We start from the raw sequence: 131,360 nt of genomic DNA, 5'->3' as shown, positions 1-131,360 counted from the left end.
TTGCTGTCTCAGATCCTCAAGAGATCCAATCATGGGTTTCAGGATCTAAAAAGGACACAATCAAGGTTGCAAAGGAAGCTTTCTATCGGGCCAGGTTTGTCAAAAAACCAATTCGCTTATCAAAGATGAAAATCTACGGTCGCGGCACTACATACGGTAGAAATTGCTTTTGTAGCATTTTTGAGGGTGCATTCGGCAACGCTTCCTTATTCGTCAATAGAGTCAGTGGGATCAGTAATGTCTAGGAGAAAGAACCTTTCATTGCTACCTGGCAGAGCCTTAATGATTGATCAAACATTACTCATTTAATCATTAATCATTAATCTTCATCAAACTGATTTCGAAATTTAATCATTAATCAGTAATCATAATCATAAGGAAAGATATCAATCAATCATTAATCATTCATCACAAAAAATGATGCACCATATAAAACATGATGCAATTTGAATTGATTCAAATACTGTTCTAAACAATATAATTATGATTATTTTTTCAAAAATCTCTCAGATAGAGTTACCTTTTGTCGTGAATGGCAGAGTGAAAGAAAGACGACTGCCTCTGGTGATGGTTTAGTATAGACTGATTTATTCAAGCAAACATCAACAACCAACCAATCAGGCTAAGGCCAGGGTGGCCTCTGCTGTACATAGTAACCGACTCCATTCCACTCGGTCCTTGGCTGCTTGTCTCCAGTTTCGCACTCTGCGTAGGGTCCGCAGATCGTCCTCCATTTGGTCGACCCATCTAGCTCGCTGCGCTCCACGTCTTCTTGTACCGGTCGGATGACTCTCGAGAACCATTTTAGTCGGGTTGCTATTCGACATCCTGATGACGTGACCCGCCCACTGTAGCATCCCGAATTTCGCGGTATGGACAATGGTTGGTTCTCTCAGCAGCTGAGGCGCTGTCCATAAACTACGTAGACTCATTTTTGGGCATCTCAGACCACCCCCCCTCCCCTCCCAATCCGTAGACTTTTGTTCATACAAAAATTTGAATTCATTCGCCTTCTCCAAGACCCGTCTTCCATCTCCACTCCACCGTAGATGGTACGCAACACCTTCCGTTCGAAAACTCCAAGGGCGCGTTGGTCCTCTGCACGTAGGGTCCATGTTTCGTGCCCATAGAGGACGACCGGTCTAATCAGTGTTTTGTAGATAGTCAACTTCGTATTAGAGGCGAACTTTATTCGATCGTAGAGTTCTGCGGAGTCCAAAGTAAGCACGATTTCCTGCCACAATGCGCCTCTGAATTTCTCTGCTGGTGTCGTTGTCGTCGGTCACCAGTGAGCCCAAGTACACGAATTCTTCAACCGCCTCGATTTCATCACCGTCGATATGAATTCGGGGTGGCGGGCGCGGTGATTCCTCCCTGGAGCCCTTTGCCATCATGTACTTTGTCTTCGACACATTAATGACTAATCCGATTCGCCTGGCTTCACTCTTTAGTCGGATGTACGTTTCCGCCATCGTCTCAAATTTACGAGCAATAATATCAATATCATCGGCGAAACCAAGCAGCTCAACGGACTTCGTGAAAATCGTCCCACTCGTGTTTATCCCTGCTCTCCTTATTACACCTGCTAATGCAATGTTGAACAGCAAGCACAAAAGACCATCATCTTGCCGTAACCCTTTGCGAGATTCGAAGGGACTCGAGAGTGTCCCTGATACTCGAACTACGCACATCACTCGATCCATCGTCGCCTTGATCAACCGTATCAGTTTATCCGGGAATCCGAATTCGTGCATAATCTGCCATAGCTGTTCTCGATCGATTGTATCATACGCCGATTTGAAATCGATGAACAAGTGATGTGTGGGCACGTTGTATTCACGGCATTTCTGCAACACCTGGCGGATGGCAAACATCTGGTCCGTTTTAGCGCGTTCATCCATAAATCCAGCCTGATATTGCCCCACGAACTCTCTTGCAATCGGTGATAGACGGCTGCATAAAATTTGAGAGTATCTTGTAGGCAGCGCTCAGTAGTGTGATCGCGCGGTAGTTCCCGCAATCCAACCTATCGCCCTTTTTGTAGATGGGACACACGATACCTTCCATCCATTCCTCCGGTAATACTTCCTCCTCTCAAATCTTGGTAATGACCCAGTGTAGTGCTCTAACCAGTGCTTTTCCACCGTATTTTAGAAGCTCGCTTGGTAGTTGATCTGCTCCAGCGGCTTTGTTGTTTTTCAACCGGCCAACCTCCTCGTCAATCTCTTGGAGGTCAGGGGCCGGAAGTCTTTCGTCCTGTGCACATACTCCTAGATCTGTTACCACGCCACCTTCGGTACTTGCAACGTCGCCATTGAGGTGCTCACACGGGTGCTCATCGTAATGCTGCCGCCACCTCTCGACCACCTCACGCTCGCTCGTGAGAATATTCCCGTGATTATCTCGGCACATGTCGGCTTGTGGCACAAAGCCTCTGCGCGAGCGGTTCAGCTTCTCGTAGAACTTTCGTGTGTCCTTAGCGCGGTACAGCTCTTCCATCGCTTCGCGATCTTGTTCTTCCTGCTGGCGGGAAACAGGCACTGACACTGATATTTTGCAGGACTGGTTGAGACCACTGCACTAAGGGCCAGAATCGCAATCTAGCGGAACAAAATTAATTACTCCAAAACGAAGCATTTCCGGCACATGGTATCTTCGACAAAGTTGCTTGACATCAGCAGGGGCATCTATTGATAAGAACGTAGTAGTTCGCAAATCGTCCGCATAGGTGGCGCCACCATCTAACTTCTTTGTTTTACGTCCTAGAGACTTGGCATCTATTTTGGCATTATTTTGGCATTATTTTGGCATAATAAACAACACTCTCTCAGACGTCAAAATTACTCAGCCTACTGTTTTCGAGTTATTTTTAAAATAAAATACATTCAATGAAAAACCAGTTTTTAAGCTTATTTTGACATTTTTACTAGAAACCATGTGAGTTTAATTTTTTCCCAATGCAAACATGTCAAACCAAACACATTCTCCTTTCGGCTCGACGAACTTCGATAAAAAACAACACATGAAACACACGCTAAAATTCTTACGGACAAAAGAATATCTCTATTAAAGGTAATTATGAAAAACAAACCGTTTTAAAATGCGGATATTCACCTATTTGGTTTTATGGTCCGTTGTAAATATTCTACGGATAATGCATGTGCAATTAGCTGTTAAACAATTATGTGTAATCACTTTTGGTGAAATAAGAGGAAAAATCTTTCTTGCGCAAATATGAGCAACGTGTGCTCAACCAGTGGTTAATGTTTAGCGTGATTGTTGTGTTTTGATGTTTGGCAGCAGTGCAGCCAAGAGCTACAATACTTTCATAAAATTAATAAATTTGGCAACAATGATCGAGTGCAACTGGGGCAGTCGCCTGAAGATGGCGTTAGTGTTTTAACGGTTTTTCATTTGAAAACTCACACACTTTTTTTGAAGAAAAATGTATGAGCTTGGACGTCTGTTCTCTGTGACATTCTGAGGAAATATATACATATTATCATTAAAAATTTTAAAATAAAATACAAATTCGAAAAAATAGTGTGAATTTCAAGCCTTAATATCTCACAAAGCGCAAAAAATCGCAACTTCAAATTTTCAGCAAATACGAAGCAATACTAGGTGAACACACTGTCAAAAATTTGGAGAGGTATTTCTTGGTGTTTTTGAGATAATAGCTTTTTAGTAACACCATAAATATAAGCAAGCTTGCTATTTGATGAAAACATTCGCGAAATGATGCGATTTGCTTTCGACAACGAATACGTTTTCACCCATCCTCGCTTTATTCAATCAACCTCCCATACGAGTAGCACACGAACGGACTCAACACTAATCAGCATAGTTGACTTTCCTTTTCGCCGTTGAGCCGTTGCGTTCTAGCCAAGCATCTCTTTTCATCGCTTTCGATGCTTTTCGATAGCTTATCGCGAAGCATCGTTGGCTGGAAGCTTTATTAGTATGGTATCGGTACATGCGAATGTTGCTTCTGTGTGCGTGTCGAGCGTTCATGCCGTAGCTTCGCAAACCAACCTATTCGGTATGGTTCGGCTGTTCGGGCGAGCGTGTGATGGCCCAGTCAGATGTGTGCAAAATCGTTTGTGATTTACATCATGTTCGTTTTGCCACCTCTTTGCTGATGGTCATCGCTGATCAGTGCACAGTTCAATCGCACGCGATAAATATACAGTTGATGAGTTGTGATGAGCACTAGTGAGGTGATCATTTGCATCATTGAATATAAGTAGTGCCAGCGTGTAACTTTTTACTGTTGCACATTAGAGAGTTTATGTCTTCGAGAAAGTTGTTCATTTTGACTAACTAAACAACTGTTTCTTAGACGTCAAAATTCCACGGCCTACTGTTTTCGAATTATTGTATATAAACTAGATTTTATTGATAAAATTTGTCAATAAAACACATTTTGATGCAATAGTATGAACTATTTTTTATTGTTTTAATTTTTACGATACATAGTAGGTCATGAAAATGTCAGTATACTATTGTCAGCATGGCTCAAGGTAACTTTTAATTTTTTGCATGTTATTTTCCAAATGTTTTAAGCTTAACCTTTTTTGTCAATCATTTTAAATTTTAGAGCGCGAAATATCTTGCTGAGAGCTCGTGGATTTGTTCCTGGATGGAAAGGACGTGGATCAATCTCTAGAGATTGTGAAACTGGAGCTCCACGAAACTGACATTTTCATGACCTACTATGTATCGTAAAATCAAAAACAAAAAAAAATAGTTCATACTATTGCATCAAAATGTGTTTTATTGACAAATTTTATCAATAAAATCTAGTTAATACACAATAACTCGAAAACAGTAGGCCGTGGAATTTTGACGTCTAAGAAACAGTTGTTTATTTAGTCAAAATGAACAACTTTCTCGAAGACATAAACTCTCTAATGTGTAACAGTAAAAAGTTACAAGCTGGCACTACTTATATTTATGGTGTTACTAAAAAGCTTTTATCTCAAAAACACCAAAAAATACCTCTCCAAATTTTTGACAGTATGTTCACCTAGTATTGATTCGTATTTGCTGAAAATTTGAAGTTGCGATTTTTTGCGCTTTGTGAGATATTAAGGCTTGAAATTCACACTATTTTTTTCGAATTTGTATTTTAATTTCAAATTTTTAATGATAATATTGAATATATTTCCAAAGAATGTGTTTGGTTTGACATATTTGCATTGAGAAAAAATTTAAACTCACATGGTTTCTAGTAAAAATGTCAAAATAAGCTTAAAAAACTGGTTTTTCATTGAATGTATTTTATTTTTAAAATAACTCGAAAACAGTAGGCTGTGGAATTTTGACGTCTGAGAAAGAGTTGTTTATTTTGCCAAAATGAACAACTTTGCCGAAGACGCCAAGTTTCTAGAACGTAAAACAAAGAAGTTAGATGGTGGCGCCACCTATGCGGACGAGTTGCGAACTACTACGTTCTTATCAATAGATGCCCTTGCTGATGTCAAGCAACTTTGTCGAAGATACCATGTGTCGGAAATGCTTCGTTTTGGAGTAATTAATTTTGTTCCGCTAGATTGCGATTCTGGCCCTTAGTGCACTGTTGGCCTGTTGGATTATGCGTGCGGGAAACTGGTACACTATGGCGAAAAAGGGTGCAAGGAAGCCGAAATTTTAAGGAAAATGATTTATTTCTACCATTATTTGAGGAAAATGTAAAGTTTAAATGAGTGCGACTATCTTTTGTGAACGTGATCTGTTGTTCACAAAATTTGTCTTGTTGATTTACATCGTTAAAGGGTGAAAATTAACTATGGCGAATAATTGGTACTATAGCCATAATTGGTACACTTACCCTAATCATAATCAATAATCACAGCGACTCACAATTCGCCAGACGGGCGTTTCTTTCCTACAAGCTACGGAGCTAGTTGACCATCTCCGTCTCCTGAAGGCCCAGCACTCGATTCCACTAATGCATGTTATTTCTGGAGCTCGATTTGAATAGGTCGTATATGCTTTTGTCGATATAAAATTCGATCAGTTTATTTTAGTCATTGTAGCAATATGGCAGATTTTGCAAACTTTTAATGATGGAACAGAAAGCCTGTTTTGTGAGGATTCTGCTGTATGTATAAACTTTGCTCAATTTCAACGGTTTTCGCTATAATAAGCGAATCCAACTGATCGAATTTTTAATCGACAAAAGCACATACGACCTATTCAAATCGAGCTCCAGATTTGTTCCTTTTCACAATCCAAATCTCATGCACATTGCACACAGCAGAGACGTGTAGATGTTCATCTTATTCCATCTGAAGGAGATTTGGATTGTGAAAAGGAACAAACCATGTGCATTAGTGGATTCGAGTTCTGTGCCTTCAGGAGACGGAGATGGTCAAGTGGCTCAGTAGCTTGGGGGAAAGAAGCGCCCGTCTAGCGAATTGGAAGTCGTGGATTCGATTCCCACCGGAGCACGTGAATTTCTTTTCATAATTCAAATCTCCATTTTTTTTATCACACACGTGTTTCTATTGTGTGCGAATGCCAGAGCAGTCAAACGACTACGATTTTTGTGGAATGACATAAATTTCACTGATTCATGGAGGGGAAAAAAAATATGTTCATCAGTGCCAAGGGCTGATAGTCTCTATAATAAAGACAAATCAATCAATCAATCAATCAATGTTCATCAGTCACATATGAAAATTAGAAGTTTTTCTTAGGAATAGTCAGGAGAGAACAAGGGAGACAACCTCCAGTATCTGATGTTGTGGAAAAGGTCGAAAACTTTTAATAAGATTGATACCTAGTAGCAAGTGGGAGCTAAAAAGTGCTAGTTTGGTTTTGTCATGAATGCTTTGATGTCATTGGTCACAACCTGCTGGACCTGATAAATAAATCACTGCAAACTGTGCAGGTGCACGGTTTGGAAGGAAACTTAAGTGATTACTAAATATTCAAAAAGTAGCTGGGACGAATAAATCCGAAGAGTTCCGCCCCATCAATATGCTGCACACATTAGTAAAAATTTTGTACTTAAAAAACTTGTAGTTAAAGGCCAGCTATTAACGTATTTAAATAGTAATAACTTGATTAAACCATACAAATCGGGACACCGAGAAGGTCATTCCTGCGAAACCGCTTTGAATTTGGTATTTGAAAGAATTTATTGGCCCTTATTGTTACGAAAATTCAGGCGTTTTGGAAATTCGTATTCTGTATTAAAAAGGCTTGTAAGTATTCTGTGTGACAGAACCCAAAGGACTGCATTCAAAGATTCTGTTTAGAGTCTTGATGTTGTGATATGCCTAAACCTTTTCGCAGATAATACTGTGCTATTTATTGCAGCTTTAAGTTTAAATGAAGACTTGCGTTCTCTGAGTAGATGGTTAAAATACAAACAGTTGAAATCGAAGATAGACAAAACATAATTCATGGTAATTTCGTGTAGCCGACTAAATGAAAACGTCTCAGTTAAAATTGCTGATGAGACACTTGAACGCGATCGGGAGCTAAATATGTATCTTGGTGTGATTATTGATGACAGATTGAAATTTGACTCTCATATTCACAATGTCATCAAAAGACAGTATTATGGAAGTATGGAAGTATGGAATTCTCTGCCGACTGAAGAACTGTACCTATCAAGATTATTACGAAAAAAATAATGAAGCACTACAAATGCACAAAAATATAACATTGGAGTGTTACAAATGCGTAATACAATTAGGACATCACAAATAGACAAACACAAAACATATATTTTGCCCTGTTACCCTAGTGGATAACAATTTCCGATGACAGGATGACGAGGTTTCATAAATGTTGTTGGTCCATCAGTCAATCCTGTAGGGTTAAGTGGGGTAAAATGCCATTTTTCAAACTTTCATCGTTTTCAATGATAATTAGCCTCATTTGTTAGGCTTTCAAAGTGGTAACAGCAACTAGACAATATTTGCTCGATACTTTAGCAAAAATATTCACAAAACTATTGCATTTTCATCGATTTTTAACGATTTTAAAAACTGATTCGTAAAACGGAAGTGGTGCAAAAAGACCATCTGCCATGGGGTAAGATGCCACTTCATAAAAACATTCAAAAATTACGTCCATCAGTGTTCGGGCATTTCCGACTCCTTTTTCTCCCTCTGTCTGCTTTTTTTCGTATACTCAATAAATGGAGTGTTACCCCCGCTTCCCCCAAAACGATGATCGTAATATTTGAATGACCCCTAATATGGAAAGCGTAGACTCGAACACTTGGCTAGTAATAAAATCATCAGAAAACCTTAATCGCAAGCACGAAAAACCGGAAGTTGTCAATTTTCATTGGGAAATCAAAAGATTTTTCGTGGGTTTGGTGGCCTAGCTTCTAGAAGAATGTTCGATGCAAACATATCTTGACACCATTCACCTATAGTAATGATCATTCAGGAATGATTTTATAAGTTGGGCCATTTCACCCCATCTTGGCATTTTGGGCTTTGTTCCCCTAATCGTATTTTCTCTGGCAAGTTGCCTTTTGCTCGCAGCATTAGTTGCTTTCATAGCTTGAGTTTTGTCTAGGAATTTCTAATCCTAAGGGGGCATCCCGATTCGGGTTTCATCACTAGTGTTCTATAACTTGAAGTCTGTGCCAGGGAAAGGTTTACATCTCTAGTACTTAATCGCGGCCCAAAATGGCCAGAATGTAGGCAATCGAAATAGGATTGCAGGCCTCTATTCTACCAGAACCCTATAAATGTGCATTGACACTAGGGGAATATTTACAAGTTAAAATACGACATTTAGCACAAAAATAAAATTAGTAATAAGATTCATTTGTATGAATCATTCATCTCTCCCCACATAGGGCAGCGATTGCAAAATAAAACAATGCGTTTGATTTTGAGATACAATACATCATCCTCTTTCTTATTGAAAGCCCTACCCTTCAGTAACTATCAGTGAACCAGAGAATTGTGTTTTTTTCACTTTGGTGTTCATTTTCAAGATAGTTGATGGTTTACTGCCTCGATATTTGTGTGATCGAATTGAAAGAGGAAGTGACATTCATCGGTATAACACTAGAAACGCGGATGATGTAAGAACACCACATATTTTAACGGTGGCCTAGAGCTGCCTTTCAAACAGCTACCCTGTCGAATTATCAGTACTTAACCCTCTAATACCCAAATTTTTGATTTTGATCTAAATATCATTTTTCGTCATCTAAAATCGATTTAAACATGTTTTGGAAGATGATTCTTTTTAATTCTCGATTTCGTGAATTTAAGTTTTTGATTTTTCTAATTTTTATTTTTGAACATCCCCAAACTTTTATATTTTTCCTGGAAGCCAATTTGGGGAACTGATTTTTTGAGATGAAAACATTTTGAAATTTTATGATTATTGTTGAAATATTATTATTTTAAATTTTTTTCACAGGAAATTTTATTTTAGATTTAGATTCCGACCCGAATGATCATTTTTGATTAAAGGGTCGTAATAAATAAACAAACAAACAAACAATATTTTTATCGCAATAATGTTTACCTTTCATTATTACTAGTATTGCTTCCAAACATCCGTAATTGAGAGCATCACAGTATTTTTAAATTTATGTTTTTGCTATAGTATGACAAATTATAATGTTGTCTATATCTGTAAAAATAATCAGACAGTATTTGGTTTGCAACTATGATTTGATTACATTCATTATAATTATTTGTTATCTTAAGGATATGTCGTCTAGCTCAAACCTTTGTAGGGATATGTGCATTTCGGATATAAATAATTAAGCACAACTGTTTTTCAGTGTTCTTAAAAAAGATGGTATTTCAATCGCTTTATTACAGCAGTTATCTTACTGTCTCGGTATTCGGAACCCTACCGAGAAGGTGTATAATTATATCGCATGGAACTTTTAACACATTCGCCCTCATAAGGCATTATATTATCGGCCATAACTGTCTTATCTGTGTCTTCCCATTTGGGCTCTGGGAAAGCTGAATGGCGTAGAATTATTTATTAAGTACTACCCTAGCTAATCAGTTTATCATTTTTCTTTAGTCGATTGAGTAAGTTGTATCTAGGTGATAACTTAACTCCTCCGATGTAAGTTGAAATCCGCTATCACATTGACAGAATATAGTTAGTATAGTACCGAGATTAGCGAGTAGTGCTAACCCTAGGAATCGCATCGAAACTTCTAAACTCTAGTTCGCACACGCTCTCGATCGCGGACACGGCCGCCTCACTGTCTTTAAAGCACATTATGGTCTGTGTTGGTTTCCTGAGTTCCCTATCCTAGAAGTTGCTGGTTTTCGGGACCGTGTGTTTCTCTCTCTCACGATTAAATCAGATCATTATCGTCGGTTTTTTCTCAGTTTTTTTTTTTCGTTTGCATTCAAACTCGATTCCGTGTTCGAATTGAGCATTTTCTAGATAGATTTCCGGCCACAATTGGTCTTGAAATGAAACATGTGCGTCGTCTTTATTTTGTCCATTCTTTGTAAATATAGTTTTTTTTTTTCTTTTGATAATCAATGTGAACTTCAATACAATCATTGTCAAGAAATAAAACATAAGTAAAAACATAAAAAGAAAGAAAACAAATTTGCTACTGTAGTCCTTCTAAAAGTCAAGTGCGTAGATAATACTATTAGAACTGAGAACTATAAACTTACTGGTAGAATCTAATATAGACCAACAGGAGGGGAAGTTTACTAACAGAATTAAGGAAGTAGTAGCGGTCTGTCTAATAAAGTGGACCGCATCGTGGGGACAAATCAAACAAAATGGGAAAAATATCACTTTCCGTTTCCGTAGCAAACTACTGAAAATACTTCTCGTTTCCTCGTATGGCACACTGACTGAAGAAGGGGCCCCATTGGAGATGACGGCAGTGGAACCAGCCCGGCCGACCACCACTCTTGTTTTTTTTACGGCAGCAGCTTGTTCTTCTCCACCGTCAGCAGTTGGGGTTTGGAGTTGTTGTTCAACTGCTGGCCTTCGGCTTCCTGCTGTTTGGACTTCTTCAGCGACTTGATGCGGCCCGAGAAGTAGTCTTCGATCTCCTGCAGCGTCTTGCCCTTGGTCTCCGGCAGACAGAGGTAGAAGAAGACGGTTCCTGGAAAATATGTATTTCGTTAGTGTTTTACGATGAAGGAGAAAATTTCAATAACGGTGATTCTTCATCGAAAAAATCTTTTTGTCTCTAGGTACATTTATACCGTTTTCTAAAAAAAGTATTCTTATCTTCTTAACTCTTTCAATTTGGATAATAGTAGCGAAGTGATTGATTAAATAGCAGGAAACAGTAGTACGAAGAGAGTTTGATTGCTGAGATGACGGAGAAAAGGATCAGAGCAATATGCAGAGGTTTTATGTAACTGTCAATGGTGTGCGACATTAGGCTGCGCCATTACAATGACCGGGTCGTATAAGAGTGGAAGCCAGGTAGAAGAAGCATTTCAAACAAAGGATATCTTCTTTCTCATCTAACAAATCAGACGAACATCGTCCCATATGATGTAGTAATACCTTAAAGCCAGAATGTTTTGACAATTTGAGAGAGTTTCCTTTCCAGTTTTTAAACTCACCTAAAAACGAGATGCATCCGTACAGGATAAAGGCACCATGCCTTTCCAGCAGATGTGCCAGGAATGGATAAGTCTTCACGACGATGAAGACGAAGGTATGTGCCATGCAGGTCGTGAACCCGCCGACAATTCCTCGGACCTTCATCGGATACAGCTCACCGATCATGACCCAGGGCACGACCAGAAAGCCCAGCGTGCAAGTGATCGTGAACACGAAGATGCACGCCACTGGGAACCACGTGGCCGTAGGAGCGATTGGAGGCACAGCCATTTCCCAAGACTTCTTGTAGTAGAGATAGGTTCCCAAACCGATCATCGTGACACCGCATCCGATGCCGGAGATGAACGTCAATGGTCGGCGACCGCACCTTCGGAGCAATATGGCGGCCAAGATTGTGAAGATGAACCGAACCACTCCTAGCATAATCGTGCACGTGTACTTGTCCATTGTGGTGCCGGAATCTTGGAAAATCTCCACAGCGTAGAAAGTGATCGTGTTCACACCGCTGAACTGGTACATCATGAAGTAGAGAGTCAAAATTCCAAATGGCTTCAAGCAGGATGGATGCAGCAGAGCTTGAATTGTCTCCTTTGGCGACAGTTTCTTCTTTTGGTTACTCTTCTGAGCGAATGACTGCAGTTGATTAACTTCCTTCTCCAGGTTATACGTAGATCCTCGCAACTTAGCCAGACTCTTCAGAGCTTGATCCGGTTTGTTCTTGGACACCAGGTAATTGGGAGATTCCGGCATGAGTAACATCAGCGCAAACGCCAACACCGGAAGACATGCAGAGATCGCCGAAAGTGTTTTCCACGTCGTCACCGCTCCCAGCGTGTATTGAAATAGCACCCCTAAACTGATCCCTGTCGACGCCAGTGCACAAAGCATCCCCCGAAGATGCGGTTGGGTTACTTCCGAGGTGTACACACGAGCCGGAGCACCGATCATACCGGAACCGAACCCAGTCAGGACGCGCCCCGCGTAGATCATCTCTACGTTGGTGGCGCAAGCGATTACGATCCAGCCGATGATCATGGGTATTTCCGTTATCAGAAGGGCCTTCTTGCGTCCGAAGTTGTCCATTACATAGCCACTGAGAAGGCACCCAATGGGAGTTCCGATGGCGGAGAGAGATGCTGTAGAGAGATGGGAAATAGAAATGTAAGGTTAGATTAACGATTATTGATGTTAAATTAGCTATATTCTAATCTCTGAATTGTGGAGCTTAGATTGTAGATGAATAAAACCCAATATAATCATCAGGAATCTTAAAAAAAAAGAATCTGGAATATTGTTAAGCAGGTGTTAATATTTTTCCATTTTCTTCAAGAAACGTGTTTCCGCCAAGAATTCACTTAAAAACACAATGGTATTGAATACTTTCGGCAACAAAAAAAAGTTACATAGAACACTACAAATGCTTCATGTTGGGCGCCTAAATACGGATATAAACAGAACCCTACAAATGTACATACTAAAATAACACAAAGAAACAACATACAACACTTAACATAAAATGTACCCAGTTATCTAGCTGGATAACCAAGTCTAGTCCGAACCATAATTATTGTTCGTCAATCAGGCAATCCTGTACACCCGAACCTCTATTTAGTTAGCGAGTCGGGACTTCCTAACTAGAACTTTTACCTAAAATTTAGGGTTCATTAAATACCAAATTTTAGGACCAAATACCAAAATTTAGGTTTCATTAAATACCAAAATGGATTCAGTTCATTATCTAAATGGATTTCAAGATTGCAAAGAAGCATGAGAAGGGCAAGTGGCTTGCAGATGTAAAGGAGAGGGGGTCGAGGCCTTTCAGATGTAAATGGGGTACGGTCAGAAGGATTTCAAGGGAGTTTTTAGGGGAGTGGGGCCAGAGGCGTTTCAGGAGTTTCAGAGGGCTTTTAGGGGGCTTCATATGCTCTCAGGTGAACTTCACGTTCCAAAGAGTTTCAAGGCGTTTCAGGGTGTTCCAGGATGTTTCAGATATTTTAGGGGGCTTCAGAGGCTTTCAGGTGCGTTTCACATGGATTTCATTTGTGTTTCAGAGGTGTTTTAAGGCGTTTCATGAGGTTTCAGAGAGGTTTTGTGGGGCTTCAGAAACTCTCAGGTGGTTTTCACGAAGGTTTCATGGGGGTTTCAGAGGCGTTTCAAGGTGTTTCGATGCGATTCAGGGCGTTTCATGGCCTTTCAGGTGGTTTGAGGAGGTTTAAGGGTGCCTTCAGAGGGTCGCAGGTTAGTTTAGCGGAGGTTTAATAGGGGTTTTAGAGGCGTTATAAAGCGTATGGCGTTTTATCGCATTTTAATGCGTTTCAGAGCGTTTCCATCACATCAGAGTCTAGTCTCAAGTATATATCAGTAGGCCTCAAATAATGTGTGACTACCTCCTAAATTTTAGCATATTAATAAGGGGAGGAAAAGAAACTAACAAGGGTTTCCTGAGTAGTTGCGAGCAAAACGGGAAGAGCTCAGCACAGGAGGTTTAAGGACAAACGTCTCGACATCCCGCTTCAACAGTGCATCGAAACTTCAAACGCACAAATCTCAAGAAGCAAGCTTCACATAACAGTGCATTTTATTATTCTGTTCTTGCTCACTTGCAATAAGCTTAAAATAAGAAGATCAGATGCGTTGGTTTTGTTTACGTTGAGATTTGTGCCCTCGAAATCGTGAGTAGGTGCCAAAGTCGGCCATTGTGGCGGCCATGTTGGGATTCTAACAAGTCTGTCCTTAAGAGGGACGTAAGGAAACTTCAGAGGTTCGCAGGTTTCACGGTTGTTTCATGGAGGTTTCAGAGGCATTTCAGAAGGTTTCCGATGAATTTGAGAGGGCTTAAGAGGCTTGCAGGTGAAATTCACGGAGGTTTTATGAGGGTTTCAGAGGCGTTTCAATGCGCTTCAATGCATTTCAGAGCGTTTCAGGAGGTTTCACATAGGTTTCACAGGGGGCTTCAGAGGATCTCAGGTAAATTTCACGGAGGTTTTATAGGGATTTCAGAGGCATTTCATAGCGTTTCAAGGCGTTTCAGGGCGTTTTAATGCGTTTCAGGGCGTTTCAGGAGGTTAACCTTCCGTAACTCGCGCGGTTGACTACCTGCGTCAGCACCACGCTAATGCTGAGTACAAAAAGCGAGATTTTTTCAACGTTTTGTACAAAATACAACAGCGCGATCGCTCGAGGGTTAAGGGGACTTCAGAGGCTCGCAGGTGAATGTCACGGAGGTTAAATGAGGGTTTCAGTGGCATTTCAAAGTGTTTCAATGCGTTTCAGGGCGCTTCAAGATGTTTCAGGCGGTTTCACAAGGGTTTTAGGGGGAGGATCTCAGGTGAATTTCAAGGAGGTTTTACATGGGTTTAAGAAGCGTTTCAAAGGGGTTCAAGGCATTTCAAAAAGGTTTCAGTAGGTTTTAGGGAGCTTCAGAGGCTCGCAGGTGAGTTTCTCGTAGGTTTCATAAGGCTTTCAGAGGCGTTTCAAAGAGTTTTAAGGCATTTCAAAGCGTTCAAGGCGTTTCAAGAGGTTTCACAGGGATTTTAGGGGGCTTCAGGGGCTCACGCCATGTCCGAACCAGCAGATTATAAATCTTGAATGTACATCGGGTTTCTCTCCACCAAACATCACTATTCAAGCTATATTTTCATTTGCAGAAGGTTTCAAAATATTCTGTCGGTAAAAATTTTTCCATACATTTTGTATGGGAGACAAATTGGCCGAAAATGTGAATTTCATGCAAATTAGTATGAAAAACAGCTAAAAAGTTGAAAAAAATAAAATTTTCCCCGATGATATATTTTAAAAGCTTCTGCATATGATAATATAGCATGAATTCTGACATTCTGTGGAAAGAAACCCGATGTACATTCAATTTTTATAATCTGCTAGTTCAGACATAGCGTGGGGCTCTCAGGTGACTTTCAAGCTGGTTTTAAGGAGGTTTTAGAGGTGTTTCAAAGTGTTTCAAAGCGTTTTAGGGCGTCTTAATGTATTTCAGGACCTTTAGAGGGCTGCCTTACTTCAGAGACTCGCAGGTGAATTTCACGGAGTTTTATGGGGGTTTCAGAGGCGTTAAAGCGTTTAAATGCGTTTCAATGCGTTTCAGAAGGTTTCACTGAGGTTTTAGGGAGCTGCAGTGGCTCTCAGGTAAATTTTACGAAGGTTTTATAGGAATTTTAGAGGCGTTTCAGAGCGTTTCAAAGTGTTTCAATGCGTTTCAAAAGGGTTTTAGGGGGCTTCAGAGGCTATCAGGTGAATTTCATGGAGGTTTTGTAGGCGTTTCAAAGCGCTTTAACCCTTTATAAGGCAGTGGCAACTATATTGCCACCTACTGTTTGTTTTTTTTTCTGTTTTATAACAACTTATTTTGAACTTTTTTTTTTGGTTACGCAAAATTGGGATTACTAACAACGTCTGGTATTTTTTTTGGTACTAAACAAAGCCTTAACAACAATTAAGGAGCCATTTGTAGTCTCTAAAATGGCTAATTTTGACCGCGTGAAGAAAATTAGCTCAAACTTATTGTCAAATTATAGATTTGGTAAATATTTTAAGAAATAATCAAATTCTGGGTTGACATGAGCTGAACTACACAGTTTATATTATGGGTTAAGCCCCAATCCACTTTAAAATCTCTTTCCGGAAGTGGGATTTTTGAGAGTTTCTTTCAAACTAAAATTGTTTTGTACATGTAATCATGTATATAATCATTTGCATAATAGTATGCGATGACAATTCTTCTAGTTTTCTCGGCCTTATAAAGGGTTAAAGCGTTTCAAGACGTTCCAAGGGCTTTCAATGCGTTGCAGGGCGTGCCAGGAGGTTTTAGGAGGGCTTTAGGGGACTTCAGAGGCTCGCAGGTGAATTTCTCACTGGTTTCATAAGAATTTCAGAGGCGTTTCAAAGCATTTCAAGGCATTTCAAAACGTTTCAAGGCGTTTCAAAGCGTTTCAAGAGGGTTAAGGGGGCCTCAGAGGCTCATGGGGGTTTAGCAGGTGTTTCAAAGCGTTTCAATGCGTTTCAGGAGGTTTCAGAGGCTCTCAGGTAAATTTCTTGAAGATTTCATGGGGGTTCTAGGGGCGTATCAAGGCATCTCAACGGTCTTCAGAGCGGTTTCAGGGGAATATAGATGCCCATTTAACTTTTCCTCTATTGCGTAAATCTCTAGAGACAACCAAATACGTTAGTAGATCCGATGACCTATGCTCAAGGAAGTTCTTGGAGATCCTCAAACTGACAATGAACTCATCACTTGATAGCACATAGCTACATGAGGCTGTGTAAGCATAAAATTCATTCATAATGCTCAAATAGATCACTGATTACACTTGTAGATTAGATGACCTTAACTCCAGGAAGTTATCGGATACTCCTGCACAATCATAGAACCCACCACTTGATAGAACATAGATGTCTGGGGCTGTATGAGTATAAACCTCATTCTTAATGCTCTTAGATACAAATAGAAGCCCTCGTAGATTCGATGCCCTATACTCAAGGGAATTCTTGGAGAACCTTAAAGAATCATTGGTAGATCCGATGACCTGTACGCAAGGAAGTTCTTAGAGATCCTCAAACTGACAACGAACTCTCCACTTGACAACACATAGCAACATGAGGCTGTGTAAGCATAAATATCATTCATAATGCTCCAATAGATCACTGATTACGCTTGTAGATCAGATGGCCTAATCTCCCGGGAGTTCTCAGATACTCTTAAACTGTTAACCCTTCAACACGAGGTTTGGGTCTACATGTCAGTGGGGACGTACGCCAAATAGTGAGAGGAAAATTTGCTGTCCATGTTCTACATTTATTTTGTTAAAAAAAATAACTCAAAATAGAAAAAGCCATAAAAAAATTTAAAAGAGAAAATATTAATTTAACCCCAGAATGACAGAGCCTGTAATAATCAAGTACATCTGTAATAATTTTCAAGTGTGCGATGCAATCATACGTGAGTACCTATATATTTCAAAATGCACACACTTGCATTCTAAAACTTGGGCTGGTGGTAGATAGGAGCTTCGCAGGTTCGCAGCCATCGCATCGACGAAGAATTTCCATAAACCATATCATCGATCAGCGGCCGCTGTCGGCCGGTGACAAACAAATGACAGAGACAGTTCAAGGCAAGAAGGAAGCGTGCTTTGCCGAACGTGCACGACAGTTTTATTGCAGCACATTACTGGTGCAGAAAGCCGTGTCACCAAAGCAAGCTGCGTTCTTTGTAACACTGTCTGTTGTTGTTAGGCTTGTTATGGTTTGAGAGGACCATTTGTATTTCGTCATGGGGAAAATAATTGCTCAGATGTTTACTTCGCCTACTACGTCGATCGACTTTTGATTCCTGGTCTTCTACATTATACATTACATGAAAATTCATACACATTTTATTAAATTCTAAAGTGTTCAAAAAAATCACTATAATGCGAGAAATTTTAAAATTTTCAAAAAAAAAGTGGTTGTACTAGTAGAACGCTGCCTATTTCTGCCCTGATGTATTCCCTCCTGAAGGCACGTGTGCAGGTGTCATCACCGCACAATGGTCCACGAACCAGATTTACGAGGAAAGATGCATGCAGCGCCTTCAAATGATTTTTTAGACAAATATGGTCTTCTACAAAGTTTTTGCTAATAATAAGGCCCTCTTTCCAATGTACATGAAAATTAGGGTAGTCCATATTTTCACAGAAATTGGAAATCAAACTTTTTTATTTGCAGGAATAACTATACATATACATTCTTCTGAAAAGTTGGAGTTCTATCAATTTTGAGCAAGTTTGCCGAAGACACTTTTCATGTAGCTTCAAAATTGACCGATCTAGAGATACATTTCTGAATTAGCTTAGGGTGATTCAAGAAAAACAGGTTTTCTGGTTTTAACTTTTTCAGTTTCAATATCTCATCAAAGTCGCCCAAGAAACACTTGTAGAGCATTTGAAAACGCGTCGTTTCGTGCACTGAGACGATCGTTATCTCTTTTGGTTTAAAAGTTATGAGTGTTTTTCTTTAAAAATCATAGTTTATTCAAAAGGCGATATTACGGGTTGGGGCAAAGATAAAAAATATCTTTTTCCAGCATTCAAGCATTCAAAAGAAGAAATATTGTTATGAAACATATCAAAAAATTAGAGAGGTGTTATTTTTGTAACTCAAGTAAAAAATACTTGAAAAGTGCCTATTTTTTCTAGAAAATCATCAATATCTTTTGAACGAAATGACGTAGCAACATTCTCAGCGCACGAAAATGTGCGTTTTTGGAAGCTCTAAAAGTGGTTCTTTAACGAATTTGATGAGAAGATTGAAACAAAAAAGTTAGAGCGATAAAACGATTTGTTCTAGCGTCACCCTATGAAAACTATGGGAAAATGCTCAAAATTTGGACAAAACAGTTTTTTCGCTTTATCTTTTTCGTTTCAAATTTCTCATCAAAATTGTCTAAGAACCATTTTTAGAGTTTTTAAAAACGCAATTTTCGTGCGCTTAGAATGTTGCTACGTCATTCCGTTCAAAAGATATTGATAATTTTCTAGAAAAAATAGGCACTTTTCAAGTATTTTTTACTTGAGTTACAAAAATAACACCTCTCTAATTTTTTGATATGTTTCATAACAATATTTCTTTTTTTGAATGCTGGAAAAAGATATTTTTTATCTTTACCCCAACCCGTAATATCGCCTTTTGAATAAACTATGATTTTTAAAGAAAAACACTCATAACTTTTAAACCAAAAGAGATAACGATCGTCTCAGTGCACGAAACGACGCGTTTTCAAATGCTCAACAAGTGTTTCTTGGGCGACTTTGATGAGAAATTGAAACTGAAAATATTAAAACCAGAAAACCTGTTTTTCTTGAATCACCCTAAGCTATTTCAGAAATATATCTCAAGATCGGTCAATTTTGAAGCTACATGAAAAGAGTCTTCGGCAAACTTGCTCAAAATTGATAGATCTCCAACTTTTCCGAAGAATGTATATAGTTATTCTTGCAAATAAAAAAGTTTGATTTCCAATTTCTGTGAAAATATGGATCACCCTAATTTTCATGTACATTGTACAATAAGGCCCTCTTATTATTAGCAACAACTTTGTAGAAGATCATATTTGTCTAAAAAAATATTTTAAGGCGCTGCATGCATCTTTCCTCGTAAATCCGGTTCGTGGACCACTGTGCACCGATACTGATACACTCGTATCGTAATCGCATTTCTAGCATTGCAGCTATGGAACGTTCCACAAGTATGACTACCTTCTCAAAACAAACCTAAGAAATCTATGATTATTGAATGTAGACAAGTGCCGTCGATGGAAATATTCAGAGTTACACCCAACTAGGGTAATTGATGATGGTTGGACCAACTGAAAAACTGATCATGGTTGGGCCAATTTAGAAAAATGAAGTTTTAATCAACTTTTTGATTGATTCTCGAATCGAAATCTCACTTTTGTCAAAACATAACTCATTCTCCGTTGAAATCAAACTGACTTTGTGTTACATGTCTCCAAATCATTTAAATAATTGAGGATTTCGGGAAGGCTGCCTAAGAGCACAGCTTGGACAACAAAATGACTCAATTCGTAACATCTGCAGTAAAGATATTTTGCATGAATTCATGGAGTTTTTTCAGTATACTGTTGCGAAAACATATAAACTTCATGGTGGCATACTTGAAATTCATAATTTCTGATTTAAAACTCAATTTATTAGCTAAATTAGTCGACATCAATATGATCATGGTTGGTCCAACGCATGATTGCGGTTGGACCGAGCGGTTACCATGCTGGTTGCTAGGTCTAGTTCAGTTTGTTTACTGTTTTCTTCGCGCGCACTGACAGTTAACGAAAATTTCGCGTTTGCAAAATAATGTAGTGAAGAGCTACTTGCCACCGGATGCCTCACTCACCAAGAATCGTTTACCCATGAGGATGAGGTCTTCGCCGTTGCATCCTGAAGGTTTGAAGAGGAGGAGAACGTGTCCCTGGAGTAGCCCGACTAATGTCAGTACCCTGTTGTCCAGTACCCTGCAGATCCGACGGCCGGCCGTACAGCCCTCAGTGCGTCAGCTCCAGATTACGTGCCCCAGATGAGTCTCACCGGTCAGCTGACCAATAGCACCTGACCACTTACTCTAAAACCCAAAGTTTATCAACATTTTGGACTTTTGCAGCTGAGCACAGCTGAGGCTAGGTAGCCAACATTATTATCCTCAAGCCCATTATTTTCTAACTTACAATGTATTACACGTTGGTAATGATTAGTAAACTGATTTTATGATAAATTTATTGGAATGTAAATAATTCATATATGAGACCAATTAAACCCTATCCGAAACCTTAATCCTGCATGCGTCACTACTGAGAATGGGAAGGTTCCAAATGTTTATTCAAATCTAAAACTCTGATAATACTTTCCTTGACAGCTTCAGCGTTTCATAACTCCAGCGCCGAGCACAAAGCATCTTCGTTGGTGTCTGGCTATAATCCTCCAGTTTTCCAGAACGTTCGGGGCTCCCAGGCCTTATTTTACTCCGTGCGATCCACGAAGTTGTCGACCTTTATCTACATAGTTTCCTGCTGAATTTGTTTTCGTAATTCTTTATTCCGATTTTCGGTGTCGAATTCAAATGTGTTTTATGTCGAATAATCATGGTCCAACCATGATCATTCCTTTGGTCCAACCAAAATCAGCGTGGGTCCAACCAAGATCAAAATTCTATGCTTGATAAAAACGAATAATTTAATTATTTCTTGTGTAAATTAGGTGTTCGTTGAGCTTTTCATAAACTAGAAGAGTAGAGCTTTCTGCCAACTACTTATTTAGCATATTAGTATGATTCGGTTATAAACGAATCTTGACGTCAATGTTGACTACGTATTGAAAAAGCTCAAATTGGTCCAACCATCATCATTTACCCTAACTAAAACCACTACGATTCGACGAGTCATAGCAACCGGCCGGTACTTGTTTTATACCGGCTGTGATATGGTCGATATGGTGAACTGCACGCCGGTCATGCTGCACGTAGCAGCGCGCGGTTCGTTCAGTTCAATAAGGTTCGACGTGCTCTGCGATGGGTGCTCTGCGATGGGGTGTGAGTGGTGTCGTTAGTCGTTGCCGATGCGACTAGCTGTCTCCGCCCGCTCTGCTTCTGTCTGAGGAGGACGCTTGTCGACGAACGCGAGTGTTGCTCGCTGTCGCCTGGTAAGCGGGAAGCCCTACCGGTTACTATACAGGCAGTACAGGCATCAGACAGCTGATCGGCTCGCGCGCGAATCATTTCTCGATGCAATGTGTGTGGTGCTTTTATCGAGCTACAGTAGTTTTCCGCAAATCATGCAGTTCACGGATATTATTAGCGATTAAAAGTAGACGTTAAGTAAATACTTAATTTAAACCATGTTTAAGTGTTGACCATCTCCAAAACACCACATGGCGACCGTAACAGGACACGAACCTGCAACCTTCGATTCGCGGTAATCATTTATTAAGTTCAACATATTTTCATAGGTAAGACTGAGTCCAGCTCACGACCAAAACAAGCAAACAGGAATCCGCTATTGAGCGGTCTTCATGCTGGACGTAAAGAATGCGTTCAACAGCGTCTACTGGACCGCCATCGAGAGCGCCGTACACCACCCAGGAGTCCCGGTAAGCTTGTGCCGGATACTAGAGAGCTACTACCAGAACAGGGTGCTAATGATACCTCAGAGCTATGCTGCCATTCTTCTGCAAAGTGATGTAAGCACCATTCCAGGCAGCGAAATGGGATTCCTCCAGTGAGCGTGTCGAAATGGATTAGCAGGCCTCATGGCGAGGTAAACTTTCACTTGACACAATTTATGTAAGGCCATAGGTGCTTTAGGTGGTATTTGCACAGATACGGACATGCGGGATCCCTCGCATATCCGGAGCGCGTGAACTTCGACGAGACACAGATATCACTTCCGACAACATTGTTTAAAGGATGTGTACGGGGGTGGACTAGTGCGGTTCCACTATCACGCCCAGGTACATTATCATCAAGTGAGATTCCATAGCTTCCACGGTTTCTCGAACCGTACTTGAACTACAGATGATATGGCGGGCCGCACAACAGCTTGTTGAGTTGAACACCCGCTCCTCATCCAGGAGCTTGACTCCAGCGGCTAGTCTAAGTACTAGTCAGGACCCAAGCCTCCAGGGGAGAGAGAACAACTTAAGACGGTAGCTGGTGGAACCAGTGCTGAAAATTTCATTTCGTCATACCTAAATTCAATCACCTACAGCTCATTTTAGAAGCTGAACCTGAGAATGAAGGTATATGAAAAACTTGTGCGGCTAGACCAGTTCTGCAAGAAAGTCATGGAAAACCCGCTATTTTTTGAATATTTAAGGTAAATGTCACGGACTATCTTTAAAAAATACCAAATGATTTTCACCGTGAATATCATTTGCATTTTTTAAAGGTAATCCGTGACATTTACCCTAAATATTCGAAAAATGACGTTTTTTCCGTGACTTTCTTGCAGAACTGGTCTAGCCGCACAAGTTTTTCATATATCATATTCTCAGGTTCAACTTCTAAAATGAGCTGTAGGTGATTGAATTTAGATATGACGAAATGGTTTTTCCGGCACTGGGTGGAACGCTTACCATTAAAGTGTACTCAAGTATGCCCCTAACCCTTCTCGAAGTCATCCCTAACGGGCATACCGCGAAGGTAAGGAAGAGAGAGAAAGAGGCTCAGTTGAGTTGAACCATAACCTACTTCTCTGGTAGGTGGCTTCTATTTTCGTCTGTTTTCCGCTATAACTCAGTCAAATTTGAACCAATTGACACAATTTTTGGAATGCGGTGAGATAGGTATAGTATCTACCCGTGTACAACATTTCAAGTCAATTGGTTCAAAATGGATTGAGTTATAGTGGAAAACAGACGAATATAGAAGCCACCGTCCAAGTGGCGCGATACCATATCAGATCAGCAGATTTCCTCTTTCTATAAAAAAAACCTGCTTGATCGACACTGACTGTCGTGAAAAAATAGTCATATATACCCTATACAGGGTGTGGCAGGAAAAAAAATGCGAAAATTTCAAGGCACTATTACACGCTAAATATGGGATATATGGTCAGCGTTAAGTCAGAGGGGACCAAGTAACAAAATTGATGAAAATTATATTTTTAAGGCATTTAATTGAGAATTACATTATCTACATGGCACTTCTACCCGATTTGCTTAATGTCACAATAGGACAGATCGGTGAAGTACTAGATTTGTAGTAATGAGCTGAATTTTAGTATGGTGAGAAGGTCAATTCTCCGTTTCTGCAATGAAATGGTGCAAAAAGCGTGGCTATTATGATTCCTTGCCTAATTTGATCCTGTTTGAGCAAAACTTTGGACAACAGTAGTTCTTCATTTTCTCAAAAAAAAAAAAAAAACGAGAAAACCAAATGGCAATTTGAACCGTTCATGGAGGTTATCAAAAAAACTAAGTTTGGTTCCTGATAGAGCGAATATTGTAAATGATCTACCAAGTCATTTCGTGAAACAGTTCTCCGATGACATGCATTCGGTCGGAGAACGGCAATTGAAAAATAATGGATCAATGCATCAGATCGTAAATAGTATGTTTTCGTAGAGTTGGATTACAAAACATAAAATGGTTTCTGTAACTTGAATAGTAATATTTTGACCCCCTAATTACTAATTCTAATTAAGACTCACAAAACAACCATAAAAAAATACTGCGGTTCACGAGAACTAATTCTATCTAAAGAACTGATCAATTGAGAACGATTTCCTTAAAAGAACGGTTTTGCCCATCTCTAGTCAAATCTCAACCGTTACATAGTTATTGAACTTTCCATGTTTTTGATTATTATTGCCTTAACTGGCTATTACTTTAAAATGGTCAAACTTATCACAGTTTGTTCACCCTTATTCGAAAGATTTCGGATTTTTCTATAAAATGGCATCTTTGAATCGATTGGTTCAGTTAAATAACTATGTTTTCTAGAGCAAATAGCTCAAAAGTAATGTGTTTTAATTAGTTTTTGTCAATTATCGTTGAAAAAATGCGCAATAATTTAAAATTCTTTCTTAGGCAATGTTGTGGCCCCTGTTCTACTCGATTAAAGTTGAAGAGTTTGATAGCTAGTAAGTGTTGCAATGAATTGTGGGCGAAAAACACAGGATTGTACAGGCGTACAGATAGTAGTTCTAAAATAACACATCGTAAGTTTAAATTAGGACGCAAACTACATAGTTAGATACCTAACAAAAACAAAAACTTTTCATAGGACTTCCCAACGACAAAACGAATAATTCTTTGTAAGTTTATGTTACTTGTGAAGCCAATATTGGTAGTGAATGTTTCTGTCTGTCAATAAAAAAAAATAGACCCCTGAAGAAGATTCAAATTAGGATAGTAACGTTGGAGACAAGATAATAAATTCGTAGGCCAGCTTATTTAGAATATATCAGGTATCAGAAGGCCGGCTCCAGAGACACGTTATCCTCCATTTGGGACATTTGTGCCATCGCCAAAATAATAGCCTATTTCATCATCTACCTGAGGGAAAAAGGAAGGAAATAAGGATAAGGATGGGGATAAGGACAGGAGGGAAATAGGAAAAATACCGTGGAAGAGGGTACTAACGCATAAGCGTTCCACAATGGGTTCGAACAGAGCCCTGAAAAGAGCACTGTTATAACGCATAAAGCAAAAGAGAGCCTACACACTTAGAAATTCTGAAATTTGCACGAAACGGAATCACCAAAATACGTAAACGTTTTCAAGACTGAATCACAAATTGGACTTAACTTTACGCGCATCATGTAAGTGTTGGTTGGTTGCGTTAGATGTCAACAAATCCGTTACACCAGAAACGTAGAATCAGTATCACGTTCATCAGCCACCTTCTATCTCGGTGACATAGCCGAGAGGTAAGAGATGTGGCTCACGATCAGCAGATCCGGTGTTCGAATCCATGCATGGCAATATTTTACTTCTCTATGTTTTATCAGTCAAATCGGTTTTAGCGATTGCTAGACGTTAAGAAAAAATACGTTTTATTTTGGGGTGTCTTGAAAGACGTAAATTTACATGTTTTAACCTCTAAATTTGTGTTTTTGAAGATGCTCGTATATGTCAGGTTCAGGACACTTAAATTACATGATTTTTTCTAGGTGTGTATAGCTCTTTACCACAGCGGGTCAAGAACAACAGAATATCCTGAATATTCAGATCTCTGAAGTCAGTTTCACTTAATAAGTGTTAACCGAATACTCGAAAACGCAATTGCGCAAATAGTGGACAGTTACATATAAAATGATACGTAGTTCCATAATCGGATTCACAGCTATCACATGCAAATGAAGCAGCTTGCTGAATATTCGCCATGTGATAGCTGAGTCGGCAGTGGCCACACCGACAAACCGACGTGCCAGCTCATACAACTTTTCCAATTTTTCTTGGCAAATAAGTTCTCCTTTTAATCACTAGCTCCATCTGTGCGATGATTTACACAGCTTCCTCTTTATGTGTGCGTGCGTACAGGAACTTTACCTTGTCATAATATTTTACACATTTTGAAGTAATAACCTGCATTCAATGTTTTGCGCAATCAGAAGATATTTCGTTATGAACGTTGGAATGAAATTTCATCCTGTGAAAGTTTTTATGTTTGGGAAATTTTATTTCGGACTTATTGACTATTTTGCTTCCTGTATCGAAGGATTTCTTTGAATAGCTTCATTGCATGGTTGATTGTATCTTCTATTGGTGAGATAGAAATAAGAGTGGTTGTGATGTTTACATTGATCAGCTGGAAATTTTTGCGCTGTTTTATGACATCTTCTTCAAGGTTTCTTTTGTCAAAAGACGAAAATGACAGAACGAGTTACGATTTCTAAACTGTTTGAGGTTAGAATTTCTCGCCAATCTTGGAAACAGAGTGTCACGTCGGTTTGTCGGTGGTGGCCAGTCAATGCTTTGATCAGAATGCTGCAATTCTGTTTTGATAGATTTGTAAGATACTTCGCCACCCCTGGAGATGGCTCAGTACAATACAATTTGGTTTGACGACATGACTTCAAACTATTCCAGTATTGTCTGTATTGAGTAGCAGCCCAGGTGTGAATCTGAAGCTTTACCCAACCAGGGGCGTACAATTTCGTTTCAATGATACACTTTCATGCAACATTTTGAATGAGTCACTTCAAGTGTTTCATACATTTTTCTAATGACTCGGTCGTTAAAAAAAACTTTTCCACTCATCGTAGCACTCGGTAGTCTCCCACCCGATCGCATTGCTTGTGCTTCACCCGTCAGAGCATTAGTGTCTCACTGGTGCGCGCTAGTCTCTCAATGGTTACGGGCGCCGGTTAATTGGATTTAAGTGGTCGAATTTGTTATCCTCTTTCATAAACCATAATTATCATTCTATTGGCGTGCACCACTATTTAAAAATGTGGTTTAAATAGTGTTTTTAGCATGTTGAAGTATTTCAATGACTCATAAATGAAACGAAAATCCAAGTGTATCATCCCATGTTTCATACACACTTGTTTCTGTAGCAGCAACGAACGAGTGTGTTGCTGGGTGAGAGATGAAGCATCACAGCAGTCCGTTCGCATGGGAAACGATTTGCTACAGTCGTCGTACGTCATGTTTTCCTTTCGAAATTGCACGACCCTGTACCCAACACTTCGATATCGGAATAGCTGTCTCAGGGTCAATGAAGTCATGTGATGCTCCAGTGCGAGCTAACTCATCGGCCAATTCATTTCCAGCGATGGAAGAATGGCCAGGCACCCATACAAGGTGAACAGCGTTTGCTGAATTCAGCTCCTCGATTTGAGTTCGACAAGCGATAACTATCTTCGACCTGGAGTTGGCCGAAGCAAGTGCTTTAATAGCAGCCTGGCTATCTGAACAGAAGTATATTACTTTGCCCATTACGTGCTGCTGAAGTGCTGATTGCACTCCGCACATAAGAGCAAAGATTTCGGCCTGAAAAACGGTGCAGTGTCAACCAAGTGAGTCTTATACAGCCTTAGCTCACGAGAATATACACCAGCACCTGCTCGACCTTCGAGAAGGGAGCCATCAGTGTAATATACGATGCCGTCTGAAATACTTCTCTTCAGATAACCGGATGTCCACTCCTCCCGGGAAGGGAATTTCGTGCAAAATGTCCTATATGGAAAATTACAAGCAATTGTAAGATCACTTGGAGCAAGGACAATTTTGTCCCAATTCACCAAAAGTGGAAACAACGAGGTGTGTGTTGATGTGCGGTTCACAGGGTTTTCCTCTAGTAGACCGAGTACCCATAGACGGTAAGTGCAAGAAAGTGCTTCTTGTTTGAGATGCATGTGTAGTGGAGCAACGTCAAAGAGAGCTTCGAGCGCTGCCGTGGGAGTTGAAGAGAACGCTCCAGACATCGCCATTAGGCACATCCTTTGGAGATGGCCTAACATTGATTGGACCGTTCTCATTTCAACCTTTTGCCACCACACAAGACAATATTGGCCGAACAACAGTTGTGTAAATCCATTTGATATAGTTGGGTTTTAGACCCCAAATTGTACCAAATGTTCGCCGGCATTGCTCGAAGCCCATACAAGCTTTCTTGATTCTGAACTCAATGTGAGGTGTCCAGGATAGCTTGGAATCAAGAATAATTCCAACGTACTTTACCTGTTCAGTCACATCGATTTCAGAATCAAAGAGACGCAAAAGTCGAACGCCATCACGGTTTCGCCTTTCCGTAAAATGAACAATAGATGTTTTACTCGTATTAACCGAAAAGCCATATTGGCGACACGAACCCTCAACTACCTGAAGGGCACTTTGCATCAGGTCGAAAAGGGTGATGCACATGCCAACTAACAATGCTAGATAGTCTTCGGTAAAACCATAAGTAGCTAAACCGCTATTATAGAGTTGCCTCAATAGCGTATCTGCTACAAGATTCCACAAAAGCGGTGACCAGACTCCCCCTTAGGGGCATCCACAAACACTCAATTTCCTAATCGCCGTATGACGCAATGTCAAGAAGAGAAATCGGTTTTTGAGCATTTGGTGAATCCAATTGGAAATCATTGGATATACCATGACCCCGTGCGGCTTTCAATATAGCATCAAAAGGCACGTTGTCAAAGGCACCCTCGATATCTAAGAAAACACTCAAACAGGATTGCTGTTGAGCGAATGCTATCTCGATATCGTAAACAACCTTGTGTAAAAGAGTCACAGTGGACTTACCAGATTGAGGTATGTTGGTTCACATGAAGAGGCACGTTGGCCAGATGAACATCACAGATGTGATGATCCACAATGCGTTCTAAGCATTTCAGACGAAAAGAGGTCAAACTGATAGGTTTGAAACTCTTTGCTTCTTCATACGACGCACGACCCAGTTTCGGAATGAACTTCACAGTAATATCCCGCCAAGATTTGGGAATATACCCTGTTGCAAAACTACAAACAAGTATTTTTTTTTAAATCCCTTCTGAAGCAAAATAGGATAAATCCCATCTGCTCCAGGAGACTTGAAAGGAGCAAAGCTATTAAGTGCCCACTCAATCGATTCTATAGTTACAATACTCCGAGCCAAGGCCAGGGAATCATAACTACAAGAAAAGACATAAGGTTCATCCGAAGATGTATTATCCACACATCCAGGGAAGTGTGTGCTGAATAAGCATTCCAGAACTTCCTCATCAGAAGAAGTCAGGTAGCCATTTGGCAAACGAAGTTCTTTCACTCGGAAATCCTTAAATTTCGCAAGGATTTTGTTTAACCGACTGACTTCACTCAAACTGGAAACATTTGTACAAAGTTTTTCCCAGCCGGATCGTTCAGCAGACCGGAGAACTTTCCTGTAGGCCTTGCGAGCCGACCTGTAAGCCTCCGAACCAGCCGAACGTCGTCTGTTCCAACTTTTTCTACATTGTTTCCTGAGCTTCGCCAGATCAGAGTTCCACCAAGGGGTTCTCTTGTGATCCTAACATACCGTAGAGGGCATGCTTCTTTAAAAGCTTCCATGATGAAGGTCGTTGTAGTATCATCTAAATCACTTGGAGTGTCAATGGATGGGGAGTATCCATGAAATTTGGCCGCAATCAAATCAGTAAAAAGAGCCCAGTTTGTTGACCGGGGATTCCTGAAACGCAATGTTTGCGAAGTAACATTTAAATGTTCAAAAAAGATGTAGCGATGGTCAGATAAAGAATCTTCATCTGATACATGCCAATTGATCAGCTCGTCAGCTCTTCGGCTATTTCTGGTAGAGCAAAGCGTTATGTCTAACGCTTCCTCTCTAGCAGATACCATGAAGGTTGGGCGGTTGCCTATGTTAAGTAATCTGTACTACTTAAGTACTCCATCAAACTGGAGCCTCTCAAGTTAATGTCTCAGCTGCTCCAGATGATATGGTGAGCATTAGCATCAATCGACTTATTCTCAACTAAACAATACGTCTATCCTGAAAATTATCGATGCCTCCTGATTCCACGATACCTGACAGTAGTATTACTTGAAGGAATACTGTACTGCAACCGATAAACAAGTTGATACGTTGAACCACGCGGATATTTCGTGCACTCGGTCTGGTATTATTGTACAGTCAGGTTTTTTTTTACGCGGTTTTCATTTACGCGGCCGCGTAAATGAAAACTCCATACAAAAAAAAAATTCATCGTCTTATTTTTGCATGATTCGTCGAGAAATGGTGAGACTTTTTTTACGCGGTTTTTTGAATTTTGAACTGAGTTTTTTTTTTACGCGGTACGTATCCCCCGCGTAAAAAAAAACCTGACTGTAGTTTGATTGTTTGGCGGCGTGCAGTTTTATTAAGGTCACTCCACATCCACATCACATCAACAGTGGCCGGCTTTGTTGAAGATAACTTGTTGTTTGAGATAGGTATGAGTAAGATTGTTGTTCTTCTTTGGATAGAAGATGAACTACGATTGTTGAAGATGGATAGTAAAATGTTCGTATTGCTATGTAATGGGTAATGCATTTAATTGCGCCCACTTGGGTTAATTGTGTTGTAGAAAAGCTTTGGAAATTCTTTAAAAATAATTTAAATAGATTTATTCAATATCATGCAGATAATTAAATTAATTAATTATCGATTTTTGCGGCTTAACCAGCCGAATGGAAGTTTTACTTTATTCCAAAAGCTAGACTTTACATATACTGGCGTGAGTGAGAAATGGACAAATTGAGGTGAAATTTGCGAAAAAGTTACTCGTCCTCTCGGTGAGACTCGAACTCACGACTCCTACTCACTAGACAGGCGCGTTGCCGCTACGCCACGAGAAGACTCGAAGACGTAGCTGCTAACCTGAATTCAAGTTCAACACAAAATTCCGAGGTTATCTTTTCCACAGATTGCACCCCTTTCGGATGGAATGAGATGTACATCCACACTACGCATATATTGTATATGTAAAGCCTAGGCGAGAGCGCATTGTTTTTGTGTGTTGGAAGTCCACACACCTCTCATCGACGACTGTGTCGAAGAGATCGCGCGGTGAGCGGAAAGCTTCCAATGGGTCGCGACGTTCTCAAACGACCGGTTACGGAACATGAGTCCGTTGCTCGATGACATAATTAAATTAATTAATTATCGATTTTTGCGGCTTAACCAGCCGAATGGAAGTTTTACTTTATTCCAAAAGCTAGACTTTACATATACTGGCGTGAGTGAGAAATGGACAAATTGAGGTGAAATTTGCGAAAAAGTTACTCGTCCTCTCGGTGAGACTCGAACTCACGACTCCTACTCACTAGACAGGCGCGCAATTTGTCCATTTCTCACTCACGCCAGTATCATGCAGATGTTTTGAGCCAATCTCTGTTGACATTTCAATTCCATATTGAATCATTCTTTAAAGGCATTAAAGATGGGAAAGTTTGAAATTTCGATGAAGTGCAAATCAGCTTTGTTCAATTCTCACAGAAGAATTATAAACCGATGCGATTCACTGACGAGATACCCGTTTATTGGTGTAATTGATCGCGAAGCTCAAAGCTGAGATAAGAAACGCGCCACGCGTATGTCGTTAGCAAAATACGCGTTCCCCAAAAAAAGAAGACATCTCATACATGTCACCAAGCGGAACAAAGGGTCCCCAACTGATGCAGCACATGACACAATAGGGATAAACGACTCGGTCGATGGTAAACGAATTACATCATCAGGCAGCCCACCCACTGCCGTCGTGTTGATCTGCATGCATACCTTAACAACAACGACACGACGACGGCTGAAGAACCCGAGAGATAAACCTTGCTCAAGAGATAGATGTCTATGACCGGGCGCGATTACGATGACAATAAACGTCCATGCGAAAGGGTTGTAAATCTAATTGAAATGATGACCGAGCACCGGAGTCGAGCCAGGAGATCGCTCAAATATATTGCTTGTCTTTATTCGTTTAGTGCCGCGTTGCGTTATCGGATTCGTTCGAAATTTTCAAAACCCGAATCGATTGTGCAAAATTCGACAGCTGATAGCACCGCGGGCCTGCGGATGATATCGCGAGAGCGGTCGTGTATATGGCTTCCGAACAATGGCAGTATGGGCACTTGAGTGTACGGTGTGTATTTCTGACTGACTGATTCGACGCTGTTATCAGAAAGTAACCAGCAATACGCGAGTAGAGCAGCAATGATAAAAAATATAAACAACTCGACGCTCAAACAGCGTGTTCCGCAGTGATGGCACTGAAGTGGTATTTATGGTTAGCCTAGCTATGGGTGAATCAAGTGCTTGGATGTTTGTTTTGGTAATTATACCTCTCTAAAACTTTCGAACAAATAGGATGATTTTGGGCTAATTGCCTGGTTACTTCGTGTGCCGTTGAATGACGCACGATTACTCTCGAAGTTGATTTGTTGGATTGAAGTTTTACTTTTGTAGACGTTGTTCATGGTCCTATCGTGAATTTCTTTGGAAAAATGCTTAAACAACGGTTTAAAGAGGAGTTGATCACAAATGGAGGCGCATGGTTGTTGCTGTTCAGTTCATGCCCCCATGAGTTAAGTAATTTTGCGCAACATCCGATTTGCGAACCAATTCGCGGACAATCGGCAAAAAATGAGAAATTGACTTAAAGGAGCTTATTATTAGAAACCTAGAATATTTTAAATATGGTATTTCTAAACACATTCCCTTAAACCTTCTGCAAATGTGATGATCAAACAGCAAACAGTATTTAAAATTCGAATTGTTTTGTACGCTCTCGACACGATGACTTTCCAATATTTACTTCGCATCTACATCGATAAATTTCCCGTTTGTACAGCTGATCTTGGCTAGAAACAACAGCAGCAACGTTATACCGACCCGTACCGTTCCTCCCATTATTTCAGGTGACGATCGGTGTTGTAAAACAGGAACTCACCACGGTTCAATTAGATACAGACGGAGATCACTCTCTGTGCTCTTTTTGCGAAACAGTTCGTGCAACTCACGACCAAGGACATCGAGTGTTGATAGGTAGTTACCGTTGTTCCGTTAAAACGAATCTAAAATTACCGCCATCAGCGGATATTGAACCCTCGGACAGTTTGACTCAAACCCAAACTAGGTATGTATCATTCGCGGTGGAATTAGGAATTCGGGGCATGTGTAAAACAGCTGAGCACGAACATATTTTTTTGTTTCATATGAGAGAAGCCAAAAACAGCTGTTGATCATTAGACAGTCAGACGGTTGCCGGCACGCTTGCGGAAGAAATGTTCCATGTGGTGACAAAAACTCGTTCCCGGTTGGCCAGTCACGCATACAGTCAAGTGCACGTGTTGTCTGTCCGTTGTGTTTTGTATTGTCTCGAGACTGCACAAGCGGCATTCGCTGATCCGGTCGAACATATTCATAGGTTTGGCTGATACACTTGAAACATCCACGAATTTTTGCTTTTTATGCATAAGCTAATGTGGTTTATGGTTGTCAACGAGGCTGTCAGGATGTGTTCCAAATATTCAAATTAAACAGTAAATGCTCAAAATATCACTCGGAAAAGAGCATGCTCTTGAATTCAGCAAGCCTTGTTGGATAAATGTACGGCTCGTGCTGTAAAAATCATTATTTTGCAACTCATTGCATAAATAATTATTTTGCAATTTCTAATCGTAATAGCACAGACAAACCGACATAACACTTGCAAAATTTCCATTGACCACGCTTTTAACGATCATTTTAAATTTTCATAGTTGTGGCTTTCACAACCAGAGGTGCGCGCATAGTTTTTCCGCAGACAGACGTTCTAGCTCGAACAAATTCATTCAAATTTTCTATGTAAATTTTCACTAGCGACACCTAGGCAACCGATTGCCATAGTGCAGTCGCGTGCAGTTGACAGTTTGAGAAACCACGTGCTTCCAGCCGCTTACTTACCACCCAATTCACCACCCACCGAAAAATAAAATCGAAACAAACACTATCAAAATCATTCCTACATTTGCGTCACATTCACAAAGATTTCCCAATGCGAGTGAAGTTCGTCCAAATGCAGTTTTATTCAAGCAAATCTATGTAAAATAAAAGTAATAATGTGTAAAATATTTTACAAGAGTCCTGCGCTAATTTGTGCAAAAGATTTTAGACATTAAATAAAACTCATTTACTCTGCACAAATTATGTGGAAATATTATTAGCGTGCAACACGTGCGGTCTTTTCCCGCCATCCGGCTGGAAGACCGTGGTGACAGTTGTTGGTCGCAACGCACATGTGAGGTAGCGATTGAATATGAACGTTGCTAACGCCATCTGTTTGCTGATTGCCACTTGGCAATTTGTGGCGGCCATGTTTTTTACACAAGCTGCTGAGTCAAACTTGAACGTCTGTCTGCGGTTTTTCTATGCGTTTGACGTTTCACACTAGCGCCTTCTGTTGACGATATTGCACAACACAGTGATTCGTGCAACTTTTCCACCAGGTGATGGTAGTGTGAAATGGGCGATGGATTTTCATGAAAATCGTTCAAGGTGTTACGTCTGTTTGTCTGTGGTAATAGGCTGTTTTACCTCATCCAAATCTGCCAGAAAAGGCCTACTTTCCCACACCAAATTAGCAGTACTGTAATGGTTTATTACAGCACTGATTTGCGTTGCGTAATTAACCATTACAGCACTGTTTTCAGTTTTGATCAACTTCTTGATGCTTAAACTGCGCCCAGTTTAGAAAAAGGATGACAACTGCACAGTATTACATGCTATGATCAGACTTTCCTAAACATGGCTATGATCATCAGTGTGCAGTTTAATGAAAAAGTTTTGTTATAAACTATCCCCAGGTGGTGATTTATGAAATTGCAAAAAAAAGTTGTACGCAACTCGGTGCAGAACTCGATTTTTATAGTACTCGTCGTAATTATCCAACTCGGCAAGCCTCGTTAGATAAATGTACGACTTGTGCTGTAAAAATCATCATTCTGCACCTTGTTGCGTAATCTACTATTAACATAATCTGTAAGCAGATGTGACTAAGCAACGAGTTTAGACCTGCAGATCTGCTCATCAGATTTGGTATTTTTGGATTTGGAATATTTGCAAAAGAACTTAAGTTGATTTATACAATTCTGAGGGGGATAATAACTGTATAAATAATGTTCATAGCGAAAATCACTCGTTTGATGCAAGGCCGTGTGCAGAGAGGGGTTTAACCCGAACCCCTCTCCCCCTCCTTCTGCGCACGGGCCTGGTGTGATGACTGTAGATGTCCACGGCTTAAATCTAGGATAGCTCGGACGACGTTGAATATCCCAAAAGTGTATGACTATTCATATCAGTATTCAATAATGTCTATTATTTTAGTTGCTCATGTAACGTTACTCTGTATAGCGGATATGTCTACTGTTACGAGTGTAAATCTCAAGTGCTAGCCTTCAGAGTAGTTTGGTTAGTCTAGAATATCTCAAAAGGATTTTGTAACGATTCGTACAGTTCTAACGGAATCATTGATAATAGTTAGGATAGTCCAGGATAGTTTGGAAAACCCCAATATCTATGAATCTTCAAGCAGGTCCAATAACCACAGTTGATAATGCAACCTTATACTATATGGTGGATATGAATATTGTAACGGGTATATATCTGGGGTTTTAAACTCCAAGTTAGTTGACATGACCTTCATTTTCCTGATTGTGTCAATGAGTGCCTTTTGAGTTTCCAAGAGACTCAAGGATTACAGCAGATCATGCAATGTCACAATTTGTTGTTAACACGTACGTCCCCAACCCCCATTTCGACGAAAATTTCAAAATTCAAATGACTGGTTCTCAGTCATTTTTCAACGGATTTTAAAATTTTTTGCACCAATCGATCACAAATTCCTTCTAGTTTTAAGAACCGGGGTCCACTTAACGGAAGCTGTCATGGTTCCGGAATTATTCCGGGGAGTCGTGGGGTAACTTCCTTATCGCCCATGGTGGCCACATTGTAACGTTAGCTAAAACCTCACATGCAGCATACCAATCTTCATGATTTTGCAAAACAGGAACTCTAGAAGGTATTACGAGACTTTCTGGACATATTGGCCACTATCGGAGATACTCCGGGAACTTGGTGCCCCCGGGGAAGTGGCCAGTTCGTAATTTTTTCTGAACCCTATCTTACGACATATTCTTCATGATTTTGCAAAAACAGGAACTCTAGAAGGTGTTTCTAGACTTTCTGGACATATTGGCCACTATCGGAGATACTCCGGGAACCTGGTGCCCCCGGGGAAGTGGCCAGTTCTTGTTTTTTTTCTGAACCCTGAATTGCGACATATCATTCTTCATGATTTTGCAAAAGAAGAACTCTTGAAGATATTTCGAGACTTTCTGGACATATTGGCCACTATCGGAGATACACCTGGAACCTGGTGCCCCCGGGGAAGTGGCTAGTTCAAGTTTTTTTTTCTGAACCCTGTATTGCGACATATCATTCTTCATGATTTTGCAAAACAAGAACTCTAGAATGCATTTCGAGACTTTCTGGAGTTAATGGCCACTATCGGAAATACTCCGGGAACCTGGTGCCCCCGGGGAAGTGACCAGTTCATGTTTTCTCTGAACCCTGTCTTGCGACATATCATTCTTCATTATTTTGCGGAACAAGAACTTTAGAATGCGTTTCGATACTTTTGGACATATTGGCCACTATCGGAGATACTCCGGGAACCTGGTTCCCCCGGTGAAGTGGCCAGTTCGTGTTTTTTTCTGAATACTGTCTTCTGACATATCATTCTTCATGATTTTGCAAAACAAGAACTCTAGGATGCATTTCTAGACTTTCTGGACATATTGGCCACTATCGGAGATACTCCGGGAACTTGGTGTCCCCGGGGAAGTGACCAGTTCGTGATTTTTTTCTTGACCCTATCTTGCGACATATCATTCTTCATGATTTTGCAAAACAAGAACTCTTGAAGATATTTTGAGACTTTCTAGAAATATTGGCCACTATCAGAGGGACTCCGGGAACCTGGTGCTCCCGGGGAAGTGGCCAGTTCGTGTTTTTTTCTGAACCCTGTATTTCGACATATCATTCTTCATGATTTTGCAAAAACAGAACTCTAGAAGGTATTTCTAGACTTTCTGGACATATTGGCCACTATCGGAGATACACCGGGAACCTGGTGTCCCCAGGGAAGTGGCCAGTTCGTGATTTTTTCTGAATCCTGTATTGCGACATATCATTCTTCATGATTTTGCAAAACAAGAACTCTAGAATGTATTTAGAGACTTTCTGGACATATTGGCCACTATCAGAGGGACTCCGGGAGCCTGGTGCCCCCGGGGAAGTGGCCAGTTCGTGTTTTTTATATGTCTTGCCACAGAATTGATTTTTGCATATCTTGACCACTATCAAAGGTATTCCAGGAACCTGGTGCCCCCGGGGAAGTGGCCTGTTTGTGATTATTTCTGAAGCCAGTCTGGCGACATATCAATAGAAGACATTTGGAGACTTTTTGGATATACTGGCCAGCAGCAGAGGAACTTGGCTCCCCCGGGGAAACCGCCAGTTCGTGATTTTTTTTTTTTTCAGAACCCGGTCTTGCAACATTTCAATCTTCATCATTTCGCATAATAGGAACTCTAGAAGACATTTCAAGACTTTTTGGAAACATTGGCCACTATTAGAGTTACGTCTGGAACTTGGTTCCCCGAGGAAGTGGCCAATTTTTGATTCCCTCTGATGCCTGTTTTGCGACATACATATCAATCTTCTTGATTTTGTAAAACATGAACTGTAGGAAAGTTTTGGAGAATTTTTGGATATACAGGCCACTATCAGAGGAGCTCAGAGAACCTGATTATTCCAAGGGAGCCACCAGTTCGTTATTTTGAAAACGGTCTTGCAACATTTCAACCGTCATAATATTGCAAAACAAGAACTCTAGAAGATATTTAAGGTATTTTTGTCATGTTAGCCACAATCAGGAGATACTTCGAGATACTTTTTTGACCCCGGTTTTATGACATATCAATACAACAACTTTGGACATATTGGCCAGTCCTTCAGGAACCTGTTTTTGATAAGAGGCGTGAAAATTTTCTAATCCTTGTTTTTCGACACATCAATATTCATAATTTTTCCTCCTCAAGCGGTTTACAGTTAACACAAATAATTTCTTAGGGAAAAGGTTTGTGGGATATCTCGTTGGATTTCGCTCGATTATGTTCTGAATTTGAAGGAAGTATTTTTTTAGAGGTTCTTCAAAGAGTTTATCTTTAGGAATTCTTATGAAATTCTTCCAAACAGTTCCTCAGATTACCCCCAAAAGAGAACGTGCCTCTAGAGCCGACCTACTGATACCCCCAAAAGTACTTTCAGGATATTTCGACGAATGCGATATTTACATGTAGTTTCTAGATATTTCCAGTTATCCATATCCAGATTTCTAGATATTATCCAAAATTACTTTTTTGTTTTCCTTACTAAGTTTCTCTCTGGGATTCCTCCAAGGATTAGGTTATCTTTTGGATTTCGGTGTGAAGTTCTTATTTGGACACCTAAAATAATGTTTGACGTCTGTGAATATTCCAGGAACTGCTTCTAGGATTGACCCAGGTGCCAATTTCTAAATTCCTCCGCCAGGAATTGATATATTTTTTCGAAGAACGAACTCTGGGTTTTACTTTCTGAAATTGCTCCAGGAGTTCCTTCTGAAATTCCCCCAGATTATTATTTGGATATTCCTGTAAGAGTTCCCCCGGCGTTTTCTTCAAAAGCTCGTATGATAATTGTTCCAGGTTTTTTTTTTCTTCAATAATTCCTTTTGAAACTTCTACATGAGTTCCCACAGAATTTCTGCTTGGGATTTTTTCATAAAAAAGTGAAATTCTATCCATTTTGAAGTTCCATCTGCGATTCATAGAAGAGGTCCTTTTGGTATTCTTCCAAGGAATCCTTCTGAGATTTATCCATGGATTTCTGCAGGAGTTCCTTTTGAGGTTCCTCCAGGACTTCCTGTACGGATTCCTAGTTTCTTCTAGAGTACTTTTCATCCTTGCCCTTATTCTTAGATTTCTGCAAATGCTTCTGTTGAATTTCCTCCAAAATCGTCTCTGGAATTTCTCCAAGATTTCGTACTAGGTTTACACTAAAAGCTTCTCCCGAGAATCCCAAACGAGTCAATTCCGGCAAGGTTTCCTGAGTACCTACCTCTGATAATGGTCAATATGTCCAAAAAATACAAAATGCATTCTACAGTTTTTGTTGTGCAGAATGATGAAGATTGATATGTCACAAGGGTCCAGAAAAAAAACCCGAACTGATCACTTCCCTGTGGGGAAACAGGTTCCCCGAGTACTTTCCCAGAGTAATCAATAGATTGCATACATTATATAGATTACATACAAAAATCCCATAATACCCGTTGAAGAATCCTCAAAGTATTTCTGGAAGCATTCCAAACAATAAAATTGAAGAATTCCATAAGAAATGGTAAAATAGCCCCATAAGTAATTCCTTGAGGAATCCCTACAAAAATACTTCTTACGAATTCTAAAAGATAATAAAGCGAAATCCATGGAGGTGTAATACCAGAAACATGTTTGGAGGAATTTCAAAAGAAACTCCTTGTGTAATCTCCAAACCGCTTTTAGAGGAATCTCCAAAAGTTTCAAAGAATAATCCCATGAAATGTGCCGCAAGACAGGGTTCAGAAAAAAAAATCCCGAAGCGACCAAAAAGTCTCGAAATGTCTTCTAGAGTTCTTGTTTTGCAAATTCATAAATGACCAGAAGAAGACATTTCAGAATCACATAAAAACGCCAAGAAAAAGTCCTGGACGTATTTCTGGGAAACTCATACGAGAATCCCTGACCCTATATTTGTTCAAAAAAAAAAGAAATAAAAACAGTCCACTTCCCCAAGGAAATCAGGTTGCTAATGTACCTCTGACAGTGACCAATATGACCAAATTGTTCTGTTATGCAAAATCATGAAGATTGATGTCGCACGAGGTTCTCGAAGAATCTCTAATAATGGTCTTTAAGTCCAAAAGTCTTGAAATGTTCTCAAGAGTTCTTGTTTTACAAAATCATGAAGTGATATGTCGCAGGAACGTTATCAGAAAAAAACACTGGTCAGGGGAAACCACGTTCCGGAAAAAGTACCTCTGTTAGTTGCCAATATGTCCAGAAAGTCTTGAAATATCTCACAGAGTTCTTATTTTGCAAAATCATGAAGAGTGATACCTCGCAAGACAGTATTCAGAAAATAAATCACAACCTGACCACTTCCTCGGGGGCACCAGGCTCCCGGAGTACCTCCGATAGTGGCCAATATGTCCAGAATGTCTAGAAATACATCCTAGAGTTCTTGTTTTGCAAAATCATGAAGAATGATATGTCAGAAGCCAGTATTCAGAAAAAAAACACGAACTAGCCACTTCACCGGGGGTTCCAGGTTCCCGCAGTACATTCAATTGTGGCCAATATTTCTAGAAAGTCTAGAAATGCATTCTAGAGTTCATGTTTTGCAAAATCATGAAGAATGATGTGTCGCAAGACAGGGTCAAGAAAAAAAATCATGAACTGGCCACTTTCCCGGGGGCACCAGGTTCCCGGAATATCTCCGATAGTGGCCAATATGTCCAAAAGTCTCGAAACGCATTCTAAAGTTCTTGTTCCGCAAAATAATGAAGAATGATATGTCGCAAGATAGGGTTCAGAAAAAAAATCAGGAACTGGCCACTTCCCCGTGGGTACCAGGTTCCCGGAGTATCTCCGATAGTGGCCAATATGTCCAGAAAGTCACGAAATACCTTCTAGAGTTCCTGTTATGAAAAATCATGAAAAATGAAATGTCGCAAGACAGGGTTCAGAAAAAAAACACGAACTGGCCACTTCCCCGGGGCACCAGGTTCCCGGAGTCCGTCTGATAGTGGCCAATATTTCCAGAAAGTCTCAAAATATCTTCAAGAGTTCTTCTTTTGCAAAATCATGAAGAATGATATGTCGCAAGATAGGGTTCAGAAAAAAATCACGAACTGGCCACTTCCCCGGGGGTACCAGGTTCCCGGAGTATCTCCGATAGTGGCCATTATCTCCAGAAAGTCTCGAAATACCTTCTAGAGTTCCTGTTTTGCAAAATCATGAAGATTGGTATGCTGCATGTGAGGTTTTAGCTAACGTTACAATGTGGCCACCATGAGCGATAAGGAGGTTACCCCACGACTCCCCGGAATAATTCCGGAATCATGACCGCTTCCGTAAAGTGGACTCCGGTTCCTAAAACTAGAAGGAATTTGTGATCGATTGGTGCAAAAATTTTAAAATCCGTTGAAAAATGACTGAGAACTAGCCATTTGAATTTTGAAATTTTCGTCGAAATGGGGGTTGGGGACGTACGTGTTAATACGAATAAAATGAAAATACTCCTGATGGTCTGTATTTCAGAACAATTTGGAACACCTTGAACATCCTAAGAAATGAACAACTTTTCCATATCCATAAAGAAAGCTACTAAAATACGTATCAATGTAAGCCATATCCAAAATCAGCATTTAGCACTACTACGAGTTTGTCAATTATTTTGTTTTTCCAAGCTCCTTAATGTTCAGTATGTTCTGGGGTGTCAATGACGTCTCAAATCCCATAACTGATATTTTCCCTGATAGAGGAGTAGGTTTGCTATAACTTAAATCTATAAATCTAGCTGCTATAAAAAAGTTCACTTTTATCCAGTGGGTGGTGTGACCTCTTCCTAAGTATAAGAGCAGTATTAGAATCACTGAAACATGATGTGGAACTTAATAAAACATTTTTTGTGCTATTGGTAGGTCCCTTATCCAGCTTTTTACGCTGGCTATAAAATTTTGAAGGGTGGTTCGAATTTGACAATTCTTGCCGACAGATTTTATAGATTGATCTTAGTAGGCGGGGATATAAGTTTGCTTATCGAAATGTCAAAAATTTTCACAGCGTTCGTTAAGAAGCAAATTTTTCGTAGCTGAAATTTTTTTCATTTATGCATTTTATTTGGTTAATTGTTCTTTTTGTTATTTTAGGATGCCCGTAGACTGTATCTTTGAAATAAGTTTCATCGCAGCATAAGCCATTGTTAACTTGAATATGTAATAAAATAACACGGGCAGCGGGAAGTACGATATCCACATCCCTGTTGAATGAGGTGTACCACGGTGTACAGAAGGTGAGATATTCCCGAAATCTGACAGCTTTTTGATGACGTAATTCAAATCGTTCATAGGTGATCTAGTACTCCACGCCAATTTGATCAACGTGAAGACGATAAGAACGACGTCACATGTTTACATCCAAAATAGATGTTATTAGCCTGCCTTGTGATTTTTATGCCGTGAGGTGTACTTCACGCACTCATAGCCTTTGTGTAAAACAAAGAATCAAGTCAAATTTATTATTCATTTGCAAAATCTTTTATGATCTGTGTACTGAAATCTACAGGAGGGAACCGCTAATGTTCTATATCATAATCTGTCACAAAGACACGAGTTTGTTCTTAATGACTTTTTTTCATTTTGGGGCAGGAAAATTTGCAATGAGAGGCTATTCTCGGAGGCAAAAAGGCTATTTTCAGTATGATCGCCTATTAATTGAGCAAGGTCTGGCTTGATGGCACAAATTTCCCAAATGGTGGAGGAGAACGTGCCTCTAGAGCCGACCTACTGATACCTGAAGGTCTGGCCGAATTCTGGGCACATTGTTTTAAAATATTAAAGAGCAAATTGCATGCAGCTTTCACTGCGTCGGGCCGTAGCTTGGGCGAGGCCCGACAGGATTTAGCCAACACTATGTTCAGAGTATCATTATAAAGGAGTCGATAATAGGGACCCGATTATATATGGCAATGGCGTGAAATCGGAAAACCTGCGAACCAGGTGTGGCTTGGTGAAGTTACCAAATTCCTGACGTGGTTTGTCTAGTTGTACATGTGCATTTTGGGGTAGAAGTCCATGCAGTAGCTATTTGATCCTTCAATTTCGTACTTCCAGCAATCAGAATCTTCTATCCATCGGAATCAGAAATAACTTAGAAATAACGAAAAATAAGACTGAATTATATTTCAGAAACAGATATGAAGATCGGCGATGTTAATATTGAACATATTCAGCATCACTAGGCTTGCTTTGACTGAACCATAATGGTCTTTATAGTGGCGGCAAGAAACGTCAGAAGGGGGTGATTTAAAGTTTATGGCTTGATAGCGTAAAAAGCTGGATATGAGTATAAACAATCAATAATAGTATCTAAAGACATCTGAAATATGTACGCTTGAAAAAGATGTTTTTGTGTTTTAAAACATCAAAATTAACGTTTTATTTACACTATAAACATCAGGAAGGTTGAATTTAAATAATGTCTGCCATATCAACATATATCTATAGAGAACAGACATCCAAGTTAGAAAAGCATTGACAGCGCTAGCGCCGCCATACTTATTCACATACTATGTATTAATTTACTTGGATGTCTATTCTTCGTGATATATCAAAAAACGTTTGAATCTATCGTTTTTTATATCAGGTGATACCTGAAAACACTAGGCTCTTTGTTATATATTCTATGTTCTATGTAATACTACCGGAGTAGGGGAAAAGATCTCAATAATAGCATATTTTGATATGGAGATAAAAAAAGGAATATTGAAAAAAGACACGGACACGTTTGGTAGATCCAGTGAGCTATTCACTCTTTGAAGGAAGCACGACACTGAGCAACGGACCAGCATGCAACGCCCAGTGGTGCAGCCGAAAACTTTTCCTGACAGCTGCGGCGGGAATCGAACCCGCGCTCCTAGCACGATGCGACTAAATGCTTGGTGATACTAGCTGCACGACCACGATGCCACTGGTTTGATTGATATAAGAAATTAAAGATCTAAAAATTTATATATTATATATACAGGGGATAGACAAAATGATCGGGACAGGCAAAATTTTTACTTTTCAAAAAATGTTCAACTAGCTGTAACTTTTCGAAACGTGCATAAAATATTATTAAATTTTCACAGTAATTTGATCAACTAGTTGTGTATCAGTGGACAAGATTTGGAAAAGATCGGACTATTCTGCACGAAGTTATAAAGATTCTAATAAAAAGGTAAAATTAACCGATAGCCAACTTTGAGCTGTTATATCTCCGGATTCAATGAATCGAATGCAATTAAATTTTGACCATTTATGACTTATATAATGAGCTTTGAAAAACTTTTGATTCAACTAAAAATTCTTAACAAGGAAGAAAATTATAAGGATTAGATTATTTTAATCGGATATCTTTGTTATTTTTCTAATAAAACTACAAATTTTCTTAAATTTCAACATCGTTTCAAAATTCAAAATGCTAATTATAGTTTGTTTGAATTCTCTCTGATTGTCTTGATATGCTTTGAAAGAAAGTAACAACAAAGGCGGCAATCCATTGAAAAAGTAATGGGATGCATATTAAAAATAGACCAATTTACTAAAAAATCATAAAATTAATGAAATCGCTATAACTTTTTCTCCTCGTTAATAATTTCAAGTTGAGTCAAACGTTTTTCAGAGCTCATTATATAAGTCATAAATGGACAAAATTTCATTGCATTCGGTTCATTGAATCCGGAGATATAACAGCTCAAAGTTGGCTATCGGATAATTATACCTTTTTCAAAACTGCTTATAATTTCGTGCAGAATAGCTCGATTTTTTTCAAATTTTGTCCACTGATACACAACTAGTTGATCAAGTTACAGTGAAAATTTAAGAATATGTGATGCATCTTTTGAAAAGTTACAGCTAATTGGACATTTTTTGAAAAGTGAAAATTGTGCCAGTCCCGATCATTTTCTTTATCCCCTGTATCTATGGAGGAAATCATTGGAGGAATCCTGAAGCAATACCAGTAGGAAATCTAGAGACCAAATTGCGTAGACAAAATGTTGGTTATTTAAGACCCCCGTTTCGTAGACTTGTGTTCATACTGAAATTTGTATGGAATTTAGACTTCGCCATCTTGCAAAAACACATCTCAATGGTTATATTCGAGATGACAATCAAGTTTGGTCCACCAACCAACATACGTAAAATTGACAAAACTACGTCGAACTGCTTTAAAAGTTTAAAATTCATGATTTTTTGCAGCAAATATCTCAACACACTCAAGTTAGGGGGTCTCCAGTTAGTCTAGTGGTTAAGGCTACGAATCGCCAATCCGGAGATGGCAGGTTCGATTCCCATTCTGGTCGGGTAAATTTTCTCGACTCCCTGGGCATAGTGTATCATTGTATTTATCTCACAATATACAAATTCATGCAATGGCAGGCAATAAAAGCCCTTTAAAGCGAAACTGGAAGCATTTACTCATTTCTTTGGTTTTAGATTTTTTATTAAATAACGAAGCAATATTTTCAAAATCGGTTGTCGTGCACATGCAGAGCATGGATCATTCTGATTTTTTTTTTGTGGTGGAAAAAGTTTTCCATTTTTTCAGAAACCATTTTTTGTAAAATTTTATTCAAAAATGGTTTCTGCGAAAACGAAAAACATTTTCCACCACGAAAAAAAATCAGGAGATACCTTGATCCATACTCTACATGTGTACGAAAACCGAATTTGAAAATATTGCTTCGTTATTTTATAAAAAAAATCAAAAACCAAAAAGTAAGGAAATGGATCCAGTTTCGCCTTAATTAATAACTGTGGAAGTGCTCAAAGAACACTAAGTTGAAACGAGGCAGGCCAAGTCCCAGTGGGGACGTAAAGCCATAAAGAAGAAAAAGAAGAAGAAGAAGATCTCAACAAACTGCGTCTTTTTGTCTGTGATTTCGCCATAACATTGAAATTTGCATAACAATTACAAAATACCAAAACAAAAATCGCTAAAAATCCATTTCGTAGGTAACGTAGTCATTAAATCAAGTTCACACGAGGCGATTGATCGCTTCGCGCGGCCGCCCCGGCTTGCTTGGATTGAATCCAAAATTAGCTCTTTCTCGAAGCGTTGCCGTCACCGCCTCCGCTGATCATTCCGCCACCAATTGATTGAGGATTGTGACCAATAACGATGATGCATTGATTGTGGTAGGATCATGTTCTAAGCTCGTAATGATGGACAATGGTCAGTTTTGTTGTTTTCGTTTTATCGTCGAATCATCTCGCGAATCGCTCGATGATGTTTGAATATATGTGTTGTATACGGATCGAGTTAAGCTGTTATGTGGTACACATTTGTTTACCAACAGGAGCTAGGTGGTATTTTTTTGTAGCAAATTGTACGACCACGCCGTTCGCAAAAACAAAATACGATAAATTCTGCGGTTGCCCGCCCGGCTTTGGTCAATGGGAAATGCTCAAGCCAAGCAAGTGGGGACACATATGGTTACAAAGTCCACTCTGCGAAGCGATCCCGACCCGACACGAGGAAGCTGTATCCCGACAACAAAACAAACGAAAGATAAAGTATAGCCAGATTCGGCCGGTTAGGGAACCTTTCGGTAAACACTTCTATTTGTGGACTTGTTATGGGATTATTAACCCGTGGCTGGGCCAGTATCTCATCCAGAAGGGTAGACACGTCGGTATCATGGTTCGATTGATGAGTTATGTAGAAATCTTTAAGTTGGTTGATGACTTTCAAGCTCTTTAGGAAACTATCCTCTTGCAATTAATAACTATAGAAAATCAGTTTTTGTTTAAAACCACAAAACCGTGATTGAGAATGAGTTCACTGTTATCTAGAATGTAAATAGTGTAGTAGAAATATTTATTAATTTCCACTAGAAATGCACAAAAAATGTTCCTACAAAAATTCCGCTCAAAATATTTCAAGCCTTATTTACCCAAACACCGTATGTAACATATGTAAACAAAAAAGATATTTTCACGTGAGGAGCTAAATTTCATTACGGACTACTTGTATTACTCACCTTTGAGGGTGATTTGTGAAAAAATACTCGGATTTTTCACGTTTCGGAAATGCTCAATGTATACCCAGGTAACCAATAAGCATTTGAATAAGCCGTATTTCTGTTTTATATCTGCATTTGACCTGCTTACTGCCGTATGAAAGCAGTTCGACTGCTTAACTGCCCTGTATTAGCAATTCAAATGATACTTAAAATCTGGCAGCAGTTATGTAGCATTTCAGATGCACGGTATGTTTTGGTCAACAAGCAGCATAACTGCTACATTATTGCCATAAAACTGCTAAGTGGAATGAGTGATGCTAAACCCGCAACACATTTCCACTTTTTAATTTACGTGCCCCGGCTGTAGATGCCATTATCATTCGCTTGTGCTGCCATTTATAGAGTAGCAACTAAGAAACATGCTTTGGTAAATAAATTCCATGGTTTTGGCTACTTTCCAATGCTCGATTTAATTATCAGCACATGCCGGGCACAAAGCATATCTGACGGAGCAACTGCCGGTGTATAATATTTAAGCTTTAAATTGAACAAAATACCAACGCACATTATCTAATCATCTATAGCTTACATCGTAGCGCGTTTCAGCACCATCGCCAACCCGAGGATCGAGGGATCAAATCGCAATTTCGCCGAAATCAGCCAAAAAACAACAACAGCATTTCAAAACGTGTCCCCAAGCATCAAAAGTTGCACAGGAGAGAGAGGATAAAAATAGCAGAGAAAGGGAAGCCGTAAAATGGGCAGGGGAAATATTTTGTTTTATTTTTGACAATCTAGTCTGGGGGATAGGAAATTTAAGCATTTAATCAGCCGTATATTGGGCCAAAACCTGCATTTAAGTAGCACTTATGGCGCATATAGGGCAAATTAGCATTTAATGACCTGCTGTAAAGGCGCATATAGTGCCGAATTAATGCCAATTTAAATGCTTATTGGTTACCTGGGTAGGTCGCTATGGAAACAGCGAACTTCCCCTTCGATTTTCTCCGTTCGTAGATTTCATTAGATACGGTGTTACCAAACCAAAAAGTTAGGTTTCATTTGTATTAAAAAAATATCATTTTCGAAGTTTTTAATTTATAAAATTTGGTTTGAATGGTATGCCATGACGCCTTTGTTTCTAATTATAGCCCTCGTCAACGGGAACCAAAATATGCCAACCATATGAATTATTATAATAAGAACAGGGAACTGCGCATCAAACCCAGACGACTGAGATTCGAATTCCAATGATTTGTATTTATAGCTGCATCTTTGGAAGCTGCGTTTTGGTTTCTTTGTTTGTACTTAGGAACTAAGTTGACGGAAGCAAAGTACTAAGTGCTAATGAATTGACTACTTTGGTGTCGCAGATCAACGTCGCACGCGCACAAACTCGGATGTGGGAGTTAAAAATAACGGTTTTGTTTTGATGACTACGAGTATATGGTATGTAACCATTCACGAATAGGAAGAGGTATTCACCAATCGCTCACATCTCGTGGTTCGTAGATCTCGTGATGTGAATTGGGAAAGAGATTGTTGAGGCTGGTCAGTGTACCCTACTGCCATTATGTTACGCGTATGTCATACGAAATAAAGTTATAGTAACAACGATTCTGTACTTACCAACCCATGATGCCTGGCTTTCGTCCACCGGTATGAGCGAGTCCTTGGCGTGCAGCTGAGGTATCACGACGGCTGAGAAGCCAAAAATCAGACCCGTGTTGATGGTACCGATGTTGGCAATGAAGGCCGCTATCACCTGGCGCATGGCTTTGCCCCGTTCGCGTTTGTCCGGTTGGCCTTCGAGATTCGGTAGCGTGACGCCCTTCTCGTTGGTGGTCACTATCTTGGGCACCGGGCCCTTTTCCACTAGGGCGGAGTTTTCCATTCTGGGAGGAGAGGGAAAAATGAATGGGAGAGAATTAGACACTATTTCCTACTGATGTTCCTACTGGTGTTCCAAAAATAAACTATTTGGCATGAAAACAACCAAGCATCTCCATTTGTTTCTCAACCATGTAAACTATAGACACTATAGATACCATAGACTCGTGGAGGCGAAGACAACTGTAGCCAAACGAATTGTCAGTTCGTGTAGCCAAACGAGCATGACGTCACGATTTCAATAGTGACAATGGATAGCGTGACGGTACACTCGAAATTCACGGTAAAACACACTAAAATCATATTGCTCAAGCATGTCTTCGTGAGTCTATGGTATCTATAGTGTAATGTAAACAATCATAGCTGGAATAGTGGAGGGAAATGGAGCGTCCATAAATTGCGTCACGCAAAAATTGCCCATTTTCAACCCCCTCCTTCCTATGTCACCCTTTTTGTATATAACCTATTAAATTTTTGTTTGGGTTGTCACCCTTTACTGAACAACCGCCCCCCCTTCCCCTAAAAACGTGACGTAATTTATGGACGTTCCCTAACGAAAAATTGTTCATTCACACCCTATGACAAAGTTGATGATTAGAGCTATCTTCGACAATGGAACAGTTTTGCATTTGTATATTATGTTACAAAGTCTGAGATTTTTTTGTACAAAATGATCATCTGGGGTCAATGCAAACATTCTCGACATGATAGGGTATCGGGATGCTTCGTTGGCATAGCCCCCTCGTTCGGCCTATCTCAACGTTAACCAAAAACTCAAACAAACACGCATAACTGGATATCGGAAAAGCTATGAGGCAAACAACTGTAACATTTCGTTTCAATTTTAGCACTTTTGAGCATTAAAAATGAATGAAAATGTCACTTTGTTTAGCTTTTGTAGACGCCATGATTCTTCGGCTTAGTGGGTAGTCTATACACATGTTCATAAATGGCATGATTCTGGAACATTTCGAACTGACTTTTCAATAACTGAACATTTGATGCGACGGTGAAAGACGCTATTTTGAGCTTGTATATTTGTTTTCAACGAATAATAAATATTTTACAAGTTGAATGTGGGCCGAATATTGAGGACATTTTTTTTTACTATGTACCCAAGTCTTGGTCCATCAGTAAAGTGACGTCAACAACATTGCTTGCGTAAGAACCAGAAAGAACGAACAGGAAGAAAGATTTTGTGTACGGTGACTGTAAAAATAGGGTATTGGTTCCCTTATTTAGCATGTGGCTACCATTTTCATCCTACGAAAAACAAGGGATTGGGCTGTTTGTTTTGTTTCTTATTTTTGTATTTTTTGTTAGAAGTGAGCACCCATGTAAACACAAAGAACGGAATCAATCGGTGCCGTAATCGCTTGTTTTCGAATAGGATGAATATGGGAGCATGAGATTACTGATGTCACACATACCCTATAACACAATAATAGGGTTGCGTTGTTTTCGTTAATAAATTAAGAAAGAACTTAAGTTTAAGTAATTTATTTACAGTTTTTTGAAAATTTGACTCCAAAATGTAATGTACAAGTAAGATTGGTGAACAAACAGAGATAATACTTCAGCAGAAATATTGAAAAAATGAGATAATAAGTGGTTCTAGTGCATGGAAAGCAATAGGCCAACATTGTATCCACTAATAGGCCAATTTTTGTACCATGACCAACGTTGCATACCATCGCATCGAGTCTTTTCAACTTAATAAAGTAAATTCTTGAATATTTACGTTAGTCTACTTCCAATAGGAGGCAATCAGTGAAGTACTAGATTGAAAGTAGTGAGCTGGATTTTTGTATGGTGAGATGTTCAATTCTCCATTTCTGCAATGAAATGGTTCAAACAGCGTGGGTATTATGATTTCTTGACTAATTTGATGCTGTTTGAGCAAAAGTTTGGGTAACTGTGTTGTTGAATTTGCATGAAATAAATAATACAACAACAAAGTTACCCAAACTTTTGCTCAAACAGCATCAAATTAGCCAAGAAATCCTATAACCCACGCTGTTTGCACCAATTCATTGCAAAAATGGAGAATTGAACATCTCACCATACAAAAATCCAGCTCACTACTTTCAATCTAGTACTTCACTGATTGCCTCCTATTGGGGAAACATGCATTACCTAGAGTGTGTAATAGGGTCAACATATTATTTCTAGTGCTATTAATTCATGAGTTATGGTCAAAATTGTCAATGTGGCTTGCAAATTAGGCCAAGGAATGGTACATATACCCTATTGCTGAATTCCCGCGTTTTGCCGCCCCTTCAAACTCAGGTAATACCATATAATAATTGCTAAAACACGTTCATTTACGACCAAATATCGGGAAAGGTGAATGTAAGTCACGTACCATGTATAACTCAACGTAAGCACACAACTCATCAACAAAAAAGCCCTAAAATTGTTTTCGATTCAAAAGGTACCTAATTTATATTCTAAGAAAAATACTCGAATAAAAACAAAAAGAAACCCGTATTTCGCTTCGATCGATAGCCTCTGGAGGATCGCTAAAAATAAACGTCCACGAATTGAGATGCAAAGAAGAACCGCATTACATAACAACCGGGAGAACACTACACTATCCCACATTTGGGCTTCCCAAAAAAAAAAGAAATAAGACAAAAAAAGCGGTGTACGATAATAATTGCGCGTTAGACCTTGACTTTCTGCAAACCGGAACGGCGCGGCGGCGATCTGGACGTGTCGTTGTTTCGATTTCGCTTGAAAGTAGGAAGATAGGTAGGTACGTACCTACCTATCTATCTCTCCATCAAACTCATCTAAATTCAACGATTCAAGAATCGTCCGATCTGCGAGACGGAGTGGAAACCGAAAACAAGGCGCTACCCGAGCAAAAATGGATGAATGAATTCAATTTGTTGTGATTGTGGAACAGTGCATACAGGCAATAATGAGTTCTACGATAGTTGAGTAAAAATGAAGCTGTAAATTATATGGAATGAGAAATTTGACTGAATGACCAGACCCGAGGAGATTAGCAAACACTATAAAGAAAAACCAGTCTACTTTAAACCAATCAAAGTAGTTGTTGTTCAAAATTTCAAAATAAAGTAGATTTTGTCAGCCCCATTTTGCGGCAAACTTTTGCTCTCATTATCTCACGGTCAAACTTCGACCAATTCATTTGTGTTTATCATCGAACTACAGCTGTAATACATAACATAGAGCGATAAAATGTTTGAAAAACTATTTAGGATTTTGAACAGAGCATAAAATGTGTTCCGAAAAGGGGCTGACAAAATCGGGTCACTGATTGATTTATACCAGCTTTTGAAGAAACTTAGGTCAAATCATATCCTGCATTGATTGTAATAGTAAAGCCTGCGCAGATCAAAAACGGTTTGACCTAGAAAAAATTGTTGTAAGGAGTAAATGGAGGTTATTTATTGTATTTTGTAGAAAAAATATGAAAAATACCGCTTTTATTTCTTTAAAATATATATTTGATCTGATTGTCAAATTCAGGCCATTTTATTCTGCACAAACCAATGATCGTAAACATTTGCAAATTTCACAGCTTACGGGCTCGTATTTCCACAAGAAACAAAATTATATTCATCAAAGACATGCTCAAAACAAGTTACGACATTAAACTCTTACAAATATGGTTCACAAGACCATAATAAACTTATAGCCTTATTGTCCATTCACGCTATATTCAAAGCATAATTTTACTCAAAGTATTTTTTCATGAAAAATTATTTACTAGGATCAGTTTTTGGATCTACGTTTCCCTAATTCAAGTGGCCTAACATAATTCATATCGAAACCTGGATTGTTTTTGGCATTATAAGCAGTTTTCCATAACAGTAGTCGGAAATTTAAAGTCATAAGGCTAACTCCTCCTTTTAAACCTAAACTTTGATAGTTTTAATGGATGAAACACTTAAAACCATATAGATTTTGAAACAATTAATGTAATTTTATGATCACAAATGAAAAAACTTCTGGGTAGATTCAGTTTTATTAAAAAAGTCGTTAGATATTTCACGCCATCAAAACACATCCAATAAATTTCGTCAGCAATCGTCCATACAGCTTTCGAGCCACGATGATTCATATTGTTCTCCGTCAAATCATTGGTTTCTTGTATACCAATACTATTCGTGTAGTATCCCTCCCGTATGCGTATTTGCCGAACTTAAGTTTAAGCGAAAACAGTTTTAACTAAGTTTAAATATATGTGCAAGCCTTTGTTTTTCCATAAAACCCTTCAAAAGCTTACTATAGCTATATTGGAAATTTTAAAACACCCATGGAATATTTTACCTCCCTTAATCAACAATCATAATACCTGCAATGATTCTATACTGCGTAATTGGTGGGTTTGGTAATTATATATTCCTACACAAATCTTGAATCTGACGATGATTGGTTTTTACTCAATTTGTGCAGAAAAAACTGGCACTCTCTACGAATTCAGGTTAGTAATTCATCTAAAAAAATAAAAACAGCATTTTTTTTATTTTTCCTACAAACTACAGTAGATAAGCTTCAATTGCTTCTTACAACACTTTTTTCCAAGTGACACTGTTTTTGACCTGCAGTCGGTTGAAAGTGTACCGATTCTAAAGTGCGCAGGCTTTAATATGAAAATATAAGAAAATACCCACAGTAATAGCAATATCTATCTATCATTTTTGTTCTTTTCATGTACATATTTTTCACTTTAATCCTATTTCCTTTCAGTCGATGAAAAATTCTAAAAAACTCCAACGATGGAAAATTACGATCATGACTAGGATATTCATCAAAATACCTTCTGAATTTTTATCATAATCAAATGCCAAACTTATAAAAAAAATGTCAGGAGTGGGATTTTATCCCAGGTCCTCGGCGCGATAGTCACTTGCTTTAACCATGGCACAAGGTCCGCTCCAAATTGAACATTTGCTTAATCCTCATACCCATCCCCAAATGCAGCATCACGGAGACAAATTTCGTTCGTTTGAAACAAAAATATTCATGTTTATTCGGTAAACTGATATAATATTTAAAACTAAAATATTATTTTTTAAAACTAACTCAATTACATATTGATTTTTACAATACCCATTGAAGAGCCCCCCGTTCCGCCGTCGAGAACATAAACAAAACTCTCGAGTTCCAGCTGCAGCACCAAATAAGATTTCCTCTTGCAAAAAAAGTCAAGTTTCACCGTAGGGCCGACCTGCCACAAAAGACATTTTTTTTACATTTGTTTCTAACATAACCTGTCAGAAGATGCACGTTTGTTTCAAAAATGGATTGATTTTCAAATCCCGATAAAAAAAACCATGAGGCATATTTGAAAGATTCCAGGGGAATTCCCAGAATCCTTGCAGAAAGCCCTGGAGGAATCCCGATAGGCATCAATGAAAGAAACCCGAAAAGATTTCCTGAAGGAATCCCCGAAAAAATCATGAAAGAATCATTGACGGAATCCAGGAGAAATTGCTTGCCGAATATCGAAAGTAATCAATGAAAAAATGCCACGAGAAATTTTTGGGCAAATGTCTGGATGCATCAGTGAAGCAATCTCGGGAGAAATACCGTGAGAAATCCCGAGAAAAAAACCTTAACATTTCAGAAGGGAGTAACTGCTTTTGAAAGCAATATCTTATCACAAAGCTGTAGACCGCATTTAATCCTTCCTATGTAATCCGCTATCAGAGGAAATAGAATTTTATCTTTTTATTAGTGCTGGTAGATTGCTTTGAAAGGATGAACTATGATTCACAGCTTCAAACGACGGTACAGTGAAAAAGCAGTGACGTTCTTTTGAAATGTGCTAACCAATAGACCATTCACCATTGAAAACAAATTTTGAAAATGGCATCTTTCCGCTGCAGAATTTCAAACGACCCTAACCACATTTATCTTAAACTTAACTGAAAATTTTGAATTTCTAAAATGTTAGGGTACCACTTGGGTACCACTTGGGCAGTGGCTGGTATTTTGGGCACTTTTTCGTTATAACTCAGTCAATTCCAGATCAAAGTGAGCTTGCTCCGCAAAAAACTCAATTGGTTGTATTTTCTAGAAAGCGGAACCCAGCCCAACTGAAACTCAATCTTTTGGGAATAGAAATCGACCAGTCTTTGATTTCGAAGTACCTTGGGGTCTGGTTTGATTCAAAAGGCACTTGGGTACCCAAATCAAATATTTGGTGCAAAAATGTCAACAAAGGATCAATTTTCTACGCACAATTACCGGAACATGGTGGGGTGCTCACCCGGAGGACCTCATAAAACTTTACAAAACGACTATTCTCTCTGTTATTAAGTATGGCTCTTTCTGCTTCCACTCAGCAGCAAACTGCCACCTAATAAAGTTGGAACGAATTCAATACCGTTGTTTTCGTATTGTGAACTTCTAAAGAATCGCTTATGGGAACTCTCGCTTAGGTTACTCATCAAGTGTGGAGTGAGCAACACACTTGTCATTGAAAACTTCGAAGAAATGCTCAGTCTGAACACTCAATCAAAATTCATAAGAATCTATCTGTTCTACATGTCATCTGACATAAGCCTAAAAAGTTATAATCCTCCTCGTGTACACTTCGCTAATGACAGTTTCTCTGTTAAATACGATCTGTCCATGAAACAAGCTCTTCATGGAATACCAGATCAACTTCGATGTATATCTATTCCTCGCATTTTTAACGAAAAGTACCAACATGTCAATTCCTGTAAGAGATTCTTCACTGGGGTCTCGCATAAATGGATTCACTGGTTTTGGTGTCTTCAATGGAAATTTTACCGCCTTCCGCAAACTTCAGGAACCTTGTTCGGTTTATGTTGCTGAGCTGGCAGCAATCAACTTCGCTTTGGGGATGATTTCCAACATGCCCGTCGACCATTTCTTCATCTTCTCGGATAGCCATAGTTCGATTGAGGCACTCCGGTCGAAGAAACCTGTAAAGCATTCATCTTACTTTCTTACAAAAATAAGGGAGCAGATGGGTGCACTGGTCGAAAGATCATACAAGATTACCTTTGTATGGGTCCCTCCACATTGCTCAATTTATGGCAATGAGAAGGCGGACTATCTCGCAAAGGTGGGCGCACAGGAAGGTGAGATCTATGATAGAAGAATTTCACATGATGATTTTTTCCACTTTGTTCGCCAGAGTTCTCTTCAAAGTTGGCAAAATGATTGGCGAGATGGCCAGCTGGGACGGTGGTTACATTCCATTATTCCTAATGAATATTTGCGAGTGTGGTGGTATGGTTTGGATGTAAGTCGCAATTTCATTCGCGTAATGTCAAGACTTATGTCCAACCATTACTCGCTAGATGCGCATTTACACAGGATTAACCTCGCGTTGAGCAATGTTTGTACTAAGTGCGGTTCCGGTTATGATGACATCGACCTCGTAGTTTGGCAATGCCCGGATAATGACGCCTCCAGAGCACTACTTTTTGATACCCTTGAGGCCCGAGGTAGACAACCCTATGTTCTTGTGAGAGATGTGTTGGGGACCCGCGATGTCACATACATGGGATGTATTTTCGACTTTCTTCGCTCTGCTGGTATAAAAGTTTAATTCGCTTGTGTTTTCTTCTCCAGTTTTATTTTCTCTGTTTTGTCCTCTTTGTGTTACCAAGCTGCTCCTGGCCATCCGGAAGACCAAGTCCCACAACAAGTTGGTACCAACACCACAAGACAGCAAATACGCTAGCAAGATGCGATTCACCCCCGGATGAGCTGCAGTGAAACCTATGGTCCAATCCTTACCCTGTCCATCCCTCAAAATGTGACCTTCTAACCTCGAGCTGCCACGAGTACCCTGGCTTCCACCCATTACTAACAGATATCATTAAAAAGTTATTATGTACTATGTTTAATGTATACTATTAAGTACAAAAAAAGATCTTCGGCTCCGTAAAGCGTTATACGTGATTGAGCCCTAAATAAATGAACTAGATAAAAAAAAGAAGTTTGCGGGTTTCGTTTTATTTTGTAAACTAGTGTAATTGGGAATATCTCCTCCTAGGATGGCCACATGATCTAGATTTCACATTTCTCGTACAATATTTTATATCCAACAACTTTGTTTCAACCAGCCCAGTAAATTGAACAAATGAAATTGAACAACAATGATGATCTTCACTAACCCCCTGTTGTGATACAATACAATGTACCGTATTTCATTGAGGTATTTTTATTAGGCCCCGAACTACTCACCCCGTCATTTTATCGCTGTTTTTTTCTCCTACTTCTGATACTTTATTTACACACTCTGCTCAGCTCGTTCGTGTTGTTCTAAGGCTCAGCTGTGCTCGTCAGAACGATCTACCAACGAACGGCAGTAATTCTGCATTCAGTCTCAGATTGCCGTTGACACGCTTTTCTTCACGCGAATCGGATAAAACTGTTACTATCGTTGAGAGTACAACAAATCAACACTACTGCTGGGGATATGCATGCACTTTCTGCCTGTCGGCTTATAGGTCTGTTTTTTATTCTCTTAGCACCAACAACAATCAGCATCAACAATGGGTGTTGGGGGAATATTATTATACGCAACACACTTCTTCACTCGCGGCGTTCTCGCGTCGGCACTTAGGTGAAACAATGGAAATATTTTCGATTTGTCACAACTGGTGCCTTGCATATGCACACAACTCATATAGGAATCAATATCACAGTTTGGCGGGGGAACTATTTTGGTTTTTGGTCGACGATGATTTCGACATACACACGCGCGCTCTCCTAGAGGAAAACTACACTTTCGGGGAAGTTGCACCACGCGGATTGACGATAACCGGCTTCGGCCAGCGGGAAGATCACTGTCATCTTTCGTCGACCGTTCGACGCCACCTCTCGCGCTTGCTGGATGGGATAATTACGAGCGGAGACAATTGAGTCCCGGCAGGGCATCAACTATATCCTTCGCTTCGATAGCTAGCGGTCGGTTGTGGATCGTCCCGGCTTCTGTCTGGGCCCTGTGTGTGGTAATACCGACATGAAACGAGAAATGGATACAAAATGGAATAGGAATTAATTAATTGGAAAACACTTCCTTGTTGGGGAAGTTCGTTGGATGGGGTAGTGATGGTGGTAGGCATTGGCGTATCTAGGATTTTTTCCTAGGGGGTGCCCAGGGGGTGCCAGATTTAGTGGCTTTTCAGCCGCTCAAACCGATTGATCTAATTTGCAAAATTGTGGAACTCGGCCTTCTATATAAATGTGAAGTGTTTAAAACGTCTATTAGACAAATGCTGTATTATTGTGAACTAAAAACTCAGTAAACCGCAGAAACTAAAAATTCTTCAAAAAATAAGGTTAATATAGGAAATTTTTATTTTCATTCTAAACTTCACGTTTACTACGGCAAGCTCTGTGTTTTATCGCATGCAAGCAATCATTTGAATATGAACATAACTTTCCAGAGCAACTGTAATAGAGCTTGCTGACGTTTATTCACCTTTCTCTTTCAAACATGCAGGCGAAATAGAATTTGTTGTCATCAGGAAAGGTTTCCCGATGAAAACAAATCCTATCCCGCCTGCATGCATGAAAGAGAGAGGTGAATAAACGTCAGCAAGCTCTATACTTGGTGTTAAATCAGGATACTTATTTGCATTTTCGGTTTGAACTTAACATAAATAGTGACTGTCTTTCGTAACGCGTTTCGGTCGAAGAGTAGTAGACCGAAACGCGTTACGCAAATAATGCTGTTTGTTGATCATTTCACCGAAAATAGCCAATCTAACTAAGCATATAATTTATTAGAATATTGTTTTGCAATTTGTTGCACAATTCAAATTTCTTTTGGAAATCCCTCAATAATTTCTTTGTCATTGACAAATTTCTTCGGCTTTGTATCCTCTTCGATAATTTCTTTGAGAATAAGTTTGGAATTTGTTACAAAAAAAAACTTTCAGCATATCCTTTAATAATTTCATTTGTTAGTTCATGGAGTTTAAGTGGCTTATTGTTAAATGTGATTTCAAATTCTTCGGATTTTTTGGGCGTACCTTCACCAATCGTTTTAGGAGTTTCTCAAGAGTTTTTCCTTTAATTATGCCACTAATCCATTTGATATTTTATTTAATTTCTCCAGCACCCAATATCTCGGTATCAACATCTTTCGGTGAAGTCTTTCAATTCCCATTGTATTTTTTCGGGATTTACTTCGGTACGTTTTTTTTTAATTTATTTTATCTTTGTAATTAAATATTTCTTTGATAATATATTTGAGGAATTTCTCGACAATTACATTGAAAATTTTTTCGGTAATTCTTTTATAATTCACATCTATAATTCCAGTGAATGTTATCAGACAAATAATTCATCGAGTTTTCTTCACTAATAAATTAAGGAATTCCTGCAACAGTTTCTTTCGGGATACTTCGGCAATTCCAATGAAACTTGCTTTGAAAATGTTATCAGGCAAATCAGGAATCGTCTTTCGTTATTCCTTTGGGAAGTTATACAGTATTTCTTTTGAAAATTCCTCTGACAAATTTCTTAGAGATTTCTGTTGTTTTTTTTTTTTGAAAAAATCTTCGCCAATCAATCATTGAAACCAACTTTTCCGCCACTCACCGCATCAAAACAAAAGCACCACCGTATATGTACTGTTACATGGTGACAGCAGTCGAGTTACGTCAAATCTACGATGGTGCTATCTGTTCATTTCATAGCGGCCGATTTAGTTATTTTAGTGTTCCATTCTTTTGAACATTTCTTCACAATTTGGACGAATCCCTTTTAAAATTCGTTCAGAAATTCCTTCGATGGTTTTTTTTTTTCAACAAGTCATTTGAGAATCTCGCTGGCATGGTTTTTGGAAAAGATTTCCTCTGAAACTCCTTTTGCATAATATTGAAAATTCCTTCGTAAATTGCTTCGGCAACTCCTATGGAATATTTTTCACCAATTTATTTTGGGATAGGTTTTGGCCGATTGTTTTCTTAATTTCATCTTTCATCTTTCATAATTTATTCATAAATTCTTTTGGCTATTATTATAGAAATTACTTTTGAAACACCATTGGAAACGCAATTTTTATAGCAAATGGTCTGGGAATTCTTTCCAAAATTCCTCAGCAAGTTTTGAGGGTATTTCTACGAATTTTCTTTTCAGATTTTCATCCAAAACTCCTTTGCGATTAAGCATTTACTTCAATATTCTTTTGAAAATCGAACTTCCTTTTTAAAACTCCTTCAGTTTATTCGAGAATTTCTGAGTTTCCGAAGGAATTATGTGAGAACTATCAAAAGAATGCCCCACGAAATTCACACGGACGAACCACAAAAGAATATGCAAAAGCAATTGTGAAAATAATCCGTAAAGAAATCGTCCGAGGAATTTCCCAAATTAATGGCTTAAGGAATTACTAGAGAAATGACCGAAAAAGCTACCAATGAAATTTACTAATAATATTTAAAGGGTAATTTCTAAACAAATTACCGGAGGAATTTCCAAAGGAAGTGCTGAACACCGAAGTAGCTCACAAAAGGATCGCGGAAGAAATTCAAGATTAAATAGCCAAAACAATTCTCAAAGAAACTTTCGAATATTTTTTTATGAGAAATACCGACAATGTTTTTAAGAAAATTTTCGAGGCAGTTTACAAGTAATGAAAATTAATAGAAAAAAATCATGAAAAATGACAGAACAAATCACAATAAAACTGCCAAGGAAATTTACAAAACAATTGCAAAAAGAAATGGCAAAGGTATTTCAGAGGAATCATCGTTGTTTCAAAACAAATTATTTCAAGTTTCAAAACGAATTTTCAATAAAATGGCTGATCAAATTTCAATGGAACTACCGCAGATATTCTTAAAAAACTATAAAAAAGGTCGAAGGGATTCTCAAAGAAATTGCAATATAAATAAAGGAATTTACATAGAACTTAGAAAAAATAACGAAGGAATTATAAAGGAATTTCAATAAACATTTCCTTATATATTTTCGCAAAATATCCCAAAGAAGTTGAACAACCAGGGCCGGATCTAAGGAGGGCCGGGGGGCCAGGGCCCCGGGCCCCACACTTTAGGGGCCCCCACAAAACCCTTTTTTGGTTTCTAACATTAACTTTATTTTTCATATTGCTCAAGTTACTGTTCGAAAACAAAGAAAATTTTTTTTGCTTATCTCTCCGAGGGGCCTCCACATCCGCTTGGGCCCCGGGCCCCCGCAATCCTTAATCCGGGCCTGTGAACAACAATTTTCAAAAACATTACTTCATAAATTCACAAAGCAATTCAGGAATAACCGAATCCCAAATGAATTGTCGACAAAATTTATAAATTTGTTACTGATGGAAAAACCGAATGAGTTGTTAAAGAAGTTAACAATGGTTGCAATAATTGCCCACCATATGTCCAAAGAAATGCTTAGTTCGATTTAATTAATAAAATGTTGATATGATCTCCATCATTGATGGTCCACCAAAACACCAACTTCCTGTATTTTACGTATCTCCATAAAATTACTTGTAATACAAGAAATTTATTCAAAATTACAAAATAACAGCGTTGATTCAATGAATATTGAGTTGGAACTGTACATATGAATTTGCTGTGTTGTGTGTAATTTTATGAATTTTGCAATTTTCAGAGTTCAAATTTCTAACAATTATTCTGGTAAATTATTCACAAGCTGAAAATCAAACGGGTAGTCGCGATGAATATTAACCCTCTAATACCCAAATTTTTGATTTTGATCTAAATATCATTTTTCGTCATTTAAAATCGATTTAAACATGTTTTGGAAGATGATTCTTTTTGATTCTCGATTTCGTAAATTTCAGTTTTTGATTTTTCTAATTTTTATTTTTGAACATCCCCGGACTTTTATATTTTTCCTGGAAGCCTATTTGGGGTACGGATTTTTTGAGATTGTATGATTATTGTTGAAATATTTTTATTTTTATTCTTTTTCATAGAAAATATTATTTTCCGTGTAATTTTAAGGAAAATAATTTTAGAGGGTATTCGATTCCCTTAAACTATTAACACAGACAAACAGACGTAACACTCTGATAATTCTCATCGTACACCGATTTAACGGTCTTTTTTCAAAATTTGATTGTTGGCCAACTGTCCAACCGTGGCGCTCGCATAGTTTTTGTTCGAGTTTGACGTTTGCTCACTACCGCCACCTAGTTGGTGGTCGGCCAAACATAGTCCTTTTAGCATTGGGTGAATATGTTTCCGTGACTATGATTTGAATCGAAAAATGTTCGAAATGTTACGTCTGTTTGTCTGTGCTATTAAACTAGGATAGAAGGGTTGGGGAAAAATCTAAAATATGTTAATTGTAGCGATTTAATACAAAATAAACAATGACTTCTAAAAGGTGACCAAAACATCAATTTTTCAATGATTTTTGAAAAATGTAAATACGCTTTAAAATACACCAAAACCATTTTGAGTTATACAAATCAGTCCTAAATATCAGCCAAAAATATAAAAAAATTGATTTTCCACGAAGCAAAAATTACAAAAATGCTCAAACTATACCCCGTCTAAAGGCGGGGTTGGGTATTAGAGGGTTAAAATTTCCTGTATTATACGTGATTTTCTGAAGATTTCGTAGTCTTTGAATAGAGCATCTGCAAGTATTTCAGAGCAACATTTCTGCCCTAAAAATACTAAATTTGAAGGAATGACACGTAACTTCGATAACAAACCCCAAAAAAAGACTGTGTTACCTCAAAAATTGGAAAAGCATTGGGAGTTATAATTGAGGCGTATTGAGTGATAAATAATGAATTTCAGTTTGTTATATTTGAACAAGGCTCTGCAACGCAGCATGAAGAGCTAGACAATTTATAATAAAGCCAGCTGGAAGGAAATCATGTTGAAATTTGGTTTGAGAAAGTGTCTATTGTCTATTGAATTAGTCAACTGTGGAAGTTCCATATGTAACCAAGCAAATTTTATGCAAATGGCTGACATCAGGGGACTCTACCCAGAGCAGTCACAAAAATCATTCTGGATCTACCGTGAATTGAACCTACAGGGGATAGACAAAATGATCGGGACAGGCAAAATTTTCATTTTTAAAAAAATGTTCAACTAGCTGTAACTTTTTGAAAAGTGCATCGAATATTCTACTGTAAGTTCATCAACTAGTTGTGTATCAGTAGTCAAAATTTGGGAAAGATCGGACCATTTTTCACAAAGTTATAAAGAATCTTGAAAAAGGTAAAATTATCCGATAGCCATCTTTGAGCTATTATATCTCCGGATTTCATGAACCGATTGCAATGAAATTTTGACCATTCATTACTTATATAATGAACTCTGAAAAACATTTGACTTAGCTTTACATTTTTAACAAGAGAAAAAGTTATAGCGATTTTTTTTACGATTTTTTAGTAAATTGGTCTATTTTTAATATGTAGGGTATTGGTTCCCTTCTTAAGCATGTGGCTCCCATTTTCATCCTACGAAAAACAAAGGATTGAAGCGCTGTTTGTTTTTTTTTCTTATTTTTGTATTTTTTGTTAGAAGTGAGCACCCATGAAACCAAAAAGAACGGAATCAATCGGTGCCGTAATCGCTTGTTTTCGAATAGGATGAATATGGGAGCGTGAGATTAATGATGGAACACATACCCTACCATTACTTTTTCAATTTGTTGGCGGCTATGTCGTTACTTTCCTTCAAAACACATTTATATATAAGTCAATTAGAGGAAAATTAAATGAACTATAATTTGCATCTTTAATTTTGAAACGTTGTTGAAGTTTTGGATAATTTGGTGTTTCATTAGAAAAATAATCTAATCGTTATAATTTTCTTCCGTGTTAAGAATTTTAAGTTAAGTCAACGGTTTTTCATAGCTCATTATATAAGTCATAAATGGTTTGATTGATTTATCTTTATTTGAGAGACTTTCAGCCCTTGGCTGGTTCGTCTCTCGTCATAAATGGTCAAAATTTCATTTCATTCGGTTCATTGAATCCGGGATATAACAGCTCAAAGTTGACTATCGGATAATTTAACCTTTTTCAAGAATCTTTATAACTTCGTGGAGAATGGCCCAATCTTTCCCAAATTTGAAACACTGATATACAACTAGTCGATGAACTTACAGTAAAAATTTGAAAATGTTTGATGCACTTTTCGAAAAGTTACAACTAGTTGAACATTCTTTCAAAAGAGAAAATTTTGCCTGTCCCGATCATTTTGTCTATCCCCTGTAAATAGCACCAGTTCGATCCAAATTAACTGTACATTTACCAGATTAGCCCAAATTGCTAATCTGTTAATAATTTTCTGTTACCTGCCTTGATCAATTTGCGTAACTTTTAAGAGATGAACCAGCCTAGGGCTGAAAACCTCTATAATAAAGAAAAATAAAATAAAAAATTGCGTAACACCCGTACGCATTAGTGTTGTAATTAACCCGTAATCATTACTGTATTGTTTGATTGTTTAAAATTAAAATGTTATTTTTGGTCATACACCACACTTCATTTTTCCAAAAGATAATGTTTAACTTATCGTTGTTCTAAACAAAATAATAAGCTAGTATAAATAAGCATCACTTTGATGCTTAATTTGACGAATGTAAGTCTGTTGATTGTTCTCACAGTATCCACAGTAATCCCGGATATAGCTCGGGTTTTGTTCAAATGCGCCATTAACACATAGTTGATTTATCGTGCAAAGTTTGTAATTTTAGGTGATTGTTAACGGAAAAATTCTAGGGGGTGCCAAATTTATTCTAGGGGGTGCCAGGCACCCCTGGAACCCCCCCTAGCTACGCCAATGGTGGTAGGATGACGACTTGACGGTACATGGATCGGTTCGCGCCATGTGACTTCATGGGTTGTGCCATTATTGGATTAAAATAGATTTTGAGTCGACTAGGACATTTCCTTTCTAATTTGATACTGCATTGTTCCAACATCTTTGCATGCACCGCGAAGTGGTTTGAATCACATAGAAGAGATAGAGGAGATAGACAGAATGATCGGGACTGGCAAAATTTTCACATTCTAAAAAATGTCCAACTAGCTGCATTTTTTCTCAAAGTACATCAAATATTCTTAAATTTTTACTGTAATTTGATCAACTAGTTGTGTATCAGTGGTTAAAATTTGGAAAAGAGCGGGCTGTGCTAGACGACGTTAGAAAGATTCTAGAAAAAGGTATAATTATCAGACTGCTCACTTTGAGCTGTTATATTTCCGGATTCAAGGAACCGAATGTAATGAAATTTTGAGCATTTTTATGACTAATATAATGGGAGATTGACTTTATTTTAAATTCTTAACACGGAAGAAAAGTATAACGATTAGATTATTTTCCTAATATAACACCATATTATCATGCCAATCCTTCATGTTTATTATCGTATAGCAAATCTAAAAAATATTAAACTATTTGATTTGCATGTTGACTCTATCAAAAGCAATGATACTCTGATGTAACAATCACATTGGCTATATTTAACATTTTCATGGAAAATATAAGACCAATACTGATCTTTATATCGGAAATTCAAGGAATTACACTCAATTCTGTTTTTACACAACTTATGTGGTTTACTACTTATTACCAAAATTGTTTCAAATACTACAACTGGCATCCAACAAGAATCTCAAAAGCAGTCTATTAAAAATTGAATAAGAAATTCCACCAATTATCTACTAAAAAAATATATGAGTATATATTCATTGTTTTTCTGTACAACTTCAATTGTTCTGGTCAATCACGCAGTAGGAACTACGATGTGTACAGTTATCTTTGCTTTGCTTTACTACAATACAAAAAAACCTAACAAACTCAAAGTTTGTCCAAAAGTTACAAAGTTATGTTATAGCTAATTTTGTAAATATTCATAATGCACCAAATGTTGTTATGCATCTAGTGAGAAGCACACGATAACAAGAAACTAATAACCTGGACGGTCCTGAGTCCCGACTTAACGTAATAGGACAGATCGGTGAAGTACTAGATTTGAAGTAATGAGCTGAATTTTAGTATGGCAACAGTGTGGTTGTTTTGTACATTTCTTGCAACATAAACAACATAGTTACCCAAAGTTTTGTTCAAACAGCATCAAATTAGGCAAGGAATCATAATACGCACGCTTTTTGCACCATTTCATTGCAGAAGCGGAGAATTGACCTTCTCACCATACTAAAATTCAGCTCATTACTACAAATCTAGTACTACACCGAACGTGCCCCATTAAAATAGCCCTTCAGTATGAAGAACTAACACCAAAGTAGAAATTCTCAAAACAAAAAAAAACCTTCAAAAACACTTTTTCGCACGGCATTTCAAGTTCCCAATGCAAGCATGTGAGAATGGAAAAATGCTGGTACGCTCATCGAACAAATGAATCTTTCCAAGAACGAAGGATTGAAGCTTTGTTTGTTTCGTTTATTTTATCATATTCATATATTTTGTTAGAAGTGAGAATGTAAGATAACGAAAATAAATATTTCAAGAACAACGGTCCATTTTTACTGGATTTATGTACTCATATCATTGCATTACAGGAATATTGTGAATTTAGTGGCTCTTGCTGAAATTGCATTCTTGACACGCATTTCAAAGATAACAAGCTGCATACAAACAAACAACAGAAAACAGATTAATATCATCCTCGTGAAGACTCGTAGTTGTGTGGTTTGAGTCACCAAGCTTTTAGGAGCACCATGCTATGGGATAAGAATTTAAATCTTGCTCCGGGTGATGAAACTTTTCATAAGAATAGTTTGTTTCTAGTATCGTTTTTTGCCTATTTCAAATGCCAAACACGATCTAACTTTGTAGCACATACGACATCTCACAGCTACACAAGAAATGCTTCAACATAACCTGAGAAAGATCCATGAAGCCATTTCTACAAAACATTTTAAGTACTTTTTTTATGTTACTTAAAAAGTACTAATCTCAGTGGTGTTTATAAACATATTTTATTATAACTTATATATTCTCGCAGCTTATCCGATTCTTCTGATGCTTGTCTCACCATCAAACCAAATGCAGTAATCAGTGCTGAAAATGTCATTTCGACATATCTGAATTCAACCACCAACAGCTCATTTTAGAAGCTGAACCTGAGAATATGATTTATGATAAACTTGTGTGGCTAAAACAGTTCTACTAGAAAGTCACAAAAAAACGATTTTTTTTTCGAATATTTAAGGTAAATCTCACGGGCTATCTTTGAAAAGTGTCAATTGATATTCATGGTGAATAGAATGGTCAGATAGAACAACAACTTTTTTTGCAGACCTCTTGATTTTGATCCATTGACCAAACGCTCCGAGTTACACAATATAGGAAATTATAAGCAAATTATCCCATTCGACTGTAAAAGTACAAGTAATTGTCTCCCTTAGAAAGCTGAAACGATTCAACTCTTTGTAATTGTAAGAATAGAAATATAGAATCCAAACTGAAAAACTTGTCGAGAAAAAAAAAACCTCTCTCAGGGGATCGTCGCACAGTGGGACGAATTCAAAAAAAGTGGGACATTGGGTTTTGCGGCAAAACTATTGGTTATAGCCATTTGGTGTCTTCGGAGGAGTTTCATTGTTTTTTAAGTACTTTTTAGAGGTGTAACATTTTTTAGGTTAAGGGGGTAGTACACCAAGAAATTAATTAGTGGTCAAAATCGAATGACTTCTATGAAAATATTGTAGATTAAGCCATTTTGAGAAACTATGTCGAAGACGGGAACGTTCTGTCTCCAAAACTTACAAAGTTATGAGCACTAATATAAGCATATAGTGTAACTCTAGCTTAAAAAGTGTTTTTTCGACATAACTTTTTTGTTTAAATTTTCTCGGGTTTACAATGTTCAGCAAAGTTGCAGATACTGTAAAAATGCATATCTTTTCTGAAGACTGCAAAGTTCTATCTCACCATTCAAAGATAGTACAATCATATTTTAAATTTTTTAGTACAAATTTCATAACCTTGCAACTTTAAGAGTAGCAGATATTAGCAGTTAAATTTTTGCACCACGCAAACAGTTACTCATACACTATCGAAGCATTCTTAATATTCTTTCAAATTGAAAAGAACCTCTTTAAATCGGGTTTTTCAGTGTAACTTTCTTGATATTTTTTTTAAAATATGTTTGATGTTCTACAAAGTTGTAGAGACTTCAAAACTACATATTTTTGTGGAAGACAGTATTCCCGAGCAGGAGAAAATAGCTGAAGAATAACAAACTCAGGTATGGAAAAACGAATACCTACAACCTGAATGAGGTATTAAGAAGCCCTGCATAAGAGGTAAAATACCTAAAATAATAACTGATGTGTTTCCTGTGCATAGCACGTGAGTAATGACTTCAGGTATGGTAATACCTAAATAATAATCGGCGCGTTTTCCATACAAATAGTGATTTTTCCATAATTGAACAATACCTCAATCAGTCCTCAAAACCAAAATAATAACTCGTTGAGGTATTCTATCAATACCTACAAAATACCAAAATAAGTTATTTTCAATACCTGGACAACCGACCAATACCCTGTTTTGGTATGATACCTGACTTTGGTATGCTCCAGTTATGTGTCAGTTATTCATTCCTGCTCGGGTTGCGCTCTCTTTAAAATTTAACATAGAATATAATTTATTGTGTATTTTCTAAAATATAAATCTAATTTGATCACGGAATCAAGGAATAAGTCGTTTACTATTTTCTTAAAAAAACACATATTTATGAAGCCTTCACAACTTTGCAGAACATCAAATATATAAAAAAAGAAAACAAAGTTACACTGAAAAACCCGCTTTAAAGTGGTTGTTTTCAATTTAATTTTTTTTTTCAAGAATACCGCACGATCCCGTTGTTTCCTATGTAGGTACATAAGAAACATAACAGGATCGCTTTAAAACGGGTTTTTCAGTGTAACTTTTTTGCTTTTATTATATATTTGATGTTCTGCAAAGTTGTGAAGGCTTCATAAATATATGTTTTTTAAGAAAATAGTAAACGACTTATTCCTTAACTTAGAGCCTTTGTGATCAAATTAGATTTATATTATAGAAAATACACAATAAATTATATTCTATGTTAAATTTTAAAGAGAGCGCAATACTGTCTTCCACAAAAATATGTAGTTTTAAAGTCTCTACAACTTTGTAGAACATCAAACATATTAAAAAAAATATCAAGAAAGTTACACTGAAAAACCCGATTTAAAGAGGTTCTTTTCAATTTGAAAAAATATTAAGAATACCACGCGATCCCGTCATGTTTCTTATGTGCTTCGATAGTGTATGAGTAACTGTTTGCGTGGTGCAAAAATTTAACTGCTAATATCTGCTACTCTTAAAGTTGCAAGATTATGAAATTTGTACTAAAAAAGTTAAAAAATGACCGTACTATCTTTTAATGGTGAGATAGAACTTTGCAGTCTTCAGAAAAGATATGCATTTTTACAGTATCTGCAACTTTGCTAAACATTGTAAACCCGAGAAAATTTAAACAAAAAAGTTATGTCGAAAAAAACACTTTTTAAGCTAGTGTTACACTATATGCTTATATTAGTGCTCATAACATTGTAAGTTTTGGAGATAAAACGTTCCCGTCTGCGACACAGTTTCTCAAAATGGCTTAATCTACAATATTTTCATAGAAGTCATTCGATTTTGACCACTAATTAAAAAAATATTTTTTCTATCTTGGTGTACTACCCCCTTAACCTAAAAAATGTTACACCTCTAAAAAGTACTTAAAAAACTATGAAACTCATCCGAAGACACCAAATGGCTATAACCAATAGTTTTGCCGCAAAACCCAATGTCCCACTTTTTTGGAATTCGTCCCACTGTGCGTCGGTAACAAAACCGTTACGTATCTTGATAAGTAACGAAGTTATGAACTTGGCGTCTTCAACAAAGTTGTTCAGAACAACAGTTTCTTGTGAAGACATTAACCTTCTATCTTCATAATTTCAAAACAATCATCTGTCCCACTTTCAAGGGGATTGATTATTTTTTATCAACAATTCAAAAGATTTGCATTACCAGAGTCTGTCTCGGATCGTTGATGCATCGCGTCGTCGTCCTGTGTGCGTGCTTTTAGAGGAAAAAAAAACTAGTTTTCGTGCGAGTCGGTCGTGTGATGCCAGCAGCGGATGACATTTCAGTCTGTCTTGGTTCGTCGTTGCATCGCGTCGTCGTCCTGCGTGCGTGCTCGTCTTCGTACGGGGCGGTTGAGTGTGTTTTTGGAGGCAAAGTGGAAGTGCCGCTTTTTTCATTCGGATCGGCCGCGTCGTCGTCGACAATTTGAATGTGCACATCGTCGTACCCGTGTGTTGTTGTAGCGGTTCAGTGTGATTTCGAGGCCAGTTTGTGGAAGATGCTGCAGCACATACGCACTGGACACTTCGAAGGATGTTTATTGGTGAGCTCGTTCCATTTTATCACAATAATTAATGCTATAGGATGTATCAAATTCTGCTCTGGTTTTTGTGTATTTATCTAACAAATATTGAAATGTTCGTCACGTCATGTGTCGGCGCTAGTTCCAAATGAACATTTAGTTGGTAATAAATATTTTTTCATTTTTTGCATGTACACAAAAATTTGAATGGTTCGTCATCTTCGGTGTCGACATTTGTAATATTTTAGCCCAAATGAATAAATGTTTTGACTCAAATAAAAGTTGCATGAATTTCTGGAAAAAAAGAGAGGGTCGGTAAAAGATAGACGGCGAACCATGCGGTAAGATCTTTCTGATTTATTTATCACGTGTTATTTTCTTAATACTTGTGAATCGATCGCGTTCAGCATTGTCTCGCGCGGAAACGCAAACTACAGATGCGTCGGTGTTTAGCATTGTGTTATCCTTAGTTGCGAATGAATAACTTATGTAGGGTGAGTTTTGAGGCACAATAGATCGCGTTCGTCGTCCAAGGTTTAGAAGGATATTTCTTCGCGAGCGCATTATTAATCGCGAATCAAAACATTAGATTCGTTTACCACGTCGAAATCCTCAACACATCTCCTTTTCCCCTGTCCAAACTGTGATTTCTCGTAGTAACGCAGAGAATTCCTCGGTTATTGGCCTAAGCGAGAATCACGTCATCACTTCCTTCCCTATCCTCAATTGACCTGCATTCGGACTCGGCCGGCGCTGGTATTGCTTATTGAAAAATATTGGGATTGCAGCATTTACACAATGAAGAAAAAGCGAATCCCAAGCATCCTCTGTTGGTTCTTTGTGTAAATGCAGTTGTCCTTGCAATAACAGAGGAGCAACCGCGGGCGGTCAATCATGCTCATGCTCATGCTCACAATTCAAAAGATTTGCATTATCATATTGAAAAATAAAACCTTCGAAGACGTCAGGACGGTAAACATCATGGTTAAATTAGCAACTGTGCAACTGTTCCTTAAGGAGAAACATCAGAGAATACAAATATGGCTGCCACAATGGCCGACTTGGACTCCTACTCACTATTTCAAGAGCACCAATCTCAAAAAATCGAAAACAAATGCGCTCGATTTGGAAAAGCTGCTTCCTTTTGCAAGTGAGCAAAGCCAGGATAAACAAGTGCTGCATGGTTCGATGCTTCGTTCGTCAGATTTGTGCCTCTAAAGTTTGTATGCAAAATTGCAATGGGATTTCTTGATGTTTCACCTTAAGAATAGCATGGAGTGTGCAACAATTGACGGGTTTTTAAGGTGCGCAATAATTGGCGATTCACCCTAGTAGTTGTGGCCATTTTCATTAACGTCACTTTATACTATATAGTTCATTCGTGTCGGCCTAGTAGTTTTGTTGTTGACTTTCAATATAAGAAATCATAAAAAAAAACTCATTTCATAAATGTACCATTTCTCGAGAATAGCTTGACTAATCTTCTTGAAACTATGATAATTGCTGCACAACCCCTACTCCTCCGTGGAACATTTTTCCGTTTTTTTTCGATATCGTGCTCGTGCATTTGGCCGAAATGGCTATTTTCGGCCTCGTTTTTTTTTTATTTTCTTAAACTTCAAATCAATGCCCCTCCCATTTTCCAGAACCGGGAAGGTCAAAACTTCAAATTTTATAAAAAAGACAAAAGCCGTGAGAAATCAGAAATGATGATACTTTGAACTGGTTAAAATGGACCAGCCGAGGGCTGGAAATCTCTATAATAAAGGAAAATAATAATAGTAATAACAACTGAATAGAACAAAAATAATTTCCTCAAATATCTGTAATTTATAGCAACATAGTAGCTTATTTATATTGATCTATATATCTCTTTATACGAAAAACTATAACTTGAAAATGCTTAGGTGCTTCTGGATGCGTTCCTTTTGTCACCCGGAAACTTCTGTAAAATTTCTGCTCATTGAACTTGAAGGTCACATGAAAAACAAGGTCTGATGTATGGGAAGATCGTTCAAAATCGCCTTTTTGTTACTAAACGGCGAAAACCTGGCAATTTAATTCAGATTCGATTTGAAGCTTCAGCTATCTCTTGAGAAGATACTGCAAAACATCGTAAGCAATAAATTATGCCCTGAGTATTTGAAAATACATGCAAAAATATGTATAATTAAACCATCTCAATGCCGTAAGGTGCCTTCGCCATATAGGAATACATGAACAAATAATTTTATTTTTCACACATATCCTACCTTAATATATTAAGAACAAACGCCTTAGAATCTCAGTTCAATATTGCATCAGAATCTCAAATGAACAAATCTAAAGAAGAAGGGCCCAATTAGAATCAGTTTTGCTAGACAAAAACTAGCTATGAAAACAACAAATGTTGCGAACTTAAAGGCAAACTACCCAACAAAACACAATTCCAGGATGACTGATGGACCTGAACCAATTAATGAGACCTCGTCATCCAGTGATCGGAAATGGTTATCCTTTAGGATAATTGGGCAAATTTATGTTGAGTGTTGTATAATATCATACATACCGTTAGTGTTGTATATTGTTAATTTGTGAAGTTGTCTTATTGTGCATTTGTAGAGCTCTCTTTTATTTTTAGCTGCTGGGCGTCAGGTGAAAAATGAAATGGAGCATTTGTAGGGTTCCATATTACTCACGTGATATGACGCCCAACCAAAAAACCCACTGTGATGTCCTTTTAGTAACACAGGTATTGATGATGCGATTGCTTATTTGTAGATTATTTTAGGTTAGTTAAATAGGCGTTAAAGATGATGTTATAAAAAAGAGACTTGTACCAAAACATTTTGTTTATATGTTCCATTAAATGTATGTCATTTGAGCATTTCTAGTGGTTCGAAATAAAATTAGCTCGAGAAGTGTAGCCACAATGATTGCCTATTATCAAGCCGTTTTAGGAAATGATCCATAGGGCAGTTCAGATTGAAACATATTAAAAATTCAAAGCTTCCATATATTCATTACAATCCTTGAAGCAAAACTAGATTTCTGTCAAATTTTCACCTATTTCGGTGCTGATTCAATAGTGGCCCAAAAGCAAAATAGGTTTTTATGGGAATTACTATGAAGATTTTTTTTTTGAAAAATGTTCTCCGTGCTGTAGATCATTCAAACATGGATGAAGTCCTAGGTGTCGGCTTTGTCCATTTTTTTCCTTTTCCAATATTTACTAAAATCTTCACGACACTTTTACTCAACACCACTTTTTCACTCGTAAACTCTGCACTCTGGTACTGAACACATCTGTTCTCGATCACGTCTATCTCCAAACTCCGTGATGTGACTGTATTTAGAATCTGATGCCCTAATGGTCAAGTAAAAGTCAAGCAAGCCGTTTCGTAATCCAAATGTTAGACGGCTTATAGGAAATCTCTAAACCGGGGTCCAATTAGGATTAGGTTTCCTAGACAAGTACAAGCTATGAATGCAGAACAAATATCGTTAACAAGAATACAATCAGTCAAATAGAACACTTTTCCAGGATTGACTGACCTAATGAAACCTTGTCATGCTGCAGTCGGCAATTGTTATCCATTGCATTGGTTTGAGTTTGAAACGCATACTTCGATCCCGAAAAATGAATTGGAACACAAAATCTATTTAAAAAACAACAGTTTTCTTAACAGCCTAAACATTTTGAAGAGCCTTTGAACATTTTGAAAATATTTTTCAAACAAAGTTTTATCAAGAAGAGGAAACACGCTTTCGAATGCATCAAGTCAAAAAAAATGTTTTTAATCTATTTGGTAACTTAAAAAAAGTTTGTGCAGCAGTTTAAAGGTTTTTTTTTTATTTTGAATGTTCTGCAAACAAAACCCCTTTATAATGTATAAATTCTTATAAATGAAAATACTTTGAAAAAAAAATACATAAATTTAAAAATAGTCGTTTGTTAAGAAATTTCTCGCTATGCAATGATATATATGCCCATACTCTCCGGGACACCCGATATTGTTGAAACAAAACATACGGCTAAAACATTATTAGATGATTCCCTTTACCAACTTTTACTCAAATTGGAGCAGTTTCAAAACATTTTATTTTTTTGGAAAAATAATTCGATGCCACACACTCTGAGGTATACCTCTATATTAGGCGTTATGGACAAAGGACAAAGCTTTTATATTTCTCATTAACTTGCGGAGTTTGAAGCCTCTTCTCCAAATATTGAAAAAGCTTTCAATAGAAACTGAATTATATTGGCCAGTTTTTCGCCACTTGGAAGCAAAATGTGGTTTGAACTTCATGCTCGCTGAGCACTTGATAGATTCAAATCAACATTTTACTGAAGCTTTTGGGTGACAAAAGGAACAAGTTCATTGGGCAGCACCCGATTTTTCAAGTTTTAAGTTAAGCAATATGAAGCTGGACCACTCTAATGGCCTCCCTAATAAAAATGTATGATACACTGCTGATAGAGTGAATGATTGTATCATTCACTGTATGATCAAGATGATAGCCCGAAAAGGTTGTTAAGCACGTTGTATCATATTTTTCTATTAGGGCTATTCTACAACAAAGCAATGATCTACGTTATTCTGACTGAATAAAATTTCTCGGAAAATTAGAATTTTCGATTATGTACCTTATATTATATCCGCATAACTTTTCCATAGCTAGATATACTTGAAATCGTATGAAATGTGTAGAAATAAGCTTAAATGTATCGCTAAATCGTTTTCAATTATTTTACTAAATGTTTGGGATTCCGATACATTTACACAAATAACTTATGAATTTTGTGTAAATTTTGCACAATTGGGAATTTTACTGCACTGATATGGTCAACAGCATCTTTCGTGGAGTAGTGCAGATTCATTTTTCATTTTTTTTTACTGTTTTGATCACCGGTTTAATATTCACGTAAGTCATACACCAATCAACTAAAACCTTCCTTGCTTACGGCAATGCAAGCAAACCACACATTAGTCAGTCAACTTCAAGGCACATTTCAGCGCGCGATAACTTTCAGTCTGATGCTTTTATCACAATATATTCTTCATTCGTTCAAACAACGACGGGCGGGCGTTGGGCCGACGGAATGTGCAAACACCATTTGCGGTACGACTGTGCAAAAAAAAAACTATCCTCTTCACTACACTTACACAACAGCCAACCAACCAACTGAACTGATAAGACCGGGATGGATGGATAAAAGTACTCACTTTCCGAGCTCAACCGAATTTATCACAAACACGATCCTTCCAGATGCTCAGGCAGCGGCGGCGGCGGCTGACCGTGATGCTAAATTGTTTCCTTGCTACGATCCAGAAGCTCCGTGTAGATTGGTCCCCGGCTGGACGTGGACTGACAGCAGCTTTTGTCGTTCATCGGATGTCTATACCGGGCGGGCACACCAAGAACGATACGTCCCTATACTTATATGTATGTAATCACTTCAAACTAAACTGCACTGTGGAAAGCCTCCAATCTAATGTCTTCAAGCTGTCCCCTTTCACTGAACACACTTCACACTTTGGTCTTTGGGATAGCGATGATGTCTCCAACTGGTACCGCAAGAAGCGACGTCGTCGTCGGTACTTGTGCTGCTGATCACAATGTGGACGGACGATTCAAACTAAGCCGCGTTGGGTGTCAGACTAAACCACTTCGGGTCGCTTGCTAGTCTACTTAAATTGGCCGCTCATCTATCAAGAATCGAACACCCATCTCGACTCGACTCTCGCTGGACGACGCGATCCGATTTGCGGTTTCCTCTTCTTCGGCGCGCGACCGACGTCCAGGCTGAGAGAGAACGCGAGCGAGAGGAAATGGTGAAGCAAGCGCTCCGATTCTATCGAAAGGGACGGGGTGGATCGCGCCATGCCGGTAGCCGAAAGCCGCACTTGATACACGAGAGCTATTTGCGTGGTTTTTCCGCTTTGATGGGAGAGCGAACGGTTCTCTCTGTTTACAGTTTTCTTTCGATATGTTCGGATTAGAGAGAGAGGAACCAGTGTAACGCATGGTAGCCTGTGGTAGCGAAAGCAGCGCCTGGTGAAAAGTAGATACAGATGGGACAGTGGTTCAAAATGTATTAATTTAACTTTTTTTTCGAAAGTATTTCTAAATAGTACTCTTTTTACTTTTAACATCACGTCTTTACTGGGGCACAGAATACATCTAAGATAGAAAAACAATAGAATTGTTGCTATGTTTTAGTGTTCTTAGAGCAGCACTACCACAATAATTAAATGAGAGATTTCTTCATGCGAATTGTGTCAAAACAATCGATTAATGCTGTTTTCTATAGTTTAGTAACACAACTTTAATGCACTTCAATATTGTTGTATGTTCCTTCCATCAAATATATTATATAAACAATATGATTCACTATCGCGTTCTCCATACATTGAATTGGCGAACAGCTTACAGCACAATCTAGCGTCAAACGTGGCAATCAACCTTTAATTAAACCACATATTTGCTAAATATCTTTGACCGTGTCTCCATGACATTTCCTTTTGTTATGGTCGTCAATCATATTTAGGGATGTACAAGATTCAATTTACGCAAACGAAATCCACTGAAAGTATCTGCATGATATTCGATCCGTATATCTCATTGAGTAATAACTTAGATCTCGAGCGGAAAATTTTTAGTTTAGACTAGAGTTTAGATATAATTCACATATTCTATTTACTGGAAAAGTGGAGATAGCGCTGATTAGAAACTGCTCCATTAGGGTCAGTCTGTGTTTGCGATACTGAAGGCAAAGCAAATATTAAGCTTATATTTTTTTTTAGCTGTCGTACATGAGTGATGAAACATACACAATTTGACGTTTCGCAATTATCATCTTTTTTTCAAAAGCATATTTGTTTTGGAAGTACTGAAAAGTGAAATATGTTTGTCAAATTGCTATAGCTAATGGGGATACTATTTGACTAAAATTATGCTGCGTACATCAACTATGACGCAAACATATGATTTGTTTGTTTAAACCCCATTATATTATTGATCGATAACTGAAAAGATTGTTGTCATCCCTAGTTCATTGCTGTTGACAGCGTGTGCAATTCTGAAGGACATGCGTTTTTAGAGTGTAATAGTTGCCACGTTCGTCACAAGCGGCGCCACTAGCACAGAATAACGGGTCGCCAGAAAAAGCTGGAAGTGAGTTATATTATTAATATAGTATATTTGCTTCCATGCAAACTATCACCACTATCGGAAAGAGGAGTATTTTATCTGTCTAGCAGTGGTTGCCAATTGGATGGGTAGGATCAGTGCGCAATCCCGGATAAAAACTAACCATAGGGTGTTTGGTGAAAACCATTCATGCACCATACAGTGTACCAGCTACAATAATGTATATTGTAATGAAATGGTTCACTAAAAGCTTCGCACATTGTAGCTACTATACATTTACATTCGATTTTTATGTAACAATATATTATACTGTTTTTCTTACGTTTGAACCATTCACTTTTCCGAAACATTATTTTTCCGTGCATTATTAATTATTTATTTAGTTTTAGATTTTTTCCGTGCTTTGTTTTGTTGATGTTTGTGACTTTTTTGATGCAAATGAAAGGAAAGAAAAAAAGTGAATAAGTTGAAACATCAATTTAAAAGTAAAAAGAAAATCGCGTTAAGTACTGTTCCTTTGAATTCCACTAAGAATCAAAGGAACAGTACTTAACGCGATTTTTTTTTACTTACGGATATTCCCCTAACAAGCCCAGGTTAATCATCATCATTAATTTAAAGTCAATAAAATGTTTAAATAAGTAGTAAACCAGATCTCTTAAGAACTGCAGATCCAAGAGATATGGTGGACTAGAGGAATACGATTGACGTACTTTATCGTAGAGCCATCTTTAACATATGGACTGGACTGAATACTGAAAGAAATTCTAATATAGGTTCGTCTGTGGGTTCGCTTTTTAACCTAACTTATACTTGAATCGAACTTGACAGTTTTCTCATGAGTTGTTATGTATTTCCCCGTGTATTTCAATCTTTGGTCAAACTGGAGCCTCAATATTGCAAAAACGGTTAAGCACGCTGTAATGATACTTATGTACCTCGTCACCCACTTCATGCAACTACATTAGTGGTCTAATAATACTTAGCGCGCTCGGCATAGTTCCATCATGCCGCTCAAAGTGTTGCCACAGATAATGCTTAGTTTGCGGAACCCAGTTATCTGGCTGGTGGGGCATGGGAGCCTAATTAGCTTAAGCTTCAACTGTTAATGCAATCAGAGACTACTCAGACCTCGACTCAGACTTAGACGTGGGCGATCCAATATGAAGGGTTATCCAAAACGCTCTGGAGAATTCCCAAAGCGCATTCTCATAATGCTAGTAAGCCTAAGATGCCATTAACAGGCGGAAAATGACAAGATAATATAACATTATATGGTTTATGTAATGTAAACCAATACAACATAACAAAAGAGAACCATTCAAAACCATTTAATTAAATGTATAACCAGTAGTGAAACTACAATTGAAAACAATATATTTACGGTACATTTTATTGTTTGAAACCATATGTGTACCATACAATGTACGGTTTATTAAAACCCACGTATCAGTATTCTTCTTCTTCTTGGCGTAACGTCCTCATTAGGACAAAGCCTGCTCCTCAGCTTAGTGTTCTATGAGCACTTCCACAGTTATTAACTGAGAGCTTCCTCTGCCAATGACCATTTTGCATGTGTATATCGTGTGGCAGGCACGAAGATACTCTATGCCCAAGGAAGTCAAGGAAATTTCCTTTACGAAAAGATCCTGGACCGACCGGGAATCGAACCCGTCACCCTCAGCATGGTCATGCTGAATACCCGTGCGTTTACCGCCTCGGCTATATGGGCCCTATACGTATCAGTATTTATAACAATTCATTTACAATATATTGTATGGTTTTGCAAACAAATATATATGGAGAAAAATATTTTTTTATATTGTTACGATACTTAACCACCCGTATAGTATATTGTAAAAATCTTATTTACAATATACTGTATTGGGTTCTACATTACATTTTATTGTTTTTGTATTTTTATTTTTACAGTGGTGTCTATTGTAAAAATATGGTTTTAAATAGTACTGTTACAATACAACGTTCGGTTTTTCTACTGTATTTTTTATTCGGGATGTCTGCACCCTGGGTAGGATAGTACGCAATACCCAGCTTGGAAAGCAGTTTTTTTTGTTTTTTTTTTTTTTTCAAAAAGCAGTCATGAAATTTTGAAATGGTGCGCCGAATTGTGAGTGAAATTTATTTTAATTGGATGGTAAATTGACTGAATAATAATTGTGACAGAGGGATCCAGGGGTCCGGAACCTATTTTAAGCAAAGTTTTCTCATTTTTATCGGAAACATCGGAAACAAAGCTAATAAGCGCTTTTTGTTTTTTTTTTGTATTTTCAGCATTCATGAACGGAAACATTCGATGCATAAATCGTCTGTTTTTGGAATAGGATGAATATAGGGGCATAGGCTAAACAAAGGTACTCATACCCTATATCGTTTAGGTAGTAGCTTGGAGTCACAATAGCGACGACAAATACCGTCTAGGCGCCATTCACCGCGGGGGCTCCATTCACCGTGTGCCTTCGAATATTTTTTCATTATTTCCATATTATGATTGAATGATATGACAATTTCTCTTCAATTTCACCAATACAACGCTAATGTATTGTTACCATGTCAAAACGCTCATTAGAAACATTTAAAAGTATCATTTTGACACTAAAGTGTGTTTACATGAAGCGGGTTTCTGCTCGTTCACTGCATTCATAGTGAAAAAACGAAAACTGCGCTAAGGTGATTTAAGCGATAAGCTAAATGTAGTAACGTTTTTATTCCACCAAGAAGCAATTAAATTCTCATATCAGGTATGTATTTTGCATTACCAAAGTAAGTTTAACAAGAAAGTACGATTACTCGTACTTTTTAATTGAAACAAAAAGGCACGGTAAATGGGTACCCTAAAAATCAATGGTCTCCATTCACCGTGCCCCATATTGTTCCACATATCTAGAAAAAATCGAAAATTTGAACATTCGTTTTTCTAATAAAATCTTGCAAGTTATTACTTGAAATGAATTTAAACGAAGAAAATTCCCTTGGCTGGGTTGTTTTCATCATTTTTAAACAAAGTAGGTGTAAATTTCTCATACACGGTGAATGGGTCCCTACTACCACGGTGAATGGTGACCTACCACGGAATTAGGCGACCCTACTACCCTTTACTAATAGTATTATATCACCAAATTTTGCGAAAATTTTTCTACTTCTGTGGATATTGCTTTAATTTTAACCTATAATGAAGGCAATTAAAAGCGGCACCAACAATGTTTATAAGACTGGTGTCAAATGACAGCCCTTATTTGCCCCGAGTCCTCTTAGATCCACGGTGAATGGTGCCTTGACGGTACATGTGAATGGCATATATGTCAAATTCTATGACTCGTTAATTTTGTCATCTCGACAAAAATATTTGTACAAAAATTGAATAAGAACTCATCACTTCCAAAAATACTTAAATTGCAAAGCCAATGTGTTGTATTTATGGCTAAATTATTTGCCTTTCGGTTGTATGTAGGTAACATGTAATTAAATCAATGACTGTGATTAAATTTAACTCATTAATTGTTCTGAGAGTTGCACTGTCTGCATACATTGAGTTTCTTTAATTAAAATGTTCAAATCCATACTTTATTATTCATTATCACTTTATTCATTAAAATATCTTATTTGATTCACGTTCTCAAGGATTTTGAATAAAATTTGGGTTCAAGCGCATCATTTACATAAATTATTGATGAAGGTGAATGGTGTCATTTTTAAATCGTAAATGTTGTTTCAATAATCGGCCAGATTTTAGGAATTCGACACCCACAAGACGTTTATAAGGGAGAGCAAAGGGAAGTTACAGTGGCATTTCACGACCAAGAGATCTGAGGAGCGTCTCAAAGGGGTCCCTGGGGGTTTCAAGGGGTACCAGCAGGGCTTAAACGAATTCAGGCGGATCAGGGGGCTCCAGGAGCTCCCAGCGGCATTGCAGGGGGATCGAAGGAGGTTTCACGGAGGTATCTACCCAAGTAACCACAGTGCTGAAGCCTTATTGCATGCAGATATACGGTGTATTTAGTGCAATCATTCCCAAGTAACAATTTTAATTTTATCAAAGTTTTTAAGCGATTCAAAAATCCTAAACATAAAACCATTGATGCCGACTTGAAAATGTTCTCGAGTTCTTGTATGCCTCAATAAGCCCACGTTCTGGCTAGTTGGCCCAGTCTTATTACGATCTACAGGACTTTCAAATGCAAACCGGCTTAGGATTTCAGGTTGTATCATAGTTTTATCAATCTTCTAAATAAAACCATCTTCTGACTTGTCAAATAATTGTTTTGATTATTTCTCACTCTCAATGTTCGATCGTCAGAATAAATAATGCTTGATTGTTTATCCAACCATCAATTGGAAAGATGCAGATATGGAATTCAGATTTGTTTTCCTATTTAATACGTGTCAGGAGACATGCCACGGAAAATTTGTGGTGAATGTGACTGTGATAATGACAAAAACTAAGTGCGTCACACAAACTATGCATAATTTGGAAGTTAAATGCATTTAATTTACTCGGTGGAATTGGGTGCAAAAAAGGTTTTTTCAACACAGCGGAGTTTAAAAGGCATTATGTAATTTTTCTGACAGAATAAAATGATGGATACGTGTTGTATGGTTTAATTTGATCTTAAGCTGTACGTGAAATCATAAAATTGAGTTATAATTTTTCTGTATTTACATAAATTATCCCGGCTAGGCGACATATTTTTCTGATAAAACTCTGTATTCCTGATGATTCCTCCAATAGGGCTAACCCTCCTGAGGTAGTCATAACTGAGCTCATGATAGAACTAGCGGTTTTATCACAGCATTTTTTTGGTTTATGTTACGGCCACGAAATCTTTTGTTGGTTTTATGCATTGCCTCACAGTTTTGTGTATTTGTTTACAAAAAAAAATCTCTCCGACAACAACCGCAAATGCGCGTTTTATTGAAATGGTATATAATAAGTGATAAAACCAATTCATGTCTACTTGCAAGTCTTTAATTGAAGATGTTTATAGTAGAAGTTATATGATAGTTTTATGGATCGTCAAAGGTTCAAAGTATAAAACTACCACATAAAACTTATTTAGAACAACTAGTTTTTTGACATGCTCGTATAAAACCAGGATAAAACATGAATAAACCTTCAAGGCATGCTGATTGTTACTTGGAATTACTTTACATGCAAACTTAAGGTTGATATAAAGTGGAAGTGGGCAATTATAGAATCAAATTAAGATTATACTGGTATAATCTTGAAGCAGTCGCATAATTGCCCATTTCCACTTTAAATCAACTTTAAGTTTGCATGTAAAGTAATGATTGCTCTAAGTACACCGTATATCTGCATGCAATAAGGCTTCAGCACCGTGGTTACTTGGGTAATGGTCTCAAAGGCGTTGCAAGGGCTCTCAGGGGCGTTTCAGGAGTTTTCAGGAGATACCAGAAGACCTCAGGACATTTCAAGGTGTCCCAGAGGGTTTGAAAGGGTACCAGGAGGTCGCATGGACGATTCCGAGGGTCTCAGAGATGTTTCAGAGGGTCTCATGAGTGTTCCAGGGGGCCTCAGGTGCACTTTAAGACTTAATTGAGAATTGCAAACTTTCCAAAACTGAAAAAGTAAATCGACGGAAGTAAAAATGTGTGGTGGTCATGATGATTGTTCGTTTTTTTAATAACTACATTCCAACATCCTTGTTTGCTTTGTTTTATTGATCATTCTGAAAAAAAGAGTTTAGAACTTTTGTAATGATTCTCAATTAAACCTTAAGGGGTCTCATGGGGCTTCAGGAGGGCTCCAGGCATCTCAGGGGATTTCAGGGGGCTCTGGAGTGCTTTAGGGAAGTTACAGGGATTTTCCAGGGGGTATCGGAGGCGTTTGCTGGGCTTTCAGGGATTTTCAGAGGAACAAACCATCATCGTTTTTCAAAAAGTCAAAAGAGGTATTTTCGCTCAAAAACAAATAAAATGCAATGCAAATTAATCACTGTACTCTATTTACGATCTGGATAACAGTGAAATAATTTTCATTTACGGTTTTGCAAATTTGGGCAAAAAAAAATGTTTTTGAATATTTGATGATTACTGATGACTGAATGATGGTTTCTTGAGCTTTCAAATGATTCCAGAGGCTTTCAGATAGTCCCATGGAGTATCTGGAGCGCTTCACGAGGTTATAGAAGAATTCCATGGGGTCTCAGGATTGTTTTAGGGCGTCTCAGAAACGTTTCAGGAGGTCCCAGGGAGTTTTAAAGGAGTGCAGGGGGTTTTAGGGTTATTCCAGAGGCAGGGTTCGTTTTAGGGCGTCTCATGGGGATTTCGGAGGGTCGAAGGGGGTTTCACAAGAGCAATGTGATCTAATAGAGGTGTGGAGGAACCCTTCGTTTGCTTGTGTTAGTGAGGAGTAAAAATAAACAACTTTTGAGGGGAGGGGAGTGACGTCATACAAGTTCATCAAAAAAGTACGTTTGGGTCGCCTGCCTATTCTGTATTGTCGATTTGTGCGGTAGGAAAAAAATCGCCTAAAAAATGGTTGATTCGAATGGGTAAATACTTTCAATAAATACAGAATCTGGAAGAACTTGTATCCAAAACTCTGAGAAAGTTCCATATCCCCTCATCCAGTGGCATAGCCAGAAATTGTCCCTGGGAGGGGTTTTCATCGGTTAATGATACCTTTTTTGATTTTACACTTACATTTCGTTAACAGCAATGAGCAATTGTATTCGTAGTTTAAAAATAGTGGCGCCGCCGAATTTTTTTTTTCATCATAAAGCCCTTTATACTGAAAATTTGTTCCACAAATTTTAGCTCTGGGGTGAGGGGTGTTAACCCTTAACCACCCCGTGCCTACGCCAATGCCCACATCCCTTGCCTCCTATCGAAATGCGCCCACAGGTAACGGAGTGATACTAAACAACCATTACATCCTGAAGACACTGACTAACATTATATGTGAAGTAGAAGACCAATGACGTATCTGTACCTCGCATTGGTAGCAGACCAGCTATAAATATATAAAGGTCGACTTCGGATATTCAAAACAATTGACTGTATGACGTGAAACGTTGACAAGATGCCGAAGGTTGATACTGCCGTGAATCGCAAGACAGTCCCATATGTAAAAAGTAGGCATTGAGAAAATGGCCTCTGAAGTTTTCAAATTCGATTTCTATGCGAAACTCTAAAAAATCGCCATAAATTGAAAACTTCTGCGATCATCATGAAACTTTCACATATTGTTTCAAACGTGGAAACGTAACAGCGAAAAATATAAAACTGGCTAAAATAGTGTTAAGTTTTGTACTGGAGGGTGCACAAGTTCGTAATGGGACTGACTTGCGATTACATTTCATTATGGGACAATCTGACTTGATGTTGTTTTTCAATTTTACTGAACAAACTATAAATTTTTTTTCACGCAGCTGAAAGATCATCCGAAGAAAGCTCGAAAACGGCCATTAACTCATTTTTGCCCAAAATGCATATGGGACTGACTTGCGATTCACGGCAGGATATGCTTAACAAAAACACCAGCAAAGATCTGTGTACTACACAAAATGATCCATACACCTTACTTAGAGCACATTGTCACAAGGGTACCTGCAGATCTCAGGATCGCGGGCGGGGTTGACTCTGCCCGCCTTCCAAGGACAAAGGGAGTGGCGAGGACCACTCGGGAAACTGGCTAAGCGCCAGCATGCTACCGTGATGGACTCTCCAAAGCGAGTCATCGATGTTCGTTGCTGCAGGCTACGCAGCTAACCTTGTGGGTGCGATGTGCACTAGCCCCTCTCTGAAGCAATACCTTCTTGGTGGTTCCGGAGAGACGTAGGGTTTGGCGACCATAGGAATGGTTTAGTGGGTACGAGGAGAGAGTAGTCCTGGATTTTACTTTTGTTGTAGAAGACGGCCTGTCAGACCTACACTACCCTAACCTTCTGTTAGGGTGTCTGTTGAGCAGATTATCCCCCTATGGTTTAGAAAAAAAAAAAAGATCTCAGGATCGTTTCAAGGGAAAATCCAGGGTGTATCTAGGGCGCTTCAGGAGGTCTCAATGGCGTCCCAGGGGGTCTCGATGGTATTTTAAGTTGTTCCAAGGGGTATTTACGAAGGTCTCAAAAGTGTTTCAGGGGGTCTCAGGGAGGGAGAAGCGCCACTATAATGCATCAAAACGCCCCTGAAGCCCTCCATAATCTCATTGGAATACCCTTGAAATCTTCGTTTTTTAATATGAAATGTCGCTAAAACCCCATTAGAATTAGAAGCTTTTAAAAGGCTCCAGAAATCCTTTGAAACACCCCTGAAAATACCTTGAAGCGCTCTTGGAATGCTATCAAACACCCCTGAAAGCTCTCGGGACGACTTTAAACGTTGCTGAATCCCCTTGGAACTCTTTGAATTGCCTTGAAACGTCTCTGAAACCCTTCCGGACCACCCTTAAACGAAACGGAACGCTCTTGAAATCCTCTGAAACAACCTTTTTTGGCTCTCTGGAAACTTACTGCAAACCCCATTGGTCCAGTGGAGCAAGACCTGTTCTCGCAAAGTAAGTTTCTTCATTACAGCTCTGACTTAATCTAACAGGATAGAAACGGCTAGTTTGGCATAGCCCTACGACGTTCTGGTCCCGTGATTTGGACCTTTTTCAAGGTAATGTGTGTATGGTTTAATGTTGCAAAACATGTTTAGTTATCGCTTGAAAGAGCTATACCAGACTAGCACAAAATTCCTTCTGTTTGTGCCCCTTTTTGCCTTTCTCGTACACTAAGTGTACTGGAAAGGCTATATGTTCACTCCAAAAATGACTTTTCGATAGAAGGCCCGGAGGGTCGAGTCACATATACCAATCAACTCAGCTCGACGAATTGAGGTGATGTCTGTGTGTATGTATGTGTGTGTGTATGTATGTGTGTGTGTATGTGTGTATGTGTGTATGTGTGTGTACAAAAAAAACTCACATCACTTTTTGGCAGTAAACCTGAACCGATTTTAATGACCGATGGTTCATTCGACGGGGAATCTGGTCCCATTGTTTCCTATTGAAAATGGTTTGGATCGGTCCAGCCGTTCCGGAGTTATGGCCATTTAGGTGTTCCGGATCGGTACCCCAGGAAGGGGCCAGATATGAAAACGCTACAAACCCATCCATGCAACACATCAAACTACGGCATTTTCGATAACTTGATGAACGATAAGCAGAAAAATGGTCTAAGACCATATCTGAAGCGGTAGTGTCCCGGAACCGGTTCCGGGTTTTCCGCCGGAAGTGGCCAAACATAAAAGTGCACTAAACTCATGCATGCGGCATATCAAACCGCAGCTTTTTCGATACCCTGATGAACAGTAAGAAGGAATACATTCTCAGATCATATTGGAACCGGTAGTATTCCGGAACCGGTTCCAGATGTCCCGCTGGAGGTGGCCAAGTATAAAAGTTAACCAAACCCATGCATGCGACATATCAAATAGTGGCTTTTTTGACATCCTGATGAGAGGTAAGCAGGAAAATATTCTCAGACCATATTTGAACCGGTTGTGTTCCGGAACCGGTTCCGGGTGTCCCGCCGGAAGTGGCCAAATATGAAATTGAACTAAAACCATGTATGCGACATATCAAAACGCGGCTTTTTCGATAACCTGAGGAACAGTATGCAGGAAAGCATTCTCAGAACATATCGGAACCAGTAGTGTTCCGGGACCGGTTCCAGATGTCCCGCCAGAGGTGGCCAAGTTTAAAAGTTAACCAAACCCATACATGCGACATATCAAATAGTGGCTTTTTTGATATCCTGATGAACAGTCAGCAGGAAAATATTCTCAGACCATATGTATCTGAACCGGTAGTGATCCGGAACCGGTTCCGGGTGTCCCGCCGGAAATGGCCAAACAAAAAAGTGAACCAAACCCATGCGACAAATCAAATCGCGGATTTTTAGGTATCTTGATTGGCAAAAAAATGTTTCCGGCCATATTTGGAACAACCGGTAGTATTCCTCACCGATTAAGGGTGCCCCATCGGAAGTGATCAAATGTAAAGGAGAACCAACCCCATAAATAGCTGCTTTGGTAACCTGATGAACGGTTAACAAGAGAAACAATCGTAGACCACACTTTGGAAAACCAATACTGTGCCGAAACCGGTTCCAGGTACTCCGCCGGAAGTGGTCAAATGTAGAACGGAACCAAACGCATGCACACCGCGCATTAAATATCGGCGTTTTCGATGACGCGCAGAACGGTCAGCAAGAAAAGTCTCTGGCCACTTTAAGACTACCGGTAGTGTACTGGAACCAATTCCGAGTGTCTCGCCGGAACTGGCGAAATGCACAAATAAGTGTTTGACAGTACATCAAATAGCAGCTTTTTTGAATACACGATGATCGATTCGTAAGAACATAGCCTCAGATCATATTTTAGACAACCGGTAGTGTCTCGAAACCAGTTCTGGGTGTCCCACTGGAAGTGGTCAAATGTAAAAGTGATCTATACCCACCCATGCATGAGATAAATCAAATCGTGTTTTTTTTGGGTAACCTAATGAACGTTAGCAATGAAATAGTCTCAGACTATATTTGGGAGACCCGGTGTGCTCCGGAACCTGTTCCGGTACCGCATCGAAAGTAACCAAATGTACCATGCAACATATTACATCACGGCTTTTTGAATAACCCGTGGAACGGTTAACTAGAAAATAGGCTCACACCACATTACGGACTACCGGTAGGGTTGCACAACCAGCGTTTGGTGCTTCGCCGGAACTACGAAAGTAAATAAAATCAATGCAAGTGATAAATATGTGTAAGAGAACAAAATCTTACAAATCAAACCCACATACAAACAGACGTCGCACTATACTCACTACCTATCGCTCTTGTTTTCAACGGTCAATAAGATATAGCCCAAATGTTCAGAAAAAAAAATTGTGATCTGTGATTGTGTTTGTAAAGAGTTATAGCTTACCTTCAGTATCGTCTTGATATTGATCAGCCTCCAGTGTTGGTGAAGGTGCTCAACAAAGTGCTCAAGCAGTCAACTGAGAAGTCTGATATTTTTCAGCCCTGCTTATACGTTGAACATAACGTTGGACTATGTGCAATCAATAAGTTTTAAGTCAATTCAAAGATGTCTTTGATAAAATGCTTGCTTTTCTATAAAAATATTCGGATTCAGAAACACTTTGACTTACGTTGTCGGAAAGATTGTGAGAACATGTTCGACGAGAAAGGCACTATCACCACAAGGTGGATTAATTTGGGTTTTTAATTTGAGTGCATTTTCAATTTGAAAAGAGGTTCTAGTGTAGGAATTTTTATTTCAGTGTTATTTCAGAGGGGTTACAAAGGGGTTCCAGGAGAGTGTCAGGTTACTCTAGGGGTTTCTAAGGAGTTTTGGGGATTCAAAGTGTTTCATAAGGAATTCAGGGGACTTCAGGGGATTTTCTGAATGTTTGAGTGGAATAAAGGGGATTTTGGAGGAACTATGCACAATTGTACGATTTATCACTTGGGTGACACTCATACCCAATGAACAAATAGGCATTGAAATACCGCATTCTAATTGCATTATACCATGAAGTCATTTAATGCAAATTAGTTCTAAATGCAGATATAATGTTAATATTATGCCAGAAAAGGTGTAATAGCATGCTGTTACACATGTTACACATGACATATGTTCTACATAAGTAATTATCATACAAGAGTAACATAGGTTTCTGTAGAACATGTGCTAAACCGGGTGGCTGAGTGGACCACTCTGGAGGAGTCCAATAATTATGTACTACTACTACTTACTTTCAGTCCGGGGCACTCACGGTGATGCAGAGGGCCGAATTGAAAAATTTCCATCCTGGGCGATTGCCAGCCATCGCCTTGACCTGTGGCCAGGTCTAATTTCTGTCGACTTGCTTGATTTCGTTGTTGAGGCTGCGCCGCCGTGAGCCTCTGGGTCTGCCTCTGCTGCGATGTCCTGCTGGATTCAAATTTAACGCTTGCTTGCAGATCTCGTTTCCGCCCCTGCGTAGAGTGTGGCCGACCCACCTCCACTTTCGCTCCCGAATTTCTATCGCTATCGGCTTTTGATGACATCGACCATGGAGCTCCACGTTGGAGATCCAATTGTGAGGCCACCATGCACGAATTCTATACCGCAGGCATCTATTGATGAAGACCTGCAGCCGTTGGGTGTTCTCCACTGATACACACCAGGTTTCACTGGCGTATAGCAGCACAGACTTCACGTTAACCCTCGAGCAGTCACGTCTTCGACTACCTGCAACGGCACTACGTTCACGCTGTGTATCACAAGCGTGCATTTTTCATGGTGCGTGTACTCAGTACACGACGCGACCGCTCCTGGGTTAATAATTATGTGATAGTTCATAATTAGCGTAATGAATAAGTTTTCTATATTCGCCTCTGTATTCTATTTATCAAAAATCCAAAATATCAGATTCATCTTAATATCACCGGAATAAACCAACATGTTCACTTCATAATCGGTTTTAAACCCGCAATAATACTTTTTTCCGATCCCAACAGATGGCGCTTATTGCAATAGTTCACGACACCTGTAGGAAGACAACAAACCCATATAAAACAAACCCATCGTCATCTGGTTCAGCTCCGAGTAAATTTATTTATTTATTTTCGTCAATGAATTCGTAGACCGTTACAATCATTCATATATGTACTAATAACTACATCGAAAAAAAAAAGATACAGCCATAATAAGCCAAAACTATAACATAATGTCATAATTCAATATGTTAATTTTAGTTCTCTTATTGCGGATTTTTAGAACATTTTCCACTCTGTGTATGGACATTGTGATAAAAGCCTAACTATGTCAAACACGCAAGGCTACGATAGTGCTATCTGTTTCATAGTAATCATTTTACAATTACAACTGAAAAAAAAAATATTTTCACTGCACTGAAAACTGAAAAAAGCAATTGTGTGGGTTTTATTGAAAACATGAAAAAATCCCGGGATCCCGGGAACAAAATAAGTGATTCTGAAAAATAGACGCACTATCTAATTTTTCGTAAAGTAAATTAAATCGCAGTAGTTGTTCTCTTGTAAACAATTTTTAGTTAAGTCGAACTTTCTTCAAAGTTCATTATATTTGTAGTCATGAATGTTCTGGCCATATAGAATACATCTGGCACAAATTTGGACCACTAACACAGCGAATCATAGTTTGTCTCCAAACAAAAACACATTTATTCCAGCACATCCCAATTTTGAGCTACAGGAGAGCATGCTCCAAAATGCATTGGTGGAGTAAAATGACCCTTTTCATTCAGAAATCATTTTTGAATGTATGACAGATCTCAATTAGTTTGTTCATTATGTATGTAAGCCCAACTATTTTTGACATAACGGAATGACAATTGCTGACAGTCAATCACGTTTATACTCTTACAATAGCTTAAGAATTTTTCAGCAACTCATACAAGAGATTCGCCTTTTTTCTGGAGCTCCGCCATAAACTTCTAAATAATTTCCATCACTATTTGTCTTGTGATCAATAATTATGCAAAGAGTAAATACAAATCCTATCCATTTTTTTACAAAACTTCCAGTCGTACATTTATCCAACGAGGCTTGCCGAGTTGGATAAATACGAAGAGTGCTGAAAAACTCGAGTTTTGCAACGAGTTACATACAAAATTTTATGCAATGATTTTTTCATAATGCAACTCATTTGAGTTGCATAATGTTCATAATGCAACTCAAATGAGTTGCATTATGAACATTATGCAATTATTTTTTATTATGCAACTCATTTCAGTTGCATAATGAACCAGTTCGGAAAAAATTGACCTTTATGATACCGAAATGAGTTATATAAAATAGAAATTATGATACTAAATTGCATAAAATTATTTAAAAAAAAACCTTATTTGAATTATTTCAAATAGAAAAAAAAAGAATCATCTTTTTCTTGTAGAATTTGGTCTGAATGAAGATTGCGTTAGTATTATATTTCCAAGTCAATTATAATTTTGGTGAAAATTCAAAAACGTATTTTGATTTTCAAAACCGTAATTTTTCTGTCTTAATGGCACCGAAGTGACCGAGTGATTTACGAGCAGTCTCTCAAAGATCTTCATAACATCTGAGTCACAGCGCGTTTCTCTGTGGATCTTTCCTATGGTTCCATTCTCTTTGTTCAAACTGACCTTTGGACCGACCAAGCGTGCAACACACAACAACCGCTCCAGAGTAAGTAGGCAGGTAGGTACCTACCTGCTCAAATTGGATAAACGTGGAAGCGATAACGTAGGTAGGTACTAGGTATGGAAGCACGCTGTCTCCAGTAAAAGTTCCATCTGTCTAGCTGGGCACCGGCAGGCATGATTTGGGTTTCCTCGTTTGTTTTGTTCATCGTATTCCGAACAACTTGTTTACGTTTTTATGCTCATGGGAACGCTTCTTTTTCGTAGTTTTTTGTTCTTCGTTTTAGACATATGTTTGAAATTTTGTTTTGGTTGCTGATCGGGTTGATCGATTAACATTAAACAGGTTTTCAGTACCTTTCCTATTTTTTCATTCTATGCAGCTCTTCAAAACATTATTATTGCCATTTCTCTTTTGAGCTTGTTTATTTACGTCGGAAACAAGCTCTTTGGTGCATTCAAATTAGGTCTATTGGAAAAAAGTAGCAAAACTTCATTGCAAGCTAATATTTTCTCTGCCTTATTTTCGACCAGACAAAATTTAAAACAAAACACGAGAGTTTGCCTAACAAGCTCTGTCAATTCCAAATTTCATCTGCAACTATCATAAAACACTTGGCATTCATTATCTGATAACATCTTTAACTGGAGCATCTTCATACCATCTGCGAATATTGTATTTCAATTGAGCACCTCATTATCAACGCGTAGCGATCCCTAGCAATAATATAATAATCTTATCAACACAAAAATGTACCGTTGTTGATATTATTCGACTCGAAGCACGAGTACGACAGGGATCGTTTCACTCTGTGAACCGGGATGCTCTCTCTTAGGCGGAGGTGATGCATCAATCCCGATCCTGTGCTGGTTTTGAATTAACATCTGATTATGAGGGAACTGTGCCTCTAGTTACTCAGTGAGGAAAACGTGGAATATTATCAATTAGATGAAGACGGGCTCGACTGGTGCCAGAATGCAAATAGTGCATAATGTTACCGACGAACTAAGTCTTGTTAAATAGTTTGTTAATCACTAGAACTTTCGATGATTCTATTTTAGTTTACTAAAAATAATCGCATTCGAAAATTCTGCCCAATTATCACGAAAACGTTTTAAAAATTCCGATACGATATAGATTATAGAAGTTAAAAAGAGGAACAGCGTTTCAAACGGTAACCAAATCGATGCATAATGAAATAAGAAAAAATGAGCGAACGACCTACAAAATGGAACGTATACAAAGCACTTGTTAAGTTCCAACTGGTACACAATGCCATACTGAAGTAGGCAAAATTACGCAAGAGATTTAAAGAGCGCAATTTGTGAAATCATTCAGAGATAAATATTTATACTGTTTGCAAATAATTGGATGACTCTGCCCTTTCACTCTATTTATAGTTGTCGGCTGGACAAATAAATGCAGTATAAGGCAGATCTTTATCAGTAGGAATTTGTTTTCTGATTACCGTATTGTTATCAAAGTTCATCAAGTTCACAAATAACGTAATGGTGATCGAGATCAATGTAAGACTCCATGACATTTCCGAGAATTCCATTACCCCGAATGACCCATTTCTCCGAATGAACAAATGCGGTCATGTAACTTTTCCATTCAACAGTATAACTTGAAAGAACAGCCAATGATTAATAGAAGGAAAAATCTCTGATTAAAATATTGACAGTTGATGATAAGGAACAATAGCCTATGTTTGAAAGAAGTATATATATGTAGGTATATGATGATCACATAAACATGCCAAAAAAGTTCCTTAGTAGTACACACTTAGAAAAAATCACCGACTTCGGTAATGTTTTATACCGAAATCTTAGCCGTTAAGTTTGTTTCACAGGAAAAAAATCGGTAAAGCTTGCAAGTTTTACGCAACTTCGTTCGAGTTTGACAGATAAACGATAAGATTTTACCATAATTTGGTATTTTTTTACAGAATTCCGTTAAAAATCGTTACCGAACGCTCAGTAGTTGAGATTTCGGTAAAAATTACCGAACGCGACTAGCTGCGTAAGGCCAGAAAAAAACAATATATGCTCAAAGGAGGGTTCTTTTTGTTAAAAATGTGGTGAACCACTTGGTGCTTGTGAATAAATCTTATTACCATTAAGAGAATGTATGTCATTCGGGGTAATGGGTTATTCGAGGTAATGGATTATTTGGGATAATGGAATTCGGTGTAATGGTATTCAGAGTAATAGCATTCGGGATAATGGAATTAGGGAAAATGTCCTAAAGTCATTTGTAAATAGATAAATAAACAATTATTCGGATAGAATATCAGACTTACATCAGACACATGGCTTAATTAAAAAGTGAGCAATTCGTAATTGCCTCATAAGGCTTCTATCGTTTGCAACTATTGCGATCTGAAGCAATGCAGAATTTCTCATAACAAGCCTTGATCAGAAGAAAATACGATTGTTGCAACTGGAGACTGAGAGGAAGACTGATCTCGAAAAAAGTGAGACACATATGTATAACTTATTATTGCGTGCACAAAAATAGCTGATTTTTTAACCAAAAATAGTATATTGTGCGTTGTTAATACTATACAAATTTAATCAAAATTGGTTTAGTATTGTCGTAAGAACAATAAAATGTGATTTGGGCATCCATTTAAAAAAGTGTTTAGGTTATAACTTTGTTGTTAATTTATCAAAACGTCTGAAAATTTGACTGTAAGTTCCCTAAGTAAGGGATAACAAGTGGTGGAAATTTCATCATAATCGGCTCAGTATTTTTTTTTAAGAATTCAAACAAAAAAAATGTGGGAATTCAAAAAAAATATGGGCATTTTTTTTTAATTTAAAAATTAGTATGCACCATTCTGACTGTAAATCTGGCAACACTGTCTCTTTTTTTATAAAACGTTGACAGTGTAAAAGTGTTATGTCCTGTTTTCAGTGAAAATTTCAGCATTTTTTTTTTTTGAAAGGTTCCTAGCGGCACGCCGACGGACGTAGAAACCTCTCCCATCACTGTGCGCACAAGCGCCTCGCGTTTGCGCGGACAACGACAGTTCACTAGGCCTTTGGATAGGATAGAGAACGTAATCCTTCAGAAGCAGTTCACCAGCCGTGCACGGAACATGTCGTCCAGTAAGACACTGTTGAGTACTGACTCAGAAGGTTACGGTAGAAGGTGTGAAAGTTTCGGTTTTATCATATGGTCGATTTTGTATTTGTTTTTTTTATCATGTCAAGGTTTAAAGAATGTTATTGTTCATGTTTATGCTATGCCCTATTATTTATTAATCTTTGGTGTGCCTATGATCTGTTAGATAGTCGATGTGTTTGTTATGCCCATTTTCGTTGATCTTCATTCTAGTATTGTTTTTATTATCTTTGAAAGTTGTCTTTCGTCCACATCCCTAGCACTAACAGATTCGGTCCAAATAAGTCCATATTAAAGTAAACCTTACATACACTCAGTCGAAAAATGTAAAAATATCTAATTTGTCATAAATAGTTTACGTTAGTCAAAGTCGACGTAGTCAGTTTTTGTCGATTTCGTCTTGATCACACGTTAGCTTCGAATCTATAAGCAAGCACTGTTAAATGCTGCACTTCCCACTATTAGTTTCTTAGTTATTTAAAATAACTAACAGGGATAGGGTGCGACTCAAAACTCTTTGCGTGCCGCACACTCTGCTACGAGACAGCACAACAAACTAGAAGGAGACGAGTACGCGCAATCGATTGTGTGTTGCTCGCTTACTTTGCCGCGCGCTGGAGCTCTCCTGTCTCTCACGCTCTGTCGTATGCACTCTCTCGGTGCTTGTCTCCGTGCTTGGCACTTGGCTTGATACTACGCACGATTAGAAAAATTTCGAATCAAACGACCCATCACTTGTCAACCCTTGACAAGCTTAACAACTTTGCCGAAAACACAAACTCTTCAATTAATTTATTAATTGTTTTTTTTTTCTGTTTGGAGACAAGCGCAGTCCCAAGCACCGTGCATTACTCCCTGCGCCGTAGAGCTAGTGCTGCGATTGTCTCTCGCACAATTATGAAAGCTCTCACTCATACGTCTCTTGTCTCTCGGCAAAACGGGAGACGAGCACTTGCGATTGTGTGAAGCACACGCTTTTTTCGCACCGCACGGTGCATGCCGCCAATCCCTGGTTATTTTTAATTGATATTGAAAATTATAGAGAAAATTGAATCACGAAAGCACATCAAATGTTAAGAGCTATGTATTAGTAAATTGAATACGCGAGATACTACTAATTATTTCATATTTGAATTAAATTTGTATTTGTATAGTGTATTTGTTAAAATTAACCGAGTAGTGGGAAGCCCAGGAAACAGTTCAAAGCCTGCTGACTCAAAAAAGATTCCGAGACTCGTCACAAAATACAAATGTTTGCATTATGATTCACAACGACTCTCGAAACCTTCCCAGACTCAATAGACCGGAACTGTTTTCTGGGTATAGAAACTACTAGGCCCCAGCAGGTCCCTCCTGTTTATCGAGCATTTCTGATAAATCAGCCATACTCCATCTGTAGCAGCTGGTTCGCAATGAACCGTTGGAGGCGCATTAAAGTGTTAAAGGTGACATTTTCATTACAAGAATTACCATTAACATCCTTCACTTTAATACCGTCGAACCCTGTGATCTTGGCCAGGGTAGTGAAAATTTCAGCCATTTTGGTATAATACTTTTAAAGTTAGAGCAGTTTGAATTTCACTATATCAAAAATAACATCTGCTTATTGGTATTCAAAAGGAATAACTCAAACAATTTTCTTTCAGTGCATTATTTTTTTCCGTCAGGAAATTTAACACAGCAAATCCCATTCGACGTTTCGTTTTAGATGAAGCGACGCTTGCTCATTTCTTGAGCGATTCTTTGACTGAATTTTACTCGCAACGAGCTAGCCCAAGAAATTTCTTGCAATCTGCGTACTATCCATTAATCAATTTCAATCAAATTTGTATGGTATTAGAAACACATAATGGTCTATTCCTGGTAAAAATATCAGCAATTTTTGTGCACGCAATCAATAGTTATGCATTCTTTTGTGCGTCTCACTTTTTTCGAGTCCAATCTTTACATCTGGATTTCAACAACCACCATGGGGTGCGTGTACCAATTATGGCACTACCTAAGGAAAGCTTTTTATACAAAAATAACGAGAATACCAACGAAAGTCATCAATAAGTTAAAAGACAGCTTAGTTTCCATACTTTACAGGAAAAATATAGAAACGGAGCCAAAACTACTTTTAGTATTGATTACAGCGTGTGCCAATGATCGGAACCTTGTACCAGTTATGGTTACATTTTTTACCTTCGGTTACTTTTCGCACTATTTGCATGCATTCCTTATGGGGTTGGCCATAACTGGTACACTATGGCGAAAAAGGGTGCAAGGAAGCCGAAATTTTAAGGAAAATAATTTATTTCTACCATGATTTGAAGAAAATGTGGAGTTTAAATGAGTGCGACTATCTTTTGTGAACGTCATCTGTTGTTCACAAAATTTTTCTTGTTGATTTACATTGTTAAAGGGTGAAAATTAACTATGGCGAATAATTCGTACTATAGCCATAATTGGTACACTTACCCTGGTAGAAGTATTTGTTTATGGATAAAAAAGTGATAATCGTGGAGTTACCTTTCGTCAGTGATGAGGTTCGTGGATAGAGAATATTACCGGTGCACACAAAATCAGATTTTACTGCAGGTCATTTTCATGCACTTTTAATTCATGCACCTTTTTATGTCCTGCATAAAAGTGGGAGAACTAATATTGTGCATAAAAAAATATAATGTAATTTAATATAATGAAAATGCAACGACAACCAGAGAGCGTTTTTTCAGAGGGTACCAGGACGGCTCAGGGGTATTTAAGGGATTATCTAGATCGTTTCAGAGGGTATCAAAAGAGGGGTTCAGGAGGTTTCAGAAATTTTGAGGGGGTTTCTAGGGTCTCAGGGAGTTCTAGGGGGCCTCACCCTCTGACACGTCTCGAAACACTCTTTAAACGTTCCTGAGAAACCCCGAAATCCCCAGAAACACTTTGGAAAGGTCTTGAAGCACCCCTGACACCCCTTGTAACTCCCTTTAAAGGTTCCTGAGACCTCTTGAATCGCCCTTTGAACCACTTGAGACTTCCCTAACCCCCCATAATTCCATTGGAACGCCAACACAACCTGTCCATATACCCTTAAAACGTCTCCAGATATCCCCTGAAACAACCCCCTGAAGCCTCATAGAATCCTTTTCTTTGGGCTCTGTGGGAATTTTCGGAAAGCTCCCTTGGCCCCACGAGATGTTTATCCCTGGGCTTTGTTTCCTTTCTGAAGAAACAAATCTCATTTTGTGAGTTTGTCGGGTGTGGGATTTGATCCCAGGTCCTCGGCGTGATAGTTACGTGCTTTAAAGATCACACCAGGTCCCCTCCACCAACATTTTTTTTTTTTTGCGAATTAAGTTTCCTCATTAACCTTCACATACCCGACCCAAAACATCTCATTTTCAAAATGCAGGCATTTCGACAATTTTCATCCGATTTTTTTTAAAGTCGCCCTCAATCGATCATAAATTGGTGCAAGTTTATTACACCCAAGTGGCCATGCAATATCCAGAACCATTCCGGAGATATTCCAGATTGTACTGGGGTCAGGGAGGGTGCCGAAATGGCTAAAAATGATTATTTCGTGTGTTATTGTGTTTGAACCATCGATTTTCAGCGAAATTTTCATTGCAAAAAATAAAACACAACTGCGATAATCAGATTTGAATAAGTTGACCCATCCGGATAACCGTGACAGGTTTCGTGGGGACCTCATTGGGGACACTTCTGGTTTTCATCCAAAACATGTCGTGCGACATATCAAACTTCATGATTTCGAATGACTGAGTCAGAAACGATACCCTGAAGTCTGTATCAACTAATATGGCCACCCCGGAACATCCAGCATAGGTTCCACGGGGGTGACATAGGGGACATTTCTGGATTGCAACCAAAACATGCCGTACGACGTATCAAACTTAATGATTTCGAGAGTATGGGGCAGGAAAAAAATGACTGAAGCATGTAGCAACTGATATGCCCGCTCCGAAGCACCTGAACCAGGTTCCGCGAGGACCTCTCAAACAAAATAACACACGAAATAATCACTTTTGGCCAATTGGTCAAACAGATACCTCCCCCACCCCCTGACCCCAGTACAATCCGGAATGGTTCGGGATATTACATGGCAATTTGAGTGTAATATACTTTCACCAATTTATGATCGATTAAGAGCGACTTCAAAAAAATCGGATGAGAATTGACGAAATTCCAGCATTTTGAAAATGAGTTGTCGAGGGTCGGGTATGTGAAGGTTAAAGACCTGACTGTGGAAGCTTTTTTTTTTTAAATTAATCACGCAGTTCCTTCTGGATCTCACGGTAGGAGTGACTTTCACTGATGTTGCGTTGTCCTTTATTAAGGTAATGAGACGGGGGTGGGCAAATGGAGTTTCTACCTAAAGGGATGCATTAAGGTACACCGGGGCAAGTTGAAACGGGTGGGGCAAGATGAAACAGCGGGTTAACATGATGTTTTCTAATGATGATAAACAGTTCGATCGCCATAACACATAGTTTTTGATTCAAACAATCTTTTAGCGAATGATAAATTGCCAAATTGTATTGAAATCTATTTCATAACTTCGTGTTTCATCTTGCCCCACCCGTTTCAACTTGCCCCGGTGTACCTTACATAAATGGAAATATTACCTCAATGGGTTTCAAGTTTGCAATGTGGTGTGTAGTTTTGAAAATTTAAGAGGAGTGGGGTTCCAGTGGTGATCGAGGGAACTTTCAGAAGAGTTTCAAGAGGTATCAAGGCGTTTGTGGAAGTTTAGGATGAGTTTCCCGGGTATTAAAGGACTTCCAGGAAACCATCTTAGAAAGATTACCGGGTCTTTCGAGAATTACAGCATTCTAAGATTCAGAAGGGTTTCAGAAGGTTTAAGTGAAGACCGAACCTCAGGGGGGGGGGGGGGGGGGGGTGGGGCTTCCGATTGGTTTCAACGCATTTTCTGGCGTTTAGAGAGGTTTCAGCGGTCTCTGGGGGTTCAGTAGAGTTTAAGGAATGTCTTCGGGGTGGAAGGAAGTGTTCAGAGGCGTCTCTATACAATTCAAGTTATTTCACTGAAATTCAGGAGTTTTCAATGGGCTTCAGTAGAGTTTAGAAGAAGTCTACGAGGAGCTCGGGTGGTTTTCTAAGAGATTTAACGCGATTCAAGACGTTTCAATGAATTTCAATGGGTTTCAGGGAATTTCAGAAGGTTTCAGGGAGCTTCAGTAACGTCTTCTGAGAGTTTTCGGAGGCGTTTCAAGGCATTTTAAGGCATTTAAAAGTTCAAAGCATTTCAGAGAATATGTCAGTGGCGACCTAGGTGGGGACTCCAAGAGTCCAGGGTTTTCAAATGGGTTTATAGTTTCACAAGCTCCTACCTCATGCTTCCGCGGGTCAAGCGATGACAAAGACCGCCAGGTAAGTCATCCAGCGGCTGAGTATGAAATGCTCCTCCACCGGAGGCTATACCTTACCTAAGGTGGCAGCCCCACCACGGTGAACAGGGGACCTTAGGCCAAGAAGCTACTGTTCTCGAAACCCAAAAACTGTTACAGAAACCGAAAATGAAAGATTTCGAACTGATTCGATGGCAACGACTTTAAGCGTTAAACAACGGACAAGAATTGGAACTTGGAATGTATTAACCCTAGCCCAGCAAGGTAAACTGACACAACTAGTTAAAGAGACATGCCGTATGAAGCTTGAGCTCCTTAGACTGAGCTAAGTCCGTTGGCCAAATATCTGAAGAACACAGATTGGTGTCGGATATAATTCTGCTATACTCTGGCCTACAAGGCGAGCACGACCCTCGCCACCGTGGAATTGGTATCCTGCTCAGCACTCACGCCCACGCTGCGCTCATGAAGTGGGAACCTATTAATGAGAGGATATTTGTAGGGTTCGAAACCTTACCATGATCGAATGTTACGCGCCAACCGATGCTGCCGTAAGAGCTATTACAGTCAATAAAATGTTGTCGTTGGTTCAGACAACTCGGTCTATGAGCGAGCACGTCATGGGACGCAATAATCTCGGAGAACTGAGCGAGTACGGAGAGTTACTTGCAGAGTTAGGTGGCAACAATGATATGGTGATTGGGGGTTCGCCTTTCCCCATCGATCAATGCACCAAGCGTCACGGCTGCACCAATTATTCTACAACATATGGGAAACCGCGACATTTCCGATCGATTGTATGCAAGGCATCTTAATAAAGGTACCCAAAAGGATGACCTGATTGATAATTGGTGGGATATCATGTTACCGCGTATCGTTCTCAAAGTCCTCTGCAAAGTGATCCTTAACCGGATACATGAGATGATTGACGCTATTCACCTACAGCAGCTAGCAGGATTACGTGCCGGACGATCCTGTATGGTGTCACGCTCCGTATCATCTTGAAGCAAATGAATAAACTCCAAGAGTATCTCTACATACCTGGTGTTCATTGATTGCGAAAAAGTTTTCGACCATCTCAATCACGAAAACATGTGGGGACTTCTCAGGCGCAAGTGGGTCCCTGAGAAAATCATCGGCCTCATTGAAGCACAGTATGAGGCATTTTCGTGCAGAGTACTGCACAATGGTGTCTTGTCGATCTCATCCAAGTCGTGGCTGGAGGTAGAGAGGCAAGCATTTCTACTATCACCGCTACTATTTCTCACCGTATGTCGATGTCGTGGTACTCCAATACACTAATACAAGTCCCTTTTTCATCATAGGAGTATCCACAAGAATTCTCGTTAGTTGTAGAAATTTTTTCGTTAACTTTGATTGCCAATGTTTTACTGCTAAACTGTAGGGACTACCATCCAGCTTATACATTCTCTGAGAAACAAAGTTCGCAGGTTTTGTTATATGTAACAGTTAAAAATTGGTCGCCAAATTGCAGCGATATTTTTATCAGAAACGCATAGCGTCCCCGCGTTGCTGTTTGTGTAAAGCATACGCATCAACATTCTAAGGATATATAATTTTATTCAAACATTTCGCCAGTTTTATACCATCGAAATCTCCCACATTTGTTTAATTAACCTACGTAACAAATGTTATAATTTAACAATTGCAAACCCAAACAGGATCCTTTTTTCATACCACTGCAGGGTAAATATTTTTGCCATATCTCGAAAGCCGCATACAATAGATTTAATGGTACTCGAAGTGCGTCACTGCTCGCTCATGGAGAGTGCAAACTGCGAAGAGCTAGAGGTGGGCTAACAACAATAACCCATAAATGGATCAGATCAGATCCAATGGAAGCTACCGATTTAATGCACTTGTATCATCTTCTTGTTACCTTGTTGTCGCACCTCGTTGGCAGTGTACTTCCAATTTTTGCGAATTATCAATCTTTCATAATCGTCGCCACCACCACCGCCACAGCACACCGCTGGGCGCTTTACAACTGCTGCTGGGGGCAGTCAACATGTTTATGATCGGCCAATAAAGCAAATATAAATTCTCCTTTGGCGCTGATGTTGATGAACGACGACGATACGAGCTCGCTTTTGGTTGCCAGGTCTCGCTCCTTCCAGTCGCAGTCAGTGTGTGGCGCACAATTTTAACAATCAATTATCGCACCCGACTCCAAAAGAAAAATGGACTGATTTTTTTTTGTGTATGTGGTTTGCCAAATTTAACACTTCTCACAATTGGATGTCGCTATGACGGGGTTCGATGATAATGCATGTGTAGTTTGCGACTCTTGAGGAAGCTTTTATCTAAGATTTTGAGGTCTTCAGATGTGCGGGTCGAAAAAATGCGATGCAGATTTTTCAATTGACTGTTGGAAAAACAATAAACTGAATAACGAAGCAGGTTTGATGGTTTTTAAATAAAAATGCTGCCTTGAATCAATCAAGATCGATTCCGAATGGGACAATATACATATATCGAAGCTTACGGAGGGTAAAACAAAAAATAATATAATAAGAAGTAGCTATAACATGAAGAAGATAGAAAACAGAAGACAGAAGACAGAGAAGACAGAGAAGACAGAGAAGACAGAGAAGACAGAGAAGACAGAGAAGACAGAGAAGACAGAGAAGACAGAGAAGACAGAGAAGACAGAGAAGACAGAGAAGACAGAGAAGGCAGAGAAGACAGAGAAGACAGAGAAGACAGAGAAGACAGAGAAGACAGAGAAGACAGAGAAGACAGAGAAGACAGAGAAGACAGAGAAGACAGAGAAGACAGAGAAGACAGAGAAGACAGAGAAGACAGAGAAGACAGAGAAGACAGAGAAGACAGAGAAGACAGAGAAGACAGAGAAGACAGAGAAGTCAGAGAAGACAGAGAAGACAGAGAAGACAGAGAAGACAGAGAAGACAGAGAAGACAGAGAAGACAGAGAAGACAGAGAAGACAGAGAAGACAGAGAAGACAGAGAAGACAGAGAAGACAGAGAAGACAGAGAAGACAGAGAAGACAGAGAAGACAGAGAAGACAGAGAAGACAGAGGACAGAGGACAGAAGACAGAAGACAGAAGAAAGAAGTCAGAAGACAGAAGACAGAAGACAGAAGACAGAAGACAGAAGACAGAAGACAGAAGACAGAAGACAGAAGACAGAAGACAGAAGACAGAAGACAGAGGACAGAAGACAGAAGACAGAAGACAGAAGACAGAAGACAGAAGACAGAAGACAGAAGACAGAAGACAGAAGACAGAAGACAGAAGACAGAAGACAGAAGACAGAAGACAGAAGACAGAAGACAGAAGACAGAAGACAGAAGACAGAAGACAGAAGACAGAAGACAGAAGACAGAAGACAGAAGACAGAAGACAGAAGACAGAAGACAGAAGACAGAAGACAGAAGACAGAAGACAGAAGACAGAAGACAGAAGACAGAAGACAGAAGACAGAAGACAGAAGACAGAAGACAGAAGACAGAAGACAGAAGACAGAAGACAGAAGACAGAAGACAGAAGACAGAAGACAGAAGACAGAAGACAGAAGACAGAAGACAGAAGACAGAAGACAGAAAACAGAAGACAGAAGACAGAAGACAGAAGACAGAAGACAGAAGACAGAAGACAGAAGACAGAAGACAGAAGACAGAAGACAGAGACAGAAGATAGAAGTTAACTTTGCATAAACAAATTTGAACCTGTCGTTTTAGCATCAGTAGTCAAACGAGCATTGAACATCCTTCGTGCATATTGAAATTCAATCTTCACACGCATGCATGCGCCATTGGACCATTCATCAATACAATTAATATTCCCGCCGTGATATCATTGGACTAAATTGGGAGAATTGAACTGCGGCCAGCATTGAACCGCAGAAAAACATCAGCACTAAACCAAACAAAAACGATAAACAAAATTTGTCACCACCATACAATCGAGTGGAAGAGCGTTCAATCCCAGCCAAATTTAAACCACCAGCCAGCGATTGTTAAACTTTGGCCGGACCCATTGATAAATTTGTTTTGAATGAAATCAGCATCCAACTCATGCGGTGATTGAATCTGATTGGATGATCCGTCGGAAATCGACGACCACCGGTCAATAGTGATTATAGTGTTTGCGGAAAAGTACTTCAGGGTCGAAAAGAAACAACTATCACTGCTGTCGTTCAGCTCTCCTCCGTTTGTTGTTCAGTTCGATTGTCATTTCAATTGGTAACTTCCATTAATTACACATTTTCTAACGTCGTTAGGGTAACTGCTGTTGTTTTCATCCTTCGTTGAAGTGGGAATGTGTCACACACAAAAGTGATGATTGTTGAAATGCCTGAAAACATCGAGAATGCATGAATCGGGACAATATGCTGTGGTTTTATGCAACTGTCAATGGTGTGCGACAAAAGACTGCGCCGGTATCGGTCATGTGCGATAATGGGAGAGGAAAATTTTTGACATACAAAACAATGGAGGCAGTATCAAACCCAAAGATTAAACAATAAGGATGATACTTGGACAGAATTAGAAGAGTTTATGATTTTAAAGCTGCGTACGACTCAGTGAGAAGACATAAGCTTTGGCAGAAAACATTGTTTCCCGAGAAACTCGCTCGGAGAAATACGCTCGGAGCTAGGGTGAATCATGAAACCAAGGTATGAAGATTGTATTTTGGACCCAAGCAACATACATGTCATTTAAAAGTTACGGCAACGCAAGTTTTAGTTGTATAGAAGTTAACTTGACGTTCCTTCTAGTAGTTGAATTACGTCAAATTAACATCTATACAATCAAAACTTGCGCTGCTGTAACTCTTATGTGACATTTGGGTTGCTTGTGGAACTAAGTACGTAAAAAATAGAAAATACAACCAGAATCCAAATAACTTCGATTACCCTACCAGAGCTGGCATCCCGTTCGACTGCTTCGGTCCCATTTTGTGTCCATGCACTTGAATTGATGATCAAATTGATGGGAAAGAGTATGTGACAATGACGACAGTACCAGCCAGCAGCGCTGGCAGCGGCGATATGACAATTAAACATGTAAGCGGGTTAGAGAAGTGATTGCACCCGGCTCAATTATTTAATAGCTACTGGTTCTGGCTGGAAGTGTTCGACTGACCGTGATGATTTCACTTTCCAGATTGTTCTGACGACGACGCACGGGTGTCATAGTTCTAGAAGGACCTCCATCAACAGCGGCAGAAACGTTAACCCGACTTCATTGATACGACCTACTAAACGGAACAATTACATATAACGATGTATCGGTTTGCGTACGCCTTACAAGTTGAATTCGCAAGCTGCGTGCGCTAATGGTAGACTCGTGTTGTATTGGGAATACAACTGGACGGTATTGACCGACCAACAACAGATCATCGAGAGGTTTGTTTATCGAACTGGTTTTTGGCGCTACTGGAAGCCACTGACTGAACATGGTGCCGATTAATATTAATGAAGGACAGGAGACATCTTTCGAGTTTGTTTTCGCAAACCGGTTTTCCGCAGAGGATCTCTAGATTTGTGTTCGAATGGGAGGTTGTTAGCATTTCGACACGGACCAGTAGGTCGAAAGTGAAACATGATATCTATTTAGCTATTCATAATTGGGGCTGCTCAGAATTTTATACGATTGCTTCATCGAGACACACCCCTCTCGACTAAAATAGGATATCTGAAGGTGGTTATAATGAATTCATATTAATAGCTGATTAAGACTGTATCGAAAAGTTAGACAGACACAAAAGCAACATTTTATGAATGTATCACAGCTTGGTACATTGATGCTGCGTGGAACTCTATCTTCATAGGTCTTTAGTGACGCCTGCCCTATTGCTGCGGTGAGCGGCTAGTACACATAACATCCCCGAGATTAGCTGCGTAGCAACAGCAACGAACATCATGGTACGCTTTTTTAAGAAGACACCAAGGCAATGTGCTGTCGCATTCAACTTCCCTGGTGGCTTAACCCGAGCAGGAATGAATAACTGACACATAACTGGAGAATACCAAAGTCAGGTATCATACCAAGGCAAGGTATTAGTCGGTTATTCAGGTATTGAAAATAACTTATTTTGGTATTTTGTAGGTATTGATGCAATACCTCAATAAGTTATTGGTTCGGTGTTGAGGACTTCTTAAGGCATTATTCAGTTATGGAAAAATCGCTATTTGTATGGAAAATACGCCGATTATTATTTAGGTATTGCCATACCTGATGTCATTATTCACGCGTTATGCACAGAATACACACCAGTTATTATTTTAGGTATTTTACCTCTTATGCAGGGCTACTTAATACCTCATTCAGGTTGTAGGTATTCGGTTTTACATACCTGAGTTAGTTATTCTTCAGCTATTTTCTCCTGCTCGGGAACCGGTCCCTTTGTCCACAGAAAACGTACAGGTTCGAGACCACCCACGCCTGCTTCTAACTGCTCTGCAGGTATCAAGAACTGATATCACGTGCATTACGATTTGATCTCCTGAATGCTAACGCCCTATCAGCTAGCACATAGAAGGATTTGCCGACATGGAGCCTTCATCTGCCCCGGACCTTGCCAAAGACCCCTTTCCATCCACGGGCTAAGACTCAATCCAGTAGACCGACGCTACCAGGATGTTCTCCAATTGTTCGGTAGAAGGGTCGAGCTCAACCGCATGGTACCGGTATGACATGTATCCGACACCGAACCTTTGGACCACCTCTTGATTAAATAGCGCCTAACCACTCCTCGAGTTGATGCGCCATCTCTAGAATTCCTGCCAAGGTCGTCTTTACACATCCTCTGGTCAAGATTGTCCGGAGACGTATCTCTACCACATGTGGTAAGTATTGAGCGAAAACGCGGGCACACGGACAAAACGTTTGTAGGAATTCTGCAGCCTTGCACGTCATGGCCTTCACTTCCACGTCGCCTACAAAGCTTGCCGCTGTCAGGGCCTTCCATGTCCATGTTCAAGACACCTGAAGCAAACCACCTTTGATCCGAGACGGCCCAGCCATATTCAGGCCCATCCTTCTCAGTTATCCAGGACGTTCGGCCAGGTTCCGACTTACTAGCATTACTGTCCATTATTTTAGGGTTCCACAATTTCGAGTGCCGCTTGGTAGCTCCTCGCCTGACGGCTGCCCCGTACACTTCTTCGATTGCTTGTCGTAAGCATCGCGTCTAGCGCACCCTTCGAGCTACTCACGAATGCGAAGGCCTCTGGCTGGGTAGACTTCGACTACCGCAGTTATAAAAGGACACTACACCGTCTTCAACTAGAGACTGCCCGGGTAGAGGTGAATAACAAACCAATAACTAAAGAATAACATATTTTGTCATCACATCTAAATTTACAATTCTCTAGTTCTTTATGAATAGCACAGGATGACACATAAATAACAAAACATGCTATCATTGTAAAACTTGTAATTGGCGAGTTATTATTGAATATTATAATAACATAATAATAACAAATATTACTATCATACTTTCCTGCCACAATATCAAAACAATAGCATAATTTACCATCATATAAAAATATATAATTATTTTGACATTCTTTTTGCAATTATTTTGTTATTACAATGGCAAAATCAGTTATTCTTTAGTTGTTATGCCATAGAAGTTTAGTTATTATTTTTGTTATTTTAACTCTTATTTCAAACAAACTAATAGCAAATTTTGCCATTCAAACATTCTATTTTAATGGTAAAATTTGCCCTTAATTTGCCATTTCGCTCTACCCGGGATGTTAGTTATCGTGTTCACCCGGGTAGAGCTTAATGGCAAAAGAATGGCAAATTTTACCATTAAAACAGAATGTTTGAATGGCAAAATGTGTTATTTGTTTGTTTGAAATAAGAGTTAAAATAACAAAAATAATAACAAAATTTTGGTAGCAGAAAAACTTAAAAATAACTTATTTTGCCATTGTAATAACAAAGTAATGGTAAAGCATGCGGATTAAATTGAAGAACAAAATAAGTTATTATTGAGATATTGATAACAAAATAAGACCCAAATTAACTGTTATCGGTGAATAACAAAATATGACATTTTTGAGTTATTGATAACAGAATAAGAACAAATTTAGCTGTTTATGTGGCGATCAAAATAATGGTAGGTTTAGTTGTTCAAATTCAATTTTAAAATAATGGCAGATTCAGTTATTATTTCAAAGTAGCAGAAGAAAGGTAAAATGAGCTATTTCTTTTTTTTTTTTCAATAAAATTTCAGTTCATCAATCAATGTAAAAACAGTTTTATTTTATGGAAATTTAAAACTCAAAGCGAAAGAATCCGGATTTGTTTACTTTTGCGAGATAAGTCGAATTGAAAAGTTATGCTTGAAATATACAATATAATAGTTAATGGTATATTAAGAGTAAAATATGTTATGGTGCCTAATGTTTATAAATAATTTCTCACAATATCAAAATAATGGCAAATTTAGCTAGGAATGTAAATTATGTTATTGTTTTGATATTTTATACAATTCATTATAAAAGGTGCTAAATTGCAAGTTTTACCATGATAGTAATTTTTGTTATTGATGTGTTATTTGGCATTATTCATGAATAACATATCAATGACAAGATTTGCTATGATTGTATATTTTGCTATTGATTTGCCTTTTTAAGTTTTTCATAATAACAGAAAAATGGCAAAACGAGATATGATGTCAAAACCAGTTATTATTTTGTCCTTTGTTTGCCATTAGCCTCTACCCGGGATGGTATCAATCTGAAATACTATTATACCTCGATATGCTCTTTATTAGGTGGACATAAGAGGCAAAATAACAAAAACGAATACCATAATTTTGTATGAATAATACCTTGAAAATAACAAATAATGTTATTTCAATAATGAATGCATACCTAAAATTTAAAGAGTTGTATTTGTTATCCGAAAGGTATTCAATAACAAATCAATAACATGGTTTGTTATTAAATTTTGCATTTGTTCGATAGCTTCATGATGTAATAGCAAAACCTGTTCTTCAGTTTTTTCACTGCTAAAACAACAAATACCTCACCAATATCAAACTTTGTTCAAACACCTCCAATTGTTATTGTGATGTTCTCATAAAATTTTGTAGAATAATTAAATAATAACAATTTTAAATATTAGAGCACAGGTTGTTCTTTGCATGATATTTGTAAGGTATTCCCTTCTGCTCGGGATGGCCGCCCAATTGGTGGTAACCAGTCCCTCTGGTGGTGGGTTTTCCAATTACGATGTGTAGCGTGCTGATGGTTGCTTTTAGGGTGGTGGAGCCTGGCCTTATCCTGTCTAGCCTATCGGGAGCTTTTTAGCTGTGTGACACCTACACTAACCACGAGTATTACCTGCCATAAACAATTCAACATTTCACTTAACACAAATCACGAAATTCTCGATAATACTCACGACACATAGTAACCAACACTTACATACGAGTAGTAAGTACGGAAAAAATCAGAGGTGTCCAGGTGGTTCCAAGAAGTTCAGGGGGATCCAAGGATTCAGAGATTTCAGAGGTTTCAGAGATGTTTCAGGAAGGTTCAGAGGCTAAGAGTGATTTCAGAGCTTTCCGGGCGCATTTCAGTGCCATTTCAGGAGGTTATCATAGGCGTTTCACGGTGTTCAAGGAGGTGATAGAGGGTTTCAGGGGCGTTTCAGAAGCCTCATAGGGGTTAGTGAGAGCTTTCAGAGGTATTTCAGAGTGCCTCAGTGAATTTCTGGGAATCTCCGGGGTGTTTCCGAGGGTTTCCATGAGATAAATAGATTATCTTTAATAGATCAGAGACGTTTAATACGGTCGCCCCTCAACGTGTCAGTGGGACTCTAGGAGCTTCAGATGGTTTCAGGTTTTTTTAGTGGATTTCTAGTGGGTTTTCTGGTGCGTTTCAGAGTCCTTCAGGGGGTTTCAGGCATCTAAACTAGTTTTCCGAGGGGATCGGGGGTTTCAGATGAGGAGGTTTGAAGCAAAGAGGTGTAAGTGACAAAATCCCGCTTTTGTAAAAACAAATATAAAAAAAATTCCGAAAAGCTTAAAGTCTTAAGAATTTTTTGATATCTTCAACTCAAATTTTTATAAGGGCCTAATTGACTTGATGGATTTCTCTTCGTCGACTCTACATATAAACATACATTTATTTGTTCAACATCATTAAGGCAAGACATAATCAACAATAGTACGCCACAACTCGGTTTGTGGCTGCCGCTCTCCATCCTCGGTCGCGCCCAATGCTCGCCAAGTCACGCTCCACCTGGTCCGCCCATCGTGCTCTCTGTACTCCACGCCTTCTTGTGCCAACCGGATCAGTTGCAAACACCAGCTTTACAGGGTTGTTGTCCGGCATTCTTGCAACATGCCCTGCCCACCGTATCCTTCCGGCTTTGGCCACCTTCTGGATTTGCCGTAAAGTGCAGCGAGCTCGTGGTTCATCCTTCTCCACCACACACCGTTCTCGTGCACACCGCCGAAGATCGTCCTTAGCACGCGTCGCTCGAAAACTCCCAGTGCTTGCAGGTCCTCCTCGAGCATCGTTCATGTCTCGTGCCCGTAGAGGACCACTGGTCTTGTTAGCGTTTTGTACATGGTGCATTTGGTGCGTGGGTGAATCTTTTTCGACCGCACTTTCTTCTGGAGCCCGTAGTAGGCCCGACTTCCGCTGATGATGTGCCTCTAAATTTCACGGCTCACGTTGTTGTCAGCCGTCAGTAAGGATCCGAGGTAGACGAATTCCTCCACCACCTCGAAAGTATCCCCGTCTATCGTAACATTACTACCCAGACAGATCTGGTCGTGTTCGGTTCCGCCTACCAGCATGTACTTTGTTTTTGAGGCATTCTTCACCAGTGAAAAATCAGTGTCGAAATAAGTTTTAAACCTTTTGTCTCTGAGCGTTATCAGGTACATTTCAGAGAATCTCGTGAAGTTTCAGGGACATTTCAGGTGATCTTTTGGGGATCACAAAGCCGTTTCAGGGGCGTTTCAGGGGTGACTCGAGGGATCTCAGGATGTTTCAGGGAGTTACAGGGGTCCATCAAGGGGGTCTCAAGAAAGCTTTGGAGCACGTTTTGGCGGCGTTTCAGGAGGTTTCAGGGTTCCCAAGGGCAATCCAGTAGGCCTCAGGGGCTTTTGGGTACTCTCAGTGGGCTTCAGGGTGTTGCAACATGCGTTGGGCGCACAGGAACGTTTCACGTGATTTCAGGGGTTCCAGAGACATTTCAGGCGATCTCAAGGGATTTCATGAGGTCTCAAGAGGTTTCAGGGGGTCTCGGGGGCATTTAGAGGGGTCTTGGTGTGTTTTCAAGAGATCTCAGGAGCATTTCAGGAGGCTTCATTGGGACTCAAGGCGTTTATGGTAATCACATGAGCGTTGAAGGAGGCTTTAAACTGATTTAGGAGATTTCGGGTAGGTTTTCAGATGCGTTTTAGAGTGCTTCATGGGGTTCCAGAAAATTGTTTTTATGCCTTTATTTATGAAATTTTCAGCCCGAGGCCATGACCGAGGCTAGTTCATCTTACTTGCCTCATAATATACAAATGCATGCAATGGCAGGCAAAGAAAGCCCTTTAAATAATAACTGTGGAAATGCTCAAAGAACACGAAGTTGAAGAGAGGCAGGCCAAGTCCCAATTGGAACGTAGAGCCACAAAGAAGAAGAAGAAACAAAAAAGGATGAAGCTGGTATCCTCATCAGCATCGCTGTATCGTTAGACCATAATATCCAATGATGAGGAAAAGCATTAGTAACATCCTCACGTGTTATTTCCATCATCATTCAGTTGCATCATTGAGATTGACTCACGGAACAAACAACGGTGGTATTTAAATGACTGATCTGTACCTCTTATCCCACAAACTGATGGACACCTAGGATGTCACTTTACTGCAAAGATAAGACCCGTTCCGTACGATGCACCACCGCCACCACAAGATAACAAATTACGAAGACGTGAATTACGGAGATTGTTTTTCAAACAACGAATCGACACTTGTTGATTCTGTAAATTTTGGTTATCAGGTTGTTTGAGCAATTAGTCTTATACCCGAAAGGAGATTGTATCGGATGTGCATTGTTAACAATCCGAACGGTATCACAGCTTGAAATGATACACAGTGTCGGGCAATAGTTAACATGGCCTACCAAAAAAAACTAACTTCGGAAATATATATATGTACAGTATACAGTATGTTAAATACAATCTACTAACACGAGGGTATCTTCAAGCCTGCTTTATGATCATTATTTCTATTATGAAGGTTGACAAAGCCAGAAAGAATAAGATGTGATTGGTAATTGTTTATAGAAATAATTAAAATGAAAAAAAAAAACAACTTTTAGCTTGCCACAAAAAGATGCATTTGAAGCTTGGATTTTATCATTTCACAGATAATTTTCAGCAATTGAAAGATGAAATTACATCCAAACTGTTTTTTCTTCTTAAAAGTGCTACTTGATTTGCTTGCATACATCTTCCGTTTGACATTTTTTTAAAGTTCTCTATCACAAGCTCCTTTTCTTCCGATACAGGAAGACGCAGGTAATACACTTATGTGCAGCACTGTACCTCCAGCTTGAACTCACACGCTCGGTACCAAACGGAGCTCATACTTGCTAATCACTGATCAAACTTATTTACGAAAATCACTCAACTGTGAGACAGAGCAAGATCAATGGACAACGAGGATGATAATGGATCACTAAAATAATTAAAACGGCCGCTATGAAATGAACAGATAGCGCCACCGTAGCCTTGTGTGTTTGATAGAACTGCACTGCTGTCACAGTGTTAATGGCCATATACGGTGGCGCTTTTGTTTACATGCGGTGAAACCTAGAGAAGTTGGCTTCATTGATCCATTTCCAGATGACAACGTAACAGTGACGACGATGGGTTTATCTATGGAGTGCAAATATAGCACCAGGAATAGATAGGATGATGGATTTTTCCTATCTGCAGTAGGTGGATTAATTTTAGAAACCGATAATTGATACTAATTTGAAGGCCATATCATTTCTGTACAGCAGGGGTTGGCTAGTTGGGTCATGACTACGAAATTATCCAACTCCCAAGGATCGTATCACAGTTGAACTCATAGAGATGGACCCAGAAAAATTGGTCATTTGTCTGCACAGTTGAACGTGGAATGTGAAATTTCTTAATGTCCACAATAATTCGGTGCGCAAAGTGCTATCTTAAATTAACTACCGTTGTCACTCTGTGGGAAGTTATCAGATTCACCGACGACGAACCAGATCTTCACCGTATGGCAAATCCTCCATAAAAGGCGTGAATACTGCGCAACGCATCAACTTCAAATCACTGAAAACGACGGGAAAATCATGCACGGAAATGGCATTCCTGGGAAGCTATCCAGATGTAACGATGCAAAGCTGCGTAAGAGTTTCGAGTGTACAATCAATTTTATTCGGATCTCACCGAGACGAGAAGGTTTCATGCCAACATAACCCAGGAAGGTGTAATGTCGGGCTCAACAGCCGGAATACGAGTTTCACGTAATCCTAGCAATTTGTATGTTCCGTGGATGCCGAGGATATTATTGCTTGTAGACCCGTTCGAAATGCGAAGCAGCAAAAGTCAGTCTGGTGGTGAATGCGGCATAAACAAAGTACACGCTGGTAGGTGGAACTGAGCCAGATAGGACAAGCCTTGGTAGCAATGCTACGACAAACGGAGATACTTTAGAGATGGTGGAAGAATTCGTCTATCTCGGTTTCTTGCTAACAGTTTACAATAACGTGAGTCGTGAAACACGAAGCCATATCACTTGTCGTGACCGCTGCGGCTATTCTTACAGCCACAACACCGACCGCAGACCTCTCTGTGGTGGACTGCTGTGTACTGCAAATGCCATTGCTGCTGCCTTTTTGGTGCGTCCGTTCGTATTCACTATCGTCTATCAACTGAATTGAATCCACGATGCGCAGCTCTTCTTGTATGTTTGCTTTTGTTGTTCTTTCTAACTTTCCACTGAGTCGGCCAATCAGAAGGCGCATATTTTTCGCTTCAATCATTCTCTTCTCTATCTCTATTACTACATCCACAGAGAAACAGACGTAACACTTAGAACAAATTTCATTAAAAAACATCATCACGAAAACGTAATCGCCCAATGCTAATCGTACTGTGTTTGGCCGGGCCGCCACTAGATGGCGGTAGTGAGCAAATGTCAAACAGGAGCAGAAACGACACCAGCGCCGCTCAGTGGAATTCGTGCCTACTAAGGCGTCCAGAAGGTTCATTTGAAATGCCCCTGAAACCCCTTGGAGCAGACTTGGTACATACATTTATTTGTTCAACATCACATTTAAGACAATGTTTAAGATTATGTCAACAATAGTACGCCACAATACTCAGTTTGTAGCTGCCGCTCTCCATCCTCGGCCGCGCCCAATGCTCGCCAGGTCACGCTCCACCTGGTCCGCCTATCGTGCTCTCTGCGCTCCACGCCTTCTTGTGCCAACCGCATCAGTTGCAAACACCAGCTTTGCAGGGTTGTTGCCCGGCATTCTTGCAACATGTCCTGACCACCGTATCCTTCCGGCTTTGGCCACCTTCTGGATGCTGGGTTCGCCGTAAAGTGCAGCGAGCTCGTGGTTCATCCTTCTCCGCCACACACCGTTCTCCTGCACACCACCGAAGACCGTCTTTAGCACGCGTCGCTCGAAAACTCCGAGTACTTGCAGGTCCTCCTCGAGCATGGTCTCGTGTCCGTAGAGGACCACCGGTCTTATTTGTTGGAGAAGAGTAGTGACAGCCCCCTGGTAAGATGAATATGAACTAGATGTGTAACCCCTTTTGAATAATTATGACAGATGCAGTGTGTATGTATGTGTACGAGATGATTGACCAAGCGTAATTGCTGACATGTTATGAACTTTTGTGTTTTGTATTCTTTAGTCCGTACTAAAGACACTGTATGCTAAAGACACGAAATCTGATGATTGTTGCTATTGATGATGATTGTCGCGTGATGACGATGATGCTGTCGAGCAATGCTTTTAAACAAGGGCGTAGCCAAGGGGGGGCAGGGGGGGGCCGTTGCCCCCCCCTGACCGAGCAACTATATTCTAACTTAACCGAAAAACTTGGATGATTAGAGCTGTTTTGACTAGTAAAAATAAAATTCTCCTGCACCCTCGTATTTTTTTAAATGTATGCAGGAATTCCTTCGGAAATTCTTGGAGGAATATCTTCGAAAATTCCTGCGGGCATTCCTTCGGAAATACCTGGAGGAATTCCTTTGGAAATTCCTGAAGGATTTCTTCGGAAATTCCTGCAGCAATTCCTTCGGAAATTCCTTGGGCAGTTCCTTGGGAAAATCTTGGATGAATACCTTCGGAGATTCCTGGAGGAATGCTTTCAGAAATCCATAGCGAAATTCGTGAGGAAATCCTTAGGTGAATTCCTTACGAAATTCCTGGACAAAATAATTCCAAACTTCCTGGAGGAATGCTTTTGGAAATTCCTGGAGGAATTCTTTCAGAAATTTCGGGAGGAATTCCTTCGGAAATTGCTGGACGAATTCCTTTGGAATTCCAGGAGAAATTTCTTTAGGAATTCCTGGAGGAATTCTTTCGGAAATTCCGGGAGGAATTACTTCGGAAATTGCTGGACGAATTCCTTTGGAATTCCAGGAGGAATTTCTTTAGGAATTCCTGGAGGAATTCTTTCGGAAATTCCAGGAGGAATTCCTTCGGAAATTCCTGCAATAATTACTTCGGCAATTACTGGAGGAATTCCTTTGGAAATTGCTGGACGAATTCTTTTGGAAATTCCTGGAGCAATTTCTTCGGAAGTTCCTGAAGGAATTCCTTCAGAAATTCCTGGAGGATTTTTTTTCGGAAATTCTTTTTAGATTTTTTTTTTGGAAATTCTTTTTAGATTTGTTTTGGAAATTCCTGGAGGAATACCGTCGGAAATTCCTAGCAGAATTCCTTTGGAAAATCCTGAAGGAATTCTTTTGGAAATTCCATTAGGTATTAGTTCAAAAAATTCCTGGAGCAATTCTTTCAGAAATTTCGGGAGGAATTCCTTCGGAAATTGCTGGACGAATTCCTTTGGAGATTCCCGGAGGAATTCATTCGGAAATTCCAGGAGAAACTCCTTTAGGAATTCCTGGAGGAATTCTTTCGGAAATTCCACAAAGAATTCCATCGGAAATTGCTGGACGAATTCTATTGGAAATTCCTGGAGGAATTCCTTCCAAAATTCTTGGAGGAATCCCTTCGCAAAATCCTGGAAGAATTCCTTCAGAAATTTCTGGAGACATTCCATCGGAAGTTCCTGAATGACTTCGTTCGGAAATTACTGGAGGAATTCCATCGAAAATTCCTTGGCGAGGTCCTTCGAAAAATCTTGGATGAATACTTTCGGAAATTTCTGGAGGAATATTTTAATTCCTTCAAAAAATCCTGGAGGAATTCTTTAAAAAATTTCAGAAGGAATTCCATCCAAAATTCTTGGAGGAATCCCTTCGCATATTCCTGGAAGAATTCCCTCGGAAATTCCTGAAGGAATTCCTTCGGAAATTCCTGAAGGAATTCGTTCGGAAATTCCTGAAGGAATTCCTTCGGAAATTTCTGGAGGAATTCTTTCGGAAATTCCTTGGGGAGTTTCCTCGAAAAATCTTGGATGAATACCTCCGGAAATTTCTGGAGGAATTCTTCCAGAAATCTATAGGGAAATTCTTGAGAAAATCCTTGGATGAATTCCTTAGGACATTCCTGGAAAAAAATCATTCTAAACTTCTTAGAGGAATGCTTTTTATGATTCCTGGAGGAATTCCTTCGGAAATTGCTGGACTAATTCCTTTGGAAATTCCAGGAGGAATTCCTTCGGAAATTGCTAGAATAATTTCTTCGGAAATTACTGGAAGAATTCCTTCGGAAATTCCTGGAGGTATTCTTTCGGCAATTTCTGGAGGAATTCATTCAGAAATTCCTGGAGGTATTCCTTCGGAAATTCCTGGAGATTTTTTTCCAGAAAGTCTTTTTGGATTTTATTTTTGCAAATTCCAAGAGGAATTCCCTCGAAAATTCATTCCTTTACAAACTCCGTTAGGAATTCCTTCAAAAATTCCTGGTGGAATTATTTCGGAAATTCCGGAAGGAATTCCTTCGGAAATTGTTGGACGAATTCGTTTGAAGATTCATGGAAGAATTCCTTTGGAAATTCCTGCAGGAATTCTTTCGGAAATTCTTAGGGGAATCTCTTCGGAAATTCCTGGAGAAATCCCTCCGGAATCTCTTGGATGCATTCCTTCTGAAATTCGTGGAGCAATTATTTCGGAAATTGCTGGAGGAATTCCTTCGGAAATTCTTGCAGGAATTTCTTTAAAAATTCATGGAGGAATTCCATTGGAAATTCCGGGAGAAATTCCTTTGGAAATTCCTTCGGAAATTCCTGGAGAAACTCTTTTGGATATTCCTGAAGGATCTTTTTTTGGAAATTCCAGGAAGAATTCCTTCAGAAATTCCAGGAGAAATTCTGTCGGAAATTCCTGGAGAAATTCCTTTGGAAATTTCCAAAGGAATTTCTCCATGAATTTCCGATGTTGTTCCACCAGGAATTTTGCGAAGGAATTCCTTCAGGATTTTCCGAATGAATTCCTCCATGTATTTCCGAGAGAATTCCTCCAGGAATTTCCGTAGCAATTCCTCCAGAAATTTCCGAGGGAAATCCTCCAGGAACTTCCGGAGAAATTCCTCCAGGAAATTTCGGAAAAAATTCTCCACAAAATTCTGGAGGAATTACTCTAGGAATTTCCGGAGGAATTCTTCCAGGAATTTTCAAGGGAATTCCTCTTGGAATTTACAAAGGATTACCTCTTGGAATTTCCGAAGGAATTCCTTCATGAATGTCCGAAGAAATCCCTCCATGAATTTTCGAAGGAATTCCTCCAGGAATTTAGCCAAGGAATTTCTAAAGGATTTTCCGAAGGAATGCCTCCATGAATTTCCGAACGAATTCCTCCAGAAATTTTCCGACGGAGTTCCTCTACGAATTTGCAAAGAAATTCCTCTACGAATTTCCGAAGAAATTCCTCGAGGAATTTCCGGAGGAATTCCTCCAAGAATTTCCGAAGAAATTCTTCTAGGAATTTTCAAAGGAATTCCTCCTGGAATTTTTAAAGGATGTCCTCCATGAATTTCCGAATGAATTCCTCCAGGAATTTTGCGAAGGAATTTCTAAAGAATTTTCCGAAGGAATTCCTACATGAATTTCCAAAGGGATTCCTCCAGAAATTTTCCGACGGAATTCCTCCATGAATTTCCGAAGGAATTGCTCCAGAAATTTCCGAAAGAATTCATTCACGAATTTCTGAAGAAATTCCTCCACGAATTTTCAAAGGAATTCCTCCAGGAATTTTCTGAGAAATTCCTCCATGAATTTCCGGATGAATTTCTTCAGAAATTTCCGGAGGAAATCCTCCGGGAATTTCCGAAGGAGATCCTCCAAGAATTTTCAAAGAAATTCCTTCTGCAATTTCCGAAGGAATTCCTCCTGGTATTTTCGAAGGAATTCCTTCATACATTTTCGAAGGAATTCCTTCATACATTTTCGAAGCAATTCCTTCAGGAATTTCCGAAGGAAATCTTCCAGCAGTAGGCTCCTACAGTCTTATCGGGATTTTTGTTTTAAACAACAATATAAGGTTCAAGAGCACATATTTACTCATTTTTGACGTTTTTATCAACCGTAGTCAACCGTAAAATGTATAATTTTTATTTTTTTAGCCTTTTGTCCGGCCCTAACTTATAACACATACTTTGAGTGATTTTTTTCACCATGTATGTCAGATAGGAACATTTTTGAAATCCCAGTGCGAAAAATGTCGAGCTCAGTCACACAAGGTTGACCTCAAATGTCAAAGTATAATTATTTACCATTTTACTTATTTCGAATTTTTCATTATTCCTTTGTTTTTCAAGTTCGAGTAAAGTACAATTCCGATTAGAATACCATGCTTGATCGTATTATTCAATATAAGCGAGATTTCGTCTTTAATTTTAGGACCCTTTTTCCGAAGGAATTCCTCCAGGGATTTTCAAAGGAATTTCACCTGGAATTTTCAAAAGATTTCCTACCGGAATTTCCGAAGGAATTCTTTCATGAATGCCCGAAGGAATTCCACCAGGAATTTTCGAAAGAATTTCTCCAGGAATTCCTTCACGAGTTTCCGAAGGAGTTTCTTCATAAATTTTAGAAGGAATTCCTCCAGGACTTTTGCAAAGGAATCGCTCAAGGATTTTCTGAAGGAATTCCTCCATGAATTTCCGAAGGAATTCCTCCAGAAATTTCAGGAAGGAATTTCTCCAGGTATTTCCGAAGGAATTACTCCAGAAATTTCCGAAGAAATACCTCCAGGAATTCCCGAAGGAAATCCTCCACGAATTCTCGAAGGAATTCCTCCAAGAATTTCCGAGGGAATTCCTTAAGGATTTTCCCGAAGAATTCCTCCATGAGTTTCCGGAGGAGTTTGTCCAGGAATTTCTGTAGGAATTCCTCCAGGAATTTTCAAAAGAATTTCTCCTGGAATTTTCAAAGGATTTTCTCCTGAATTTCCGAAGGAATTCCTCTACGAACTTCCAAAGAAATCCCTCCCGGTTTTTCCAAAGAATTTTTTTATGGATTTGCCTTGAAATACCTCCAAAAATTTCCGAATGAATTCCTCCAAATATTTTTGACGGTTGTCCTCAAAAAATTCCTTACGATTTTCTCACATAATCCCCAAACGTGTTTCTGAAGGAATGTTTGAAGAAGTTTCTCAAGTTTTCGTAGGAGTTCCGCAATACATTTTTGAAGGAATTTCTTGAGGAATTTCCGAAGAAACTTTTCAAGGATCTTTCGCTGGAATTCCTTGAGGAATTTCGTAAAGATTTATTTAAAAAAAAAACGAAAAAAATCCTCAACGAACTTATCAAACAATTTCTTACGAAATTTCCGAAGGTATTCCGTAAGACATTTCTGACATATGTCAAAAGAATTTCCAAACGAACTCCTTTAACAATTTCCAAATTTTCCTTATCAAGGCATTTTAAAAGGAATTCTTCAAAGAATTTCTGAATGAGTTCCTCTAGGAAATAAAAAATCACCAAAAGCTTTTCTTCAGGAATTTCCGATATATTATTTCAATGAAGTTTTGAAAGATTTTTAAAGAAATTCCTTATGGAATTTCAGAAGGGATATCTCATGAGACTTTTAGTGGATTTTTTTTCAATATTTTCGATAGAATTTCTTCAGGAGTTTGGGAAGGAATTCTCACAGAAATTTCCGGATGAATTCCTCCAAGAATTTTTGAAGGTATTCCCCAAGGAATTTTCGAAAGAATTCCTCACGAAAACTCCGAAGGAGTTCCTCAAGGAATATTCTAAATCTATTTCAAAGAAATTCCTCAAGGAATTCCCGAAGAATCTTCTAAAGGAAATCGTAGAAGAACTCTCGAAGGAATGTCTTATGGAATTTCTCAGGGAGCTTTAGAAATGAAGGAATTCCTCAGGAAATTTCTGAAGAATTTGTCAAGGAATTTCCGGTGGTATTCCTCAAGGATTTTCGAAATAAATTCCTAAAATTATTTTTTAATTGATTCCTTTTAAAATTTCCGAATGCAGTCCTCTAGCAACTTCCAAAGATATTCCTTCAGGAATTTCCGAAGGAATTCCTTTAGAAATTTTCAAAGATTTTTTTTCCTGTAATTCCGAAGGAATTCATTAAAGGATTTTTTGAAGAAATTTCTCCAAAAACTTCTTAGGGTATTCCTCAAGGAAAGGAATCTTAGTTTGATTGGAATTTTTGAAAGAATTCCCGGAGATATTCTTAAAGTATTTTCTGGAGCTTCTCAAACGGATTTCTGGTGGAATTAAGAATGATATTTGTAAAGAATTACTGGGAAAATTCTCAAAAGAATGCATGGTGAAATTCGTAATAAAACTTCTGGAGGAATTATTGAAGAAATTTCTGAAGGTATTCCCAACGGAAATACTGCAAGTTTTCCGAAGGTAATTTCTGCTGGAATATCTACAATCAAATAACCTGGAAAAATATTAAAGAAATTTCTGGAGAAACTGCTGGATAAATTCAAATTCATGGTGGCATTTGTTAAGAAGTTCCTGAAGCAATATCTTGAGGAATTCCTCAGGATTATAATCATATATGATTCTTCCATTGAACCATTCCTGTTAATCACCCATATTTCATAATTCACTTTCATTTTTTTTTTAATGATGAAGTATTTGAACTCCTTGTTACTGCAAAGTGGTTTTCAGTGTAAGGGTGCTCGCCCCCCCCCCTGACCGAAAAGCTGGCTACGCCCTTGCTTTTAAAGCGCGTTTGACAGGTCTCCTGCTCGATTGGAATGACATTGACAGCAAATTTGGAATTCCAATTGGAACATTTCGTGTCTTTGCATATAGTGTCTTTAGTCCGTACTACTTCGTTAATGTAAATAGACGATGTTGAAACCGTAGTTCGTATAGTTCATTTTTCTTCCAATCACGTATCGCGGGACGGTAATTAATTATCCGGTCGACCGCTGCGCTGAGATACCCAACAGGTAATGGGCTCAGATATCGCGAAGAAAGTGTTTTTCCAAAAGTGTCTGTTCGGAGAGATATGTTTGAACAAGTTGCGTATAATTACGATTCGAACTGATTGAATCGTTTATACGGTGGATGTGATTGCTGCTGAATGTAGCACATAGAGGCTGGAAGAAGTATCTTTGGTTACCAGAAGAAATAGTGGACGTGAAGTAAAGACTTGTTTCCAGTTCAACAGTTGTTTATTGAATGTAAGTCATTTACAATATTCATATGGTCTATCCTAAAAGTCAAGCCTACTATGATTAACCTTACTTAACTACCACATTTCGGCCATCCTGACTAACCGATGTCCTCATCGGTATACCCATTAATTGCATCTGGATCTAACAAATTATTGGGAGATAACCAATGTTTCATGTTTCCTGGTGAACACACTGAGTGAAAGGGAAGGCTGGAAGCCTGAAATCCTTCTATACCCGATACTACGTAACGATCATTTGGTAACACTTTTTGAACAACATAAGGACCTTTAAATTTCTCCGTCAATTTTGTAGCTGAAACAGATTTGAGAACAATGAAATCTCCAACTTTATACTCAGTAGCCTTTTTACGCCTTTTGTCAGTTATCAATTTGTTGTAAGCTTGATTTTGTTGAATTGTCTTGCTAGCTTTATTACGTTCAGATTGAATATCAATTCTATTTGCTCTTGATTGGAAATTATCAACAAAGGTCTCTAAATTGTGATCTATTATGTTTAAGTTTCTTTGAAGAGATCCAAATAACAAAACACTTGGGCAATTTTTAATAGCTCTATTATACGTGTTATTAAATATGTACTCAATTCTACTTAAAAGGTTATTCCATTTAATACCAGTATCGTTGATCATTTTTGAAAGGATTGGTGTTAATGTTCTGTTAATACGCTCTGCTTGCCCGTTGGCTTCGGGAGTGTATGCTGCAGTTTTCACATGTTCGATACAATTACTTTTAACAAATCTTTCAAACTTAGATGAGGAAAAACACGAACCTCTATCGGTAATAATTCTCCTTGGTTTACTATAACAATTCATGTAATCAGAAATGTGTTTTATAACCTCTTCTGTATTGGTTGTTTAGTTGGAAATAGCTTAACAAATTTAGTAAACGCATCCACCATAACTAAAATGTGTTTAAAACCACCGCTTGAAGGCAAATTAACTGGACCATAATGGTCCAAATGTAACGTATCAAACGGCTCATTTCCTTTGTCAATGCTTTTGAGAAAGCCTTCCTTCTTTCCTTCTTTCGGGTTATAGAATATACAGCTTAAACAATTTGAAATGTATTTTTTAACAATTTTCTTCATATTTGCAAACCAGTAATGCTTCTTTATTTCTAATATTGTTTTGTCAATGCCAATATGTCCAATTTTATCATGACAAGATTTTATAATATTATCAATCATTAGCTTAGGTATAACTAATAATGATTTATCATCAATTTTTCTAAACAAAATACCATTTCTTAACTCAAAATTTGGAAAGGTGCTATTTTCAAGGTGTTGTTTAATATTTTTCAACTTTTCATCTTGCTCTTGAGCCAAAATTACATTTCTTTCAATATCTTCAGTCTCTAACAAGTTCAATTCTTTGACTTCATCATTATATGATACAACACTTGCCTTAGTCATGTTTTTCCTACTGAGTGCATCCACATGTCTCATTTTTGTCTCATCTCTATATTCCAACGTGTAGTTATAATTTTCTAAAAATAACGCCCATCTGCTAATTTTTGAATTTATTTCTTTTTTTACCAATGTTTGTGCCAAAGCATTACAATCTGTGAAAATTTTGAAATGTTTCCCAGATAAATAAACATGGAAGCGTTTTATCGCATATACCACAGCAAGAGTCTCTAGTTCAAAACTGTGTAATCTAGACTCAAAACTATCTGTGTTTTTACTAAAATAACTGACTGGATGGAAACTGTTATCGTCTTGTTTTTGCAGTAATATAGCTCCGAACCCATACGAACTTGCATCGCAATGCAATTGAGTTTCAGCATTTGGGTTAAAAATACATAATATTGGAGCTGATACTAATTTTGACTTAAGTGATTCAAACGCCTGAACTTGTTCATTTTCAAACTTAAATACAGAATCTTTTTTAAGCATATCGTATAACGGCCTTGCAATTGTAGCAAAATTTTTGATAAATTTTCGGAAATAACTTGTCAATCCTAAAAAGCGTTGGACATCTTTTACGTTTTTGGGAATTGGAAAATTTGAAACTGATTCTATGTGAGACTTGTTTGGACGTCTACCATATTTATTGATCGTGTAGCCTAAATAATCAATTTCTTCAAATAAAAATTTACACTTATCCAAATTTAACTCCAAAAGATTATCGCTTAGAATTTTGAAAACAGTTCGTAAGATTTCTAAATGTTCTTCAAATGATTCAGAAAATATAATAATATCATCAATATAAACACAAAGCTTTCCTTCCTCAATTAATTTTTTGAAAATAGTATTGATAAACCTTTGAAAAACTGCAGGAGCATTACAGAGACCAAACGGAACACGCAAATACTCATACTGACCAGATGGTGTAACAAAAGATGTAAATTTAGTACATTCAGGTGCAATTTTGATTTGGTGAAACCCAGATTTTAAATCCAATACCGAAAAAAAATTTTTGTTTCGTAATTTGTCAAGAATATCTTCAATTAATGGCAATGGATAATTGTCCCTATGAGTATCCTTATTCAATTTACGGTAATCTACACATTCTAACATCTCCATCTTTTTTCGGTATCAAAACAATGGGACTAGCAAAAGGGGAGTCACTTTCTCTAATGGTGTTATTTTGTAGAAGTTCTTTAATTTTTTCGTCTACTTTAGATTTTTCAGCAAATGATAATCGTCTTGGCTTAAAATGAAACTGAGTACCACTTTTTAAATTAATTTTCATCTCAAATTTAGTTTCAGGATACAAAGGTTTGACGGAAAATAAATAATATGTACTTCTTAAAAACATCCATAAATGCTACAAATTGATCGTTACTTACGTTTCCGACATTCTGCACCATTTTTGATTCATCAAAAACAATGTTAATAGGCTTCATTTCATCAGCGTTCAATTTCCTAATCTCAGGAGTTCTGGAAATCTTAATGTGGTTTCTCTCAATGATTGTTTGAACTCCAGGCATCATTATTATATCCCTACCAATAATAGCATCATACGAGGACATGGTTTCATCAGGAATGACCAAAAAGTTAACCTTGAAAAGAACACTTTGAACATAAACGTTAGTACAAAAAACACCTAAAATTGTCAATCGTGTTCCTCCGATACCCCTATAGGTTTTTCGTTCATCATGATTTTCAATTAGTCCAGGTTTAGTGAACTTTAGGTGTATCAGAGAAACAGGACTGCCTGTATCAAATAAAGCTCTTAAAGATTGATCATTGTTGTCAATTTTTAAATCTACCAATCCTTCAGATCCTATGTCCAACTCAGTCAATTTGTCTTGCGTATCGTCAACGGTTCCAATCAGGTTTCCTCTGAGACTTGTTTGATTTCTCCGTGAATACTGCTGGTAATCTTGATGACATCTAGCAGCAATGTGTCCTGGCTGATGACAGCTGTAGCAAACGACGGATGCCCGGGAAGAATTTTGATGTAACTTGATAAGGGCAAAGGCACTTTTAAGATCTGCAACTTTTGAAAATTTTCGCATCTTTGCTTGATTTCTTACTTGTGTGTCTGGAATTCCTTCGACAATATAATCAATCAGCTCGGACTCTTGAAGAAGCAGGGGCATCGCAAGAATCTGCTTTTCAACGCAGTATTGACTAAAAGATTCACGGACGTTCCATTTTCTTTTCTCCAAACGCTTATAGAGCTCCAACGAACTTGTCTTGACTGAAAACACTTCCTTCATGCTTCTAAAAAGTTCCTGAAGATTCATCGTCATCAAATTCTGCTGCGACACTGACCAAATCTGCGCCACGCCAGTAAGACGTTTCATAACCATCAACTTCATCACTTCGTCGTTAATCTTGAAAAGGTTTTTCATTTGATTCGCCACATTCTCGAAGTGTTCAAAATTATCCCCGCTGGCTCCCGAATAGCTTGGTAACAGGAAAAAAATTTCATCCAATTTGAACGCACGAACTAATCCTTCTCCAGAAACTGTAGAGTGTCTTTCTTGATTCATTTTTTCAGGTATCTCGTTGACCAACATTCGACAGACGTTTTCACCAATCAAGGATCGACCTTCCACAGATATTTGAGCACCAGACTTATATGCTTCAGATGTATTTTGTTGATTCGCAAAAGGAAAACCAGTTCCGAAATTTTCCGAATCTTCTGCATCCGCATGTCTCTGTCTGATCGACAACATCTTGAACATTTGGCGGTATCCCACTTCTGAAATTGAAGTAAAGACTTGTTTCCAGTTCAACAGTTGTTTATTGAATGTCAGTCATTTACAATATTCATATGGTCTATCCTAAAAGTCAAGCCTACTATGATTAACCTTACTTAACTACCACAGGACGGAAGTAAGCTACGGACGTGTGAAAGTCGAGAGTAAATTTGATCGAGGAGGAGAGGCCATCGCATACTTGCTCCAAGTGTTGTGACGAAACTGTTTTTTCGACGCATACCTAAGTTGTATGGAAGATGATTGACTGAAACGTGCGTTTGTGTGAAGAGTGATTCTAGAGTTTGGAAGAACGCTGCACAGTGGTCCAGAATCAATAATAGATGGTCTTGAGTTCAGTCGATACCAAGGTATCTCAGTGACAAATATGTTACTGAGATAACTTGCGTACCTCACAGCAAAAGGGTATATCACAATAGTTCTAAAATCTGGACGCAGTGATCTTCACCCGACAAACGAGAGAGATGATCAAGTCCCATTCATGAATGATTTTATGAGTTGGGCCATTTTACCCCATCTTGGCATTTTGGGCTTTGTTCCGTAACACGTGCGAAATTTCCATCAACCACGTTCTTTGCCAAAATTTTTGAAAAGCCCTGGCAGTTCATGATGATGTATTTCAGTACTTGAAGCAATGTGAGATTCGGAGAGATATGTATCTGTGTAGCTTCAATCACATTTAACTTTGTCGAATCGTACGATACAATTCCTTCAACTTTACCGTTGAACCACAGAGAACTGTGGTTGAACCATTCTGGATATCCGTTCGCTTCACCGTCAGTGAAACCTCTCGTACTCTGCATATAAATGGCCTATAATCATTTTTTTTATATTTCAACTTTTTAGCCGGAGTACGCTAGTAGGTACCCGATCGAACTAAGCCTCTGTTGTTGACCCGAACCGTATTCCGCCTATTTTGTATCCATGTCAACCATACAGATAAGGAAGGGAGAAATAATCTGCCAGAAACCGGTTCAAAATCTATCCTCAAGTGGAACGAATGAAAAAAAAACTGCAAAAACTCATCAACACCACCCCCGGATCGAATTCGAGCAGCAGGCACAGCAAAATGTAAAAATGATTCACGCATGATGTTAAGACAAAGCTAAGCAAGACCGGCTTGCGTTCGGAAGGTGCTGACTGCGATGTGATGGAAGAACTTGCTTTCAATTTAGCCCACAAACGAACAAATATGATACGCGCACAATAAATGCACACTAACGAACGATGCACATCGGTCAACAAGAGAAAACGCAAAATAATAAAGCTAAAAGAGACTCGATGACAAGGAGCGATAAAATCGTTCAAAGACTCATCGGGACGGGACTGCGGGTACGGGAACTCAAGAACCATACCTCGGCAATCCTTACCGACCAGTCTCCATCGCCCAATGAGTGACGTACAGCTTCAACTCCCCATCGCCAGTCGTCAGGTTATGGTGCTCCAGAAACGGTGCAAAGTAAAGAAGACATACTTCCATATGAACACGATCAGCTGTGGAGCACGTTGCAATCACGTGCTCCATCGAAGGGTATCCATTTATTTACCGTTTATAAATATACGGTTGAGCCAAGTCTCTCCAGTCTCTCCCGGCGACGAATGGATTGCCTATACAAACGAACTGCCGCAAACTGGTAGCGGACAACTAAACACACTATACATACCTACAATGTTTACCGACGTCACGCGGAACAGCTGACTGGACAGTGGACACCTTTCCTCGCTCCGATGGAAAGGAGCAATTCGCGCGCGGTATCTGCTAAAGTCGCCTATCTCTCTAAGCGGCGACGATCGTAAATCGCAAGGGCATAAAACAATCAATCAATCAATCAGTCTATCTATCGTTCACGAAACGTGAGATGAGCACCATGTTGTAATTTCTATTCACTCAATACTATTTTCAAAAATCCGTTACTTTGTTTGGCTACTATCGCTCGGCCGCGCCAAGTGATGAGCCAACCAACAGTCACACACGTGCTCATTATTTTACCTCTGCCTACTACAGTCAGACCAAATGTTAGTGAACCGAAAACACGTGAGGGCATCCGATTGCGCGCGCTTTGAGTCTGCTCAGCAACCAACGGTCTGTTAAAAGGTGGGGGTGGGTGTTGGCGTGGACGTGGAGAGTGCGCATACTGCTGTTCGCATGAATTTATTCCGACTGCGGTGGCCATCTATATGTGATGCGGAATGCTTTCCAAGCGGTCTACCGAAAGTGGATGAATCGAGTAGCATACATACATACACAAAAGCTTTCCTCCCAAAAAAAAATATATGACTCATTGGGCATGTTTTATTTAAGCCAGATTTAAACGATTCAAACCTGTAAAAAGCAACTACTACGATGAAATTGCCGTAAATTAATGTGATACAGTTATGTTATATGAATCTACAAAAAAAAAGGTTAATTGTTCAAGTAACCGCCAATTTGTACGTTTTTCTGGTCTAATTATTCTTTTTTTTTATAATCTTTATTAGTATCTCAATCAATTTTTACATTCTTCAACTTAATCTAGATTGATTGATTTGTCTTTATTAAAGAGACTTTCAGCCCTTGGCTGGTTCATCTTTATTTCTTAATCTAGGTGTTCTGTGTATAAGGCAATCCATGAGGACATATCGCGATGGGGGTGACAGCTGAAATTGTAAACACAGTGTACGTACAGCTTACCAAATTTTCGTCGAGTGTTCTCGCTGCTTAACAAATTCCTTTGTGTTCAACTGTCACCCCGATCGACGAATGTCAAAAATACATGGTAAACAAGGAATATCAGCTGATCGCATCTGTCTCATGGATTGCCTTATTCTAACACACTAGCATCCTAATTTGGTAAAATAAATTTAAGCTATTATTAATACTAATTAATAACATATTACATTTCATTTGCTGTAGCAGTTAAGATTTTTTGCAGGCTTTATTTTTCACCTGCGTGTCAGAAATACATTTGTTTTAAACTTATCCTAACCCTAACCTAACTTAAACTAATTATACAAAGAACTAATCGTAGCAATAGAAGACTGCAACGATTTTTGACGAAAGTTTGCAATGATTTTAGTTGACATCTGTTCCAATGTTTCAATATTAGAAATTTGATGCAACTCATTAGTGCTATACCAGGGAGGCAATTTCAGAATCATTTTCAAAATTGTATTTTGAATCCTCTGAAGTTGTTTCTTTCTGGTATTGCAACAGCTCGACCATATTGGGACAGCGTACAACATGGCCGGTCTGAAAATTTGTTTATAAATCAAACATTTGTTTATGCGACAAAGTTTTGATTTTCTATTAATAAGTGGGTATAAACACTTAATGTATTTATTGCACTTAGTTTGAATACTTTCTATGTGGTTTTTAAAAGTTAAGTTTTTATCTAGTAAGAGCCCTAGATACTTAACTTCTGCCGACCAATTTATTGGAGTTCCCCTCATAGTGACAACATGTCTACTTGAGGGTTTAAAATAAATAGCTCTTTGCTTATGTGGGAATATGATAAGTTGAGTTTTGGAAGCATTTGGAGAAATCTTCCATTTTTGCAAATAAGAAGAAAAAATACCGTAAAATGGGGTGTTAAGGGACGGAAATTTTTTTCGTCCCCATTAATTAATGGGTTCTACTTCTTAAAACTTTCAGGAAAAGCTGTCCGATCATTGTCTTGCTTTTTGCTACGCATATAGATTACAAAATTTGATGATTTCTTGGAGAAATTGAAGATATTTAAGGCTTTTTACGGCATCATCAGCATCGGCAGCCATGTTGGATATGTGGCTCGAAATTTCAAAGTGATAATTCTCGGCCACTAAAACGAATAGTCGTATGAAAAAATATCATCCTATTTGCTCACTCGTAGTGATTGCGATGATACTTTTTCTGCTACGGGGCTGCAAGATTGACAGTTTTTATCACTTCAAAAACGCGAGGCAAACAATCATTGAAAAGCAAAAAGTCAATGATTCATATGAGAGCTTGGTGATGCATCATGACACCTTAATAAAATGTGCGAATTTCTGGAAAATATGAAAATGGGGTGTTAAGAAATTTAAGAGAATGAATGTGAAAGTTTTTATATTTCAAGGAGAGATAAAAATTGATTAATTGTAAAAAGTGACTGTAATATCTCTTGAACATCACCGAAAAAGATTATCATAGTTCTGAAAGAGCAGGGACAGTTTCATTGTCATCTACCTTTGTATATGAGTTTTTTTTGTCAAACCCTCGAAATCTAAAAAAATACCTTCAATTGTACCTGAGTGGCTTCAATTTTTAACAAACACATTATTCGCAGTTACTATTTAGAGCAGTGATTCCCAAAGTGGGCGAAATCGCCCCCTAGGGGGCGAAAATCATACGAAAGGGGGCGAAAATTTGAAAAACCAAAATTGGGGGGCGAAAATACTAACAAGGGGGGCGATTTTTCAAATGATTGGAAAATATAAATAGTTTACACGGGTCCAGAATGTTAACTGAATAATGAAACCCTCTGACATTTTTAGATGTTTTGTTTCTGGGATTATTGAAATAATGCTTCATACTTCAGAAGGCCGGCTCCAGAGGCACGTTATCCTCCATTTGGGACATTTGTGCCATGCTTCATACTTAGAATTCGACTTAATTTTACAGAATTTTTGGTGTTCATGTGGACTCTTTTTGCAAAAATTCCTAGAAAACAAGTAAAGTGAGAGTAGTGAGACTACTACATGAATTTCCAAAGCAAATTCTATGGTTTCTGGAAATCTAACAAACATACATCAAAAAACTTTTATGGCGAACATTCTTGATTGATTTTCATCAAAATTATGTAAGGAGATAGGTTTCTTGACATAACGAGAAAGTTTTATTTTTAATTCATTGATAGATGTCTTCATGAAATCTTCAACCAAAAACATGAAGTTTCAGACGAATTACAGAACACTTTTCGGATGAAGTTCGTCATAATACTTTGAAAATATTTCAGAGAAGCTTCCTGGATGAATTCCAAACTTTGCATTACTAAGAGTAATTTTGAAAACTTTCCAGAAATTCATTGTTAAATTCCCTCAAAACTGCTGCAAATGACTGCTGCACGTCTACTTATTTAATAATATAATTAAAACATATGAAGTACTCCATTCCATACGAAGCTTGTCAGTTTGGATCACAAGCTTTTCTTTACTGAGAAAAATTGACTACAATTGCAAACACCCCAATATATTTCTGAGTTATGCTTTTTGCATGAAAGATATTTTTGTCAAACAATTGAAACAATGTTTGAAATTGACATCGGGGTTGAAAACCATTCTTTTTAGAACACTGGTAGAACATCTCGTTAAAGATATTGAATGATCATAAGTGTTCACAGATCGTTCTATTTTGCTTAATGAACAACTGTCAAGAATGATGCTGGGTCATTAGGCCGAAGGTCA

The 131,360-nt window shown here is 38.6% G+C and overlaps 1 protein-coding gene across 1 annotated transcript; it reads right to left on the bottom strand.

The window, feature by feature from the left end:
• Nucleotides 1-9,768: 9,768 nt before the first annotated feature.
• LOC109409093 (facilitated trehalose transporter Tret1) lies at nt 9,769-75,843 on the bottom strand. The gene is made up of 5 exons (XM_029870420.2): nt 75,381-75,843; nt 57,028-57,788; nt 48,562-48,827; nt 11,565-12,701; nt 9,769-11,092 (listed from the first exon to the last, which is right to left on the bottom strand). The coding sequence occupies exons 2-5, from the start codon at nt 57,033-57,035 to the stop codon at nt 10,905-10,907; spliced, it is 1,599 nt and encodes a 532-aa protein (XP_029726280.2). The 5' UTR covers nt 57,036-57,788; nt 75,381-75,843; the 3' UTR covers nt 9,769-10,904.
• Between the last annotated feature and the right edge of the window lie 55,517 nt (nt 75,844-131,360).

Source organism: Aedes albopictus, chromosome 2 (assembly GCF_035046485.1).
Source record: "Aedes albopictus strain Foshan chromosome 2, AalbF5, whole genome shotgun sequence".
In the NCBI taxonomy this organism is placed as follows: Eukaryota; Metazoa; Arthropoda; class Insecta; order Diptera; family Culicidae; genus Aedes; species Aedes albopictus.
Note: the sequence above shows the minus strand (reverse complement) of the source record. Positions and strands in the feature narration are given on the sequence as shown.

Bases quoted from the DNA above. Each gene is read 5' to 3' on its own strand.
- LOC109409093 (XM_029870420.2), bottom strand. The intron at 12,702-48,561 runs GTAAGTACAGAA...ATCTCTCTACAG, and splicing joins AAGCCAGGCATCATGGGTTG to CATCTCTCTCCGCCATCGGA. The intron at 11,093-11,564 runs GTGAGTTTAAAA...CATATTTTCCAG, and splicing joins CGGATGCATCTCGTTTTTAG to GAACCGTCTTCTTCTACCTC.